Here is a 121,896-nt window from a genome sequence, read left to right as displayed (position 1 = left end):
TCTTTTTATGCTTTTTTTATTATTAATAAGACTTGGATGCATTATCAGAAATGTTGCTCTACTCTCTAACCTTCAGTGAACCATCTAAACCACACCAAGTCCTACCTACGAGGTGGACGGGCTACCAAGGATACCAACGGGAACCCAGTCTTAAAAAAATCTACCAAGTCCTACCTACGAGGTGGACGGATGATCAAGGATACTAACAGGTACCTGGTCGTAAAGATTCTACCAAGTCCTACCTACAGGGTGAATGGATGACTAAGGATACCGACGGGTACTTGGTCATAAAATTTTTACTAAGTCCTACCTAGGGGTGGATGGATGACTAAGGATACTAGGTACATGGTCATAAAAATTTTACCAAGTCCTACCTACAGGTTGGACGAACAACCAAGGATATCGATGGGTACATTCTACCAAGTCTTACCTATGGGATGGATGGACGACGAAGGATACCAATGGGTACCTGGTCTTAAAAATTCTCACCAAGTCCTACCTACGGGGACGAATGGATGAAGTAGAATAACGATAGTGCAAATGTGACAGGGGCATGTTCAAAAATAAAATCACACAAGTACAAGAAACGGATAAAAACGGTAGATGTAAACCCAAAGGGGTGAATGTTTTACATAAAAGCCCCAAAAACCAAAGGGGCATTCACTATTATCTGACAAATGAACTTATGAAAAGAGAATTTTAAATACAAATTTAAAATAAATAAATAAATAAATTCTCACCAACGGGTACATTCTACCAAGTCTTACCTACGGGATGGATGGACGACAAAGGATACTAACGAGTACCTGGTCTTAAAAATTCTCACCAAGTCCTATCTATGGGGATAGACGGATGAAGTAGAATAACAATGGTGCAAATGCGATGAAGGCATGTTCACAATCACAATAAAAATAAAATCACACAAGTACAAGAAACGAATAAAAATAGTAGATGTAAACCCAAAGGGGTGAATGTTTTACTAAAGGCCCCAAAAACCAAAGGGGCATTCACTATTGTCTAACAAATGAACTTATGAAAACAGAATTTAAATACAACTTTAAAAATAAAAAATAAGAAAAGTCAAGCCAGGGGAACACTAGAAGTGTTCGGGTCCACAACAGACGGGCCATCCGTGGTAGTCGGTTCCACAGTGGATAGGGCCAGGGGAGCATCCAGTCCTTCCAGTACGGGCTGATCGACAACCTTAGCATGTTCTTTGCCTCTTGCTCGATGGTATGGGTAGAGTCTACTGTTTCATCATTAATGGTGTCCTCTTCCCCAAGCATCGATGGGACGATGTTGTCTATCATAATTTGGGATAGGTCAAGATCGGGTTAAGTTGCTTCCACCTGCTTCAAGCACTCATCAAACCCGTCACCATAATAGGCGCCACAAGGGTTAAAGAAGAGCTGAGAGACACGAAACTCTGCCATGGTGACCACCTTAGCCTTGTCTATCTTCTTATGAAGGGTCGTTAGCTCTGTCATCAGATTAGCCTTCGCCATCTCCGCCTCTTCCTTAAGACGGGTCTCCTCCTTCAGCTTGGCAAGCATTTCCATCAGCTTCTGGTTAAGAGTGCGGATGGCCTCCTTATACTGGTCTCTCTCTTTATTCTCAATCTCCTGACGCTTGCGGAGCCAACGGATCACCCCTTCGTTGGCCATGCACTTGTCCTGAAGGGCCTTCATTCGCACCAACACCAAAGACAAAAAGCAACCTTTAGAAGGAGAATATAGAAAATTTAAAGCACTATGAGTGACGAGAAGCATACCCTAGACAGATCATAGAGGCCGGATGCCCCTAAGTCTTCCAAGGTGTGCTCACCGCAAGGATCCAGGTTTGTCTTCTTGATGATCAAATTGACCATCTCGATGGCATAATCCTTGTGCGTAACCAACCTTTGGATGGGATTAAGGGTGACGGGACCTCTCCCCATCATCAAACCCTTCCCAACACCATAATTAGTAGAAGGGGGCAAAGAGGACTTTTGCTACTTGTCCTCGGCGGACAGGCTCGTCCCTTTCTTGAGTAGATGGTTGTCATTGGCATTGTTCCTCCTCTTAGAGGCTTTAGCACCCGCCTTGGGGGCTGATGCTGAGGCCTCACCCTACTGCTTACATGCTTCAGCAAACTTTCTTACCAATGCCTTCTGTCTACCTGCGTCCATCTCTGCAAAAAGGTGACAAGGAATATTAGAAAAAAGTAGACGGGCTAAACGAAGTGTTAAAGTTAAGACTTACATCGACGGGAGAAAGCATGCAAATGTCAAGCTACTGGCATCGGTTCGAGGACACCACAAAACGCGTGGAGAATGTCAAGAGTGACTAAGTCCTTCCACTTCCTTTGTTCAAAAGGAATCTCCATGACACGACTGATGAAAACCTCCTGTTCGTTGCTAATTTGTGGTCGGACTTGGGCTGAAAAATGAAATATGGGGATGTTAGATACATAACAAACGTAGACGGGATGGTGAAAATGAAAACAAACGACACACCTGACTCCTTCACTATGCCCCAAGTGTTATCAAATCCATCGGGCATACTATCCCACTCCTCAAGCCTACACACCCAATCCATCCCCTCAACAAAAAAAAGTTATCTGTTCTTCCAATTCCTATTTGAATCGGGCATATCAGACACCAACCCAAGCGATGTCTTCCTCGCTAAGAAGTGGTAGATACCTTTTGACGAAGAGATCTGTTGGGGCTTATAGCAATAGAAAAACTTGTCGAGAGTAAGCTAACGGTTCTCACCACTTAGCTGACCCCATATCACTTCAGCTCCTAGGAATATCCGCCACACATTAGGTGCTATTTGGCCAGCGGATAGACCAAGGTAGTTGGCTAATTGACGATGTAACTCTATCAATGACAACCTTAGTCCTGCAGCAAACATGGCATCATACATGCCAACATCCGTTGTCTTTCCCGAGTAACACCTTTCAAACTTCTTAGGTAGACGGATGGGAATATTCTTGGGAATTCGAAAACGGTCGCGAAGTTTGTTGAAAACCTTAAGAGACATGGTCGGGTAGAAGTCGTTTACCGTCCATATTAAAGGAAGGATGAAGGGCATAGGTCCAACATCGTCTACTTGGCCCACCATTTCTTCATTACCCCCGTCCTCGTCATCCTCCACATCCTCCTTGTCATCTTCCTCTCCGTCTCCCTCTTCCTTCTCATTACCCTCTTCCCCTTCCTCATTTTCTTCTTCCTTCCCCTCCTCGGCAGGGGAGTGAGCAGACGAGTCCCTTTCTAGGGACCAGATTACATCTTCCTTAGGCTTGCGCCCTGACAGATAGATCTCATCTTGAGCATCACACACAAAGACCTTATCACGCTCCCATATCTTCCCCAGATGGAAAGACACCCCAGAATCACAGAAACCCTAAATACTAAATCTCCTTTACAAGGGAAGATCCTTACTTCTGAGGGATCTTGGCTCATAACTCGCCCCTATATAAGCACCAAACCTCCTTTTTCTTGAGGTACGCAGAAAATTCTCTAGCTCTCTCACTATAGAGTTCTAAAAGACTTCTCATTCACTAACCTGACCTTTAGAGGGTCTTTGGCCGGTACCACACTGGTGCCTTTTGTTTAGTCCATTTGTTCTTATACACAAGTACCTATTAGAGCTACTTGGAGTCTACAACTCACTGACGATTTTAGCACATCATCACTTACCAACCCAGCCATGGAAAGATTTGTGAAGGAGCTGAATAATATCTTACAAGACCAATCAGATGGCGGTCCGATGTCCAAATTTATAATTTCTTCCTTGTGACTTATATAAACATATATCTCTGGAAGACATGATGGGGGCGAGTAAAATGTAATGTGCATACGCTGATATGCATTAGGCAATTACTTGAATTCATGTTTTACGAGTACTATATATCATGCATATGCAATACACATGATTCTAGTTTTCATCTTTTGTCGGCTCTTTGCTACTTGCGCAAAATCACTGGAACGTGATGATAAAAGAGGGTGGTATATGTAATGTATATCATGTACATGTTATATATGGTTAGTAATAGAATCTTTGTGTTTGCCATATATGGGGATAACTTTAGATTTAATCTTAATTTAGCAGAAATATTATCTGCATTTTCTACATAATTCTAAGATTAAAAATGATATATGAATAGGAAAAAAAAGGACCTTATATTCCTGAAATATACGATATATCACATGCTTTCCTTCCAATGTATAAAATACTAAAATAAATAATAATAATAATAAAAAAACAAAAAAATTAGAGCCTTTGATACTATTCGAAAGAGATTGAAATTTGAAAACACTAACCAAAAAAAAAAAAATAGAGCCTTTGCTACTATTTGAAAGAGATTGAAATCAATATGTACTCTCAACCCAAATTTGTCTTTTCCCACCAAAATTGACCTAATTGGGACCAAATAGACCAAATGTACAAAAAAAGACCAAATTGAACCAAATAGACCGAAGTTGACCTAATTGGACCGACGGGGACTAGATACAGCAAATAGACTCAAATGACCAAATTAGACTGAAATGGACCAAATTAGACTGAAATACTATGTTTCAGTTTTTAGGTATTAAACTTGAATTTACCTAATGAATTTTTGTAGGACGTGTACAATTGCACTCCAAAAAATGAAACAAATAACTAGTTAAAAAAATTATTATTAGGTTCTATTTGAGATCCACTTATTTTGCTGAAACTGAAAACTTTTTACTGAAAGTATTATATATAAAGGTAAAAGTTAGCTGAAATATTACAGTGAGACCCATGAATAATATCAAAAAGTGCAGTGGGGCCCATGAATAGTAGCAAAAACAAGTTGAATAGTAAAATAAGTTGGCTTTTTAAGTTGGAGTGAAACACACACTTAGAATGATAATAAAATATGTAATGTTGTATTGTAATGTTGTTATCAGTTATGAAATTGAAAATAATAGAAGAAAAAGTGCAAACACGAAAAGGACTGAGTAGCCTTTTTTTTCTTTCTGGAAAAAAAAGCACCAATGGAACTCAATAACTTGATTTTAATAAAATCGTTTTCCTCTTTTTGAAAAATAACGTGCAACTCAACTTTGATAAAGTCAAGTTCCACTTGGCAATTTTTTTTTAAGATAGCCACATAAACCACTGCCACCTTAATAGAACTCAATTTTTAAAAAATAAAAAATAAAAAATCAAGATGCAAGGGGAACTCAATTTTAGCAAAAGTCAAGTTGCAAAACAAAGCCACTTACCCAAATATTTTGTAAGGTTGAATTCGGACAAAATGGGCTTCTTCCCTTTTTCATAAAACTAATTAGCCTTTTGCCCTTCTTCCCAAACTAAATAGGGAAATGCCCCTCTTTTGAAACTCGATTTTTTCAAAATCGAGTTAAACCCTATAATGACGTTTTTAAGGACCTATAGTGACGTTTTTAAGGACCTATAGTGGCGTTTCGTAACTTGATATCCATAAAATCGAGTTATAAGCAATTTTATTGCCCATAACTCGATTTTGTGAATATCAAGTTATAAAACGTCACTATAGGTCCTTAAAAACGTCACTATAGGGCTTTAGAATTTTTTTTTTTTTTTTAACTCGATTTTGAGAAAGTCGAGTTTCAAAAGAAGGGCATTTCCCTATTTAGTTTGGGAAGAAGGGCAAAAGGCTAATTAGTTTTGTGGAAAAGGGCAAAAGCCCATTTTGTCCGATTGAATTCATTCAATCATGTGTTGGCTTTATTCCGTACCAAATTTGCTTGTAATTTAGCAATTAAATACCTTATATTTATGTGGGAATTATGTAAGGGTTGTATGTGAGAGAGTGTGAAGAAATTCAAGAATGTGTGCATTTGGAGGTTTCTCATGACTGGATCTCACGAGTGACTCGCGACTGGCAACTTGCCAAAATGCCACACGTGTGAAGCATGCAAGAAGCTGAAGGGTCATAACAGCTGGAGCACTACAGGACAAAAAGTACAGTCTGGCCAGGCAGTTACCTCGCGACTCATTCCACTCACAAGACTGAGTCGCCAGAATGCCCTGTTATGCAGAAAAATGACATTTCACATTCCTCACGTACACTACTATAAATATCCTTATACCCACGAAATTTAGAGAGCTTCCAGAGAGAATTTTGAGAGAGAGATCCTAGAGAAAACCAAGATTAACTCATACGCAATATTAGACATTTGATTCTCCAAATTCCTCTACTCTCACCCTCTCCATTGACATATCCTTGAGAGGTAAATTTGCTTAATCCTTATCTCACCATACCCATATCAATGAGTAGGTATTTTGGTGTTTGCAAAGTAGTACGGAGATGACCAATTCATTTGGTTGATTTATGGGTTTTGTTGGTTTTGTTAGTATAATGCCTATTCTATATGTTTTACATTTTTGTGCTTCATTTTTATGCACTATATTGTGTTTTGTGTTGTGTTGTGTTGTGTATATCATGTTCATGATAAAATGTCTCTTAGATGTTTTTGTGTGTCTCTTTGGATTCTATGGAATACAAAGTTTGTAGGGTTAATCATGTTTCTTTGATTTTGAAATAATATATGATTATGTGTTTTTCTTTACACTTTGCCCTAGTTTACACACTTTTGCAATTAATGTACACACACACTTTGACATGTTTGAGTGCTTAATGTCATGATTTTATCATGTCTTGATATTATACGTCTTCACATGTCAATCTGTTTTTGAATTACTGCTTGAAATTCATTTTTAGGGCTTTAATTCATAGTTTATTGTGTTGGTACTAACTTGTTACTAATTAAGTTTGTTACCATATTTTGTGCTTTGTTTTATGGTCTTTGCTACTCTGTTTTATAGATGGCTCCAAGGAAAACCTCCGCTCAGCGTGCTGACAAGAGGAAACGCATGGATGCGTCTCTATTTCGCTCCACCCAACATTTTGAGCAATACAACCAGCACTTTGTGAAAGCTCCAATCATATCAGAGCGGTTTGTGGATCTTGTTGATCTCAAGGACTACTTTATCCCAAGTTTTTTTGAGGATAGAGGTTAGGAAAGGCTTCTTAGTGATCTCCCAAGGGTTTGTGAACTATTGATTCGGGAATTCTACGCCCATGCCATCCTATGAGAGGATGTTATAGACTGTTGGGTTAGAGGCCATGAATTCACCATTGAAGTGGAGGACATTGATGAGATTCTTGGATTTTGAGATGTAGAACATGACTTCACTCACTTTAAGGACAGAATGCTCTCCATAGAGACGATTCAATCTCATATTGGTGGTGTTAAAAAGGGGAGATGTCTCAACATAACTGCTTTCCCACCGGATTTGCGATGTCTTACCTACATCATGGTGTTCAACCTATATCTGGTAAGGAAGATGACCTCCATCAACAATGCGAGAGCCATCTTCCTCATGGAACTGCAGGAGAATACATACATTGACATCAGTGCTCATCTATTCTCCATTCTTGCTGATGAAACAAGGACAACCTCAAGGCCTAAGCTTATCCTCCCTCGTCTAATCATGAGGATCCTTCATGAAAAAGGTGTGGAGACTCCCCAAGGAATCAGCCTCGTGCCTACACCTCCTGCTATCAATGCTTTAACAATCACAAGGAGCAAAGTTCGTCTTCCAGGTGATGAGGAGGAGGTTGATCCTACACAAGAACAGCCTATGGACATCGAGACTGAAGCTGAATGACAACCATCTTCTTCCCAAAGGGTTGGTGGTAGATAAAGGAGCAGAGCCTCATCATCTTCAGTAGTGCCTCCGATGCTTTTTAAATCATTCTTGAGAGGATTGATGGCTTGCGAGAAGTCCAAAATGAGCACTCTGACAGGTTGACTACTATTCAAGAATAGATCAACTTGCTTGCAGCCAAGTTTGATAACTTCATTGACCAACCTTAGCCCTTTAGCCATTCCGATCAAAAAGGGGGAGTAGATGGAGTAGCTCTTGAGGGTGAGCCTTACCTTGAGGGGGAGAACTTTTATAAGTTTTTTTTATAGCTTTCATGATTTTAGTTTCTATTATGGGTTTTCATAGCACTTATATTAGTACTTTGGTTTGGTTTTTAAGTACTCTATAACTTTAGTACTTGGTTTAAAAATATTTGGACATGGTGTGTTATGAATGCTTGAATGTTTTAGCTATTTAAACTATGCTTAATATGTACCTTTGCTTCGTAGTTTTTTAGTACTTTTAGATTATGTATGCATTATCTTTAGTACTCTACTTTTGTGCTCTTGTTGGATCTTGTATCCTTGATGCATCTACCTTAGTGTTTTTGTAAATGTTGAGTGTTGGACATGCAAATGATAATTTGCATTGAGCTTATTAGCTTGCATGTCTGAATGTTCATTCTTTGTGTGAATGATCATTGTGATCACTATTTATAGTGATTGTTCATGTTTGGTCAAGCCATGCTTTATTGTTATATTCCTTATTGTTTGATCGCATTGTGCTTGCTCCATATGCATTTCAAGATTTCTACTTACAATGATCATCTTGTGTTATTGTTTTCAGGAAAACTTGTCTATATGGTTCAAAAGCTTCACATTATCTAGAGTTAGGTGTGAGTGAGTTTTGGCAACTGTTCTCAACTCACATTTTAAGTCTAGAGTCTGTTTTAGGGTTTTGTCAAAAAATAGCCAAAGGGAGAGATTGTAAGGTTGAATTCATTCAATCATATGTTGGCTTTATTCCATACCAAATTTGCTTGTAATTTAGCAATTAGATACCCTGTATTTAGGTGGGAATTATGTAAAGGTTATGTGTGAGAGAGTGTGAAAAAATTCAAGAATGTGTGCATTTGGAGGTTTCTTGCGACTAGATCTCCCGAGTGACTTGCGATTGGCAACTCGCCAAAATGCCACAAGTGTGAAGCATGCAAGAAGCTAAATGGTCACAATAGCTGGAGCATTATAAGACAAAAAGTACAGTCTGGCCAGGCAGTTACCTCGCGACTCAAACTTGCGACTCAGAATTGCTAGAATGCCCTGTTATGCAAAAAAATGACATTTCACATTTCTCGCGTACAATACTATAAATACCCTTACACATATGAAATGTAGAGAGCTTTCAAAGAGAAACCCAAGAGAAACCCAAGAGAAAATCAAGATTGACTTATCCACAATCTTAGACTTTTGATTCTCCAAATTCCTCTACTCTCACCATCTCCATTGACATATTCTTGAGAGGTATATTTGCCAAATCTTTATCTCACCATACCCATATCAGTGAGGAGGTATTTTGGTGTTAGGGAAGCAATTCGGAGATGACCAATTCATTTGGTTGATGCAATGGGCTTATTGTGGGATCCAAAAAGCTAAAAAAGACAAGGTTTCTTAATCCTGTTGGAGCAAGAAACTTGGAGGGCTTAGGTGCATTGGGTAGATTAGGTTTGGAGGGTCTATTGCTATTCTTGTATCCCAACTTTATTCTTTAGTGGGTCATTTTACCGCTTGAAAGGTGACGGAGAGGTTTTTCGCCGAGTTCTTCAGTTTTCTCTTCAATAACACGTGCCAGTGTTATCCTTATGTTTGCATCTCTCTTCCCTTACTTTTTAACCATTAATTATTGTTGTGTTTGTGATTAATTATGTGTTAAATTAGTTTGCCAAATTGGGTATTACTTATATTTCATTTTCCGCACATATATTGTTTGAATATAAGCTTGTGTTGGTTATTTTGTAATTGAAGGTCCAAACATTAATTAGTGTTTTACACACTAATTGAACATTCATATTTCAAAAATAGGACTTTTGGCTAAAAATATCACCAATGAAAGTTAAATGACTGATTTTCCCTGTTTTACTAGGATTCATATTGCTAACAAAAAAATTTAGATTTTCTATAGTTATATTAAATGAACTTGTTAGGGTTCATCCAAACTTCAAAAACATTTTAACGAATTTAATTATTTAATCCAAATCTTAAAAAGTCAAAATGAAGCAAATAAAAAGGTTTTAGAATTGAAGTGTATTAGGGACAAACTAAAACCGGTAAGTTTTTTTTATGATTTTTTTTTTTTTTTTTTTTAAGTTGTAATTACCGTTTGAGTTCTGCTTTATGTGTATGTCTCTGAAATAGAGTTCAGCTGTATTAAAGCACCCTCGTAGTTCTTGTCACAGGCCCTCTTAATTTCTGCACTTTTTGACCATACAGATCATTAAATGAATACAATCATTTTTTTTTCTTTTTTCTTTTTTTGCCCTCGCTAAATTCTGCCAGTAATTAAGCTCAGGTTTAAAGGCAAGAGTAAAATTTTCTAGCTTTGATATTGCACAGTACTCCCCAAATTTTACGGTATCCCTTGATGAAAAGTTCAAAACATTTTCTTTTCTAACTTCTGTTCTCTTGTGATCCTAACTCCCAAGCGTGTTAACTTCGTTCTACGTACATTTATCAACATGAAAGTATGAAACATTTTCGACATTAATTTCCCAGTTGAAAAACATGGTTAAATAACCGCCCCTCAAGAATATGATTTAGTTGAGCAGAAAAATGAAAATAAAGTCTTCAAATATGCATGCAGTAATACATAACATCAAATACATGCATATTGCCTATATTTTCATTTCAGTCATAGCATTTAGCTTCTCGAACTCAACTCACAACGTGCATATTGCTTATCTTCATTTAGTCATCGCACTGGCTATCTCATACTGTAGCTCATCACAACAGTCATTGGTAAATGGCTTTTGCTATCAGGTGACTTTGCACACAAGTTATGAAGACTTTAAAAGGGTCTAACCTTTATTAATAAACAATAAAAACTAATAAATATTTAAATATTAGGATAAATTTCATTAACTGACTTTTAGGTTTGGGTTAATGCGAAACAAATCCAAAACATTTCAAAATTAATCAATTTGAACCCTTAATCCAATTTGATCCCTAAGAGAGGAGAAAAATAACTAATGAACTTAATAATGTATAGGGAGTAAGTTGGGTTTAGGGCCCAAATCAATGTCTTAGACCTAATTGACATTAATTTAAGTCTCATCATAAGTTAATGGAATCTACCCTTTTTAGGACGAAAGTTACTCGATTCCTTAAAAAAACTAATGGATATAAAATTCAAACTTAAGGCACATGCACAAATTAAGATATCTACTCTTAGTAAATTTGGTTCAAATGCTTGAGCAATGAATTCTTATAAGTGACTAGTTTGTCCTTCAACAATCAATATATTCAACTGGTTTTCAAATCTTTCCATGGCTTGGACTGGCAGGGAAATTGGCATTATTATCCCATTCTCTCCTTTACTATTCTTACTAGGAATATAGAAACTAGCCACTCCGGGTATGGCCCTCCCCTCACCCATTGCAGGCCCACCATAAAATGGTTTACCCCACCCAAAGTCCACCTCTCCAAATCTAGCACGTGTCACATCCGACACAAGATACGACCCAACCACATAGAAGTGAGGCTTACCCTTAATTATCATAAGATCAATCATCGACCGCAAGTACTCCTCTGTTACATTCTTTTTTGCCTTCTTCAGCAATTCCACAGCGTAACCCAATGGATTTTTACAAAGCTTTCCTGCTGTTGTGAGTGCCACACAGAACACACAAACGTTACCGTAATAACCGTTGGGTAAAGGAGGGTTAAATTTGTCACGTGCATTGACAACGCACAACAAACGAACCTCTTCTTGGGGGTTTGTCTGGAGAGCTATGGTACGGCAACGCCAGAGGCATGCGGTGAGCAACTCAAAGGTTGAGCATTGTTTCAAGTGATGTGGCATGAATCTCCGGAGGGCAGAGACCTCTTTTGAGCCAAAGAAAATGGTACGATGGGCCATGTCATCGTTGAGTGGGATTGGGACAACAACGGTGGAGGCCATGTCATCGTACTCACGGTGCGTGCATGTCACTTGAGTTGGATCTCTTGCTTGAAGGAGATGTCTCTGCCACACGGGTAAGATGGAGGGGGCACATGCACCACGTGCCATCTCGCCCATGGCCATCATGAATTGCACCAATCCAACGCCGTCACTCATGGTGTGGTTTAGGCGAAGGGCAAAGATGAAACCGCCACACTTGAGACGCGTCACCTACCCATCTCCACCAAGCAAAATGATTATTGGTTTATTTAATAATAAAGAGTGATGCTATAGAGATATATATAAATTTTGAGTAATGCTTATATCGCAATATTTTCATAACATTTTCATAATAATTTTACAAAAAACTTAAGTAATAAATTGTTAGTGGTTCTAATTTGGCCCACCACTAATGACATTATTTTACTTAACAATAATAACTTTATTATCTAAGATTTGTTGTAAAATTATTATAAAAATATTGTAAAAGTAGCATTACTCATAAATTTACTACATAGCAATTAGATATGTCACCAATTACATTAAAATTTTGTTGACCTTCATATTTTCCATCTACAAAAGAACAAGGTACCAATAATTTTCTATCCCAAGATTCATTTATATATATATATATATATATATATATATGACCGAAACCTTTGACTTTTGGTTAACCTCTCCACAATTTTCCACATCAGCATTTTTTATTTATATTTTTAAATTTTATTTAATTCTTTTGATTTTAAAGCACCAAATTGCAAAAAATTTATTAAATTTCTTTAAAAAAAATTAAATTTAGTTTTTTGGTACCATACAACCACTATACTTAAAGGAGACCTAAATTATCACCTAATCAAGAAATTTTTAGATAATTCTAACAAACTATATAATAACTCCATTAATATAAATCTATCCCAAAAATTAGAATATATCTCCATTAATTTTATAACTTCTACGTTGATGACATTTAAAAAAAAAAAAAAAAAAAAAATCTATCATATTTCCTTATATCTATCGATCACGTCTTCTTTCTCTTCTTTTTTTTTTTCATTTTTTTTAATATTAACATTGATTAGAAATTATAATTTCAATAGGATTTAAACTCTATAATTATATCAAATGAGACTCAACAAATATATATCATTTTTAATTTCAATAAGATTTAAATTATATATATATATAACCAAATTTGATTAGGAATCCATAACTCTATATTATATTACAAATAGTTTTTTTTGGGGATTCTTTGTTACGATTTCAACTCGGCTTTTCATTCCTATATTATATTTTAAACATTTTTTTTTTGGGGGGATTATTCTTCCGACACTACTCTCCTGTACAGTCTCTTGCATTCATTTTGTTTCTTGGAGCGCCTTCAAAACAAAAGGTATGCAAAGTTTTCTTATCAGATTTAGTGTTAACATATATGAGAGATATTTTGGTCAATTAGAAAAAGTTTGGTGAAATATAAAAGGGAAAAGAACTAAAGAATGCATAATCTGAAAAAATAAAAATAAATAGTGACTGTATTAGGCAGAGGCTTTGAATATTTTAGTTTTTATTTTTGGAATTCTTTACATCCATGTGTTTGTACATATTGGGTTTAATTGAATTGCAATTATCTTTGAAACTTTGGTTTTGATTGAATAATGAAAATGGCAGAAAAAGTATCTTCCAATATTTGGAGTCTTCTTTATATATGTTGTTGTAGTTTAAACTTGGTATTTAAATTGTTAATTCGCAGTTTCATTGTTCATCTATTAATCATAAATAATAATATTGCTATTTGCAACCATCATGATATGGTATCAATGATGTCATCATTCCGAATGCTTTCCTTTAGAGTTTAAATAGAGTTTATTTTATGATTAAAAAAATTTACAATAAAAAGACTTTTGAAATTACATTTTTTTTTAAATGACATCATAAATGACTTCTATGAACCCCATCCTTTATGGCGTCATTAAAAAGAAAACTCATATAGATAGGTATTAAGATATTATTTGGAACTATAATAATAGACTAATGTATTACACATGGTATGGATCTAACTGTAACATTCAATGTTATAAAATAAAATTTGGGCCTATGGTTATCTTCTCTTTGCAAAAAATGTTTAAATTCTCATTAATTGTGATAGTTCACTTTTAGGTAAAATAGAAACTCTATTAACTAAGTTTTAAGAAATTTAAAATTCTATTTCAAAAAATTTCAAGAACATTAGATTTTATTTTAATTATTTTAATAATTTTATATTGTAAAAGAATAAAATTTATACACTATATAGAATCATTACTTCAATTACTTTCTAAATGATGGAGGATAAGAGAACGCAATTTGTAAATCTACTATCAAAATAACATAGATTATATTGGTGGTGGATAGTAGATTTAATTGTAGTTAAGTATTGTGTGAAGTCATCACCGTAGAATAGCAAATTCCGGGATGTGTTATGTGAAACCAATGATATGAAACAAAAATAATTTTTCTACACCATTATATTGAACAAAAAATTACTTATTTCAATTCATTTTCAAATTATACATTTTTTTCAAGTCAAGTCATAAACCTTTAAGCAAAATAAATACTTTTAATTTTTATTTAACTATTTCGTGTATCGCACAAATCAGCGACTAGTATTTACGTATAAGTGAAGTTTCTCATTATAAAAGTTTTCGAAAGTTTATCATGACATAGAAAATGCAAAGTTAATAGGTTGCAATATTTATTTATTTATTTTTTTTTTTTATTGATGCAATATTTATTTTCTTACTTTAATCATCCAATGATACCTCAATTTAGATGTAAACACACACACATATATGGGTTTTTTTTTTTTTTTTTTCCTGACAAAATTTGTCTTTTTTTGCACTTTATGTCAATTTTTTCAGTTTTGTAGGTACTATTTGGTGTCTTTTTTTTTCCTTCTTCTGACAAAATTTTTTGTCTTTTTTGCTCTTAACAATTAACAAGCACCAAGTGGTGCTTTTATATATATATATATATATATATATATATATATATATATATGTATATGTATGTATGTGCGTGTGTATTAATGAGTTTTAGAGGCGCAGTACATGAACCTGGATAAGCAATAATGGGCAATGAAGGATGCCCCCAGAGCTGGGAACATCAAAAAGGAGCTCCTCCAAGCATGGGAATGGAGGATGAAGTACGTCACCAAACTGTTCAAGCGTAATATCGGCGTTGGCCTCAATAAACATGACACCCTCACCGGTACATTCTACTACAAGCTTTCGGCCATGTCCTTCCCTAAGCCTACCAGCAAATGGGTAGTAAAACACTAGTGTTTGTGCAAGTGCTTCTCTGATGACTTTCACTGGGTCTCTAATCTCTTGCAATATTGAGGAATCATGTTTATAGAAATGTATGGTGTTGATTTGAAATCGAAGACCCTCTTGGTCATCAATATCGGAGAGTTGTTTGAATTCATAAGGTGTGGGCTTTGCAGGAGCAACCAGTTCTGGTTTACACCTTTGTACTTTGAACACTAGAGAGGTGGGTGGTGCCTGTGCCATGGCAAGAAAATGGTTTGAATATGAGACTGAGAAACTTGGGCAAGCTTACAGGTTGCAGCGTGTGTTATGACTTATGATGGACAGGAATTTATAGCCAGAGATGGCGTAATCTAGAAATAGAAATATCCTTCAAATTAAATAGGGAAAATATTGCCACACACAATATAAATATTACACACCAAGTATGGACACTCATTAAAACAAGAAAAACCATGCGCAACAACTCATGTGAGTGGGTGGCCAACTACACAACATAATATAAAATAATAATAAAAAATACAATCAGTTTGCCAAATAAATGAATAGGAGTTTTCAAATTCAAATGGTTGTACTTCATGTGATGGGTAGCGGCCTAGTGGGCATTGTTTAACCTTTCTAAGAGCATCCATAGCAAATATTTTATAAAAAATATTATTTTGACACATCAAAAATCTAATTTATTATTTTACCACATCATTTTACAATATTATATTTATAAAATGTTTTATCATTTAATTTTATACATTAAAATAATATATTAACTCCTCCCACCAAACATCAAGAAAAAGAAAAAAGAGAAAGTCAAAAAGGATGAGACAGAGAAATGAACAAAAAAAGTTTTTTTTTTATTTTTTTTTTTTTAGCATTCTTGTCCGTACCGTTTCAAAATAGAATAATACTGTTTACATGTGGCAAAAGTTATGAGATTTGAAACATCTCATGAAGGGATTTTTTGATATGTATTAAATTTGCCAAATATTTAACATTTGCCGTATCTACCATAGATGCTCTAACAAAGTACATAATGTTTGCCGCAATTTCTGGGATTTGTTGGGATCTTAACTCTTTTTTCCCCCTTCACTTTTGAAGTACAAGAAAAAAAAATCTCCACTTTTGTAAAGTCAAAGTTCATGTGATATGCACACACCAATTAAGAAGCCCCCTACACTTTGCCCACAAAACAATTAAAAACGAAGTAATAAAAAATAAATAAATAAAGGAGAGATATATAGGAATAACCAAGGTTCACGCCGGCTGAGAAAACGAATAAAGAAACAGCAGTTGACAAATTGAAGAAGAAGGATTTAAAGTTATATTTAAATTGAGACATTTAATATATTTAACTTTAATTAAATAATCCTTTTTACTTAACTCTATTCTTTTAATTTGTTAGGTGTAGCAAAAATTGTATTTTTTTAAAGAATTTCTTATTCATATGTGAGTAATATTCTAAATTTTTTATTCATTATTTTGGATTTATCTAGAGAAAATTATTTAGACTTAGATTGATATTTCATAAAGCTTATTATTATTATTATTATTATTTTGTTAACAACTAGTGTGTATATATTAAGCTACTAAGAATTAAAAAAGAACTAAAAAAAACAAGAAATGAGTGTGTTGGATAAAGATAGTTTGTCCCTGGTTAATATAATTTTAAAAGCTGAAGCGTGAATTTATTATTGTTACGCGTCAGTTAAGCCATATCCACGTCCACGTCATTATCTTCTCTCTTTTTTCTTTTTCTTTTTTTTCCAATTATAGGAAAATTGAGCTATTTCAAGTACAATTATAGGAAAATTGCAATTTTCCTATAATTGTTTTTAACTTTTTTTTTTAATATTTACACTTCTCCAACCTTTCTCCCTCTGCAATTTTCCTATAATTGTTTTTAACTTTTTTTTTTAATATTTACACTTCTCCAACCTTTCTCCCTCAATTACCTTTTCATCTCCCCACTACTTCTCCAACATTTCTCCCTTATCTTTTCATCTCTCCACTACCATCTAAATTAATATCATTCTTCCTCTTTCTCTTCATTTTCTTTTATTTTTGTCTTTTCTTATTCACACCCTCTTACTATAAATTTGTCGTTATCTCTTCCATTCTATGCATAGTTTTCCCTCACAACAAAAAGGTTCTCTCTCTCTCTCTCTCTCTCTCTCTCTCTCTCTCTCTCTCTCTCTCAAATTTTTGGTGGATTTTTTTAATTTTTCTTGCATATCTACCTTAGGTTGATAGTTTTTTACATTCTTTAAAACTCTACTTTGGGTTAATGCGATTTAATTTTGTTTTTTAAATTGTTTTTCTTTTTCTTTTTTTGTTCACTTTGTTGGTAAGTGTTATCCTATTGCATTATAAAGAATTAAATATAGCATGTAAAAAATATAATATTATTTTATTACATAGCATGATTTAGATAATTTGTTATTTATTGTAAATTAATATTTCTTCTATTACATAGCATGGTTTTTATAGTGCTCAATTTAGATGTTAAACTATGAGACTTTAATTCTTTGTGGTGGACAAAGTACTTTAAATAGTTATATTAGAAGTACACTATAATACCATTTATTTTAGTTTTTGCAATTTTATTTTTATTATTTTTATTTTATAAAAATGCATATATAGAAATTTAATTCTTAGATTTTGCTAATAATTGTTTATTTGATAATATGTTTTGGGTGGATAAAATTACAACAAATTGTTTTCCTAATTTGTTAAGTTTTATTAATTTTCTTAGTTACATTTTTCGGTATTTTGGATTGTAGGCAAAAAAAGTAAGGTTTAAGAAAGGTTGTTTAAAACTAAAAGAACAATTTCCAAATTTTATATTTATTAAAAAATGAATATTTTTCGTTAACTTGCCTTTTGACTTTCTGAGAAAAATTGTATTGTTTTCATTTTGGTACAACAAAATTTATATTTATTTTAGGGGCAAGCTTTGGTTCTTATGTCCAAAAAATGAATGGATTAAGGCCTATAGAGCCCAATACAATAAATTTGTTAAGAGTGTGCTAAAAAGTTAGGCTTCAATGAAGTGAACAACACTCTCAATGGGCTAAAGATGGTAAGAAAGCAAGGAAAAGTAATGAATAGACAAATGTGTTGCACAAAAATTCTTCCTCGGCAATGTCTGAGGAGAGTAGTTCTTGAATATATTTACCTTAGATTTGATTACAGTTACTGTTCTTAATGTTACTGTGATTTCTCTACAGATTCCCCCCCCCCCTCCTTTAGAGGATCTCTCACATTATATAGCTCCCTTCAGGCAATCTTGGCCCTCCATTTGTTGATCGTCCAATCCACCACTTAAGTATTTGTCCCATCAGATACCTTCCCAAATCCCTTGTCAGTTGCGATGGCCAAAACAACATTGTTCAGGTGTCTTCTCTACATAAATGCAACCAGGAGGTTTGGTAAGATACATTAAATATGGAGGCAACCACCATCCCTTCAGTCATGTCAGGGCTAACCCCCTCTCCAAAAATTTTTCTCAATAGTAGGACCTCCTCTGGCAATGTGTCATTGACATGGCTTTACTATCTGAGAGTGTGGTCTACTCATCACGATAATGGACTCCTCGATCATGGATACGACATGTGGCAAAGGTACCTTATTTAAATTCTCATGCCCCACATTTATAATTTATGATTATTCATTTATTACATTTATAATTGTTCCTATGATAAATAAAAATATGATTACAAAATACATTACTCTTTATTAAATTAGTTTAATTTTTTTTAAAAAAAATTAATAAAACCACCATAAAATAATTATCATGTGCAATATGCGGGTTCACATCTAGTTAATTTAATTACCCAAGTTGATTTATTAAGTTCAACTGTATGCAAATCGTGGAAGCACCAAAAAATTACCAAAAATACTAAATGCAGCAGAAAATAAATTTAAAACGGTGATTTGTTGACAAATGGGGAAAATCTCACAAGGCAAAAATCTCACTGGATAATTTTAAGGTCACCACTTTCAAGAATCCACTAATCAACAATCAAGTGGTTACAAGTATAAGAAATCTTACCAACTACTCTAGTCTATTTTTAAATATCAGCCTACAGTTAAATTTTCGCTCCAATACCTAATTGAACTTGATCTTGTAGTAGCGTTCTTTCCCTTGATGCAAAAACCTCCAATTTGTGACTAACCTTTTGTACAGATCCCAATACATGATTAACTCCAACAACTTGAACAGAAGTTGTTAACTGCAAAGTTCTTCACTTCATCAATAAAGATCTAGAAGCACTTGGTTACAAAACCCTATGGTGTACAAACGTAATAGATTCTCACAGAGAAAATAAATCTCTTGGTCTCTAAATCCATGTGTAATGATTTTTTAAAATAAACTTTATATATGTCTAGGATTGTAAGAAATAAAATCCTAAACAAATCCAAAAGCCTAGGCTGAAATTTGGATCTGAAAAATTGAAAATTATAGTTCTCGATATATTGAGCTACTGTCGAGCTATCTATTTCTTCACTTGTTTCTTGGATCAATCTTCATGTCTTTAATACTTGACTTGAACAACATGTTTCTTGAAGTACTAAACTCATCTTAGATCTACCCAATTACAAATAAAGTGCATTTTGTCAAAGAATTAGTCAATTACAAAAAATAACCCTAACAATCTCTCCTTTTGGCAATTCGTGACAAAACTACAAACAACAATTATGAGAAAAGTCTGACACAACTATCCCATAACTAACAAAAGTACATAAGTCTAACCCTACTACGAACACTTGAAAAACTTTGCAAGAAGAGAGATCATGGCATGGCGGACTTGCAACCTATCTTAACTAAAACACTTAAACAAGATTCATCAAGGCATTAAGTGTGAAACATAGAAAAGTTGTATACAAAAAGAAACATGTGCGTAAAAAGAGAAAATAAATAATGCATGAGAGAAAATGTGAAAAACATACATCATCATATATATAGAAAGAAGAATACAATGTATGTAAAAATAGTCACAATACCATAGTACATGAAGTGAGAAAAAATACACCAAAACCTCACTACATCTCTCAAAGCACTCTTTCCCTATCTAGTATATCCTATGCTAGCTCTCCCGGGCCCTAACACAATAACTACTCTATTAAAGCACCCTCGTTGTTCTTGTCACAAGCCCTCCTAACTTCTGCACTTTTTGACCATACAGATCATTAAAGGAAGGCAGTCATTTTTTTTTTGCCCTCACTAAATTCTGCCAGTAATTAAGCACAGGTTTAAAGGCAAGAGTAAAATTTTCTAGCTTTGATATTGCATAGTACTCCCTAAATTTTATGGTATCCCTTGTGATCTGATGGTGCAGAATATCCTTATCACATGACAATCATTCCAGTAACTACTGACGAAGCAATCTAAACTTGATTTTTTTTTTTCTAATTTCTGTTCTCTTGTGATCCTAACTCCCAAGCGTGTCAGTCATCGTATTTAGCTTCTTGAACTCAGCTCACAACGCGCATATTGCTTATCTTCATTTAGTCATCGCACTGGCTATCTCATACTCTAGCTCATCACAACAATCATTGGTAAACGGCTTTCGCTATCAGGTGTCTTTGCACACAAGTTATGGAGACTTCAAAAAGTCTAACCTTTATTAATGAGTTTTCTATTTGTGAGTTTTAGAGGCACAGTATATGAACATGAATAAGCAATAATGGGCAATTAAGGATGCACCCAGGGCCGGGAACATCAAAAAAGGAGCTCCTCTAAGCATGGGAATGGAGGATGAAGTCCGTCACCAAACTGTTCAAGCATAATATCGGCGTTGGCCTCAATAAACATAACACCCTCACCGGTACATTATACTACAAGCTTTCGGCCAGGTCCTTCCCTATGCCTACCAGCAAATGGGTAGTAAAACACTAGTGTTTGTGCAAGTGCTTCTCTGATGACTTTCACTGGGCCTCTGATCTCTTGCAATATTGAGGGATCATATTTATAGAAATCTATGGTTGGGATTTGAAATCGAAGACCCTCTCGGTCATCAATATCGGAAAGTTGTTTGAATTCATAGGGTGTGGGCTTTGCAGGAGCAACCAATTTTGGTTTGCACCTTTGAACTTTGAACACTAGAGAGGTGGGTGGTGCCAGTGCCAGTGCCAGTGCCATGCCAAGAAAATTGTTTGAATACGATACTAAGAAACCTGGGCAAGTTTACAGGTTGTAGAGTGTGTTATGACTTATGATGGACAGGAATTTATAGCCAGAGATGACGAAATCTAGAATAGAAATATGTCCTTCAAAATAGGGAAAATTTTATTATCACACACAATATAAGTATTACACAACAAATACGGACGCTCATAAAAACAAGAAAAACAATGTGCAACAACTCATGTAATACAAGTATCATCTTCTCAAAAAAAAAAAAATGTAATAAAGTATCATTTCAATAGTATAAAAAAAATACAGTCAGTTGGCCAGCTACACAAGATAATCTTAAAAATAAATAAATAAAAGTACAATCAGTTGGCATAAAAAATGAATAGGAGTTTTCAAATGGTTGTTGTTCATGTGGTGGGTAGCGGCCTAGTGGGTAATGTTTTTCCTTTCTAACAACTACAATCACAAGTTGATGATGCCGGAAATAATAACATTAGTGAGTCACACGTTCTTCGTACGATCGCAAATGGCACCTGCACAACGAAAAGGAATAACCTAGCAGAGAGTACCGGTGTGGTACCGGCCAAATACCCTCCGAAGGTTAAGTTAGAACTATTCTCACTGTTCTAGAGTGCTAGAGAGGGTAAATTATGCGTACCTTGGATCGCGAGGGTGCTTAGGTTTTTATAGTAGCGAGGGTCATCCCTCTTTCCCTTGGAGTAGAAGTCCTTTCCTTATAGGAGTCCTCTTGGGCGTATTTTTCGGGATCTTTTTCTTATAGGAGTCCCTCGAATATTATCTAGCGTGGGAAGCAAGACAACTCCTTATACATAGCGTGGGTAGCAAGTCAAAATGATACTGTGTGATTTTTTTTACAACAATATATAACGTGGGGCTGGGTTTTTATAGCAATGTGACTTTTTTTTTTATTATTATTAAAATTATGTATTTTGTTTATGACAATATGTCACTTTCTTTTTTTGGTCACTTTGAAATATCACTTTTTTTTAATTATTATTATTACTATTATTAATAAAAGATAGAAACACTATGAAATCTCACTTCTTGCAAAAAAAAAAAAAAAAATTTAGCAAGTATTCTTTTAAAAAGTTAGGGAAATATAATCTCAATATTGTTTAGGTGGATTTATTTTATGGAAATATAATCTCAATATTTAAAAATAAATAAAAATAAACTTTGTGTATTTTATTTGGGAAAACCACTCCGGCCATTTGATGGGAAAAACATTTTGCACTTGACATCCCATTAACAAAATTTTGTTAAATTAATATTAAGAATGTTGTGTACTAATCTGCTCACAAATTTTCAAAATTATCTTATTTCATAATCAAAATTCATTGATATCAATTTTTAATTAAAGAGTATTTTAAAATATTTAGTATGACATTTTTTAAAAGTTTTTCAACAGGTTGTGGAGAGAATTGTCGTTGCAAGTATTTTGGTGCTTAATAAACTTTGCATTATTATTCTATAATTTTCAGTATTGTATATACTATTCATTATTAAAATTTGATAAAGAAAATTTTATAAAAAAGCATGATAATCGAAAAAAAAAAACCCTAAAATACAAACCAATACTTAAAACCCACTCAAAACCTCCCTATTCAACCTATTTTGATCCTATCGAGTGGTCATAGACCCAACTTCGATGGTTGACCATGTTTGACCAAATATTGACCAAGTTTTGCAAAATTTGACTACTCATTTCTCACAATCTAACCGTCTAATTGTTGTCATACTTTGCCAACACCAATATCTCACCACATTCTTCCAATCCAACAGTTGGATTTTGGGTTTGAATCTAGAGCATTATAGGCGTGTGTTGTTGTACTAAAACATCAAAAAATTTTGATTGGTTATGTTCTCCTAATCCAACCGTTTGATTGAGCTCAAAATCAATCAAAACCAATATTTTATCCCACTCTTTCAATCTAATGGTCAAATTTTTAAATAAACTCTAGCACAAGATGGATGCATGTCATTGTATCCACCTATCATAAAACTTCAATCAATAAAAATATTCAATACGCTTCCAAGAAAGTTATAAACTATATAAATATTACTATTTATTGGGAAGAATCCAATTCTATCATTAGTACATTTTTTCTTTTAAAGAAAATTAACTATTTATGACAATCAGCATGTTCGTCGCAAATACAAACTCAATTAGAAAAATAAAAAAAAAATTAATTATGATGGATAAATGTCGTTACAAATATTGTGAAAAGTAAGGGGGAAATTTTCCCTCCAAAATCTTTCCCCATTTTCGATGGCTTCATGGTTGTCACTAATACATTCTTTTATATTTACGTTGGAAGAATGTTTGTCGCAAATAATAACACCCTAAAAAATATATATTTTGTATTTTCGACGTGCAAAAGCCGTCACAGGTGTTACTAGTTCCGACGGTTTTTATTTGGTCGTCATAGATAATACTTTATTAGCGATGAACATTTTTATGCCATCGTAAAAAGTAAGGCGGGAAAACTTCCCTCCAAAACAAATCATATTTTCGACAAAAATAATAGGCATTTTCGACAATCTCATTTTGCCGTCACAAATGTTTTAATATTTGACGAGTAATTGTCGACGAAAGAGACTTGCCGTCGAAAAAGCTAGTTTTTTTTACAGCTTTTTGTAGTCGTCGAAAAAGTTTCGTCGCAAATAACAATCTTTTTTGTAGTGTTATACGTAGCGTGGGTAGCAAGTCAACTTATGCTCGGTCCGTCAGCCTCAATTTACTTCCTTCAGCTTTTTGGGCGTCATCTAGTGATGCCGTCACTCTTGGAGACAGTTGACCCTATGACCGTCAGCTATCGCGCCGTCTGCTACGTACGAAAGATTGCACTAAACCGTCAGTCTTAGGCTCTCCTTTTATCCTCATCACAAGTCATAACAGAGGAGAGATAGCCATAACCAAGGTTCCCGGGAAGAAACAGCAAAGAAGTTGGAAGAAGAAGGATCCACGGAAGGGATTTTTGGGTTAAAGTGATATTTAAATTGAGACATTTAATATATTTAACTTTAATTAAATAATCGTTTTTACTTAGGGAAATGATATATCTACAACATTTTTACAATATTTTTACAACAAATCCTAAGTGGCAAGTTGTTATTTGTTGTTATTGTTAGGGTAAAAAAGTAATCTTAGTATTAGTTTCAAATTTGAACCAATAACAACTAATCACCTGTGATTTATTGTAAAAATGTTATAAGGTAGCATCTCTCTTTTACTTAACTCTATTCTTTTAATTTGTTAGGTGTAACAAAAATTGTATTTTTTAAATTTCTTGTTCATATGTTAGTAATATTCTAAATTTTTTATTCATTATTTAGATTCATCTAGAGAAAATTTTTTAGACTTGATTAATATTTCATAAAGCTTATTATTTTTTTGTTAAGTACTAGTGTGTGTGTGTATATATATATAAAAATATATATTAAGCTACTAAGAATTAAAAAAGAACTAAAAAAACAAGAAATGAGTGAACAATAGTCCAGCTACACTTTGTTAATTTTATTTTATTTTTTTTTGGTCTTCGATAAACAATTGAGTAATGCTACATTCACAACATTTAAACAACAATTCTACAACAAATCTTAAGTAGTAATCTATTATTGATTCTAATTTAGATTTGTCATTGACATTACTTTTTTACCTATCAATAATAAATTTCCACCTATAAATATTTTTTGTGAAAATGTTTTGGAGGTAACATTATTGTAAACATTTTCTTTTGAGTAATACTGGGGATACAACAATTTCACAACATTCCTAAATTAGCAAAGAAAAAAATTAAAATTAGATATTATGGAGAGCCCATGTGTAAGCTGGCATGTTAATTTAGGAATGTTGTGAAGTTAATATAACATTTTGTTGTGTCCATTACATTACTATATATATATATATATATATTATATCTATTGAATAATATCTAAGCCTAATTAATAATCATACAAGTATAGAAATATCTTTATTGGTTAAAATTTGGAGGCCTTATTCTATTTGGGGGCTTTAAGCAAATGCTTAATTGGCCTAATGGTAGGGCTGACCCTAAGAAGGAAACCAAAAATCGGCAACGATCTAGTGATCGTTGAAGAGTTGGGCTATTAGTATGGATGGGTTGGGGGTTTTTTTTTTTTTTTTCACTATTTTCTAACTAAAATAACCAATATCCCTTGGTACGTTCGGTATAGACCATACAACTTGGTATCTAGAGCAGTACATTGACAAATATTGGTTGTATTAGAGGTATGGTACAATATTGTATCAACTTCCTTTATCTCATTTTTTGTATTCCATTTTATATTTCATTAATAACAATTTAATATGAATCCTTTTTTTTTTTTTTTCATTTTAAACTTTGGTTATTTTATAAGGAATGTAAAAAAAAATAATAAAAAATAAAAATAAAAACATTACCAAGTTGTGATTAGTGTAGTACAAAATGGAACACTAAGAGCGATACAGAGGATTTGTATTTGATTTTTTGTGTGACAGTAAAATGAGAATTTCAAATAGAAAGTGAGGGTAAAAGTATAAATATATCAATTTGTCTTAACATGTTTAGCGATATTAAGTTACTGGGTAGGTGAATATAGATTATTTAAAAAAAAAAATGATAATAAGGAAGGTCTGTGTACAGTTCAATAAAAGATCTAGGCCTTCTTTTTTTTTTTTTTTTGTTCTAATCCAAATTAAATTATTAAAGTCAAGTTCAAAAGAAAATTAGAAGAGAAATTGGAATCTTTCCCAATGACATTAACAAATGGCCTCAATTAAGGCTATCCAAAGCAAACTGAGCCCTAACTAACTTTTCCAACTTAGTGCCACCCGACTGGAACCAACTCGATCCAAGTAGAAAGGCGGTCCATGGTGGATCTCTGGCGTCAACAACTGATGTCAGTGGGTTGAGTGGCAGGTTAGAGGTTTGAAATCCGATGAAAACAAATCTCACCGGTAATTGCCACACACACACTCTCTCTCTCTCTCTCTCTCTCTCTCTCTCTCTCTCTCTCTCTCTCTCTCTCTCTCTCTCTCTCTCTCTCTCTCTCTCTCTCTCTCTCAGATCTAGCAATATCTTGACCAGATCAGTTGAGATTTGAGCTAGATCTGTTGTGATCTTGTCAAGATCTGACAAGATTTGGGCTAGATCTATCAAGATTCGAAGCAATCCATCAAAATCTAGAATAGATTCAGTGAGATCTCATTCATCGTCGCTTCCCTTGGTTTCAACCGAAACTAACTCGATCCAAACGAAGAACCACTAGATCCAACCCAATGGTGCTCACAGTCAGTGACAAGTCCTCTATTCTATCACTAGCTGAAATTGGGTCTAGTTTGAGTAGAATCCAAACTCAACCCAAACCGACCTATGGATATCCCTAGCCACAATTGTGAAGAAAGGGAAGAATGACCATGTCACTAGAAACAATTGGTAAAGTGTTGAAAAGTGTAAATAATATCTTAGGTAGTCTACAATTCACAAGTATATATATGTTTTCGTATTTAAATAAAAATTGAAAAATAAAAATGAAGTTAGTCTCGTCTTTACCAGTAACCAACACCTTGCATAAATCAATTTTAAGCATTTAAAAAACTGAAAAGAAGGGCTTTCTTTTAGTTGACCCAACCATATATATATATATATATATATATATATATATATATATATTGTGGGAGGGCCGAGGACCAAGCAACCCAATCCGAGGATAACTTTGTCTAACCGAAGCAAAGAAAGGCAAGCAAACTCCAAGGGCAATGCCCACCCGAGGAGAATTAAAGAGCCAAAAGGTAACTGGCACCCCTAAAAAACCCAAGGATAAGGGAATGGATGGCAAAGGAAATGTACAAAACGTGCAGGGGTGGAGAAAGGAAGTTTCCTGAAGAAGACAGCTCCCACCTCCGCATTCAATACTCTGCACTAACCTAACTTGCTGCATTAATGAGAAGATGACCCCTGAATAGTAATTTCACAAACTCATAGCTCTTTTTACTACATACAAAAGGATTTTGATGGGATAAGCATCCAAAGAATTCTCTTGAAACGTACAGATGGAAGGCTGAGATGCAAGGAAATGGACAATATAAAGAAAGGAAACCCCCAGAAAGAGGGGATGAACATTTTCCAAGAAAAAAGAAACAAGTGTGAGAACAGAGAATTACCCTATAAAGAAATATCAACCTTACTTATCAATACAAGATCTATCGTCGAACCCTGAGGAAGAGTTTACACTGAATTTTTGTTCTATTCATTCCTATTTGTTACTTAGGTTCCATTAGTCTTAGACTTGTGATTATCTCAACATTGCACCTGACTTAGAAGCTTACTCTCTTAAAAATTCATTGTTTGGGCTTGGTTTGAAGATCTAGGCATTACTATTCTAAGTGTGCCTGGGCTTTTCATTTTGAGTCCTTACATATATGTGTGTGTGTGTGTGTGTGTTACATCACTCAATATTTTTTAATTAAATGCGAATTTTGACATATTTATCATTGGATTACATTATCTTCATATATTCTCAATTATTGCAAAATTCCAAGGTGATCAAAGACCAAAAGTAATATCATTAATCAATTGCATTAAATATGAGTTTATGGATCAATCGGTAAATAACATGAAAATAGGCATGCATGTTAAGAATATAAAGAACTTATAATCCAACAGTAAGATTTTCCAATTGAAAAATTATTGAGTGGTATAACATTAATTACAGTTACACCACCAAGTGTCACTTGTAAGAGATCCAATTGATGTCGGTGACTTTATTAGCGGAAAAATATCTTACAGGTGAGGTTAGTCTCACCTTTGCCTATAACCCAAGAAAAAAAAACATACATAAAAGAAAAGGAACCCATTCCTAACACAAACCATACCAAACCAAATACTTAAATCAAATCCAAACTAGATACTTAAATCAAATCCAAAAACCTAAATCAAAACCAATCTAACAACAATACCCATAACACACCTAAACAAATCAAATTTTGAAAGTTAAGGGAAAAAGTTATATTGTACCAAAACAAAACAACTACCGGTGATGGTGATGGTGGTGATTGTTGCATCAACAATGTTTGTAACCTCCAACATTAGGGTTGGGTTGCCACTCTCTCTCTCTTGACTATTAAAGGGTTGTTTGGTTGTGTTGTTTAAACAACAATTTTCGTTGTTTAAACAACACAATTCATATTTCCATAATACATTTTCACCTACACATATTTCTACAATACTTAAACAATGTTACTAGAACAATATTACCGAACGGACCCTTAAGTCTTACTATCCCTTCAATTTTGTTTCTTTTACTAAACTTATATTTCATGTATTGGTAAAAATATCATTTTGGTCTTTACATTTTGGGGTTACAATCAATTTGGTCCCTACGTTTTAGAAGTAGTTAATTTGGTCTCTAAAATTTTAAATTGCAATCAATTTGGTCCTTACTACCATGTGCACTGTTGGCACACAAATGTCATCATTTATATTATAAAATAATAATAACAAATTTTAATTGCCTATATTTTAGGCCCTATATTTTGGGATTTTTTCTATTTTGGTCCCTACATTTTCATTTTATCACTTTTAGTCCTTAAACCAATTAACGCGTGGAATTTAAGTCCTTACCCTCACTTAACTAACAGAAAAAACTGATATGACTAACGACACATTAAAATAACAATTAAAAAATCTATTCTGTCAATAAAAAATGTCACGTCAGCATCTAAATTAATTTTAATTAAATAAAAAAATTAAAAACAAAAAATTACAGATCTAAGAACATAGAACTTTTTCTCCAATGTTATTCTTAAATCAAGAAATAAACCCAGGCTACCCAACTACGACATCAAACCCATGATCAAAGAGCAAACACATATTGAATATCAAAGAGCAAACCCAGCAATGACATTTTCCTTTATTTGAAATCCAAATAAAAAACAAACAAAATTTTTACTTTTTTTTAGTTTTAAAGATTGAATACCTGTTCACCCAAAAAAATAAATAAAAAATATTCACACCAACGAATATGACCAAATACATTTTCATAGATTTTGACAAATTCGTTCGGAAGAAAAAAAGAATTTGTAATTAATGGCTTCGATTCAACGACCTACGAGTTTTGGATCCGAATCTAGATCTGGATCCGATGTGGCGATCAACGAGAGGAAGAGGAAGAGGAAGAGGAAGAGGATGTTGTCGAATCGCAAATTGGCGAGGATCTGAGGGGCGAGGTGACTCAGTTGTAGCTCTCGAACTGCAATCTGGTGCAGAAGATCAACGCCAAGGCGAGCGAATCCGCCAACAACATTCTCAGGACTCAGCATGTGGAACTCACAGATCGCTTGCGATCCTTGAACTTGGTGCTTCAAATGATCGAAGAAATGAGTGGATTCTCCATGGATATTCTGGAGATTCCTGATTCTATGATGAACCCATTGCAGCTCAAGCGTTCAGATGCTCAACCCTCTTTGCTCCTTCAACAACATCAACAGTAACCTCTCCCTCTCTCTCTTTCAGAGAAATGTGTGTGTTAGGTTTTGATAGACTTGTGCGTGGTTTGATTGGATCATGTTTTTTCCAATTTGTTGCAGTACCTATACGGACAGCGAGTGATCAGCCTTATCGGCTTCAAAAGTTCAAGTTGCGGTTGTTTATTTCTTGATTTAAGAACATAGAAGTACAAGTTCTTATGTTCTTAGAGCTGTAATTTTTTGTTTTTAATTTTGATTTTAATTTTTTTTAATTAAAATTAATTTAGACGCTAACGTGGCATTTTTTAATGTCAAAATAGATTTTTTTAATTATTATTTTAATATGTCATCAATTACGTCTTCTTTTTCTATTAGTTAGGTGATAGTAAGGATTTAAATGTCACACATTAATTGGTTTAGGGATTAAAAATGGTAAAATGAAAATGTAGGGATCAAAATATTAAAAAAAAAAAAACCTAAAATTTAAGGACTAAAAGTGCATTTACACCCATAAAATAATAATAACAAATTTTAATTGCTATTTAAAAAATCCAATGTCAACATTTATATTAAAAATTAAATCAGAATTTAGAAACCAAAAAAGGAAAAAAATCTGAAATATGAATTTTTAAAATATCACCATCTTTTTCTTTTCTTTTCTAGGGAAACAAGCACATCAACAATGTTTGTGGAGAAAATCTGTAATAATGTATAAGCAACCAAAGACATCTCCCGTAGCCATTTGCTAGTTCATTTAAAAGCTCAAGAAATTAACAAACAAAATTCAAATAAAGAACCTAAAATGGCGAAGAGAATTCCAAACAAAGAAAATCAAAATGTCAAAACGAATCCATCAACAACAAACTCCCAAAAAAAAAAAAAAAAAAAAAAGAAGATGAAAATCATCAACCCCATTGGAGAAAACATTGTTAAAGGCCAATTTTTTGTCATTAATCAGGCCCATGCTCTAATTTTAAGGCGTGGGCTCTTCAAGGCCATAATAGAGTTATGGGTGAGCTAGGTTTGCTTCCACCACGGAAGATAAATCCGTTTCTCAAAACCAACCTATGCGCAAACACAAATCCAAAATCCAAGAGGAAAAAATACATATATGTATATTAAGGAACTAAAAAAATTAGAGAGTAAAAAGAATAATTTAATGGATTTTATTATTTATCTGTGAAACCCAAAAGATTGGTTCCTAGAACCACAAGACCTTTGAATCCCAAGTTCCACAGACTTCAATGGACCCTTTAAGATCCACAAGGCTTGTGAGACTTGGAAGCCTAGATCAATGTGGTTTTCAAAAATACAAGTTCTATAAGTATAGATTTTCCTTTCTACAATGCTTCTTTTTCTTAGAGAGTCTAAGGAAAAAGTCCACAAAGCCTATAAATCTCAAACTTCATAGACTTAGGTAGGTCCTTAAGAATCTACAAGACTTGTGAGATCTGGGACCTTAGATCAGTGTAGAGCTCCCAAGTATTTCTACAGGTTGAAATTTCTATTCATACAATATTTCTTCCCAATGTCCTTGACCTAGGCTGGTGTTTCTTGTTTTTTTTTTTTTTTTTTTGATATTGTGCAAATCTTTGATGCTCAGTTTTTTTCCTCCTCCCTTTCTCTTCTACTTTGATGTTCCTTTATAGTGGGTACGGTTCGGTTTCTTAAAACGGTGTAGTCTTTAGTCCGCTGGATCAACCATGGCTTCCTGCCATGGATCTAAAGGAGCTTTGTGGGCCTTTTTTCCTCTTTCCACTCTTGTTTTCTCTTTCCACTCTTGTTTTGTTTTTCTGGGAACCCACATCCAAAAGTATTTAAATTATTTTCTCTTCATAGAAAGTTGTAGATCAATGCCATTTGAGTTCAACGAGGAAAGGTCCCATTCTTCAGGGTTGAGAAAGAGACATTTCCAAGGTTCCTTAGGCTGATAGCAACTTCTCTTGTTGGCTCTTTTTCTTGAAAGTAGTATAAATGGTTTTTTTTTTTTTTTTTTTTTTTTTTTGAGATTGGTGAACTCCGAAAGCGTCCCAAGCATCTTTCTCCTTTTGCTTTCCCCCTCTGGCCGAGGTCTCTTAAATCTTTTCCTATAGACTAGTCAATTTCAATTCCAAAGTTTCAACACCTTTTAGAGCACAACACATCTCCTTCATTCTTCTCTTACCAAGCAAGAAACACCAGCCTAGGTCAAGGACCTTAGGAAGCAATATTGTATGAATAGAAATGAAAGTTCAAAAACGTGTATAAACACCTTTGAACGTTTAGACCCCCAAATAACAACTTATCCAATTCAAGCAATATGTCAAACAACTAGTGTGCGGAAACTTAACATAAGCTATAATATGGAATTGGTAAAAAACTATCTAAGCTGAAATAAAACACAATCTACAGCAGATAATAAAAAAGGCAAGAATAGAGAGGAAGGAAGATGCAAACACAAAGACAACATGCGATGTGTTATCGAAGAGGAAACCGAAGCCCTCGGCGTAAAACCTCTCCGCCGCCTTCCAAGCGGTAAACAATCCACTAGAAAATACAGTTGGGATACATGGATAGCAATAGACCCTCCAAGCCTAATCTACCCAGTGCACCTAAGCCCTCCAAGCTTCTTGCTCCAACGAGGTTGCGCCGAACCTTTTTCTTTTCTAGCTTCCCGGATTCCGCTACTAGACCGTAGCATCAACCAATGAAGATTGGTTCCTTCCTAACTGCTTCCCAGAAATCCAAATAGCTCTCTCACAGTAATGATAATGGTGAGAACCAGGTTTGGTATAATGCCTCTCAAGGATTTGACAATGGAGAGGAAGAGAGTTGAGGAATTTGAAGAGACTCTAATGTATAGATTGTGGGTGAATCAATCTTGTTTTTCTTTAGGGTTTATCTCTCAAAATTCTCTCTGGAAGCTCTCTTACAATCGTGGGTAAAAGGGGTATTTATACTGGAGTGTGAGAGGAATGTGAAACGTCAGGTTTTACAAAATAGGGGTGGCTCGCGGCTTGACCTCGCGGCTTGACTAAGTCGCGAGATCCAGTCGCGAGATAACCGTATGACCAGTTGTCCTGTTTTGTCCTGTAGTGCTCCAGCTTGCATGACTGTTCACCTTCCAGCATGCTTGGCACGTGTGCTGCGTCTGGCGGCTTGCAGCCGCGAGTCACCCGCGAGGCCAAGCCGCGAGTCTCTGTTTTCTTGCACACTCTTGAGCAATCTTCACTCTATCTCACTCACCACCCTTACATCAAACCTACCTAAATACAGGGTTACTAAATGCTGAATTACAAGCAAATTTGGCACGGAATAAAGCCAATTAGATGGTTGAATAAATTCAACCTTACAAGAAATTTCAACTTGTAGAAATACTTGGGAGCCCTACATTGATCTAAGGTCCCAAATCTCATAAGTCTTGTATAGCCTCAAGAATCTACTTAAGTCTATGAAGTATGGGATTTATAGGCCTTGTGGACTTTTTCCCTAGACTTTCTAAGAAAAAGAAGCATTGTAGAAAGGAAAATCTATACTTATAGAACTTGTATTTTTGAAAACCACATTGATCTAGGCTTCCAAGTCTCTTAAGTCTTATGAATCCTAAAAGGTCTATTGAAGTCTGTGTAACTTGGGATTCAAAGGTCTTGTGGTTCTAGGAACCAATATTTTGGGTTTCACAAATAAATAATAAAATTCATTAATCTATTCTTTTTTCTCTCTAATTTTTTAGTTCCTTCATATACATATATGTATTTTTCCCTCTTGAATTTTTGGATTTGTGTTTGCGCACAAGTTAGTTTTGAGAAACAGATTTATCTTCCACGGTGGAACCAAACCCAGCTCACCCATAACTCTATTATGGCCTTAAAGAGCTCACGCCTTAAAATTAGAGCATGGGCCTGATTAATGACAAAAAATCGGCGTTTAACAAACATTAACCAAAATTTGCATTTATTCTAAGAACAAGAAGTGGTTGGTCTGCTCATCTTTGTGTCGGATCCGATGTGGCTAAGGTGGAGCTTCTACTGTTGAGGCTAGTGGAGATTTTGGACTGAGAGGGCCCAATAAACGCTGGTGTAATATCAATCCCAACAGTAACAATAGCCATAGAAGTTGCCGTAGAAGTTGTAGCAAAAGAAATAGATGCAAAGGACAACACTAATGGCTCTTTGGGAATCTTCATGGGGTTATGACTAGGTGTGAGTGTTAGTGTAATAGTATGAGAGGCTGATGGGTGATTTGTTGATGTGTTTGGCTCCCTAGAAAACATGAGAAAAAGAAAGTAAAAGAAAGGTTGGAGTTTGGGTATTTAGGTTGATTTGTGAGGGTGGTATTATGGTGGTTGGGTTCACAGTGGGGTTGATTTTGATTTGGACTGATGGCTATGACGAATGATTGTTCGGTTTGATTTTTGTGTTTTTAGATTTTTTTTTTGGTTGTTAAGAAAGATTGAGAAAAGTTGAGGAAATTTTTGTTAATTCAAAGTTTCAAATTTTTTATTTTAGATTCCTGGCATGTATAAATTAAAAAAAAAAAAAAAAAAACTTATTGACATGGCTTTTTAAATAGCAATAAAACATTTTTTTTATTAGCCACTTTTTTTTTTTGGCTGAATTATTTTATTAGCCATTTGTATGCCAATTATGCACACATTTTGTCACTAAAATGTTTTTAGGTACCTCTTATGGTTCAATGAATCATAAAAGAGAAAAATTCGAATTATAAAAGAGAAAAATTCGAAGTTTTTAAGGTTAGATCGAAGTCAAACCGTGATTTCATCATAATTAATTTAATAATTAATTAAAAAAATAAATATATTAAATTAATAAAAATTAAAAAACTGCCTAAAATAATTACAAATATTTAACTATTTAATCCAATAAACTTTTTATTTTTATGAAGCCCAATATAAAAGTTAACAGACATTTTCCATGAAATTAATTGAAAAAAAAAATTATAGACATTTCTGGTTTCCCTTAAAAAAAAAAAAAAACAAAACAAAACAAAAACAAACAAATAAACAAAAACTAGTGTCACCCACTAAACTTTTTTTGAGAGACCCCCTCTGCTATTTTACCCATTCTCCCATAAAATTTTAAAAACAAAATATAAACTAAAGTTAGAAGCCTAGAAGAGTGAGAAAGGAAAACATTGTTTTGTCCGCCGGTTTAAAATCAAAGCCCAAGAAAATAGGCTGTGGCTGAGAGTCAGCCAGTCAGGTTGAGTAAATGAGAAGGCAAAAACACAGAAACAAGAAGAGAGAAGAGATGGAGAAAGAGAAGAATACCGACACGGAGTCCAATCCAATTGCTATAGCTGGCTCACATGGGGGTTTGGAAGAATTCAAACACAACTCTTGCTGGCCTTTAGTATTAAAATAATGAAAAAATGGAACAAAACTACCAAATTTCCCTATGTTCTCCATTTACCATAATCAAACTTTCCTCCCTTGAAAGTTGCTGTAAGCTCTGAGCATCTATGTCAATCATGGCTCCATCATTCACTTCTCTGGTTTTCACAGTGAGAAGGTGTGAACCAGAACTGGTATCTCCAGCTAAGCCCACCCCTCATGAATTTAAACAGCTTTCAGACTTGGATGATCGAGACAGCCTTCGATTCCAAATCCCAATTATACAATTCTACAAATATAATCCCTCCATGCAAGGGAGAGATACAGTGAAGATCATTAGAGAAGCACTGTCACAAACACTTGTATTCTACTACCCTTTTGCAGGTAGACTTCGGGAAGTGCCTGGTGCAAAGCTTATGGTAGAATGTACAGGTGAAGGTGTCATGTTCATTAAGGCTGATGCTGATGTTTCACTAGACCAGTTTGGACATGCAATTCATCCTCCATTTCCGTGTATAGATGAGCTCCTTTATGATGTTCCTGGCTCAGGAGAAATGCTTAATTGCCCATTATTGCTTATCCAGGTAACATATGCTTAATTTGTTATTAATTTCTACAGATTAGTGTTTTACTGGTTTTTCTCTTAAATCAATTGAAATAATTTGAGGTATTAGTACGCCTAACCTCACTCATTTTAATGTTTTTGATAAAATAATAAAACACCCTTAAAGGTGTTTGATAAATAGTTCTATACCTATTTATTTATTATTGATATTATTATCGTTGTGTGTATATAATTATTTATATATTACTGTAATATGTTTAATTGTTAACCATGTATGAGAGTTTTTAAAATTATAAACTCATACCTCACCTAATATGCCAAAAAAATATTAAAGCAAAGCGGCACATATTATTGGTTAAACAAGTATTAAGGTTCAATAGTTGCAAAAGCGACAACATCTTAGGCACAAAAAATAAAGAAAAAAAATAAAAATGATAAGTTGACAAAAAGTTTTGAGAGATTTAAAATAACGATTTTAAAACTCAAAACTTATTTTAGTCCCGTTAATTAATGTGCTCGCTAGGTACACATTAAATATTTATTTTGAGAGAGTTTTATGGAAATTTGAAAAAATTGTTAGAACAGTAAATTATTTTTTCATTTTCTTGTAAAAAGTTTCCAAAAATAGTTTATTAATATATATTTTAAGGACGCATGTTAGTAAATCCTTTTTACAATAATACAAATACTTATTGTAAGGATCTGTTTGGAATCTATTTATTTTCCTAAAACTAAAATTGTTTTACTAAAAATACAGTAAATAAAGATAAAAATTAGTTAAAATAATACAATATGACCTATAAATAGTAAAAAATAATAATAGAATTTGTAGGGCCCAATAATTCGTGGCCCTGGCCCATTTATTCATTGGGGCCCAAAGGCCCGAGCCAAGGAAGGTTATAACTAAGGATAGGTAATACAAGTCCAAATAGTCTTGGGACACAGCCGAGGATGATTCGATCCTCGACATGTCTGAGGTCCCCCTGGAAGGAAGGACAAAAACGGCATAGGAACAGTTTGGAAAAAATCTAAAAATATCTATGTCAATAGGGAAAGATGCGCTGGATAGGTTAACAACCAAGGACAAAGGGAAAGCTGCCCTTACTGCCATTCAATACTCTGCACTTGACAGAGCCATACCCTTCAGCTTTTACAACCACCCCCAACCACTCTGGGTATGGGTTGATGGGACAAGTATCAATCTTAGAAAGGTCGATTCTACACGTGGACGTTGGATAAAGGATACATGCCAATATAAAAGGAAAAGAAAGGATTCAGAGGAGGAGGCTGGGAAAAATGGCCAGAAATCAGAGCCTCCCAGCCCGCCTCCAGGAGAAAGACTCCTAGGGCGAACACGATTTAAACTATGTATGAACACCACGAAAAACCCACTGTCTTGTGGTCAAGGCCTAGCCTTTCAAACCCACGCTCTATAAATGATATTGTTTGGACCTTTTTATGTGCAAACCTAACACTATTATTGGCCGTTCTAAATTGTATCTTTACAGAATTCATAAATAATAATAAAAATAAATTAAATAATAAAATAAATCGACAAAATTAATCATATTAAATTAGATTCAAAACATAATTTTACAAGTTTCCAACAGCCAATAGAAGCGCATCAAGAAAAAGGACAAATGACATTGACGTGCGGCGTGCGCTATGGAATTGGCAATTTTTTATTTTTTATATCATTAAGATATATATCATGCTCATCTTACACATGGGAGTATGTTCTATCTATACTCTATAGGATGCGTCGGTGACTTTGAGGAACTTTTTTTTTTTTTTTTTTTTTTGAGTTTTTTATTAGTCTGACTGATTCGATTGTTAATATCCGATCGAACTGTCCATCCACCCCCATTACATATATTTGGTATATTCCAGTATTAATTAGCATTTGGAACGGTACCAACCGGCATGATACAATATCAACAACATTGTTTGATTCATACTAATAACTAGGAGACATTTGTTACATGCATGATGCAACCCATATATAAAATGAGTAGCCGTAAGGTTATAAATTATTTTACAATTTTTTTGTTATAATTTTAATGTTACATATTGTAAGTGGTTAAATGAAAGAGAAGTCTTTGGACACCAAAAAAAAAAAAAAAAAAAGTTTTTCTATATTAAAAACAAAAAAAAAAAATAGAGTCCCTATATCATAAAACAAAAACTAGAGGCTCGGTGCTGTTTTTTACTAGTATTATACCATTTTTTATAATAGTGACGTGTGGAATGTTGAAAGAGTTATTACAATTTTTATAACGTCCGATATATTAATTAAGAGTTGAGTAATGTTACGATTACAAATTATTTTACAATATTTTTACAAAGTGTTAATATGACCAACTTTTTATTGGTTTTCATCTAGACCCACTATTAACATCACTTTTTTATTTATCAATAACCACTCACCACATTAGCAATTTGTAAATTTTTTTTTTTTTTTTTTTTTTTTTGTAAAAAAGATTGTATCTCTAGCTTTTCTCAGTTATAATATCATTAGCATCTGCATTCCACCTTGTTATTTAACTGGGTTACTCACACATGTGAAATTATAATAACAAGTCTAAGACATTTAAAGTATTATTATTAGCTAAATTAACTCCTCTCCATATACAAAATACTTTGGATCTTACAAAAAAAAGATTTGACCTGCAGGGTTACTAACGATTGTAACTATCTCAAAAAAATATTATCATTAGCTACAAGAAATGTTCCTAATAATTGTAAAAACACACATGCTTTTTTAGTTGGTTTCAATGGTTTCAATTATGTTAATCCTCAGGTGACACGACTAAGGTGTGGTGGATTTATCTTTGCCCTACGCCTCAACCATCTTATGAGTGATGCTCCCAGCATAGTTCAATTCATGAATGCCATGGGTGAGATGGCACGAGGAGTATGTGCACCTTCAATCCCACCTGTGTGGCAAAGGGAACTTCTCAACGCTAGGAACCCGCCACAGGTGACATGCACACATCACGAATTTGATGAATTGGTTAAGCCTCAGAGCTTGATCATCAACTCTCTTCATGAACTAGCCTGTTGCTCTTTCTTCTTTGGATCAACCCAAGTATGTGCTATTCGTAAAAAGATACCTCACCACTTGGGTAAATATTCCACATTTGAGGTACTAACTGCGTTCTTGTGGCGATGCCGTACCATAGCACTTTCACCAGACCCAGAAGACCAAGTGCGCTTGATATTTATGAATAATGTGCGAGCCATATTGAACCCTCCATTACCAAGAGGGTATTATGGCAATGCATATGCAACCTCACTAGCAGTAACAACAGCTAGGGAGCTTTGTGAGAAGTGAGAACCCTTTAGAGTACGCATTGGAACTAGTTCGTCAATGATGAGTACATTCGATCATTTATAGACCTGGTGGTGAGTAAAGGCCGACCTCGTACCACCATTGTGCAATCCTTCGTTGTGTCAAACACGGCACGTGTGGGGTTCAGAGACGTAGACTATGGGTGGGGAAAGGCAATCTATGGTGGAGTAGCCAACATTTTTGAAAGCCCGAGTACTAGTGCTACTTCATTTTACATTGAAGCGATGAATAGTAAAGAAGAGGATGGGATTATGGTGCCTATGTGCTTACCAACCCTAGCAATGGAAAGATTTGTGCAGGAGCTGAATAATATCTTACAAGACCAATCAGATGGCGGTCCGATGTCCAAATTTATAATTTCTTCCATGTGACTTATATATATATATATATGAAAAAAAAAGTTCATCAAAATCAAATTATTATAAAGTTAAACGGAAAAAAATGAATCAATAAGTTGAAACTTGGAAAAAGAAAAGGTATGTTACTTAGTGTTAGACATATTATGATCCAAGTGGCTTATATCAATTGTAGGCCCATGTACTTCTAGAATAAGCACATTAACCTTAGGTTAGTCTATGACTCAATGGTTAGCCTAGGATTAATAATGTATTCTCTAGTATATAAATTTTACATTGAGTTCATTATAACACAAATGTCTAATATAATATGTAGCCGTCAAGAACTTTCTCACTATACGTAGGCCGTTAAGTTGAATCACGTAAACTTTTGTATGTGCTCTCTTCAATAGTTCAATACTACCGCTCATTATTTAGTCATTACACACAGTTAAACAACAACTTTCACCAGTTGTTCCACCATTTCATTAAAACATAAGCAACATTAGGCTTCAATATTGGCACCAAAAACAAAAAAAACAGAGAGCAAATAAGGAGGGAAAAAAAAAGACCAGAAACAAGACATTGGAGATTGAAAAATATAGTTTGTTCAAGGACATTCCTTACTGGCTAAACTATAAAATGTTCAATGAATTATAGTAGACTAGCTCAAAGCAATTACAAACTGGTTTCGGTACTTCACAATTTCCCATAGAATAAATAGAAAAACCTCACACATTAAACTTCCAACAAACGAATTAAAAAAGATATCTCATTTATTTCATGAAAATCCGAGTTATAAATAAACGAACCCTAGTCTATTTAAAAGATCTCTTTTTTCATAATTTTTTATTTTTAATGATAGAATGCATAAAGATTAGATATTTCTGAAAAGATAAATTATAAATTATAAATTATTAAAAAAAATAAAAATAAAAAGAGAGCCTGAGGATTACTGTGATGAGCAATATATAGTCCATTAGTCCTATGTGAAGCCCATCCAATTGTCATTGTTGCTTTCAAAATTCTTAACTGCAAAAGGGTCTGCTCCATCTTTTCTCCAACCAGCTGAAAGTGAAATAAAACAATGTTAGTGATAATCTTTTTCTCTCTTATTTATTTTTGTTTGTTTTTGGTAACTATCCTAGTTATAATCTGGACTATTTTTACAGTGAAACTCCTTTAAACTCTCCTTCATTGGAAGGGCAACAACTTAAGTAGTTTATGGAAAGAACAAGATTAGTCATAAATCTCATAAATCAAAAAATTATTAAGACTCGGGAAAACTCAAGAACTTATAGTATAAACAAAAACAATCCCGCATTAACTGTATAATTATATGTAGAATAATAAAAAGAGAATGGTGTAGAAAATTTTGACACATGTATGAATCTCTTTTAAAACGTTAATGATGGGCCTATTCTATTATTTTACACGATACTCGACTTAAAAAAATTGATGGGCCGATTCTATTGTTTCAGCTTGTCTAGCCCGACCAATTACATGAGCCCACAGTTTCCGAACCCCAGTCCAAACACAGCCCACTCACGGAAATTAACTATACCCCAACTGCCAGGCCCAAATAAAATCAGGACAATCCACATTCAATAAAGACCTGGGCCCATCTAAATCTAATTAAACCCAACAAGTCCCCCATTTGGGCTTTGGCAATCTCTTTTAGTTTCTCCAACACTTAGTTTGACAACAAACTCAAAATGGAATTTTTGGTCATTTAAACCATAAAGAAAAATCACCTAGCGATTTAAGGGAAAAAATATATATATATATTTGCTAAGAGAGAATTATACCAGAAAGAAACAAACAAGATTCCATAATTTCCAAAATCAAACTGAATACATGAAAGACAGCACTTTATGAGGCTTCAATTATATTCAGAGTACTTATAATTCTATTAGAAGTAACAATTATAATGGTCACATAGTGCACAATAACTCTAGTCGATCTAATAAATTGGTTTTGGCTTCCTTATAATGTGAATGTCCAAGATGGAAAAGGCAAAAATGACATAGAAAGCAGCACAAAATTAATTAATAATAAAATTATTATCATTGGGAATTTAAATGTTGATCTTAATCTTACATATCATCAAGCATGAAAACTATATTAGTTTGTCAAATGATTCTGAGGAAGTTTTTTTAGAAAGAAGGGGCTTTAAGACCCTATACATGCTGTTGATACTCATTTTCGCAATACATTCTCTACAAACCCAACTCAATCAAGCCTAACCTCATTATGGGCCCGATTTATATACTAAATTATATTTTATTCTTTTAAGCATGGCCCAAGCCCATGTGATTTATGGGAAAAATGGAGGAAGTGTGGTTTGGAGAGTATGGATCAGTTCCTTTCGGACCTATTGCATAAGCTCAGCCCATGCGTACTACCAAGTGGGCAAGGGACACTAGTAGCACCTCAAGCTCATGAAGGAGGTCTTGTACCCAAAATTTCCACCTTAAAAGAGTCTTTACGCTCTGGCTGACTGTGGCCCGACTTTTCTGCTCTACCATTTTTTGGCTAAAACATGAAACATATAGCTGACCCTAAGTGGCTAGCCTTGTCTGCTGCAACAACCAAATGCGGACTCTAAGGGCTTGCCATGTTTAGGAAATATCAACCCATGAATTTAGGCCACTCCATTTCCCAAATTATGCAAAAAGCAAGCCAACCCTCTTGCCCAATTAAAGCAAATCTGACCATAACCTCTTTAATTGAGACCTTGGGGTTCAAAGCCTCTTCTATTAATCAAAAATCAGTCACTTAGAGCACCCCAATATAAAAGTTAACAGACATTTCCCATGAAATTAATTGAAAACAAAAAATTATAGACATTTCTGGTTTCCGTATGAAAGTAATAAAAAATAAATAAATAATAAAAAATGAAAAATTGGGCATGTTTAGTGAGTAAGTTCAAACTCACATTTTCACATTTTAAACAACATTACACACATTTTTACATACTTTTTTACTTACACATATTTCAAAAAACTCCAAATAACAATTTTCAAACTACTCTACCAAACATCCCCTTGTCTCTCGCTAAACTTTTGTTGAGAGACCCAAGGTTTTAGTATTTTACCCATTCTCCCATGAAATTTTAAAAATAAAACATAAACTAAAGCTAGAAGCCTAGAAGAGTGAGAAAGTAAAACATTGTTTTGTCCGCCGGTTTAAAATCAAAGCCCAAGAATATAGGCTGTGGCTGAGAGTTAGGTTGAGTAAATGAGAAGGCAAAAACACAGAAATAACAAGAGAGAAGAGATAGAGAAAGAGAGGAATACCGACACAGAGTCCGATCTAATTGCTATAGCTAGCTCACATGGGGGTTTGGAAGAATTCAAATAGGGGTGTGCAAAAAACCGCAGAACCGAAAAAACCGCTTCAAACCAACCAAAACCAAACCGAAATTTCGATTCGGTTTCGGTTTTATTATGTAAAAAACTAAAAAGTTCGGTTCAGTTTTTGGTTGCAAATTTTAATACACCAAACCGACCGAACCAAACCGAAATATATTATTATATATTACTATATAATATATTATATAATAAATATATAATATTTTGTAAATATTGGCTAGCAGCTTTGTGTTGGGCAGTGGACCTTTCCATCAACCATCATTTCATTTTAATACAACTCAGTGATTCATAATTAGGCAGTGGCTTCCATCATTTCATTTCAAAATTCAAATGATCCAGCCAAGTAAACTAAGTAAATATAGCATTTTAAAACCCATTAGATTAATCACCTAATTAAACTAAGTAAATATCTAATTAAATTAATTAAACTAAAACTAATTAGAGTATAAAATCAAAGATTGAAAAACCCTACCCTACATACCCACATTTTTCAAATTTCACTCTCACTGTCTCACACTTTCCTCTCTCTCACGTTCAGGCTTCAGACAACCTCACTCCATAGTCCCTACCTCTCACGCCGAATCTAACTCTGCCGCCGCCTCCACACACTGCCGACTGCCCAGATCAAGCGCCGACCAAACACCCAAGACCCACAAACACCGGTTCACCCAGATCTCAGCCCACCTGTCCCTCATCACTGATCCACCTCTCCGATCGCCAGCCATGCACGAACGAGCTCCGATCTTAACAACCGACCCAGGTCGTGCTCCACCAGGCTCTCCAACACACTGGCCGATCTAGCCACCACTACCGATCGCCGATCTGGCCATGCTTCTCCCATACTGAGTCACAGGCAGCGCCTCAAAAAGCACGAATGAGCCACATGCAGGGAAACCGATCTGGCCGCCACCACTCCATCCACTCCGATCCTCTCTTTCCCTCAATCTCTCACCCTTTCTTCCTCCTCTCACTGAGTTTGTGAATAAAATATGTTTTTATTTTGATTTTTGGTTGTGTTAAGGGTATATTTTGAATTTTTCTATTATAAAATTTGTTTGGGAGTTGAGAAAATGGCTGGAAAAATGTGAAAAATTGGTAGGAAAAAATCAAAGGCCCAACTGGCCCAAAAACCAGAACCGACAGAAAAACCGATCAAAACCGACGGTTTTTCAACTATTTCGATCGGTTTCGATTGAGACTTTTACAAACCGAAAATTTCAGTTTCGATTGGCCGGATAAAAAAAAAACCGACCGAACCGAACCAATTACAGCCCTAAATTCAAACACAACTCTTGCTGGCCTTTAGTATTAAAATAATGAAAAAATGAAAGAAAACTACCAAATTTCCCTATGTTCTCCATTTACAATAATCAAACTTTCCTCGCTTGAAAGTTGCTGTAAGCTCTGAGCATCTATGGCAATCATGGCTCCATCATCCACTTCTCTGGTGTTCACAGTGAGAAGGTGTGAACTAGAACTGGTATCTCTAGCTAAGCCCACTCCTTATGAATTCAAACAGCTTTCAGACTTAGATGATCGAGACAGACTTCGATTCCAAATCCCAATTATATAATTCTACAAATATAATACCTTAATGCAAGGAAGAGATATAGTGAAGGTCATTAGAGAAGCACTATCACAAACACTCACTAGCGACTGCAAGTTAGAGTCAAGGTGGTCATCGGACCACCCTGACCTGGAAAAAAAAAAAGTTATTATTTTATATCAAATTTAAAAATTTTATAATTTAATTTTTACCTTAAAAAAAATGTGTGACCATCCTAAATTTTTTAGGTCCAATATAATTAAATTTTGGATAAAATTTAGTAACAAACTTGGCAGTAGATTAAGGCTACAACTCCCCTCAATATTTTTTTTATTAGATATGAATTTTAACAATTCCAGAATTAGATTACAATTTTTTTTTCTTATATCCTCCATGCTTGCAAAACTTCAAGAATATTAAAGATAAATAGCTTATGTCATCAATCAAATGTTTAATTTGAGAATTTTTGTAGTCTAAAATTATATGCAAGAAATAAGTATATGGATTAAATAGTAAATAATATCCACTTGACATGTGTTTTAAGAATATAAAAAACATATAATTCAATAGTTAGATTTTCAAAATATGTAATCATGTTAATTTGTTTAGTGAAAGTTATAGTTTTAGGCAACAACTAAGTTTGTAGTCAAATTTTGATCCTTTTAGCAATATATTGGGCCTTTCCAAACAAAAAGAAAAATTCAAGAAAAATTTTATTTAACTAAAATTTTGAAAGAGACAAGCTTGCAGCATTGATAATGAGATATAGTTTTTTTTTTTTATTATTAAATATCGTATAATTTAAGTTTCTTAATGACCACTCTGGAACTGGAGCCACCACTACAAACACTTGTATTCTACTACCCTTTTGCATGTAGACTTAGGGAAGGGCCTGGTGCAAAGCCTATGGTTGGTGCAAAGCCTATGGTAGAATGTACAGGTGAAGGAGTCATGTTCATTGAGGCTGATGCTGATGTTTCACTAGACTAGTTTAAACATGCAATTCATCCTCCATTTCCATGTATGGATGAGCTCCTTGATGATGTTCCTGGCTCAAGAGAAATGCTTAATTGCCCATTATTGCTTATCTAGGTAACATATGCTTAATTTGTTCTTAATTTCTGCAGATTAGTGGTTTACTGGTTTTTCTCTTAAATCAATTGAAATGATTTGAGGTATTAGTATGCCTAATCTCACTCATTTCAATGTTTTTGATAAAATAATAAAATACCCTTAAAGGTGTTTGATAAATAGTTCTATAATTATTTATTTATTATTGATATTATTATCGTTATGTGTATATAATTATTTATTTATTAATATGTTTAATAGTTAAATTTAAACCGTTAAACATGTATAAGAGTCCTTAAAATTATAAACTCATATCTCACCTAATATGCCAAAAAAATATTAAAGCAAAGCGGCACAGATTGTTGGTTCAACAAAGTATTAAGGCTCAATAGTTGCAAAAGTTACAAAACATCTTAGGCACACAAAACAAAGAAAAAGATATAAAAATGATAAGTTGACAAAAATTCAGTTTGGTTAGGTATTTTGAAAGATTAAAATAACGTTTTTAAAATTTAAAACTTATTTTGTAGCTATAACTTTTTATAGGTTTTTTAACAAATATTTATTTTAAATTCAAAACTTAGTTTTTTTTTTTTTTTTTGGTAAAACAAGATTACTTCTTAGTTCATACACTAGGAATTAATTAGTCTATTACAATGCATATTTGCTTTATCAAAAGCCTAGATACTCTCCATCATAAGCGGTGGGTTATAAAAGACAACAAAAGATGATAATGAGTTAATTTCTAACTTAGTCAGCGCATCTGCACATTAGTTGGCTTCAAGTTTTACATCAGCTAATAGAAACACATCTATAATAAAGGCAAATGACATTGATGTGCACAATGGAAATGGCATTTTTTTTTTTTTTTTTTTTATATATATCATACTATCTTATGTATGGGAGTAGGCTCTAAGGATGGGTCGATGACTTTGAGGATTTTTTTTTGAGTTTTTTATTAGTCTGATTGATTCGATTGTTAGTTTCCGATCGAACTATCGATACAACCCATTACATATATTTGGTATATTTCAGTATTAATTAGTATTTGGAACGGTACCAGCCGGCATGATACAATATCAATAACGTTGTGTGATTCATGCTAATAACTAGGAGACATTTGTTACATGCATGATGCAACCCATATATAAAATAATTCTCTCCCCTCCCCATAAAATATATCCTGCTTTAATTTTTTTAGATATAGAAAACTTTTGTTTGTGGTGTCCAAAGACTTCTCTTTCATTTAAATAGAGTCCCTTATCATAAAACAAAAACTAGAGGGTTGGTGCTGTTTCTTACTAGTATTATACCATTTTTTATAATAGTGACTTTTCATATGTTCAAAGAGTTATTACAATTTTTATAATGTGGGATATATTAACTAAGAGTCAAGTAATATTACGGCTACAAACTATTTTACAACATTTTTACAAAATATTGATGTTGTCAACTTTTTATTGGTTTTTATTTAGATTCACCATTAACATCACTTTTTCATTTACCAATAACTACTTATCATATTAGCAATTTGTAAAAATAATTATAAAAAAATTTATATCTCTAGCGTTACTCTTAATAGTTATAGTATCATTAGCATATGCATTCCAACTTGTCATTTAATTGGGTTAGTCATATATGTGAAATTATAATAAGTCTAATACATCCAAAGTATTATTATTAGCTAAATTGGCACATCTCTATACACAAAATGCTTAGGATCTTGAAAGGAAATGGTTCAAACTGTGAGGTGAGCAATATATTGTAACTATCTCAAAAAAAAAAAAAACAAAAATTATCATTAGCTACAAGAAATGTTCCTAATAATTGTACAAACACACATGCTTTTTTAATTGGTTTTAAATGTGTTAATCCGCAGGTGAGACGACTAAGGTGTGGCGGATTTATCTTTGCCCTACGCCTCAACCATCTCATGAGTGATGCTCCCAGCATAGCTCAATTAATGAATGCCATGGGTGAGATGGCACTAGTACGTGCACCTTCAATCCCACCTGTGTGGCAAAGGGAACTTCTCAACGCTAGGAACCCACCACAGGTGACATGCACACATCACGAATTTGATGAATTGGTTAAGCCTCAGAGCTTGATCATCAACTCTCTTCATGAACTAGCCTGTTGCTCTTTCTTCTTTGGATCGACCCATGTGTCTGCTATTCGTAAAAGCATACCTCACCACTTGGGTAAAGATTCCACATTTGAGGTACTAACTACGTTCTTGTGGTGACTGTAGCACTCTCACCAGACCCAGAAGACCAAGTGCGATTGATATTTATGAATAATGTTCGAGCCATATTGAACCCTCCATTACCAAGAGGGTATTATGGCAATGCATATGCAATCTCACTAGCAGTAACAACAGCTAGGGAGCTTTGTGAGAACCCTTTAGAGTACGCATTGGAACTAGTTTGAAAGGCAAAAGCTAATGTCACTGATAGTACATTCGATCATTTATATACCCGGTGGTGAGTAAAGGCCGACCTCCATTGTGCAATCCTTCTTTGTGTCAAACACAGCACGTGTGGGGTTTAGAGGCGTAGGATTTGTTTGGAATTCATTTATTTTGTTGAAACTGAAAATTTTTTACTAAAAATACTGTAAATAAAAGTTAATTGAAATAGTACTTATGAATAATACCAAAAAGTGCAGTGAGGCCTATAAATAATAGCAAAAATAAACTGAATAATAAAATAAATTGGCAAAATTAATCGTGCCAAATAGACACACAAATTATGGGTGGGGAAAGGCAATCTATGGTGGAGTAGCCAACATTTTTGAAAGCCCAAGTACTAGTGCTACTTTATTTTACATTGAAGCGATGAATAGTAAAGGAGAGGATGGGATTATGGTGCCTATGTGCTTACCAAACCTAGCAATGGAAAGATTTGTGCAGGAGCTGAATAGTATCTTACAAGACCAATCAGATGGCGGTCCGATGTTCAAATTTATAATTTCTTCCATGTGACTCTTACACACGCGCCCCCCGCGCGCGCACACACACGCATATATATATATATATATATCTCTCTCTCTCTCTCTCTCTCTGGAAGACATGATATATATGCATGGAGTCTAGTTTTATGTTTTACGAGTACTACATACATGCAAAATATACACGGAGTCTAGTTTTCATCTTTTGCCGGCTCTTTGCTACTTTTGCAAAATCATTGAAACGTGATGATAAAATAGGGTGGTAAATGTAATGTATATCATCTACATGTTATTGTTAGTAATAGAATCTGTTGTGTTTGACATATATAGGGATAATTCAGCAGAAATAATATCTACTTTTTCCAAATAATTTTGACATAAAAAATGATATATGAATAGGAAAAAAAAAATAGAAGTATCTTATATTCCTGACATATTTGTCACATGCTTTACTTCCAATGTATAAAATGCAAAAAACAAAAACAAAAAAACAAAAAACAAAAAACAAAAAATTAGAGTGTTTCCTACTATTCGAAAAAGATTGAAATCTATAATTTTTTTTAAATAAATTCATACTTAGAATAGATACTCTCAACCCCAATTTTCCTTTTCTCTTGCTTAAGTAAATGGACGGATGAAATGGACTGGATTAATTGGACCAAATAGACCGAAAGGACTGAAATAAACCAAATTGGACCGAATTAGACCGAAATACCATGCTTCAATTTTCAGATATTAAACTTGAACTTACCTAATGAATTTTTGTAGGACGTGTAAAATTGAACCCCCAAAAAATATGAAGCAAGTAACTGATTAGATCATTTTTATTATTAAAATGATTGTAAAATATATAATGTTGTATTGTAACGTAGTTATCAGTTATGAAATTGAAAATAAAACAGGGAAAACAAGGATTGTGTAGCCTCTTTTTTCTTTTTGGAAAAAAAAAAAAAACACCAATGGAAATTGATTCTACTGAAATTGAGTTCTTTTGAAGGTTTTAATTAACAATTTTAAACAAAACTTGATTTTCCTATGGTCGAGTTCAACTTGAAAAGTTTTTCACATTACTCGATTTTAATAAATAATCAATTTTCTCTCTATAAAAAAAAATAACATAAACTCAACTTTGATAAAGTCAAGTTTTACTTCCCAAGTTTTTTTAAGATAGCACATCAACAACGGCCACCCCAACATAACTCTATTTTAGAAAAATCAGGTTGCAAGGAGAACTCCATTTTGGCAAAGTCAAGTTGCAAAATAGGGCCACTTACTCAAATATTTCAAAAATAGGACTTTTTGGCTAAAAATTTCGCCGATGAAAGTTATGGTTGATTTGTCATGTTTTACTAGGACTTGTATTGCTATAAAAATAAATAAATAAATTTAAAAAAAAAAACATTTGATTCTCTAAAATTTAGATTAAATGAAATTGTTAGGGTTCATCCAAACTTCAAAAACCTTTTAACGATTTTATTTTAATCCAATCTTACAAACTCAAAATGAAGCAAATAAAATGTTTATAGAATTAAAGTGTATTAGGACCAAATTAACTAAAACCGCTAAGTTGTAATTATAGTTTGAGTTCTGCTTTATATATTTATTTCTGAAATAGAGTTCTGCTGTATTAAAACACCCTCGTTGTTCTTGTCACAAGCCCTCTTAATTTCTGCACTTTTTGACCTTAGATCATTACAAGAAGGCTATCATATTCTTTGCAATTACTAAATTCTGCCAGTAAGCACAGGTTTAAAGGCAGAGTAAAAACTTTCTAGCATTGATATTGCACAATACTCCCCAAATTTTATGGTATCCCTTGTGATCTGGTGGTGCAGAATATCCTTATCACATGACAATCATCCCAGCAGTGGCGACGCCACGTTATGCTCAGGGTGTTCCAAGGAACACCCTGACTTGAAAAAAAAATTATATACAATAATTAAAATTTTTTTATTTGTTTACCCTTAAAAAATAAATAAATAAAATAAAACAAAATAAAAAAGATGAACACCCTCAATCAAAATTAGGAACACCCTCAAATTTAAAAAAAAAAAAAAAAAAAACCAATACAGAGCAAATCACTAAATCAGAAACCTAAAATCAGTAAATCAGTATATCAGAAATCACTAAAGCTAAAGCAAACCTAAAAACAGAACAACAGAGCAACGCCTCCCCTTAGAAGTTAAATCGGTCCAGTTGCAGTCCAAACTCCAGAGCACATCGTCACCCCTCATCGGAGATCGGTCCAGTCGCAGTCCAGAGCATGTTGTCGCTTATCGAAGATCGCTCATCAGAGATCGCTCGCACATCGTTGCACATCACTCGCAGATCACTCAATGGTCACTGCCTCAGCCTCAGCCTCAGCCTTCACTCTTCAGGACTTCCTGTTCGGCTACTCCGGTGCTCCCTCAAGGTATTTCTCTCTCTTTTTCTCTCTGACTCTCTCTCTCTCTCTGAAATGAAATGAATGAGTCTCTGTCTTTGTCTCTGTCTCTTTATTCTTTAAGAGTAACTTTATCTGAATTGTGATTGGCTGAAATAGTGAAGCTTTAACTTTATTAATATTTTGCCTATTTTTTAACTTTTTAAATTTGGCTTTATCTTATGATTCTTATCCGTTGGTTGGTGTGTGTTGGTGTTGGTGTTGGTGTTGGTCAGTTGGTGAGATATTATCTTTTAATGAAATGTTATTATGATTTGAGATTGTGAATTTTTTTGATTGGCAGCTGACTCATGAACCTAACAATTAATAATTTAATTAACCAATACATTATAAAAGACAAACAAATTAAATTATGTTAGGCTAAACAACAATTAATAATTTTATAATTAATGAAATAACAATATAACAAATTATAGTTTATAAAAGACAAACAAATTAATAAAACAACTAAACAACAATAATTAGTAATTTTATTAATATTTCAAATGAATTTATAGTTTATTGTACAGGTACCTTTGTTCATTTCTTTTCTTTTCTTTTTTTTCTTTTTTTTTCCTTTTGAGGTTTTTTCAGTGTATAGAATGCAAATTTGTTTTGGTTTTAAGAACATTGTTTTTTTAAAGCACAAACTTCATGCTGGACAAATCTTGAATTTCGGCTGATATTTACTAAAATGTCCTGAAACACTCGAAATAGACTGAAATGACCTATAATTTTTTCAAAGTGAAATAGGAACACCCTGAAAAAAATTTCTGGAGCCGCCACTGCATCCTAGTATCTACTCACAAAGCATTCTAAACTTGATTTAAAGTTCAAAACATTTTTTTTTTCTAACTTCTGTTCTCTTGTGATCCCAACTCCCAAGTGTGTTAACTTCGTTCTACGTTCATACATTCATCAACATGAAATTCAATTGAAAAACATGGTTAGATAACCGCACCTCAAGAATATGATTTAGTTAAGCAGAAAATTGAAAATAAAGTATTCACATATGCATGCAGTATTACTTTTTCTTTTGGGTTAATATATTGTAAAGGGTTCTTTTTTCATTTCTTTTTCTAAGAAGGAAGTCGGGTCTGGCGCTTCGCAAAATAGGCTTCAAAGTACCATTTTGCCGCTGCCAATTTGTGCGCAAACGTTGAGTCCAAGTCCAAGGGAAGACACTGCAAAGTGGGCTTGTCCTCTATTTTCACCGTAGAAGGAACTTTTCTCCAGCTTCTGCCGCAAAAGGAACTTTTCTCCAGTTTCTGCCGCAAGACTAACTTTTCAGCTATGCGATAAAACTTCCTACTTTGCAATAAAACTGTCTGCTATGAAGTAAAGCTTTCTGCGGTGCAGTAAAGCTTTCTGCTATGCAGTAAAGCTGTTTGCTGTGCATTAAAGCCTTCTGCCGTGCAGTAAAGCCTTTTGCAATGTGAATGACTACTCTTCATTTTTTACTGCAGAAATACTTTTCTACTTCCTGCACATAATCAAATCTAAAACCCAAAGAAAATACCAATCAATCAAATGTTAGCTTACATGGATTAGCATATTCTCAAATATATACATACACATATTGGTAAATATACTTATACGTATTCACATATACATCTTTAAAATATATTTTGCAGAAAATGAGAAAAAAGATATATGTGTATATATACTTATGACAGGATAATGATTAATTTGTGTCAAAAGTAAAACACATAATAACAAATAAAGAAAAAAGTTTCAATAGAAAAGGTTTAGCTAGTATAATAGCTAACACGGTAAATATAATAAAAATGTGCTACAGCAGAATAACTAATACAACAAGTAAAGATACCACAGTAGGACAACTGACGCAGCAAACGTGATAAAAACTTGCTACGACAAGATAACTAAATACAGCAGATATAAATTATAATGAGGGAAATCAAATATATTTGCAATCAAAATCAAGTATTGAACCTTCCCATAGAATAAGTAAACCAAGAAGGAACCCAAACCCCAACTTGAACAATCTTGTCATAGGCTTTTGCCATCAAAGTTGTACATTTTGGAGAATAGGCCTAAATGGCTACTAGCTATTACTTTTGGAGACATCAAAGAGTGGGTTTGCTAAGATGGACGGAAAAGATGGTCTATTGATGCATGCCACTATTCCTGCTGTATTTTTTCTCTTCTTTTTACCACTTTCTTTCTTTCACTCCGTTCCTTTTTTACTTTTAGTTTCTTACTACTCTCTTGTCATGGGTTGTCCCCCATTTGGCATTTTCTTTTCTTGGGTCCTTCTCTCTGGGTGACTCTCTCTTTCTAAGTGCCTCCCTTAGGTGCCTCCCCCCATCTAGTCTCTCCCCTTTCTGCCATGGTTGCCTCTTCCTTTTATAATGAGCTAATTCAATGAGATTTCTCCCTTTTACCCCTAGAATTTTACCAACTGTTTTTGGCTTGTTATGGGCATCCCTTTTGGACTACCCACCAACCCATTGATTACCCGGCCACTATCTCTACTCAGAATACGTCAGCTGCACCATTACTCATTTCATGACAAAATTTCCTTTTGTTTGTTCTTGGTGTATACCTCTATCTCTAGGTGACTAACCAATAAAGATTGGGCTACCTCACTACCTAGCTCTATGACATGCATCAGATGGTCCCAACCATCTATTACTTCTTTTGGGTAAGATACCATCCCAGCAAGGTATATTCCCAAAAGAAGTCATAGCAAGAAACCAAATATAAACTCTCTTTTCCCCCCACCACCAAACCACACCCACTGAATCCCCTTGACCATGGGCCCACCTCCCTTGTATTGGCTGGGTACAGGTTGGTAGTGCTTCAACCCTTCTGTACTTGCTTTACTATCTTTTGCTTTTGTCTTCTTTCGTTCTCACACCATTTTTGCCATTGCAGATTAGTTCTATTTCGTTCTGCTGCGTGTTTTTGTCCTATTTCTTTACGTGTTTCTTGTTGTGTTTGTCATTTCCTTCGGTTTGGCTTTTCTTTCCTTCACATGATTCCTGCTGCTAACACTTCCTATTGTTCTATGTTTCTTTTCATCATGCTTTTCATATAGTTTTCACACCTATCCTTTTATACAAAAGGATTTGGGCCTTTGTGGGCCAAATAATGTTGACTGGATTAAAAGGGTCTTAGACCCAATTTGTCTTGATCTGCCAAAGCCATTCTGCCAAAGAACTATATTCTGTGGCAAATCTGTATTCTGCTGCAGATCTACGTTTTGCTGTAGATCGCTTTCCCTTGCATTTCTTTCTCTAGACCTTTCTTGTTCTTCGATCTTCTTGGTTGGTCTTTGTTGGCCTTGATTTTTATTGAGCTTTCTTCCTCATGGGCTTTTGGATATGGATTCGCCAAAATGGGCATCAACATATATATGTGTGTGTGTGTGTATGTGTGTGTATGCAGTAATACATAACATCAAATACATGCATATTGCCTATATTTTCAATCCAGTCATCACATTTAGCTTCTCACACTCATCTCACAACATATTGCTTATCTTCATTCAATCGCCACACTGCCTATCTTAGAGCATTCCCATTAAGGGTGTCATATTTGGCATTTGACACACCAAACTCTAAAAAACCAACTTTATCAAGAGTTTTAAATGCTATAATTTTTTGCATTGATGAACAGTGCAATCTCAAATTTGAGACCGCATTGTTCACCAATTGTAAAACTTAAATTATTTTTTTAATTCAGGTAGGGCCACTTTCTTTTCTTCTTATTATTTTTCTTTCTCTTTCTTATCACTTCTCTCTTCTCTGTCTTGTGGTTCGGTGTGGTCTGATGGTCAGGGTCATGGTCTGATGGGTTTGGGTCCGATTGGATGATTTGATGGTCGTGGGTGGTGGCGGTGATGATTCATGGTCAACAATTGTGGTCCGATGGGCATAGGTCGTGGGTTCGACAGTCCAATGGTCATGGTGGAGGTTCGGCGATGGAGGTTTCTTCTTCTTCTTCTTCTTTTTCTTTTTTTTTTTTTTTTTTTTTTCCTGCTGTGGTTTGTGGTCGTGATTTTGGTTTGGCATGGGTCATGGGTCACCGATCCTGGGTTTGTGTGTGTTTGTGATAGGTTTTGGTTCACCAATCTAGTTTTGGTTCCTGTGAGTTTTGGTTCGGCGTGATAGGTCTGCTGGTGGGTTTGCTGGTTGTTTTTGTGGTGGTTGGGTGGTGGTTGGTTGTGATTTTGGTGGATGGTTGTGGATAAACTTTGGTTTTTTCTTTTTTTTGTTTCTTTTTCTATTCTTCCTGCAAGGGGTTGTGGTTGCCACAGTGGTGTTGTGACTTGTGGTGGCGGTGGCTGTGGTGGGTTGTGGTTGTTACAATGGTGGTTGCTACAATGGTGGTAGGGGTGGTGGAGGAGGTGGTTGGCTGGTTGCTCTAGTTTGTTGGGTAGTTGTTTTATTATTATTTTATTGAGTAGTTTATATTATTTAAATGAAATGGTAAAAAATATAGAAGGTTTGATGTTTGATGTATCTTAAAGTGGGGTGGTATAATAAATAAAGTAGGTTTTTGAAGTGTTAAACGCTAAAATTTTTTGAATTCATGATGGGAATGCTCTTATACTCTAGCTCATCACAAAACATTAATTGGTAAATGTCTTTCGCTAACGGGTGTCTTTCCACACAAGTTATGGAGACTTTAAATTGTTCTAACCTTTATTAATAAAAAGTAAAGACTAATAAAAATTTAAATTTTAGGATAAATTCCATTAACTTACCCTTAGGCTTGGGCTTATATCAAACAAGTCCAAGACGAAAATTAACCAATTCGATCCCTAAATGCAATTTGGTCACTAAGAGGTTTAGGGACCACATTGTTCATTTTTTAAATGTTTTGTACCTAGTTAACATTAATCAAAACCTCATGATAAGTTTATGGAATTAATCCATTTTAGGATGAAAGTAACTCAATACCTTTAAAAAATAAATAAATAAATAAATAATAAAAACTAATGGATATAAAATTCAAACTTAAGGCATGCACAAATTAAGATATCTACTCTTAGTAAATTTGGTTCAAAAGCTAGAGTAGAATGGAATTCTTATAAGTGACTGGTTGGTCCTTCAACAAGCAATATATCCAACTGCTTTTCAAATCTTTCCATGGCTTGGACTAGCAAGGAAAATGGCACTGCTATCCCATTCTCTCCTTTACTATTCTTACTAGGAATATAGAAGTCACACATTCTGGGCATGGCCTCCACCTCACCCTTGGCAGGCCCACCAAAAAACTGGTTTACCCCACCCAAAGTCCACCTCTCCAAATCTGACACGTGTCACATTTGTCACAACGTATGACCCCACTCCATAGACGTGGGGTCGACCCTTAATCATCATTAGATCAGTCACCGATCGCAAGTACTCATCTGTTATGTTGTCCTTTGCATTTTTTAGCAATTCTACAGCGTAACCCAATGGATTCTTACAAAGCTTCCCCGCTGTTGTGAGTGCTATAAAGAACGCAAAAGCGTTACCGTAATAACCCTTGGGTAAAGGAGGATATAATTTGTCATGTAAATTGACAATGCACAACACATGAACCTCATCTTGAGGGTTTGTTTGGCGAGCTATGTTACAACAACGCTAGAGACATGCGGTGAGCAACTCAAAGGTGGAGCATTGTTTCAGGTAATGTGGCACAAATCTTCGAAAGGTGGAGACCTCCGTGGGGCCGAAGAAAATGGTACGATGGGCCATTTCTTCATTGAGTGGGACTGGGACAACAACGGTGGAGGCCATGTCATCGTACTCGTGGTGCGTGCATGTCACTTGAGTTGGATCCCTTGCTTGAAGGAGATGTCTCTGCCACACGGGTAAGGTGGAAGGGGCACATGCACCACGTGTCATCTCGCCCATAGCCATCATGAATTGCACCAATCCAGCGACGATACTCATGGTGTGGTTTAGGCAAACAGCAAAGATGAAACCACCACACTTAGGACATGTCACCTGCCATATCCACCAAGCAACATGATAATTGGTTTAAGTAATAATAAAGAGTGATGCTATAGGGATATATATATATAAATTTTGAGTAATGCTATATCATAATATTTTCATAATAATTTCACAAAAAATCTTAATTGATAAATTATTATTGGTTCTAATCTTGGCCCACCTCTAATGTCATTTTTTTACTTAACAATAACAATTTATCATTTAAAATTTGTTGTGAAATTATTATAAAAATATTGTCAAAGTAAAATTACTCATAAATTTGCTACGTAACCTTTAGATTTGTCCCCAATTGCATTAAAATAATTCACCTTCATTAGTTATATTATTTGACATCAATCCATCATATTTATTACTTGTAAAGGTTAGCATTTTCCAACTACAACAAGGTACCAATAATTTTCCATCCCATGATTCATATTTACGTATAAGTGACGTTTCTCATTATAAAAGCTTCAAGAGTTTTTCATGCCTTAAAAAATGCAAAACGTTAATTTATTTTCTTACTTTAATCAACCAATGATTCATCAATTTAGAGCAGTAGTATATGAACCTGAATAAGCAATAATGGGCGATGAAGGATGCCACCAGAGCCGGGAACATAAAAAAGGAGCTCCTCCAAGCATGGGAACGGAGGAGAAATTATATGGTTCTCATAGTGGATAAGTAACGTAGTCCACCATTCCACTAAAAGACTCTCACCGACTTAAAATTGCTAAGCCAGAAAATTTTTTTAAACAGAAATTAATTACTGACTCAGCAATTTTAAATAAGTGAGAGTCTTTTCTCGGAATGGAGAGTGGAGTACGTCCAGGGACGGACCCAAGTAGAAGGCTAAGGGAGAATGGAGAGTCTTACTGACTTAGCAAGTAAAATTTTCCAAAAAAAAAAAAAAAGGCTTGGGCCCCCCTGAGTTTTTAGCTCGGGCCCCTCCCAAAAATCATCCGGCCAAGAGCCCATGACCCATGTAAAAAAAGAAAAAAGAAAAAAAGAAAGGAGAGTGAGACTATGAGAGGCGAGACAGAGAGACCCATCTTGATCGAAGAGGAGACCCATGTCGGTGTAGCCGTGACGGAGAGAGACAGAGAGATAGAGAGTCGTGTCAGTGACGCCGTGGCCCGTGAAGCTTGCGAGACCAAAGCGGAGACCCATCTTCATCAGTTCATCTAATCATCTTGTACCCACGCCGCCACGCGAGACCCACTTGCCGCCGCCGCCGCCCACGGAGACTCATCACACTCACAGGTATTTACTCTTATCACAAAAACTGAGAATCTATGCTTGTGATCTGAGAATCTGAGATTCATAGAAATTATGCTTGTGTTGTGCCTTGTTCGTGTTTGTGTTTTTACTGAGAAACTGTGTTTTATAGAATCTAAGAAACTATGCTTGTGAGTTGTGATATGAGAATCTGTGTTTTTTTTTGGGCTTTTTGGCTTTGTGACTGTCACTCTATGAGTTTGTGTTTGTGACTCACTCTCTTGCATTATATAGATAAGAGAGATAGAGAGAGAGTAGAGTTTGTAGAGATAGTTTTTTCTTTGTTGACTGGTAGTTGGGCATAATAGGGACAAGTGGAGTTGGGCAACGGACAAGTGACAAAAAAAAAAGGGTAAAGTTAAGAAAAGTTTTTGTTAGTAGTGTCAGTAGTGGGATTCATTGGGTTAGTGGGTCAGAATTAGAAAGATGGAGAAAACACAAAGACACAAAGACATAAATAAAGGCATAGAGAGACGACAGTCACAAAGACATAAATAAAGGCAGACCAACCAAACACAAAGACATAAATAAAGGCTGAAAGGCAGACCAAAGACAAAAAGAAAAAAAAAAAACAAATCATATAATATAGAAAATTGTCACACAAATTTAAGAAAATAACGGTGATTCTTATATGATTTTTATTTTATTTGTAGATCATGAAAAATCAACTTCAATGCTTGATTTTTTCAAAAGAAAAGGTTCAACTTCAAATTCTTCCGAAGTCAACGTGAAATTGCCAACAACTAATGTTGCTATTCCAATTCTAGAAAATGTGGATGTTCCAATTCTAGAAAATGTTGATGTTCCAATTCCGGAAAATGTCGATGTTCCAATCTCTCAAACACAATTTCAAAGAATTGACCTTGATTCTTTGGATTATGATCCCGGAACACGCGAACAAATATTGGAATATCATGTTAATCAACGTGATGAAATTCGACCGGCTTACATTATAAAAGGTCCGCACCAACCTCCTCTAACGACATTCAAAAAAAGTGGAAAACACAATCATAGCTTTCAAGCTTCTTGGTATGGAAATTATTCAACATGGCTTGAATATTCTCCTACGACAGATGCAGCTTATTGTCTACCATGCTTTATCTTTTATAATTCAAATGGGGTTGTGGGACAAAATACATTCATTGTTGGCGGATTTAGAGATTGGAAAAAGGTTGGGGGCAAAGATTGTTATTTTCAAGGTCATATAGGAAAAGATCCTAACTCAGTTCATAGAGTTGCCGAGCAAATGTGTAAGGATTTAATGAACCAATGGCAGCATTTACAAAGGGTAGTTGATCATTTCACTACTGAACAAATTGCAAATAATCGGTTGCAACTGAAGGCCATAGTTTTTATTGTCTGATATCTTGCCTTTCAAGCTATAGCTTTTAGAGGTCGAGATGAAAGTTTTAGTTCATTAAATCATGGGAACTTTTTAGAATCATTGGGTATTGTGACTTTTTGGAATGAGTAGGTTGCTGAAATAATAGAAAAAGCTCCCAAAAATGCAACCTACACATCACCTAGGATTCAAAAGGAAATTCTACATGTTTACTCAGTCAAAGTGAAGAAGGCCATTCGGGAAGAAATTGGTGATGCAAAGTTTTGCATAATGGTTGATGAAGCTCGTGATGAGTCCATGAAAGAGCAAATGGCTGTGGTTTTTAGATATGTTGATGCAGAAGGCTTTGTGAAAGAACGTTTTTTTGGGCTTATTCATGTTGTTGACACTGCGACTTTGACTCTAAAAAATGGGATATATTCTTTGTTATCTCAACATTGCTTAGATATACAAAATATTCGAGAGCAATGATATGATGGAGCAAGCAACATGCAAGGTATGTGGAATGGATTACAAGCTTTGATTTTGAATGATTGCCCATATGCTTACTACATCCATTGTTTTGCACATCGCTTACAGTTGGCATTAGTAAAAGCATTAAAACAAGTTGTTCCCATTAGTCATTTTTTTCTTACATTGCTTTTTGTTATCAAAATTGTTAATGCTTCATGTAAGCACAATGAGGAATTGAAAGTTGTCAATGCTAATGAAATAGCACGTTTGATTGATCTTGAAGAGCTTAAGACTGGAAGTGGACTTAATCAAATTGGCACTTTACAACGACCTGTAGAAACACGTTGGAGTTCACATTTTAGATCAGTTTCTAGCTTATTAAGGATGTTTACTTCAACTATTGAAGTTTTACAAAATATAATTGATGATGCAATTGATGGAGAACATCGGGCAGAAGCAGAGTCAGCTTATAAGGGTTTAACTTAATTTGAATTTTTCTTCATCTTGCATCTTGAGAAGGAAACTATGGAGATCACTGATAAACTTTGTCAAGCTTTGCAAAGCCAATCTCAAGATATTTTAAATGCCATGCATTTAGTTTCATCTACTAAATCACTTATCCAAAAATTTAGAGATGATGGGTGGGATGGCTTACTCACCACTGTGATATCATTTTGTGATAAGCATTGCATTGATGTCCTAGATATGAATGCTCATTATGTTGCGAGACGAGGTCGAGCTCGTAATCAACAAGATAACGTTACAATTAAGCATCATTATCGAGTAAATATTTTTTATGCTACAATAGATTATCAACTACAGGAACTAAATTGTCGATTTAATGAAGATGCAATGGAGTTACTTAGGCTTAGCTCAGCTTTAGAATCTCGAGAGGCATTAAAATCTTTCAGAAGTAGTGATCTTTGTTTGTTGGTAAAGAATTTCTATCCACAAGATTTCACAGATTATGACAAACAAGTGTTGGAGAATGAGCTTTATTATTTTGAGCATAATGTAGTCCAAGATCCAGAGTTCAAAAAATTGAAAAGTTTATCTGAGTTGTCTTAATGGTTAGTGAGAACTAGAAATTCAGAACACTACAAACTTGTTTATAGAATAGTGAGACTTGTGCTTACTCTTCCAGTTTCTACTGCTACTACAAAACGAGCATTTTCAGCTATGAAAGTTGTCAAAACTAACCTTCGAAACAAAATGAAAAATGATTTTTTGACGAACTCTTTGATGTTATACTTTGAAAAGGATATAGTCTCGACATTTAGTTTGGATTCAATCGTAGATGATTTTGAAAATTTGAAAGAGAGTCGAGTTTCCTTTTCATATTTGATTGTATAAAGAAACAATAGTGTTTCGTGTCTTTTGTTTTTGTTAGTAGATAATTGTATCTTAATATATTAAGAAACAATGATTTTTTGGTATTTGTCTTGGTTGATAGTTTATTAATACTATATGGATACGTATTTGAAGTTTTTTTTTTTTTTTTGCTTATCTCCAGCCCCCACCCAACTAAAAATCCTAGGTTCGTCCCTGAGTATGTCACCAAAGTACTGTTCAAGCGTAACTTCAATATTGGTCTCAATAAACATGACACCCTCACCCGTACATTCTACTACAAGCTTTTGGTCAGGTCTTTCCCTAAGCCTACCAGCAAATGGGTAGTAAAACACTAGTGTTGGTGCAAGTGTTTCTCCGATGATTTTCAATGGGTCTCTGATCTCTTGCATAATTGAGGGATCATATTTATAGAAATGTATGGGTGGGATTTAAATTTGAAGACCCTCTCGGTCATCAAGATCGGAAAGTTGTTTGAATTCATGGGGTGTGAGCTTTGCAGGAGCAACCAGTTCTGGTTTGCACCTTCGTACTTTGAACACTAGAGAGGTGGATGGGCAAGCTTACAGGTTGTAGTGTGTGTTATGACTTAATTTGGACAGGAATTTATAGCAACAGATGACGAGATATAGAATAGAAATGTCCTTCAAAATAGGTAAAATATTTTATATATATATATATACACACACACATATATATATATATATATATATATAGAATAGAAATGTCCTTCAAAATAGGTAAAATATTATCACAATATTTAGTATTACAAACCCAGTACTTGACACTTGCATAAATAAATAAATAAATAAATACCTAGTACTTGAAACACATAAAAACAAGAAAAAATATGACTTCATTTTTGTGTGTATAAGTACGGAGAAATGCTAGTGTCAAAATAAAAAAAATCACAATTTTTACTGTAACTCGTCATGTAAAGATGTGGAGATGTGGACTTTTATGGATCTATTATTTTTTCTCTATCGCACGCAACTTGTCATGTGATGAGTTATAACTAAAATTGTGCTTTTTTTTTTTTTTTTTTTTTTTTTTGGGTGACACTAGGATTGCAACAAGTTGTGGGGCCCAACAATATATGGGCCAGGCCCTCTTGTTCGCGGGAAGCTTTAAGGCCCAAGCCGAAGAATGTGGTATTCCAAGCTCATTAGCGCAAAGCACAAATGGGCCCAGAAAAGCGGCCGAGGACGGTGCAGCCCTCGGCTGGCCCAAAGCTCCACCAAGAAAAGGGGGCAAAAGCGGCATAAGGATAATCTTGAAAGAAAATCTGAAATATCTGGGAAAGGCTGCCCTTACTACCTTTCCCAGACAGAACTTTACACCTAACAGAGCCATGTCCTTTAGCTTTATCAACTACTCCCAACGACTTGGGTTTGGGACTGATGGGACAAGTATCAGTCTTGGAAAGGTCGACCCTACATGTGGACGAAGGAAATTGAACGCATGCGAGTATAAAAGAAAAAATATGTAACCTAAAGGAGGGGCTCCAGTCCCACTAGGAAAAAGAGGGTTCCTGAGGTGAATACACCTGAGCCATGTATGAACACCTTAACAAAAACCACCACCGGGTAAACACGACTTAGCCTTTCGATCCCACTCTCTACAAATGATATTGTATGGGCCCATTCACGTCCTGACCCAACTACAATTTTGGTTCGTTCTGGAACGTGACCCTACAATTGGCGCCGTCTGTGGGGAACGCTTGCGTGTTAGCTCGAACGGTGGTGAAGTTGAGCTTCTGTCGAACAAGGGACTACGAGGGTGCCTTTATCACCGGCGACACATTGTTGCTATTCCAACATAAGTTCCCACTAGGGGCTACGTTCCACGGTGTCAACGACATGGGCAAGTCTAGGGGCTTCAAACATCAGGCTAGCTTCCCCCACCTTATTCGAGGAGCTAGACCTTCGGAAGATAAATAAATAAAGAAGAATACAAGTTTTGGACAGAACCAAGGCCTTGTATGGTCTTCGGACCCAAGCCTCTGGGGAAACCAACTACTTACAAAGAGAATAAAAGTTTTGGACAGAACCAAGGCCTTGTATGGTCCTCGGACCCAAGCCTCTGGGGAAACCAACTACTTACAAAGAGAATAAAAGTTTTGGACAGAACCAAGGCCTTGTATGGTCCTCGGACCCAAGCCTCTGGGGAAACCAACTACTTAAAAAGAGAATAAAAGTTTTGGACAGAACCAAGGCCTTGTATGGTCCTCGGACCCAAGCCTCTAGGGAAACCAACTACTTAAAAAGAGAATAAAAGTTTTGGACAGAACCAAGGCCTTGTATGGTCCTCGGACCCAAGCCTCTGGGGAAACCAACTACTTACAAAGAGAATAAAAGTTTTGGACAGAACCAAGGCCTTGTATGGTCCTCGGACCCAAGCCTCTAGGGAAACCAACTACTTAAAAAGAGAATAAAAGTTTTGGACAGAACCAAAGCCTTGTATGGTCCTCGGACCCAAGCCTCTGGGGAAACCAACTACTTACAAAGAGAATAAAATTTTTGGACAAAACCAAGGCCTTGTATGGTCCTCGGACCCAAGCCTCTGGGGAAACCAACTACTTAAAAAGAGAATAAAAGTTTTGGACAGAACCAAGGCCTTGTATGGTCCTCGGACCCAAGCCTCTGGGGAAACCAACTACTTACAAAGAGAATAAAAGTTTTGGACAGAACCAAGGCCTTGTATGGTCCTCGGACCCAAGCCTCTGGGGAAACCAACTACTTAAAAAGAGAATAAAATTTTTGGACAGAACCAAGGCCTTGTATGGTCCTTGGACCCAAGCCTCTAGGGAAACCAACTACTTACAAAGAGAATAAAAGTTTTGGACAGAACCAAGGCCTTGTATGGTCCTCGGACCCAAGCCTCTGGGGAAACCAACTACTTAAAAAGAGAATAAAAGTTTTGGACAGAACCAAGGCCTTGTATGGTCCTCGGACCCAAGCCTCTGGGGAAACCAACTACTTACAAAGAGAATAAAAGTTTTGGACAGAACCAAGGCCTTGTATGGTCCTCGGACCCAAGCCTCTGGGGAAACCAACTACTTACAAAGATAATAAAAGTTTTGGACAGAACCAAGGCCTTGTATGGTCCTCGGACCCAAGCCTCTGGGGAAACCAACTACTTAAAAAGAGAATAAAAGTTTTGGACAGAACCAAGGCCTTGTATGGTCCTCGGACCCAAGCCTCTGGGGAAACCAACTACTTACAAAGAGAATAAAAGTTTTGGACAGAACCAAGGCCTTATATGGTCCTCGGACCCAAGCCTCTGGGGAAACCAACTACTTAAAAAGAGAATAAAAGTTTTGGACAAAACCAAGGCCTTGTATGGTCCTCGGACCCAAGCCTCTGGGGAAACCAACTACTTAAAAGGAAAAACTGTGTTACATGGATTTTCTAGTTTGCCCTCGGATCCTCAACGCTAAAAGGACCAGTATGGAATGGAGTAACGTGTTTCCAAAAGCATAACCGAAGTCATGCAATGCTCGGTCGCTCCCTCGGATGAATTATTTAGAATTTGTCGTCCTCAGACAATATTCTCGCGCTTATTACAGAACGTTCAACCGTTATCTCGGTTAGTTTCCTAAGTTGAACTTACTATGAGTTATTATTATTATGCCTGATAGTGTCGGTAGATTAGAATTAGTTGGATTGTGTTTCAAGAGTTCTTGCTTTAAATACCGCCGAGGAGGAACACACACATGGAGCACACCCACTCACAAAGTAGTGCTGTCAAAGGAACAGCATTCAAAACAAGTAAAGAAATCTCCATTTTTTACTAAAACAAAGAAATAGTACAGCGTACAATGAAAAGTTAGAATCAGTTTGTGTCAAAGCTCACTACATAACCAAAAGAAAGGAAGGTACAAGAGAATAAAGTAAAGCCGAGGAAGTAAGTCAGAGGAGAGGTTGGCTACAGCTCCAAGACTTTGTTCTTCCTCAATGCTTTCACTTGCCCACAACTCAAACAGCAAAAGAGACCCAACTTTGGCCTGACACCGCTGAAGGAAAGGTGCAGGGAGTTGGAAGTTGAGGGGCTTTCTCTAAATATTCGCCCGCCACAAGGCAGAGGTGCTGATGGCGGAGAATCTTTCTTCTGACACACCAAAGTTCTGGCGTGAACAGAACCTGCTTCGGATTTTGACTAAAAGAGGGAGAGACATCCTTTCCCCTCGATTGAAATGGAGTACTCTCTTGAACTTATGCTTCCTGTGCCCATACCTCACCATTTTTAGTCTCATAAGGGCACGGCGCTTCCGTGGCGGACAGATGTCCTTCTTCCCAACCCTCGCCTCAGACATATTGTGCTAAAAGAGGACAGCACTGAGTATAGGAGCTGTGATTTGGTAGAAAGCTAAAGAATTGGTGCGAAGATGAAGTAATTTTCTCTCCTATTTATTTAAAGAGATAAGGTGGTGGCATCCAATTCACGCAGCGTCCTAAGGAACGCTACAGACAAGATGGCTTAGGCTCAATCTCCAACGCCACCTGCAACCAGGAGATTAAAAGAGTCTCTGGAAGGTACACCTCGAACATTGGGACGCCCAAAAAGTACTACGTAACCAAAAACTACATAAATACCCTTTAAGTTATGGGCCAAATGAATTCGCGGCCCAGGCCTGTACAGCATGGGGGCCCAGGGGCAATGGCCCAGACCGAGGAATAACCGTTGCCGAGGACAATTTCCTGCTCGGCACCTCGTGGAATACCTGAGGAAAGGGAGAAACTGAACTCAAAAAGTTTTGGACAGAACCTAGGGCTGGCATGGTCCTCGGACTCAAGCCTATGGGGAAACCAAGTACTGGGAAAAGCATAAGACTTGGACAGAACCTAGGACTTGCATGGTCCTCGGACTCAAGCCTATGGGGAAACCGAGTACATAAAAAAAGGCATAAGTCTTAAACAGGACCCAGGCTTTGCGATGTCCTCGGACTCAGGCCTTTTGAGAAATCAACTGCTCGGATGGAGAAGTTTCTCGGCTCCAATACTGGAAAAGGTTAAGGCCAGTATGCTAAGGAGATGACGAAACGGCCTGATGATCGTTAGCCTAAGGAAACTGCTCATTGGGAGGGTGACATGTCCTCGGATAACTACTTCTCACACCTTATCGAGCACTTAGCCCCCATCTCGGCTAATTTTAAGGTAAGCCTCGTTTCTCACTAGTCGGATTGTTATGTCGAATAATAATTTTATTAAAGTTATGGTGGCGTCTTTTGATTAACAAATATTTCAGCCTTAGTTGTCATTAATTCAAATGCTATATTATTGTGCCGAGCAGCGTGTGTAAACTTATAAAACATAAAAACAGAACATGCGAAATAAATGAATAGCAACTTTTATTAATATGAAAAATTGTTACAACGTACAAAGAAGGGCTTAAACAAGCCTCTACAAAAGGTGAACTGCCGAAGCAGCAATAACCACTGCAATACAGATAAGTAAACAGTCAGGGGTCTTGTGGACTCATCTTCAAAGTCTGTCCGATCTCTACCTCAGTACTGCTCATATCAGGTGAAGAACCTACTTTAGAAAAAGATGAAGGAGAAGGAAGAAGAATTGGAACACATGGAAGCACTTCAGCAAGCTCTTGTCATCAAGGAGCGCGAAGGAAGAAGAAGATGGAGGACATGAGCAGAAGATGGAGGAGATGAATGAGGAAGATGGAGGACATGAGTAAAAGAAGGAGGAGAAGAAGAGGGAAGAAATGAAAAGAAAGAAAAAGGAGCAAAAGAGGGAGAAGGAAAAGCACCAGGATGGATCTGGTGGTGGAAAGAAGAAGAAAGAAAAGTAAAGGGTGGCGCCAGTGAACGAAGAGAGGAAGAAGCAGGGGCATTTAGTCCCTGCCCCAGTCCTGACTCCTAGCACACCGGTACCACATTAGATATGCTCATGAGAGAGCGGGTGGTGATGATGCTGTGTGTCCTCGGCTCAGTCACGTCGAAGGTGCGACGTGACGAGCTCCTGCTTCGGATTTTGGCTGAAAGGTAGGCGGGATAAATTTTGAGTCTCTGCCATCCTTGCCCCGACCGAGCCATCTCGAGCTTGGTCAGAACAAGGTGTTTTTGGGAGGGAGAAAGTTTCTTCATCACCTAGGACTGTGGCGAACGTATTACGAATCGATGTATAATCAGAGGGTAAATGTGAATTCTGGGAGGAATCTGAGGACTTCAGTTTTCTGGGGGATTAAGGGATTCACATATGAAAAAAACAACTCATGTCCACCCTCTTTATATAAGGGACGAAGAGGATGGCATTAAATGTGTTCAGATCTTCAAGGAAATCTGCCAGCAAGAATGCGCCTGTTCCGCTCCCCCACGTTATCAGTAGCCATTGAATTTGAGAGGTCTCGTGAAGGGAAAACATTAAAGACCTACTTCGGGTAGCCAAACGGACAGAACGTATAAATGCTAAATCAAGAAGGATATCTCGTAGATCGGAGCGTTTCCTGGGCATTCGGAGAATTGCCAACGCCAGGGACGGGTCGAATTAATTGAGCCGTAATAAAGGCTCGGAGTTGCCAAAACCCCCCTCTCCAACTAAGAGGTCGGACAGCAGGGTTTTGAGGGGCTATTGTGGGGCCCAACAATATATGGGCCAGGCCCTCTTATTCGCGGGAAGCTTTAAGGCCCAAGCCGAAGAAGGTGGTATTCCAAGCTCATTAGCGCAAAGCACAAATGGGCCCAGAAAAGCGGCCGAGGACGGTGCAGCCCTTGGCTGGCCCAAAGCTCCACCAAGAAAAGGGGGCAAAAGCGGCATAAGGATAATCTTGAAAGAAAATCTGAAATATCTGGGAAAGGCTGCCCTTACTACCTTTCCCAGACAGAACTTTACACCTAACAGAGCCATGTCCTTTAGCTTTATCAACTACTCCCAACGACTTGGGTTTGGGACTGATGGGACAAGTATCACTCTTGGAAAGGTCGACCCTACACGTGGACGAAGGAAATTGAACGCATGCGAGTATAAAAGAAAAAATATGTAACCTAAAGGAGGGGCTCCAGTCCCACTAGGAAAAAGAGGGTTCCTGAGGTGAATACACCTGAGCCATGTATGAACACCTTAACAAAAACCACTGTCGGGTAAACACGACTTAGCCTTTCGATCCCACTCTCTACAAATGATATTGTATGGGCCCATTCACGTCCTGACCCAACTACAATTTTGGTTCGTTCTGGAACGTGACCCTACACAAGTCATGCAAAAACAAGTAATACCTTTCTCAAGTATCATTTAAATAGTAATACTAAGGCTTGTGAGTGGTGGCCAGCTATACAAGATAATAAAAAAATTACAATCAGATTGAAAAAAAAAAAAAAAAATAGGAGTTTTCAAATGGTTAGTGGCCACAAGGAACCCACCACAGGTGACATGCACACATCAGGAATATTTGACGATTTGGACAAGACTCAGAGCTTGATCATCAATCCTCTTCTATTATTAAAGTTGTGATTGGTAGAATATAATCTGGAACACAAAAAGTGGTATAAAAGATTTATATTCTTTGCTAATACTTAATTCAGCATATTGTTTTAAGAAATAAATCGATCCACATTCTATTTAATAAATGATATATGAAAAAATAAAACTAAAATTAAAAAAGCACCTTGTAGGCCATGACAGGTTAACCATGTGAAAATGTGTTGGATATTTTTATAAAAAATATCATATTTATTTTAATACTTATTTATTTGAATTGAGAAAATTAATTATCCCTTAATGTCAGATAAGTTGATTGCAAAATTTTGAAATTCAAATATAATTTAAAATTTAAATAACTATTGTCAAGGGTTCTAGTTAAGAAAATTTCTAAAAATTAATATGATTTTTTAATACCATATATTGCCAGCTTTGAGTATACTTTCCTTTATAAACTTTTGCTTTAAAATGTTTCTTTTAATATATTTAATAGTAACGTTATAGATGGAAAGTATTAGAAAATTATACTACTACATATTTATATAATTTACTGTTGGTTGTTTATAGCATTACAACTTACTTTTCATTCTTGGTTGTAATTATTGTGTATAGTCAAAGTTTCAAAAGAAAACATTAATTGATATCTAAAGATCAATCACGTTAATTATGGGCTATTGATTTGTTTTCAATTGCTTTATGACACTATTATTTTGTTCTCAACGTATATACATTTGGCAAAGACGTACTTTTGATGACTGGTTTATAATATATATATATATATATATATATATATATATATATATATATATATTATATAAACCTATTGATCATATATTGATTTCAATAACTTTATGAACATTTAATTGATATCAAACGGACAAACCCTTTTCATTCTTTGGCTAAGGACAAGTTACATGTCCGGTTCTATATATATGGAAAGAAATAAAAGTTTCAAAAACACATTATTTTTGAATTACAAAGCTACAAACTTTCAAAAACAATTTTTATTATTGTTCTAAACACTTACCATCTATTACTTCTTACTATTCACAAAAATATTTTACCTTTACTAAATTTTCTGGGAAAAGAAAGTACTATAGAGAACTTATATCCTACGAGCAGTGTAGATTTGCAAGGATAATCAACAAATGTGGTTGAACTGTTGTATCCTTGGGACAACATGCAAAAATTATTTGTCTAACTACATCAGATATACCGTAGAAGACACGATTTGTCTCAAAACAATGACTTGGTCCACGTCATTTTCAAGGAAAAATCAGGTAATATCTCTCCTTTATTTCCAACAAAATGTGTGTGAAGAAGTTCAAGTTGCGGGGAACATGGTAGGGCATGGCAGGTGGAAGGGGTTTCACGATGATGTCAATGCTGAAAACTCATTGAATAAACTGCATACGCAAAAGAAGTATTCTATCTCAAAGTACTCAATTATGAAGGGATTTAGGTGCAAAATTATACAAAGGAAGCTGAAGAAAAAACAAAAATATAAAAAGAGTGAAGGTATTATTGAGAACCAAATAAACAAAGATGTAAACAATATAATTCCAAGAGTCAACCATCTATAATATTATTAATTCCCAAAAAAAAAAAAAAAAAAAACAATTTTACGGAAGAAACAAAATAGCATAATTTCCAAAATCAACTTGAATACTTGGCATTTTATATGACTCCAGAACATGATTAGCTAAGATACCTATATATGATGCTCTTAACATTCTTTTAATTATAGCATTTACGTGAAATAAAAGTGCGTGAGGTTCGAGAATTTGTGGTCCCGGCCCACTTCATAATAGGGCCCAAGATCCAAGTCAAGGAGAATGATTTCCGAGGACGCGAAGTAAAAATCCAAAAAAGGCCCAAATATATGGCCGAGGACGATCATATGCTCGGCACCTCACAAAACGCCTGAAGAAAAGGACAAACTCAGTACAAGGGCAGTACAAGGGAGAAAGCTGACAACACCGTAGTATGGAACCCTGCATCTGACAAGCCCATACTCCAGATCATACTATTTAACTTTTTCAACCACCCCCAACCACTCTATGTATGGATTAATAGGAAGGGTCTATACCCCGAAAAGTGAAACTTACACGTGGACACTGAACGGGAAGTAAACACTAATATAAAAGGGAAAGAGGGCCAAGGGGGAAGGGGACCCCCAAAAAGGAGAAAATCCTACAAAAGGAAGATGGGGAAGGATACTACGCTCCTCGGACGTGGTTTGAGAACTTAAACCCTACAAGCCGCACCAACGAAAGGCTTAGCTAGTCAAGCCAAGTCCACCCTCATATAAGCTTCCATAAAAACCACAACTAGACCGCTGTCTAGTGACCAAGGTCAAGCCTTTCAAGCCCACACACTCTACAAATTATATTGTTCGGGCCCTTTACATACGAGCCCAATGTCATTTTTGGGTCGTGAATAATCGTGTCCCTACAATTGGCGCCGTCTGTGGGAAGACTTACGCGTTGGCACAGGTGGTGGCGGAGTCAAGCCTCTGTCAAGCAAGGGTCTACGAAAGTTCCTTCATTTCTAACAACACGCTGTTGTTGTTCCGACATAAATTTCCGCTAGGGGCTACGCCTCGCAGTGTCAATGGCACGGGCAGCTCTGGGGGCTTCCAACATCAAGCTAACGCCCCCCCCCCCACCTTGGTCGAGGGGCTAATCTTCGAAAATAAGAAAAAATACAAGTTTTGAACAGAACCAAGGCTTTGTATGGTCCTCGGACTTAAGCCTATGGGGAAACCAACCACTTAAAAGAAGGAATACAAGTTTTGGACAGAACCAAGGCCTTGTATGGTCCTTAGACTCAAGCCTATGGGGAAACCAACTACTTAAAAGAAGGAATACAAATTTTGGACAGAACCAAGGCCTTGTATGGTCCTCGGATTCAAGCCTATGGGGAAACCAACTACTTAAAAGAAGGAATACAAGTTTTGGACAAAATTAAGGCCTTGTATAGTCCTCGGACTCAAGCTTATGGGGAAACCAACTACTTAAAGGAAAAAATACAAGTTTTGGACAGAACCAAGGCCTTGTATGGCCCTCGAACTCAAGCCTATGGGGAAACCAACTAATTAAAAGAAGGAATACAAGTTTTGGACAGAACCAAGGCCTTGTATGCTCCTCGGACTCAAGCCTATGGGGAAACCAACTACTTAAAGGAAGGAATACAAGTTTTGGACAGAACCAAGGCCTTGTATGGTCCTCGGACTCAAGCTTATGGGGAAACCAACTACTTAAAAGAAGGAATACAAGTTTTGGACAGAACCAAGGCCTTGTATCGTCCTTGGACTCAAGCCTATGGGGAAACCAACTATTTAAAAGAAGGAATACAAGTTTTGGACAGAACCAAGGCCTTGTATGGTCCTCGGACTCAAGCCTATGGGGAAACCAACTACTTAAAGGAAAAAATACAAGTTTTGGACAGAACCAAGGCCTTGTATGGTCCTCGGACTCAAGCCTATGAGGAAACCAACTACTTAAAGGAAGAAATACAAGTTTTGGACAAAACCAAGGCCTTGTATGGTCCTCGGACTCAAGTCTATGGGGAAACCAACTACTTAAAAGAAAAAATACAAGTTTTGGACAGAACCAAGGTCTTGTATGGTCCTCGGACTCAAGCCTATGGGGAAACCAACTACCTGAAAGAAAAAATAAAGGTTCTGGACACAACCTGGACATTGTATGGCCCTCAGACTCTACCTCATGGAGGAGTTACCCATTAATAGTTGGGTTAATCCCTAGACCGAATGGAATCCCCAGTTTATCCTCGGATCCTCAATATCAAGGGAACTAATGCGATTGTGATGGGGCCAGGTGTTATCAAAAACACAGCCAAAGTCCCTCACTACTCGGCAACCCTCTCGAATGGTTTATTTTGAGTTTCTCATTCTCAGACGGCTGCCTCACGCGCATTACGGAGCACTCAGCTGTTATCTCGGTTAGTCTCATAAGTTTAATCTACTGTGAGTTAGCATTATTATATTTGATAATGTCGATAAGTTCAAATTAATAGCTTTTTGTTACAAGGTTTCATGCCCTAAGTATCATTAAAGGAAAATACACATGTAGTACACCCATTCACAAAGTAATTGCTGTAGAAAAGAAAAGTATTTAGAAGGAAACAGATTCATCATTTATTAAGATAAAGAAATAGTACAACTTACAATGAAAGAGCTTGAATAAGTTTATACTAAAAATTAACTACATAAGCAAAAAGAAAAGATACAAGGGAATGAAGAAAAAGCAGAAGAAGAGGTGCAGAGAAGAGAGATGCAGCAGTTCCAAAATGTTGTCTAAAGAAACCATTTCTCAGTACTTTTACATGCCCATAACTCAGGCAGCAAAAGAACCTAACATGGGGCTAGCACCTTTGAAGAAAAGGTGCAGGGAATGGGGTATTCGCAGGTGGCCACACAGGAAGTTGATGAGCCTCCATGTTAGCCACGCTCGCGATAGAGTAGATGGCGCTGACGACGGGAAACCCTACTGCTGTCGCACCAAGAATCTGATGCGACCAGTACTTGCTTCGGATTTTGACTGAAAGAGGTGGAGATATCACCCCCACCTTGTAAAAACGGAGGATTGTCTTGAGTCTGTGTCTCCCCCGTCCAGACCGCACCACCGTGAGTCTCGGAAGGATCTGGTGCCTCGGGAGCGGGTGTGGTTCTTTCACCCCCACCCGTGCCTCAAACATATTACTCTAAGGGTGGATTGCACTGAAGATGAAGACTGTGAGTATGGATGAAGAATTATGAATTTGAAGGGGCCGAGGGGTTTATATGTAAAGGGAGTAACCTCCTATCCTACCTATATAAAGGGCAAATTGGTGGCATTTAATTTATGCAGGTTTCCAAGAAATGCTACAGACAAGACGGTTTTGGCTCAATTTCCAACACCGTCTGCAACCATAAGATTAGAATATTCTCGTGAAGGCGCGCCTCGAGCACTGAAACGTCGAGGACGCCGCGTGAGTAAATCTGGAGGGATGTCTCATAATTCGGCACACCTCCCATGCACATGGAAAAAAACCAACATCAATAAAATACAGAGTTGGGCAAGCCATGGTTTGAGCCCGACATCACCAAAACCCCCCTCCCCAACCAGGAAGTCGGGCAGCAGGATTTTGAGGGGCTATTGTAGGGCCCGAGAATTTGTGGTCTCGGCCCACTTCATAATAGGGCCCAAGATCCAAGCCAAGGAGAATGATTTCTGAGGACGCGAAGTAAAAATCCAAAAAAGGCCCAAATATATGGCCGAGGACGATCTTATGCTCGGCACCTCACAAAACGCCTGAAGAAAAGAACAAACTCAGTACAGAGGCAGTACAAGGGAGAAAACTGCCAACACCGTAGTATGGAGCCCTGCATCTGACAGGCCCATACTCCAGATCATACTATTTAACTTTGTCAACCACCCCCAACCACTCTATGTATGGATTGATAGGACGGGTCTATACCCCGAAAAGTGAAACTTACACGTGGACACTGAACGGGAAGTAAACACTAGTATAAAAGGGAAAGAGGGCCAAGGGGGAAGGGGGAAGGGGGAAGGGGACCCCCAAAAAGGAGAAAATCCTACTAAAGGAAGATGGAGAAGGATACTACGCTCCTCGGACGTGGTCCGAGGACTTAAACCCTACAAGCCGCACTGACGGAAGGCTTAGCTAGTCAACCCAAGTCCACCCTCATATAAGCTTCCATAAAAACCACGACTAGACCGCTGTCCAGTGACCAAGGTCAAGCCTTTCAAGCCCACACACTCTACAAATTATATTGTTCGGGCCCTTTACATACGAGTCCAATGTCATTTTTGGGTCGTGAATAATCGTGTCCCTACAAAGTGAATGATGAAAGCAACAGAGTAACAGAAGCAATGAATCAAGTTGAAACTTAGAAAAAGAAAAGTTATGTTACTTAGTGTTAGACATATTACGATCCAAGGGGCTCATACCAATTGTAGGCCCATGTACTTGTAGAACTAGCACATTAATCTTAAGTTAGTCTATGAGTCTATGGTTAGCCTAGGATTAAAAATATATTCTCTAGTATATAAACCTTAAATTGGGTTTATTGTAACAGAAGTGCTTAATATAATATGTAGTCATCAAGAACTTTGTCACTATACATAGCCCGTTAAACCGAATCACATAAACCTTTGTATCTACTCTCTCTCTTCAATGCTACCACTCATCATTCAATCATCACACAAAGTTACACAACAACTTTCACACTTAGTCTGCCAGTTGTTCCACCATTTCATTAAAACATAAGCAACATTACGCTTCAATATCTGGCTAAACTAAAATGTTCAATGAATTATAGCAGACTAGTCCAAAGCAATTACAAACTGGTTTCGGAACTTCACAATTCATCTTACTTTGGCAGCATGTAGAGTAGGACTTTACTTCTTACCAAATTTCCCATAGAATAAATAGAAAACCTCACATTAAACGTCCAACAAACGAATTCAAAAAGATATCTCATTTACTCCATGAAATTCCGAGTTATAAATAAACGAACACCTGTCTATTTAAAAGATCTCTTTGTTCATAATTTTTATTTTTAATGATAGAATGCATAAAGATTAGATATTTCTGTAAATAAAAATTATATAGAAAATTTAAATAATAAAAAATATTTTTTTCTAAAAAGAGACCTGAGAATTACTGTGATGAGCAATATAGTCCATTAGTCCTATGTGAAGCCCATCCAATAGTCATTGTTGCTTTCAAAATTCTTGACTGCAAAAGGGTCTTCTCCATCTTTTCTCCAATCAGCTGAAAAGTGAAATAAAATAATGTCAGTGATAATCTTTTTGTCTCTCTTATTTATTTTTGTTTTTTTTGGTAACTATCCTAGTTATAATCTGGACTATTTTTACAGTGAAACTCCTTTAAACTCTCCTTCTTCATTGGAAGGGAAACAACTTAAGTAGTTTATGGAAAGAACAAGGTTAGTCATAAATCAAAAAATTATTAAGATTCGGGAAAACTTAAGAACTTTTTTTTTTTTTTTTTTTTTGACATAGAAAACTTAAGAACTTATAGTATAAACAAAAACAATCCCGTATTAGCCGTATAATTATATGTAGAATAATAAAAAGAGAATGGTGTAGAAAATTTTGACGCATATATGAATCTCTTTCAAAACGTTAATGATGGGCCTATTCTATTGTTTTACACGATACTCGACTTTAAAAAAATTGATGGGCCGATTCTATTGTTTCAGCTGGTCTAGCCCGACCCATTACATGAGCCCACAGTTTCAGAACCCCAGTCCAAACACAGCCCACTCACGGAAATTAACTCTAACCCATTCTGCCAGGCCCAAATAAAATCAGGACAATCCACATTCCTGGGCCCAACTAAAACTAATTAAACCCAACAAGTCCACCCTTTGGGTTTTGGCAATCTCTTTTAGTTGTTCCAACACTGGGTTTGACAACAAACTCAAAATGGAATTTTTTGGTCATTTAAACCGTAAAGAAAAATCACCTAGCGAATAAACAAAAAAAAAAAAAATCACCTATCGATTTAAGAAATCAATTTTTTGCTAAGAGAGAATTATACCAGAAAGAAACAAAATAGCATAATTTCCAAAATCAAACTGAATACATGAAAGACAGCACTTTATGAGGCTTCAATTATATTCAGAGTAATTATAATTCTATTAGAAGTAATAATTATAATAGTCACATAGTGCACAATAACTCTAGTCGATCTGATAAATTGGTTTTTGCTTCCTTATAATTTGAAATGTCCGAGATGGAAAAGGCAAAAATGACATACAGCACAAAATTAATTAATAACAAAATTATTATCATTGGGAATTTAAATGTTGATCTTAATCTTACCTATCATCTAGCATGAAAACTATATTAGTTTGTCAAATGATTCTAAGGAAGTTTTTTTAGAAAGAAGGGGCTTTAAGACCCTATACATGCTACTGATACTCATTTTCGCGACACATTCTTTACAAGCCCGACTCAATCAAGCCTGACCTCATTTTGGGCCCGATTTATATACTAAATCATATTTTATTCTTTTAAGTATGGCCCAAGCCCATGTGATTTATGAGAGAAATGGAGGAAGTATGGTTTGGAGGGTGTGGATCGGTTCCTTTCGGACCTTTTGCATGAGCCTAACCCATGCATGCTACCAAGTGGGTAAGGGACACTAGTAGTACCTCAAGCTCATGGAAGAGGTCTTGTACCTGAAATTTCCACCTTAAAAGAGCCTTTATGCTCTAGCTGACTGTGGCCCGACTTTTCTGCTCTACCATTTTTTGCCTAAAACATGAAATATATAGCTGACCCTAAATGGCTGGCCTTGTCTGCTGCAATAACTAAATGCAAACTCCAAGGGCCTGCCATGTTTAGAAAACATCAACCCATGAATTTAGGCCACTCCATTTCCCAAATTATGCAAAAAGCAAGACAACCCTCTTACCCAGTTAAAACAAATCTGACCATAACCTCTTTAATTCAAACCTTGGGGTTCAAAGCCTCTTCTATTAACCAAAAACCAGTCACTTAGAACACCCCAAACTCAATACAAAAGGCCCCAATCATATTCAAAATGAACCAACTACGTTTTCCCCATAGAGCTGAAACTTGAGATCAAAAGCCCATTCAGCCAGTTCACATTCTCACAATTCTGAAGTTTAGGGATGGAAATATGGGTACGGGGGAACCTTTCCTCTTTTCCTCACAACCTCTTTCAATTTCCTCTTCACGTTGACTGTGGGTCGAAGTTTCGAACCTTGTGTACTTTTTCCGCATTTTCTTGTATTTCAGTTATGGCATTTTGATTTCTCTTTTGTTAAAGCATCATTAGCCTTTATTTATTAAATATTGGGATTTAGGGCTTGATTTTCTACAAATAAACACTTCTAAAGAACCCAAGGGGAGATATGGGCTAATCTTGCAATTTTGGCCCTTGTCGCAAAACGTCCTTGACATTTTTGGCGACTCCACTGGGAAGTCAAGCAGCTGAAACAAGAGGGATTATGTCTCTAAAGATGTGAAATCAACAGAAGATGATGCTATCAACACCAACTTGTCATTCCAAAAGGCATCAAATGATATCTTGTTAACACAAAAGGAGCATCGTGATGTAGAGTAAAAAGTGGTCCATTTTCAGCTTGTCAACATGCCAAGGACACTAAGATATGCGAAAAATCCGCTCCAACCTTGCAGAAACCATCCAAGAAGGTCTTTACGGATGGAGGAGGAACTAACTCACGAGCCAAGCTTCAATATATATGAGCTGTTGTCTGTGAAGCCAAATTTGCTCATCAATAGTGCACTGAAAATGGTGCACAAACAGTGAGACATGTGCTTAGCCAAAACCTATTCGCAAAAGCATGACAACCAAGCAATATGTCTACTAACTTGCCCTTGCAAAGGCAAAGCCATATTCACAACATATCCAATCAAGCATAAGTCATTCTCAAGAGACTAAATGCATGTGTACAATCTATCAAAGCTATGCTACTCAACCATAAGCAAAAACATGCTCAAAACCTATTAAAGAAATGTACAAACTCATTCTCAAGGTACAAATCATTCTTTTCATTTCAAAATTCAAGATTATATGTTGAAACATCATATATGTGTTTCTTTGTACAACATACAAATTGTATCTACTAACCATGACAGCACAAGCTCAAAGTTTCAACAAATACTAGTACATAGAAGGTGCTCTACACATAAGTAGGTTGTCCATAAAAGCTAAATACAAATGAAAGTGTTTCCACGGTAGCAGCCCCCATTGCACATTACAACCATCTCAAATTCTCAAAGATTCCAACAAATACAAAAGGAAAACAGTAAAAAAGAAAGGGAAGACTTAAAGAAGATCAAGACTCGCAACAATATCTGAAGCCTTCTCATTCAAAACACTCGTCTGCGATTTCTCTCTATGAATTTGTGGCTACAAGTTTCTGTCTCTTCCCAACAATTTGGTTGCCAAGATATGCAGGTTGAACTTTTAAGCCTCACTTGAACCATGTATCGACAATGCAGCAAAGGTAGTAGAGAATAAACTCTACAATTGACTCATCCTTAATTTAGTTCTTGGCAGCACTCCTTCATTCAAACAGCCACTCCTTAGCCAAGGAAACAACCCAAGTGCTATGTACATTTATTATCGCAGTTTCTCTCTAGCTAAAGAAAAGGGGAAGCTCCATTGTCATTTCTATTATTCTCCTTAAACTTGACTAAGGAAACCTTACAATCCTCTTGAGATGAGCTATGGGTACTCAATTTGTATCAACTTCGGATGTTGTCTCTCAATAAAGAAAGTTAAAGCAACTGGGTCTTGTGCATAGACAACAAGACGACAAGTTCATCAAATGTCCAAAGCCAGCAAGAAATGAACCAAAAAGGGTTCAATGTTACTAACGACGGTCATGGTTCCATCTATTGTAGCTCTATGTTGCTGTCTGCAGTAGCTTCAACCTTAAAAAATGATGCATTGGTAATGAGATTGGCCTCATGGATGAAATTCCTAGCGAAGGCACCACAATTGCCTAAGCCAAAGTCATCCTACAAGAAACCATATTACAATGCGCTTAATATACTATTATATGCAATCAAGAAAAGAAAACGAAAAAGATATGTGACTTACCAAGTGAGTTACAACTCCCCACTCGACAATGGCGTAATTCCCAAAGTACATTTATTCTATGTAAAACAAAGAAGCATCACACCCAGCAAGTCCTATTAGCATGACAAGAAAGGGTGATAGCAAGTTTTGTCTTGCCACAGTAGACTTTGACTTGCCTAAAAAATTGCGGCTTTGTTCTCAAACAAATAGAGCTGCTGTATGTGTACCATTTTCAATATGTTAACAATGATGTAAAAAGAAAATTGGTTGTGGCATAGCCAAAAGCAAAAGCATCTCGGCACAACAACGTTTCATTGAACAACATTTCTTATAGCCACACATCGTTGAGGAGCCTCTCATTCGATAATAAATTACACTATCCATTTCTTTTGGCGAACACAATGACCATCTTACAAGGTGTCTTCTCATGCTATCATGGTCTATTTTGCCCTATCAAGGCCCAAGACACAAGGGCTATTATGGATGGGCAATACCATGATAAAAAAGATACACATTATATGGAATCACTGATCTCGGCTTCGCCAACACTTTCCTCATCAATACAACAAGCACAAAGTAACAACTTGTGACCCTAACTTCTACTTGCATTTGTTACACAATACAGAGAGTTGCCAGCCCACATAGTGGCTATGCCTTATCTCAATATCGCTTATCGCTCATGATTACAGCTTCATCGAAGCAAATCTTGGCAAACACAAGCTTATCAAATTGACCAGTAATCAAGCAACTCAAATATTGAAGCATCCCCAATGTAATCCAATTTGTATAAAGGTTCAAGATAACCTCTCATTCTTCATCATCTTCTCCTATAGACTCTGTTAGAGACATGTTTTATGTAATTGGCTAATTCTTTGACAAAATGCACTTTACTTATAATTGGATAGATCTAGGATAGGTTTAAGACTTCAATAAACATGTTGTTCAAGTCAAGTGTTAAAGTCATGAAGATCTAACCAAGAAACAAATGAAGAAGAGCTGTTCATAAAGCTCGATAGCAATCTCGATAGAAATACTTCTATCGAGATTTAAAGTCGAAACTCGACACAAGTTGTTTCTGTCGAGACTTACGAAATCAGAAATTTCAGATCTGATTTTTGACCTATGCTGAAATATTTGTATAGGATTTCTTTTCTCACAACCCTAAACATATATAATGATTATTTTAAGGCCGTTGCACATAAAGAAAGTGCCCTAGTTCATTATTCTCTCTAAAGAAGGTACTGCGTCTTTACGCCAAGGGTTTTGTGACCAAGGAGCTTCCTGATTTTCATTGTTGATAAACTAAAAAATTTTGCAGCCAACAACCTCTTCAAGTTGTTGGAGTTAGTCACGTACTAGGATCCGTGCATCATTGGTTAGTCACATACTGGGATTCGTGCATTGAACTGAAAGATTGCCGCTACAATACAAGTCCAATTGGGTATTAGGGTAAGGGTTTAACTATTCGGGATAGGCCAAAGGGTTTGGTAAGATTTCTTATAATTGTAACCACTTGTAATTGATAATAATGGATTCTTAGGAGTGGTGTCGGTGGATTTCTCCATTCGTAAACAAATCACCTGTATCAAATTTATTTTCCACTACATTTAGATAATTTTGTGATTTTTTTTTGTGTTGCCACGCTATTGCATGAAATTTGATCTAATTAATTAATTTGGATGATTAATTAATTAATTGCAAAGGGTCAATTCATTTTAACCTAACAGACCCAAGTCAAAATTACAGTCAGTTATTCTACTTCCAAAATTATGGCCAACTCAAAGTTAAGTATAGCCGCATTGCAAACTAACTTCCATGCCTTGCGACTGTCAAAATTAATGGGAATCGGCTTCGACGTGAGCTTTTAGCTTCAATTAGAACAATGGCTCAACCTCATAAATCAACGTAAAGAGACTATCATTTTTCCAAAGAAAAGCCGCTCTACAAATTTAATTGAAAATTTTGTTAACATATTAGTAAGCTCAGCCAAGAGATAGTGACAAAGAACAAATCGTCTTACCAAGGTCAGCGTTGCATTGGCCTTTATCTAATATGCTTAAAAAAAAAAAAAAAAAAAAAAAAAAACGCAGATTCGGCAATTTATTGCCATGATCAGTAGTCTTCCTACAACAAAACCTTGCTCTTTGGCAATGAAGGTTATTTTCTCACTGTCGTAGGCACCGCTTCACCACCATTGGTACCAACAAGCTCATGGCCATGGGTAGCGGGCTGCCGCGGACCTTCGTTGGTTGTCGTTGGCAAAGTTCCTTGCTTCATACCATTGGGTTCCCTCTCTTCTTCAGCAACAGCACTTTGTCCCGCCTAGATCCTGACTTGTGGACGGCGTACGGTGCCAAGCTTTTTCAAATTCCTTTCAGTGGAACGCCCTTGCTCCTCACTCACAAGATATTCTTTGTTTAGCTACCACCGCCTCATCATCCTTCTTGGGTTTTGATAACACAAGTTGTTAAAACCGGGGATCTTGTTTCGAAGAATGCAAGTGCGAATGGAAATTAGAAGCAAAAGAAAAGCGCAGGTCTGGAGTCTCATACCCAAAGCAAAATTTCTTTGAAATTAGAAGTAATATAGTGTGATGGCTAAAGCAAAAATTAAAGAAAGAAGAAAGTGGCGTGAAATGCCCGAAGCAAAAGAAAATAAAAATGATGCACAACGATTTTCAGTTTGGTACGTATGTAAACCATTTTTAATTTTTTTAATTTTTTAAAGATATGTGTAGGTAAAAAAATATGTGAAAATATATGTAATATTATTTAAAAATTAAAAACATGTATCAAATTGTACTATTAACCTCTGAAAAATTGTGGATTCCAGTTAGCTCAACTGGTAAAGTCTCTGATGGTTGTATAAGAGATCTGGGGTTCAATCCCCGCCTACACCAAAAACTGATTGGTGTCTTGGTCTGATAATAAAGAGCTATTATCAGGAACGGACGCCATAGGTTAAAACTCTCTAAAAAAAAAAAAAGATCAGTTAAAAGATCCTAAAAAAAAAAAAAAAAAACCTCTGAAAAAAAAAAAAAAAAAAAAATGTTTGAATGTCCCACATATATCGCCAAGCCAAGCAACAAATGGCGTGAAAGCCAAAGTCATTGAAGGTGGCTGCATCTCGCTCCCTTTGGCAAGACACTAATGCAATTACCAAAAGGGACCTACTATATATTGTTCAACATGACACACGGGTTAAGGCTTAAGCTTAAGGCCTTGATTATTTGTCATGACCCATGGGCTTTAAACTAAATCAACCCACATCCCTATGCACAAACATTGCCAAGATCATTTCTTTGGCAGCCAAGTCATATAAAGTTTAGCACTCATCAAACATCTATGGTCTATGCCACGTTCAGGTTACAAGAAGGCCGAAGAAGAAATAATAATATTATAAAAGAATATTATTATTCTTATATGTGTGGCTATGAAGTCTATTGATCAAATAGTTGGACTTAAAGCTCAAAGAGTTGAAGTTCCAAAAATAATTTCATCCGGTTACAACTTGACTCTCAGGGTATGTTTTGTACACTGAATATAGATTACATTAAAAATAGTATTCTTTATTACTGGGAATTAATTACATTGTAATGGAATAACTATTACTATTCATAAGTTTGGTTGTTACATATGAAAAGCTTGTAAAAGATGATGTATAAGGAAATTTTATATTTTTTGGAAATGTATTAATTTTAAAACCTATTATATGCACTAAGGAATAGCTATTACGTCAATTTTAAAGAGGAATAGCTATTCTTCAATTTAAATAATAGTTATTCCAATATAATAACTCATCCATGTAATAAAAATGCAACCAAATGACCGAATTAATATACACATGAATAATTATTCCATTACAGGAGCTATTACAGCATACCAAACGTACCCTTAGGATCCGTTTGAATACAACTTATTTTTGTTAAAAATTGAAAATTAAAAACACTATAGCAAAATAATTTTTAAATGTATGAATAGTACCATGAGACCTACGGGTATGATGAAAAGGGACTGAAAAGTCAAATATATACGGCTACTGTTCATGACCAGTAGCATGAACAGTGAAATTTGTCCTCCTTTAAACGCATGCTGCAAAAAAAAAAAAAAAAAAAAAAAAAAAAAAAAAAAACGCAACAAACGCCATCCAAACAGATACTCATAGTCTCATAGGCTTCATCACCACAATATTTCAACACATACAAGCTTTTTCTTCAACCAGTGATTTTTCTTAAAGCAGGCTCTACAACCGACAACATTTCAACATATGGGCTTCTTTGACCCATGTCATGTCAATAAAAAATAAAGCATTTGGGTAAACTAATACTCGAACTCGCAACATTTACAAGTCAAATATATACGGCTACTATTCATGAACAGTAGCATGAACAGTGAAATTTGTCCTCCTTGAAACGCGTACTGCAAAAAAAAAAAAAAAAAAGCAAACGCAAAATGCAACAAATGCCGGATCCAAACAGATACTCATAGTCTCACAGGCTTCATCACCACAATATTTCAACACATACAAGCTTTTTCTTCAACCAGTGATTTTTCTTAAAGTAGGCTCTACAACCGACAACATTTCAACATATGGGCTTCTTTGACCCATGTCATGTCAACAAAAAATAAAGCATTTGGGTAAACTAATACTCGAACTCGCAACATTTACAAGTAATAAGAATCATCAACTACTCACATATATGCCGCAAGCACCATGCGTGCTCGGAGGGCTAATATTGATACTTATTTTCGCAACACATTCTCTACAAGCTCGACTCAATCAAGCTTGACCTCGTTATGGGCCCGATTCATATACTAAATTATATTTTATTCTTTTAAGCATGGCCTAACCCCATGTGATTTTTGGGGAAAATTGAGGAAGTGTGGTTTGGAAGGTATGGGTCGGTTCCTTTTGAACCTTTTGCATGAGCTTAGCCCATACGTGCTACCAAGTGGGTAAGGGACACTAGTAGCACCTCAGGCTCATAGAGGAAATCTTGTACCTGAAATTTCCACCTTAAAAGAGCATTTATGCTCTGGCTGACTATGGCCCGACTTTCTACTCTACTATTTTTTGCCTAAAACATGAAACATATAGCTGGCCCTAAGTGACAGACACTATAACCAAATGCAGACTCCAAGTGCATGCTACGTTTGGGAAACATCTGCTCATTAATTTAGGCCACTCTATTTTCTAAATTATGTAAAAAGCAAGCTAACCCATGTGACCAAACCATGTGGAAACCAATTAATTAATTTTGTTTCACACAATCACTTCAGCCTTTCAAACCACGTCACAATTTCATCTTTTTATTATATTTATTACATGTCAGAATTCAAGGTTTATGTGGCATTCCACCGAGTCTTTTGGCTAAATATTGCTGAATTTGGAGTTTTTTTGCGTTATGGGCACTGTTCCAACTTAATTAGGGGATTGAGGAGAGAGAGTGAATTTCGGCAACACCGTTGCCGAAATTCCAACAAAAGTATGAGAGAGAAAGAGAAAAAGTAGGAGAGAGAAAATTTGGAATTTCGGCAATGGCATTATCGAAATTCCTATTGCCCAAAAAACTAACCGAAACTAATTGTGGCAATGGCATTGCCGAAATAGAGGAAAAAAAATTTGTGGCAATGCCATTGCCAAAAATGGGAGAGGAAAAAAAAAAAAGTGGTTGCCGAAATCTGGGAGGAATTAAAATAAATAAAAAAGTGCTACGTACACAATATTTTCACAACAAATCAGATGTGATTAGTTGTTATTAGTTCAAATTTGAATTTAACACTGAGATTACTTTTTTAATCCAACAATAACAATCAGTAACAACCTACCACTTAGAATTTGTTGTAAAAATTATGTGCACTAATCATTTCTCAAAAAAAAAAAAAAAAAAGTGTAATGGATTTGTGGCAATGGCATTGCCGAAATAGGGGAAAAAAATTTTGTGACAATTGTGGCAATGCCATTGCCGAAAATGGGAGGGGAAAAAAAATGTTGTAATTGGTTTGTGGCAATGGCATTGTCGAAATAGGAGGGAAAAATTTTTGTCCGAAAATGGGGGGAAAAAAAAAGTGGTTGCCGAAATCTGGGGAGAAATAAAAAAAAAAAAAATTATGTGCTACGTACACAATATTTTTACAATATTTTCACAACAAATCACAGGTAATTAGTTATTATTAGTTCAAATTTGAATTTAACACTGAGATTACTTTTTTAATCCAACAATAACAATCAGTAACAACCTGCCACTTAGAATTTGTTGTAAAAAATTGTAAAAATTGTGTGCACTTATCATTTCTCCAAAAAAAAAAAAAAAAGTGTAATGGATTTGTGGCAATGGCATTGCCGAAATAGGGGAAAAAAAAATTTTGTGGCAATTGTGGCAATGCCATTGCCACAAACCAATTACAACATTTTTTTTTCCTCCCATTTTGGGCAATGTCATAGCCACAATTGCCACAAATTTTTTTTCTTTTAAAAGTGGAGGCTTTTGTTCAGTTTAGTTTATATCACATTTTATCCTTAACTTTTTAATAAATGGTCAATTCTAACCTCTTAGAGATAATGGTTTTACTTTCTTTTAACTGCCAGTTTGGTCAAGTAAAGGATTTTCATCCAGTACATGGATCACGTAGTTATAGTGGTGACTATCAATTACAACATTTTTTTTTCCTCCCATTTTCGGCAATGACATTGCCACAAATTTTTTTTTTCCTATTTCGACAATGCCATTGCCACAAATCCATTACACTTTTTTTTTTTTGAGAAATGATAAGTGCACACAATTTTTACAACATTTTTACAACAAATTTTAAGTGGCAGGTTGTTACTGATTGTTATTGTTGGATTAAAAAAGTAATCTTAGTATTAAATTCAAATTTGAACTAATAACAACTAATCACATGTGATTTATTGTGAAAATATTGTGTACGTAACACTTTTTTTATTTTAATTCCTCCCAAATTTCGGCAACCACTTTTTTTCCCCCCTCCCATTTTCGGCAATGGCATTGCCACAATTGCCACAAAATTTTTTTTCCCCTATTTCAGCAATGTCATTGCCACAATTAGTTTCGGTCAGTTTTTTGGGCAACAGGAATTTCGGTAATGCCATTGCCGAAATTCCAAATTTTCTCTCTCCTACTTTTTCTCTTTCTCTCTCATACTTTTGTTGGAATTTCGGCAACACCGTTGCCGAAATTCACTCTCTCTCCTCAATTCCCTAATTAAGTTGGAACAGTGCCCATAATGCAAAAAAACTCCAAATTCAACAATATTTAGCCAAAAGACTCCATTCCACCGGCTTCCAACTACGTAAGATGAAAATGACTTCGAATAAAATAGCAGTTTTAGTGTCACAACTCATCATATAGTGAGTTGTTATTGGTAGAGGAGTGTCTTCACATAGATCCACCATCACCTCTTCACCAACCACAACTCACCATGTGACGAGTTGTGACACAAATTATATCTTTTTGTTGTGGCATCAGATTTTTTCCGAATAAAATTCAAATATTCTACAAAGTACAAACATCCTCCATTAATATTCCCACGTCATCAAATCCATATTCCTACGAGTCTTTTGGCTTAATATTGTTAAATTCAAAGTTAATTTGTGCTATAGGTACTGTTCCAACTTATTTAGGAATTTGAGGAAAGAGAGTGAATTTCGGCAATACCGTTGCCGAAATTCAACAAAAGTAGGAGAGAGAAATTTTTGATTTTCGGCAACACCATCACCGAAATTCCTTCTGCACATTTCAATTTTTTTTTTTTTTTTAAGAAATGATATGTGCACACAATTTTTACAATAATTTTACAACATTTTCACAACAAATCACAGGTAATTAGTTATTATTAGTTAACATTTGAATTTAACACTGAGATTACTTTTTTAATCCAACAATAACAACCTGTCACTTAAAATTTGTTGTAAAAATTGTGTGCACATATCATTTCTTAAAAAAAAAAAAAAAAAAAAAAAAAAAAAAAAAAAAAAGTGAAATGTGGCAATGGCATTGCCGAAATAGGAGGGAAAATTTTTCCCTCCTATTTCGGCAATGCCATTGCCACATTTCACTTTTTTTTTTTTTTTTTTTTTTTTTTTTTTTTTAAGAAATGATATGTGCACACAATTTTTACCATATTTTTACAACAAATTTTAAGTGGCAGGTTGTTATTGTTGGATTAAAAAAGTAATCTCAGTGTTAAATTCAAATGTTAACTAATAATAACTAATTACCTGTGATTTGTTGTGAAAATGTTGTAAAATTATTGTAAAAATTGTGTGCACATATCATTTCTTAAAAAAAAAAAAAATTGAAATGTGCAGAAGGAATTTCGGTGATGGTGTTGCCGAAAATCAAAAATTTCTCTCTCCTACTTTTGTTGAATTTCGGCAACGGTATTGCCGAAATTCACTCTCTTTCCTCAAATTCCTAAATAAGTTGGAACAGTACCTATAGCACAAATTAACTTCGAATTTAACAATATTAAGCCAAAAGACTCTATTCCTACATGGCACTTGCTAGACCTGGGAGTCTTTTGGCACAATATTGTAAAAATTAGAGTTTATTAGGTTTATGTATACTGTGCAAAGTTTTTTAGCTAAATGAGGAGAGATGCAATTTTCGGTATTGGTGATGCCGAAATACACGTAAAAGAAGAGAGAGAAACTGACAAATCTGATATAATTTTGGTATTTCGGTATCCATATTGCCGAAATTCAAGAAAAAGTGGAGAGAGAAACTGACATGAATTTCGTCAGTTGGATTGCCGAAATACAATTTCCGTTATATTCTTTTTTTTCGTTAGTTTTCCGTTTGGTAAGTTTATTTTTATTTTTAGAAAAAGATAAGCGCAGCCCAAGGGGATTGAACCCTTGCGCAAGGGTTGTTCCACATAAGAAGCAACCAGCAGACTATCGCGCAACTTGTTCAACATATATGGGAACTAAATTAATTTATTCTAAACCTGGTAGGTATTTCAAGTTTTCAAAAACACAAAAACACACACATTTTTTTATATACTTTCCAAAAATTGATAGTTATGATAACAAGAATGGTAAATTGCAATTATAGTTCATCCACGATGATGTCAAAATTAATTAATATTAACTAAATAAAAATAACAATTTTGTAAAAAGTAGTAACCTTAATTAAAAAGGACAAAATTTAGTTACAAAATGGGTTGTAGCCTATGGTTATAACCTTACTCAATAAATTTTTATTGGAGGTGAATTTTGACAAATTCAGTAATAGATTACATCTTCTTCTTATATCCTCCATGCTTGCAAAAATTTTAGAAAATTAAAGATCAATAACTATATCATCAATAAATTGTTTAAAATTGAAAACTATTGTAGTTTAAAATTATGCATAAAATATAAGCTTATAGATCATATAGTAAATAATATTCGATTGACACAAAATTTGACATGTGTATTAAAAGCATAAATGACATACAATTCAACGGTTAAATTATCAAAATATGCAGTAATATTTTATTTTATTGAGTAAAGCTACAACTAATTTTGTAACTAAATTTTGTCTAATTAAAAAATTATCGAAAAAAATTTGAATATTTTACAAACATATTACATGAATTAAAAAAGAAGATGATATTGTTAATATTTTTAAATTTAAGATAAATTTTGTTATTTATTTTATATTATTTTAATAGTATATCATAATAATTTTTTTAGTAATCAAAGTTGGCAATACAAGTCATACTTGCATGATGTGTCTTGAGTTGTATAGCATAATTTTTCCATGACTTTTTTTTTTCTTTTGAAAATTCGTATGGCTCGTTATAAATAGATTAAAATTGGTAATATAGTTTAAATTTTTGGAAAATAATATTTTATTTCAAGAGTAAAAATTTAAAAAAAAAAACATTTTTTTAATATGTATTAATTTACATCTATTATAATTTGGAATTACTACATTTTCTAATCACAAAAAATACCTAGGGGTATGATGAGTGTTATGCGTTTGTGGTTGAAATAATGTTTTTATCACAGCCCTAGGTATTTTTGTGATCGAAAAATATAGTAATTCTAAATTACAATGGATGTAAATTATTAATATTTACCAAAAAAAAGTCTCTAAGCACACGTATGAGTGCGTGCTTAAAGGCTAGTATTCCATAATTATCACGCGCTTCTTAGAAGCTTTCTATTTTTTTAAGAGATTACTACATTTTGTAATCATAAAATACATATGATGAATATTGTGCGTTTGTGGGTGAAATAATTTTTTTTTTTTTATCACAACTCTAGGTATTTTTACAGTACTATCCTCAAGTTTTGTATGGTATACTTATCATGCGCGTACTTAGAAACCCTTTTATTTTTTTTCCTAAAGGCTAATGATTTACATTCATTATAATTTGGAATTTCTACATTTTTCAATCACAAAAATAACTAGAGTGTGATGAGAATTATGCGAAAAAAATTATTTCACCCATAAATGCCTGAATCTCATCATACCCTGGGTATTTTTGTAATTGAAAAATGTAGAAATCCCGAATTATGATGAATGAAAATCATTAACCTTCAGACAAAAAAAAATTTCAATTGTTATTTTTATTTAGTTAATATTAATTAATTTTGACATCATCGTGGATGAACTATAATTTCAATTTACCATTCTTGTTATCATAACTATCAATTTTTGGAAAGTATATAAAAAAATGTGTGTTTTTTTGTGTTTTTGAAAACTTGAAATACCTACCAGGTTTAGAATAAATTAATTTAGTTCCCATACATGTTGAACAAGTTATGCGGTAGTCTGCTGGCTGCTTCTTATGTGGAACAACCCTTGCGCAAGGGTTCAATCCTCCTAGTCTGCGCTTATCATTTTTTAAAAATAAAAATAAACTAACCAAACGGAAAACTAACAAAAAGAAGGAATCTAACGGAAATTGAATTTCGGCAATCCAACTGACGAAATTCATGTCAGTTTCTCTCTCCATATTTTTCTTGAATTTCGGCAACATGGATACCGAAATACCAAAATTATATCAGATTTGTCAGTTTCTCTCTCTTCTTTTATTTGTATTTCGGCATCACCAATACCGAAAATTACATCTCTCCTCATTTAGCTAAAAAACTTTGCACAGTATACATAGACCTAATAAACTCTAATTTTTACAATATTGTGCCAAAAGACTCCTAGACCTGGCGTGCGTGTCAGGGGAATATACGGTGCACGCATGGAATAATTCTTTTTGGATATTCGAATATTCATTTTCTTCCAACCCCGCTGGAGTTTTTTACATTATCAAATATAGCTGACATTTGAAATGACAATTATGGCCCTGATATGTTGAAGGAACTACGACTTTACCACAATAATTGGGGTTAGTAAGTTTTGATTAATTTAACCAAAATGCCCTTTTAACCTCCACAAAAAGGAAACTCGTGCTTAAATGATTTGTGAACCATTGGATTTGAATAGGGATTTAGTGAAGGGTTTGGATTTCAAGTTAATTGGATGTTTAATTATTGAAAAGTTAGATTCGGCGGGACCCCAATTTGTTAATTATGTTAAAGTCTCAAACGTAATCAATCACTTTGTTATTCTTTGCAAATGACCTATGTGACTAGATTGCGTTCACAACATGCAATTTGAAAGGTTAATAGAGACATGCACATTCCCCCCTCGCCCTTTGATAAGTATATTGAGCAACTTGAAGGGTTAATAGAGACATGCACATTCCCCCCTCGCCCTTTGATAAGTATATTGAGTTATTGACATATATAATTATTAAATCAAGTCTAAAAGGCCAATTGTTGGGTATACATGTGTGAATGAAGTCCCATATCGAATAATGATGAGAAAAATAAGTAGTTAATATCACATAATTGAGCACATACCTATTGGGTTAGGCCTTTTAGGTTAAAGTGTGTCTCTATATGTTATATTAACTATTCAAAGAAGCTTTCCAAGGTGTTTATCTTCCCAACAAGTGATATTAGAGTCCATGGTAGTGTGAGACAAAGGAGGCAAGGTTAACAAGGTTCCTTTTGCAGTTGGAGCGAGAGCGGGGTGTGCTGCGTACTTAAAGCCCTTTCGCAAATGGAGCAGGGTGGTTCCCTTTCGTAGTTAGAGCGGGCATGGTAGATTGCACCAAGCAAGCCCATAAAGCTCACACAAACAATCTTTCAAAAGCCCAACAAATGAGTATTATTGCCAATGGTGCTAGACAACAATGAAGTGTGAGGTTCCCATGGAGGATAAAAGACGTGCGGGATTGACACGTGGAAGCTCATGGATGATGACTTAGTGAAGGGAAAGGCCCATTAGACAAGGGGGAGTGAGTAGGACTTGTTTGTTCATGGACCACAGAGAGGTAGAAACTCACATGTGAGGGGGAGATTGTTGGGTATACACAAGTGAGTAAAGTCTCACTTTGAATAATGATGAAAAGAATAAGTGATTAATATAACATAATTGAGCACATACCCATTGGGCTTAGGTCTTTTGAGTTAAAATGTGTCTCTATATGTTATATTAACTACTCAAAGAAGCTCTCCAAAGTGTTTATCTCTCCAACAATTTCCCTGTGCTCCAATTACAATAATCAAACTTTCCTTTATTTAAAGTTGTTGTAAGCTCTGATCATCTAGGGAAATCATGGCTCCATCATTCACTTCTCTAGTGTTCACAGTGAGAAGGTGTGAACCAGAAATGGTAGCTCCAACCAAGCCCAGTCCTCATGAATTTAAACAACTTTCCGACTTGGATGATTGAGACAACCTTCAAATTCAAATCCCAATTATACAATTCTACAAATATAATCCCTCAATGCAAGGGAGAGATCCAGTGAAGGTCATTAGAGAAGCACTGGCATAAACACTTGTATTCAACTACCCTTTTGCAGGTAGACTTAGGGAAGGGCTTGGTGGAAAGCTTTTGGTAGAATGTACAGGTGAAGGTGTTCATTAAGGATGATGCTACTATTTCACTAGAGCAATTTGGACATGCAATTCATCCTCCATTTTTGTGTATGGATGAGCTCTTTTATGATGTTCCTGGCTCAGGAGAAATGCTTAATTGCCCATTATTGCTTATTTAGGTAACATGTGCTCAATTTTTTTCTTAATTTCTACAGATTAGTGGTTTTTTGGTTTTTATCTTAATGATTTGATGCATTAGTATGCCTAATATCACCCATTTCAATGTTTGATAAAATAATAAAATACCATTAAGAGTTATAGTATCATTATCATATGCATTCCACCTTGTTATTTGGGTTAGATGTATATGTGAAATTACAATAACAAGACGAAGACATCCAAAGTATTATCATTAGTTGAATTGGCACCTTCCTATGCATAAAATACTTGGAGTCTTGGAGAAAAAGAATTTGATTTACGGAATTATCAGCATATTGTAACTATCTTAAAAAAAAAAAAAAAGTATTATCACTGACTACAAGAAATGTTCCTAATAATTGTACAAACACGCATGCTTTTTTAATTCTGTTAATCGGTAGGTAACACGACTAAGGTGTGGTGGATTTATCTTTTTGATAGGGTTAATTCAGCAGAAATTATATCTACATTTTCTATATAATTCTGACATTAAAAATGATATATGAATAGGAAAAAAAATAGAAGTGCCTTATATTCTTGACATATATGTCACATGCTTTCCTTCCAATGTATAAAATGCAAAAATTAAAATAAAAAAAAAAAAAAGAAAAAAAAAAGAGGAAATTGCACTTTACCCACCTGTGGTTTAGCCCGTTTTAACAATGCCCACCCGTGGTTTAAAAGTTGTCACTTTACCCACCTGAGATGGCCTCCGTTAGACCCCTGTTACCCACCTCTGCCCTTTCTGTTAGAAAATCTCATTTACTATATAAGCCAAAATTAGAACCCAATTAGAACCCTAAAAAAGGACCGAGCTCTCTCCGTCTCTCTACTTTCGAACCCCTAAACCCATTTCCGCTATATCAAGATCCCTCTGTACTCCGATTGCCAAAGTGAAATTTGAACATGTCTTCTTCAAGTTATTACTCAGGTTCTAGTCACCATTCATGCTCTGCTGCCAGTTGTTGGCTACGGACTGCTCTGATCTTGAACAATTTTGGGAGAAGGTTTTATGGGTGCAACTACTATGATGTGGTGAGTAATAGTTGGTTTTCATATTTTTTTTTCCTTTTTTATTTTCTGGTTTTGTTGGTTTTCGGGTTTTGTTGGCTTTATGAATAACCCTAATTTGATTTTGTTTGTAGGATGATGAACCTACTTGTAAATACTTTAGGTGGTTGGATAGCAAAACATGTAAGCGTGGATCTGAAGTTGCACCCATTGTCCTTGCAAGATTCAGTATGTACAAGAATTAAGCAAGAGTTGCAGAGGAAAAGGAAAAGGAGGCTTGTGATAGGAAAACAACAGCTATTGAAAGGGAAAACAAAGCCAAGCAAAAGGAAAAAAAAGCTAGGGTGAGAGAGAGGATAGCTAAAGAGAAGCTACAGAAGTACAAATTTGCACTTGTTGTGTCATGGGGGTTTTTTTTATGTGTTTTCTGGTAGGATGGGAGAATTTAGAACAAAGTCATTATGTTTGCCTTGAAGGCAAGTTGTTGTAGTTATTGTATAATTTTGGGTACTACCACTTTTGACAAGTGTATTCCATGTATTTGGCACTATGTAATGTTGTTGATTATTTGAATAGAGTATGTGATTTGTTCTTTATGCGATGTGTTCTTTATGTGATGTGGTCATTTTTATGTAATATGTTCTTGTTTATGTAATGTGTTCTTTATGTAATGTGATCTTGTAATTTGAATAAAGCATGTTGCCTTGTTTATATAATGTGTAATGTTGCCTTGTTTATGTAATATGTAATGTTGCCTTGTAATGTGTTCTTTATGTAATGTGTTCTTGTAATTTGAATAGGGTATGCAATCTGTTCTTCTTTATAAAGATTGTGTATGTTGTACATCAATTGGGTAGGCAAGGACATGCACCCCAAAAGATTCTGTTTACATCAATTGAAGAAGCATAAAGAAGTATGTTTTAAAGTAAGACCATGCCATACATATATAATAAGCATTGTTCAAAACAAGTGGACTCTACCTAACATTAATGGCTAAACACTACCAAATTTCATCTACATAATAGGTGGTTCTGTCTCCACTAAGACAATAACAAAATAACTTTACAATATAAAGTTTTGCACAATAACAAAAAAACAAAAAAATGGTAACATGCCACCATCAGACATGCACAATAACAAAAAAAAAGTAAAGTAAAGTTTCTGCTTGCACATTCTCTAATCTTCATTTCCCAAAGACTTTGCCCTTATCCTTGCCTTTGCCTCTGCCTGTGCCTATTGAGAACATTGTACCAGATGTCTCAGCTCTTAATCCACCTCCTCTCCCATATGAGAGCAGATGATTGCTCCTAACTACCCTTGGTGATACTTACCCCCTTTGAAGCTGCAAAATACATAGAAACTCCATATCAAGATCTAATCTAGTATTTTATGTAAGTATAAAGGGTGGTGTTTGTGTTTGTGTTTGTCTATATACCTGAAATAGAAGTTTTCTTGTGTCTCATGTTTCCTTAGGAGTATGAGAGATGGGCTGGTTGCATGAGAACCATTGAGCTGTGGGTGCTTTACTTGGTGGTGGTCTACTTGAATCTACTGCAGATGCTGGTGGTTTGCTTAAAGCTGAAGCAGATGTTTCAATTGGCTGTGTGTAGGGTTTGCCTATTGGTTGCCTCAGTGGCTGCTTTTATGGCTGGTTAACTGGTTGACTTGTTTGATGGGTGGTTGGCTTTCTTGTTGAATGGCTAGCTACCCCACTTGTTGGTTGACTGGTTGTCTGCTTGGCTGCATTGTTTACTAGTCCAGGTGGGTGCCTTGCTTGCTGGTTGGCTGCCTTGTTTGCAGATCTAGGTGGCTACCTTACTTGAATGGTGGTTGCCTGGTTGGCCCTCTTGTTTGCTAATCTTGTTTATTGCCTTGCTTGCTCATTGGTTGCCTGGTTAGTTGCCTCGGTGGTTGGCTGCCTTGCAAACCTCATTGGTGGTTGCCTAGGTGGCTGGTTGGTTGGCTGGCTGGCTGGCTAGCTGGCTGGTTGGTTGCCTGCTTGCCTACTTGCCTACCTGGTTGGCTACCTGGTTGTCAAACTAGGGTGGCTGCCTTGCAAACCTCCTTAGTGGTTGCCTAGGTGGCTGACTGGCTGGCTGGTTGGCTGGTTGGCTGGCTGGCAGGCTGGCTGGCAAACCTCCTTGGTGGTTGCCTAGTTGGCTGACTAGCTGGCTGGTTGGCTGGCTGGCTGCTTGTTCCTTGTCCCTCTTGTTCCTACAAAAAGAATTGTCTTGTATCAAAAATAGATTTGTAATATATTGTCATAGTGAACACTTCTTGCTTTACTTACAAATTTTTTTTACCTCTCAAGTCTTTGCATCCTTTGCCATGGTGTCTCACCAGTTATTTCAACCTTACACCTTCTTGAATTATGCCCCTCCTGATGGCAAAACCCACATTTTATAGGTCTATATGACCTAGAAACTTTGTATGGGTTGTTTGGCTCATCTGCATCTTTCTTTCTTTTCATTGGTGGCCTGCCTAGAGGCTTGTACACAATTGGAGCAACAGGGGCAGGTTGGTTGGTTTCAACCCATTCATCTTGGCTAGGCAGTGGGGTAATCATCTCCTTATATTTAGCCACATAGGCATCCTTTCTAAAGCATGCATGCATATAAACCTCAAGCCTCTCCAAGTTCTTATAAATTGTTGCAACACCATGTTTACATGAGATTCTTGTCAAATCTCAAACTCTACAAGTACAACACTTTCTTGTAATGTTAACCACATGCCTCTCATACTCATTATAAACCTCATATATATAGCAACCTAATGGAATAGCAGAAAATGACTTAGAATCAACTTTCAACTACTCAAGCTTCTGCACTATGTTTGGACATATGTCACTAGTGAATTTTTCAATCCCAGTCCTCTTACTGTACATTCTAGTCATCAACCTAACCCTAATCCACTCTAGCATGGCAATGATAAGCTTATCACTGGCTTCTAGTATCATAGAATTAAATGACTCACTAAGATTGTTCACATAACAATCAGAGATGGCCCTTGGAGTAAAATGTGACTTGGTCCATTGGGTTGGTTGGATGTCTGCTAGATACTTTCATGCTTCATTGTCCAATTTCTTCATATCTTGCATTCTCTTCTCAAACTCCCTAACTGTTGTTGCTACAGCACACCTCCATAATGCAGCCTTCAATTCTAAACCCTTGAAATTTAACTTAAAGTTGTTGTAAATATGTTTCACACAAAATCTATGTTCAACTGTTGGGAACAACAGCTCCATGGTAAGTATCAATCCCTGGTTATCATAAATACAATCAAAAAACATCCAAAAAATAAAAATGAACACCATCTGCCTAAGAATAAAAACAAAACTTTTAAAAAGCAGAAATGTAATGATTAAAAACAAACAACAGTCTCAAAAAGCAAGTAAATTGTATTACCTTCTGCCTATCTGAAATGAACACCAGATTCAGCTCATTTGGCCTCCTAATATCATCTGCAAATGTTTGTAAAAACCACACCCAAGAATCATTATTTTCTTGCTCAACTACACCTAATGCAACAGGGAAAATATTGTCATTCACATCCCTTGCAGTTGCTGATAATATATGTCCACCAAACTTACCCTTCAAGTGGCAACCATTTAATCCTACAAGTGGCCTGCACCCCCCCAAGAATCCAACTTTCTGTGCATTGTATCTCACATACATCCTCTTGAACTTAGGTTGTGTGTTAGGCTCAGTAATCTCAGTTTGCAGAATCACCTTACTCCCCACATCAGTTACTTTTATCATCACTGCATAGTCCCTAAGCTTCCCATACTGCAACCTCTCATCACCTAGTATGAACTCTCTAGCTTTCCTCTTAGCTCTGTACACTTGATTTATGCTCAAGTCCACATACACATCCTGCATAACTTGATGCTTCACACCAGAAACTGCCCAATCAGGGTTTTTGTTGAAATCATCCAAGTATTTCCTAGCCACATATGTAGAAGTGACTTGGCTATGCTTGAATGTCCTTCCACATATACAAGTTGGAACCATGGTCTTTATCTGGAAGGTTAACTCCCCTGCAATCTGTGATGCATATATCCTCCAACTACATTCATACTTGCAGTGGACAGAAACTTTGGTCTTCTCATTAAGCTTGAACTTGATGTCCACAGGCTTTTTCACTATATATTCCCTCAAGGCAGCCCTAAACACCTTCCTATTTGGGAACTTCATACCCTTGCATAACTTTGGGTTACTCATGCCAATCTTCTAATAGACTATGAAGAGACTTTCTCCCCGATAGTGAGATTTGTCTCTATTCGCCTTATTCTGGCTATTGTTGCACATTTGGATTTGGAACTCTTCCAAATGGATGTAAAGACTGCATTTCTCAATGGAGAACTAGACGAGGAGATCCATATGGATCAACCTATTGGCTTTGAGGTCAAGGAACAAGGGCGCAAAGTGTGTCGCCTTAAACGTTCCATTTATAGCCTAAAGCAAGCGTCTAGACAATGGTATTTCAAATTTCATAAGGCTATTATTTCGATTGGTTTCGAAATGATGGAAGAAGACCATTGTGTGTATGTCAAACGATCAGGAAAGAGTTTACTTATCCTGTCTTTGTATGTGGACGACATTTTGTTGGCTGGAAATGACATGGAGATGATTGTCACCACCAAAAGGTGGTTGTCCTCTATTTTTGAAATGAAGGACATGGGAGAGGCTAATTTTGTGCTTGGAGTTAAGATTTTCAGGGATCGCTCAAAGAAGCTTCTTGGTTTGTCTCAAGAAACTTACATAAAGATGATCTTAGAGCGATTCCGTATGCATAATTCCAAACCCATAGACACTCCAATTGAGAAGGGACATACATTAAGCCTTGAAGATTGCCCTAAATCAGAAAAAAAAAAAGAGAGAAATGGCAAGAGTTCCCTATGCAAGTGCAGTTGGAAGTCTGATGTATGTTATGTTGTGTACTCGACCAGACATCTGTTTTGCAGTTGGTATGGTTAGTTGTTATCAAAGTAATCCAGGACCTGTTCGTTGGCAAGTAGTTAAGAGGATTTTTCGATACCTTCGTGGGACATCGGATCTCATTCTTTGCTATCAGGGTGAAGATTTGAGATTGAGAGGATATTCTGATGCTAACTGGGCCAGTGATAGAGATGAGCGCAAGTCCACTACAAGTTATGCATTTCTACTTAGTGGTGCAGCTATCTCTTGGTGCAGTAAGAAACATTCTTGCATTGCTTTATCCACAATGGAGTCTGAGTATGTTGCTTGTTCAGCAGCAGCACAAGAAGCAGTTTGGTTAAAGAGATTTTTCCAAAGCCTAAGGGTGACATCTCTTAAAGATGAAGCTGTAAAGATGTATTGTGATAATATGGCAGCCTTGTCTCATGCTAAAGATCCTAAGTATCATAGCAAAAGCAAACACATACAGACTCATTATAACTACATTCGTCTTGCTATTACACAAGGAGAGCTGATCCTCCAACATATCTCCACTAGCAGGATGGTAGCTGATCCACTTACTAAAACCATTGCTAGAGATGTCTTTCAGGCTCATGTTAGGAGTTTGGGACTTTGTAGGATTTGATATGTTTTTTGGATACCTTATGGACATTCATGTTTATTCATACTTTATGCAATAATGATGTTATTCATTTTGATTCATCTTGTGATGTAATTGATATTGCATACTGAGCACACGTTATTTGAGAATATGTCACCAGGTTTAGATCGGTCTACTCACATAGACGATCACCCTAGCGCTTGAGTAGCGAGCAGGATGAGACATAGTGATCACTTTGTTTTTTCTATAAATCAAGTAAGTGATCATCTTGACGCTTAGGGAGGCATGCAAGATAATATAATGAATGTCGCCTTAGCTAGGCTAAGATGAGACTTATAGGAGTCGCACTTGAAGTGTATCCACAACTTCATGAAGCCTGAATAAAGCCAAATGTGAGATCTTGGACAGGAACTTGATGTGTAACTGTGCTGAGAAACTCAGGTTGGTTGCTTTTGTGGCAATTGGACTAAGATTTGTACGGTGTTTGAGTGTGACAAGCCCAGTTGAGTGGGCGCTCCGCCGTAGCATACAAATTATACTGTATGTGCTATAGCCGACCAATTAAGGGAGTGATTGGACAGATCCCTACTCCGTCACTATGTGAGCCCTAGTCGACCATTATATGGTCCATTCTGTGCCCTTTTTCGACCTAGAACTATGTCATGAAGTGAATGTTTGATGTCGCTACTTTAGCATGTCATCTCAGGGCCATGATATATACGGTCTCGCGGAGCATGTCTAGGAAAGCGGTCAAGTGTAAATTAATTGACATGAGTGTCTGGGGAAGATTATTTAGAACACACCATTTATTTTATGGCTCATAGCCCGGGCGATTATGAGGAATTTGTTTTTCAACATAATCATGAGCATATTATATGGTATAGGATCAAGTGTGGCTTTGAGTTTTGAACTCATGAGGGATTAAAGAAACTTGATCGGGTGTGATCAAATAATCTGGGGCATAGACGAGATACAATGAGTGATGTACTATGTTAGTTTAGATGGTGACTTAATATAGTACTCCTACCCTACACCTTCTCGTCAGGTCCCACACTCCATTTTTCTGTATGAAGAGAGGATTGGACAAAAGATTGAGAGGAGCTAGTTCTGACTGTAGTACCCAATGTGGATGAGTGGGAGATGTTAGAAATTGGGCTGGTTTTGGTCCAACCCATAAACCATGGCCTATGGATCGTCCACATGGGTTATCTGATAAGTGAGTTTAAATTTGAACTTAACAGATATTGATATGAGTTATCAATATCAGTAGTGGAATCATTTAAATTTAAAAGATGAGATCTTTTAGGGATCACATATATCTGATAGTAAGTGAATCTCTACTAGTATTTAAATACTCCTACATTAGTCAGATAGTGGTTAGACACAGTGAGAAAACATATGTATAGTTTTGAGTGCTCTCTCAAAAATAAGCCGTCTCTCTGGGACATCATCTACTGTTCCCTAGAATTTAGAGCGTGGAAACTAGGAAAGACTCTAGTAGCCTTTCCTGCGACTTGGAGGTGTTCCACAAAGGAGATCATGAGGAGTTCGTAAAGCAAGCAAAGAGAAAGATCCGGCAATTTGGTGATCTGCTCCACCAAAGGTATGTTTGAAATACCATTGTCTAGACGCTTGCTTTAGGCCATAAATGGAACGTTTAAGGCAGCACACTTTGCGCCCTTGTTCCTTGACCTCAAAGCCAATAGGTTGATCTATATAGATCTCCTCGTCTAGTTCTCCATTGAGAAATGCAGTCTTTACATCCATTTGGAAGAGTTCCAAATCCAAATGTGCAACAATAGCCAGAATAAGGCGAATAGAGACAAATCTCACTACCGAGGAGAAAGTCTCTTCATAGTCTATCCCTCCTCTTTGGGTATAGCCTTTCGCCACGAGACGAGCCTTATATTTGTCAATCGATCCATCTGCCTTGCGCTTTATTTTTAAGACCCACTTGTTTCCAATGGTCTTGCGCCCAGGCGGAAGGTCAACCAACTCCCAAACTTGATTCTTTGCCATAGAATCCATCTCATCCCTCATGGCAACTATCCATTCATGTGAAGCAGGTGAAACTAATGCTTCCTCATAGGAACAAGCTCATCAAGGTCCAGTGAATCACATATAAAAGATTCCCCCTCAATCTCAAAATGACGATGGGGAATAGTTCCACGTTCACTTCTACGTACCTTGGATCCTTGTGTGTCACTATCTAGTGGTTTGCTCCCACTAGGAGCAAAATCACTCCCACTATCTTTGGCGATTTCAGGATGAAGTTGTGATTCTCCACCCTCGCCCAAAGATGGTATGACACCTTCAAGTTCTTGCAGCTCATAAAGCTAAAGATCTTGTTTTGCTTCACTAATGCTTGGAAAATCATCTTCAATGAAGTTGACATCACAAGACTCTATCTCAGTCATTCCACCATCAGAATGTTCACCATACATTACATACCCCTTTGAGCTTTTTGAATATCTTATAAAGATTTTCTTACTTGCTCTAGGGCCCAATTTCCCATACTTATGGGAAGTACTGTGAACAAAACCTGCACAACCCCCAGGCCGCAAGTTCTCCAAATTGGGTTTTACACCAATCCATAACTCATATGGTGTTGTGGGAACTGACTTAGAAGACACACAATTAAGGATGTAGGCAGCAATCATCAATGCATCCCCCCAAAACGAAATTGGAAGGTTGGCTTGCGCCATCATCGATCTAACCATCTCTAATAGAGTACGATTCCTTCTCTCTGCAACACCATTTTGTTGTGGAGTACCAGGAATTGTCAATTGCCTACGTATCCCTTTTTCCTCACACAGTTCCTGAAACTGTTTAGACAAATATTCACGACCCCTATCAGTTCGAAAAAACTTTAGGTTCCTTTCTTTCTGATTCTCAACCTCTGCCACAAAGCACTTAAAGCAATTTAATGCTTCAAAGCAATGAGAAATCAGATGGACATAACTGAAACGTGAATAGTCATTTATAAATGTGAGAAAATAAGAGGCGTCATGGCGTGCCTTAACATTCATAGGTCCACATATGTCTGAATGGACTAATTCCAAAAGATGAGTTGCCCTTGGAGCCTTACCAAAAGGCTTCCTACAAGCCTTTCCAGCTAGACAAGGTTCACACATAGGTAAGCTTACATTAGTGATAGACCCCAATAGGCCTTCTCTAGCTAGTCTAGCCAATCTATCTTTTCCTATGTGTCCAAGTCTAGCATGCCACATTACAAAATCAGAAATATCATCATTATGAGCAATGAAAGAAAAAGAGGAATGATCTAAATCCAACATAAAGAAACTATTAGATAAATAACCATGTCCATACAAGGTTTTATTTAAATAAAAATCCAACTGAGGACCATCAAAACGGAAACTAAATCCAAGTCTAAGCATAGTAAGTACTGAAAATAGATTACATTGGACACCAGGTGCATGAAGCACATTATGAAGAAGTAACGTACGTTTCAGACGCAATTTGAGTTGGTAGGTTCCAACTCCTATGACTTCTTCTTGAGCTCCGTTACCCAAAATAACGTACTGTGTGCCTGTTGGTATCCTTTTGTAATCCACACACCCAACTCTATCTCTGGCTATATGTTTGGTTGCTCCTGAATCTACAATCCACCCAGGAATAGTATGAGCAACAAAAACATGTGTACAAACATAAGTAATAGCAGAGTTGTTAAGAATGGATACCTTCTTCGGCTCAGTGCACTCACGAGCGAAGTGACCCTTCTTACCACAGTTGTAGCACTTGATCTTTGCCTTGTCCTTCTTAGCACGCTTGCCCTTTTGGCGCTTTGCTATCTTGCCTTCTTTAGGCCCAAGGTTACCAACTCCTTTGGCATTCCTCCCTTGTCTTTTGCGTTTAGGCCTGAATGCCTTCCGCTGCCCAGATTGGGCGACAAGGAGGGTGTTTTGGTGCACCCCCATGCGCTCTGCCTCAAGCTCGAGATGACGAGAAATATCAGCAAAAGTCTTGATATTCTCACTATGTGTCAAAACAAGCTTCATTTGCCCTCAAGTAGGTTCAGGCAATGAACGTATCACCGCTGTGACCTGTTGTTCATCAGAGAGATTATTACCAGCAGCCTTTAGGTCGCAAATCAATGCTGACATTGTCCTTAGATGTTCAGCTATGCTATGTTTTGAATCCATAACATATTGCTCAAACTTCAAAGTAAGAGCTCGCAACCTAGTTGCTGAAGTCCCTCCAAAGGCAATCTTAAGCTGGTTCCACATCTCTTGGGCATTTGGGTAGTTCTCAAACTCCCCAATAAGATCATTGTGCATGCTACTCAGCATAGTGAAGCGTGCACAACGATCTTTGTTAACCCAAGACTCATAGGCCTCTAAGTCACGGCGATGTTAGGCAGTATTCCCATTTTCAGGTTGCATCATCACATTGGGTAGGGTTTCAAGGACCTCTTGTTCATTAAGCAGATATTGAATTTTTCTATGCCACATATCATAGTTGGTTCCATCTAGTTTCTCACCCTTAGTTAGATTAGCAACTACATTCTTAGTGGCCATGTTCACTACATTCATTACACAAGTTGACATTAGCACATACATTTTTAGATTTTATTTCCAAAAAAAAAAAAAAAAAATCCAACTAGACCATGATATTCCTTTCTACATAGTAAGATCAAAAATTTCGCTAAACTCATAATCATCTCTCACTATGTAAATTGGAATAACACATCTAATTGATTTTTAAATAAAATTTTGTGAAGAATAAAACCTCACACCATCCACATATTAAATCATAAGTATAACATGTGTCCATACATTTTTGTGCACAACACATTGTGCATGGGCTCCACTATAAGCCCTATTGGTAATTTCATACAACATGCTAAGACAAAATTTGAAAATTATAGGTAACCGTGAAACACATCCCCTTACATGGCTTCCAAAATTAAATTACATAGCCTTAAATTACATTGCCAAAAACAATGGCCCAAAAAAATTGCCAAAAAAACATTGGCCCAAAAAATTACATATTCAAGTATCCTACTACAAAGATTCTATTTGTAATTAAAAAATTGGGGATGTCACGTTACCAAATAATTTCAAAATTGTCTTATCCATCCATAATAACAATAAATAAAAAAATATACATGTTGCATAAATTACCAATACAATCTTTAACTATAGAGATGAGCCAAAGAGTTTCATAAACCCTTTGAATACATATTCATCACATAATGCATTCATATAATATCAATTCAATCATATCACAATATGTTAAAAAGACATCATAAATTAATTCAAAGATTGAAACCATGCATAATTATACAGAAAATTAGAAAACTAATTGCACAATTTTCTCATGTTATCACAATTATATTTTAACATCACAGTTAAAAAAAATTGCCACTACAAGTACACATATGTCACATTAGAAAAAATGTGGTCTAAACAAAATTAAGAATATATATAGTTTTACTATAAATTAAAAAAAAAATATATATAAATTAAAAGCCCATTGTTTGTAAATAATATTACAAACCCACACAACCACTTGCATGTGGCTTATCACTTGCAAAGTTTCCTTGTTGAAGGAAACAACAACAATATGTGATACACCAACGTGATATGCACATTATCTTTATCAAGGTGTAACTAATAAAGTAGTGTGGGGCCCTTATATTTGTGTGTATATGAAACAAGGATAGTGTTCTAGTGTAACTAACACACTAACATCAACGTGGGGCTCCTTTCTTTCTTTTTTTTTCTTTTTTTTTTTTTGGGTGAAAGCAACGTGGGACTCTTATACATTACACAATATTAGATAACCACTCAAACAATTAGTGGTTAGTGGAGCCCGCACGGTACACTATTATAAAACAATTTTCACTTTATTGTTCATCCTCTTCCACGTTAGACATCAAATTTTCAGATTTTATCAAATACAACCATAATCTTTAAAAGACCATAACTTTCTCATTTAAAGTCTAAATTAAGCATGTAAACTGTCGTTTTAAAGCTTATGGAATGTACTTTCAAATCATTAAAAAATATTTGACATTAAACAAGATTTAATGGGTCAAAATAAGCCTGTAAATTTCAAATTTCATGTAAACAATAAAAAATTACAGCTTTTTATTTCTCTCTCTACATGCCTAAAAAAAAAAATTACAGATCTGAAAAATTAAAAAAAAAAAAAAATTACAGATCTGAAAAAATTAAAAATTACTTAAACTTTTAATTTTAGCATGCATATGGGATTATATATTTAAGAGATCATGTCATCATTCAAGAGTGAAAACAAGCATAAAACGGCTCTGATACCAATGTTGAATAAATATATACTTTACTAGAGGTCATGTAGACACATACCTTTGGTGGACCAGATCACCAAATTGCCGGATCTTTCTCTTTGCTTGCTTTACGAACTCCTCACGATCTCCTTTGTGGAACACCTCCAAGTCGCAGGAAAGGCTACTAGAGTCTCTCCTAGTTTCCACGCTCCAAATTCTAAGGAACAGTAGATGATGTCCCAGAGAGATGGCTTATTTTTTAGAGAGCACTCAAAACTATACATATGTTTTCTCACTGTGTCTAACCACTATCTGACTAATGTAGGAGTATTTAAATACTAGTAGAGATTCACTTACTATCAGATATATGTGATCCCTAAAAGATCTCATCTTTTAAATTTAAATGACTTCACTACTGATGTTGATAACTCATATCAATATCTGTTAAGTTTAAATTTAAACTCACTAATCAGATAACCCATGTGGATGATCCATAGGCCATGGTTTATGGGTTGGACCAAAACCATACATCTCACCCTTTCATCCTCATCCTCAGAATTGTTTATGCTCCTAGTGTCATCATCATCAAGAGCTTTTTCAGCCCAATCATTATTATCACCAGCTTGATCACTGGTAGCAGCTTGATCACTGGCAGTAGCTTCTGGTCTCTTCCCATTATCTGTAACTGGCTCTCTCACACCATCTCCCTCATTTAAATTTTCAGTATCTCTTTAATGCTCTCTCATATTGGGCACCTCATTGTTCTGAGCACCAAATATGTCATTAGGATACTCTAGTCCTTCATACCCTTCATCTAGTCAATTAGGTTTATCCACATGAACATCTTCACTACCAACAGTTTGTCCATGGGTAGCATGGTCATCCACATGCACAGCTCCACCAACACTGCCATCTATTAAACCCTTAACAAGTTCTTCACTAACATCATTTTGGTCAACCACAGATGATCTAACAGTATTGGTCACCTCCTCATAATCAGTATCATCATCTTCATCATTCATTTCCCATGGCTGGTCTACTGCAATTGGTTGCTCTGGTTCAACTATAGGTTCTTCAATAGCAATTGGTTCAACTTCAGGTTCTACATAAAGTGTGATTTCATTTGTTGGTCATTCAGCATGTAATTCACACATGTAGGTCACATCATCATCTGAAGTAATTAACCTTAACCTTAACCTTTGCTCTAAGTCACCACCATGTATTAAATAATAAATCCTACTGTTAATGGGTCCTCCAACCTCAACACAAATGTCTTGTATCTCAAAATGACTTAGTAGATCTAGATCAACATTAGCCATTGTAGATACCTTACCACCTACATACTCTAAACCAGGATTCCACTCAAAATTCCCACTATGGTGAATAGTAAAATCAAAATGAATTTCAGCAGCCATCTGCAGGAGTTAAAACACATGCACAAACAACAATAATTAAATACATAACCAACACATGCATAGAGAACACCAATGACAAAAGCAAAATAATTTTAGTTGCACACCAAACACTAAGTAACGTGGGGTCAGGGATAAGAAACACAACCAACTAAACAATTTTTCTCCATGGGACCACAGACAACCTAAAGATGCATCTAACCAAAATATTCCTAGGGACCATAGTCATCAATGTCAACTATAAAAGAACAAACACACCAATGGTAAACCCAACAATGGTAAACCACTAATTTTATGATAGAAAAATTTTAATCCGAATCACCTTCATCAATCGTTACACATTGAAAAAAAATAAACACAACAATGGTAAACCCTAGAAAGTCATTTCATACCAGATATAGAGGAAAACCCAAGCTTCAGCACACCTCCTCCTTGCTTGCAAGTGCTCAGGGATTTCACTTTGACAATCAAAGTAAAGAGATAAAGGGATTATGGGTTTGGGGATTTTTGGGGGTTCGAAGGTAGAGAGACGGAGAGAGCTCGGTCTTTTTTTAGGGTTCTAATTTTGGCTTATATAGTAAATGAGATTTTCTAACGGAAATGGCAGAGGTGGGTAACAGGGGTCTAACGGAGGCCACCTCAGGTGGGTAAAGTGACAACTTATAAACCATGGGTGGATATTGCTAAAACGGGTCAAACCACAAGTGGGTAAAATGCAATTTCCCCTATACAAAAAAAAAAAACAAAAAACAAAAAACAAAAAAAAAAACAAAAAATTAGAGCCTTGCTACTATTTGAAAAAAATATAAATCTATATATATTTTTTAATAAATTTAGATTTAGAATAGGTACTCTCAACCCAAATTTTCCTTTTCTCATTCTTAAGTAAATGGACGAAAATTGACTAGATTGGACCGAATAGACTGAAAGGATTGAAATAAACCAAATTCAACCGAAATGACATGCTTCAGTTTTCAGATGTTAAACTTGAACTTACCTAATGAATTTTTGTATGTAGGATGTGTAAAATTGCACCCAAAAAAAAAAAAAAAATGAAGCAAGCCACTGGTTAGATCATTTTTATTATCAAAATGATTGTAAAATATGTAATGTTGTTATCAGTTATGAAATTGAAAATAAAACAGAAAAAAAGTGCAAACGGGAAAAGGACTGTGTAACACCCAAACAAGAGTGGTCCACGAAGTTCCCCACCAACACCCCCATATGATTCTCTCACTCTCCTTATGTTTTTCTATTGTTTCTTCTTTCTCTTGTTCTTTTCCTCTTCTTCCTCACGGCTGAAAGTCCCCTCCTCCCTCACCCTCACGTGAATCTTATCCTATTTCTCTTAATTTTTTTCTCATGGGCAGCCCATGGAAGGCTTTCCTTCACACATTGGCCACCAATAAGAGTTCTAGAGGCTTCTTCCTACCCTCTAGGAGTGGCTAGTTCAATAGATGAGGTAATATATATATATATATATATATATATTTATATATTAAAGTTCTCTCAATTCCTTCCATTAAAATCCTTGGGTTTTGTTATTTGATGATGTTTATGGATATACTTGGTGGGTTTGGTTAATGATGGAATATTAAAGGGTTGCAAGAATTTGGGTAGTTTTATTAAAATCTGAAATTTTCAACCCATATGGGGGAATTTTGCTTTGAAGAGGTGATTTGGTTGTCTAGTATTACTATGGGTATTTTAGGGTTGATTTCCTAGAGTAACCGTATGGGTTTTGTTGTTTCATGTGGTGATTTGAGTTGATTTTAAAGTTTGTTTTCTTGCATTTGAAATGGTTTTGGCATATGTGAGTGTAGTGTGAACTCAACCTTTAATCTTGGGGAAACCATTCTCGAACCTAAGATTGTTAGAAAGGTGCTTAGATCTCTACCAAAGAGATTTCATGCCAAGATCACCGCAATTGAGGAATCAAAGGATATTGACAAAATTCCTTTGACAGAGCTGGTTAGCAATCTACAGACCTATGAGTTGGGTTTGACAAGGATAGGGAAATCAAGTAAGGGAAAGAACATGGCATTAAAAGCCAAGAGCAGTGACAATGATGAGTCTTCATACAATGAAGATTCTAAGATGAAATCCTATATCACTCAGTAATTCAAAAAGTTTATGAAGAATGCCAATGCTAAAAGATTTGACAAAGACTGCAAGCAGTCTAGCTCGTCTCAGTTCAAAAACCTGAACAAAGGAAAGAAGGATGCTAGGGATGGCGGTCAATACAATGTTCCCTCAAGACCAAAATGTTTTGGGTGTGAAGGCTTCAGTCACATGAAACAAGAGTGCCCTACATATCTCAAGACCATTGGGAAAAGCATAGCACTTGCTGCTACTTTAAGCGACATCGAGCCTGAAGATGATTCTGACAATAAGGATGATGGAATCCTAAATGCCTTCACTGTTCCTGTAAATCCTACTGAGGGGATTGTTGAAGATATGGACGAAGAAGATGACTTGGTGGAGTCTAAATTTGATAAGATGGATGAACAAAATGACATTCACACAGCATATGAAAAATTATACAAGGTCTCAGAAAAACATAAGAAGTTGTATAGGTTGGCTACCAAGAAGCTCAGTGAAGTGGAGCTTGAACGAGAAGAAATCTCCACGAAGTTTGATGAAGTCAATCAGACCATTGAAGCACTACGATTCGAGAACAACTTCCTGGCTGAGAAGACCAAGAAACTTGAGGCAGAGCTGTTCCAAGTTAGAGCTCAGTTGGAAAGGACTTCAAGTGCAAAGCTTGATGAAATGCTCAGTCTTCAGAAATCTGCTTCCGATCGAAGCGGTTTAGGGTATGATTTCTCTTCTTCTAGTATTGCTTCTGCTAGTACTACTATTTTTGTTTTTCCTATTAATAATGTTGAATCTGAGAACAATGATGTGAAAAATGTGTTAGCTAGTGAGAACATAGACAAGGGTAAATCTATCTTAGGAGCACCCTTAAGCTTGATAAGAAGGAGATTAAAAACCCTAGGGCTAAGAAGGGAAACATTCAAAAGCCTAAACAGAAGAAGCAGCATCTCTGTCATCACTATGTTGCAACTGGACATACTCGACCTAATTGCTACAAGTGGTTAGCCACTCAACAGACCAACAATATGATCTCATCGGGAAACCAGAATTAGTTTCCATCCTCCTTTGCTCCTCTTGAAGATCTACTCAAAATCCTCATATTCCTTTTGAACTTGAACAATTTCAATTCTTCCCCCTCACCATTGGATCAAGAGTTTGCAAAACGAAAAGGTTCTTCCAAGATGTAGAAGGAAAAATGCATTATTTTAGTTACTTTTTCTCTCTCTCCCCCTTCTTATTTTTGAGTTTGCATTATTTGTGTGTTTTGCTTTCTTGTTTTGAGTTAGTCTAGTTTTATGCTTTGCTTTGTTTAACATGTTTTTGCTTGTTTATTTTTCAGTTTTACTTTATTTTGTTTTTCATAAAAATAAAAAATAAAAAAATTTGAAAATTCAGAAAAATACAAAAACAGTGTGTGTTTGTGTACATTGGTACTTGTGTACTTTGGATGGCCATTAAAACAAAATTTTTTAAACTTTGTATCTTTTGTAACTTAGATGAGTATCTCTATGCACAACTAAGCAAGTGAGCTTTGTGGCTCATGTTTGTGATGAGTAAGATTAAGTAATCTCTTATACTTAACACTCATATCACTCTTTTTGATGGGAAAGACTAGAAAATCCTAAGAGAAAGGCATAAATAACCATCTCACCACTGTTGCCCACTAATCATGAAATGACATCTGTATGCTTCGGCATAGCAAAAGTGTAATGTCAAAAACTTAACATCATTGGGTATTTCATTTCCCTCTCTTATATGCCCATGCATGGTTTGCTTAAAAGAAAAATATGCAAAGAAAAATAAAAAGCAAATAGAATCAAAATGCTTTATATATGATTACAAGCATGTATTCTAGGAGATGTGGAAGTTATATGATGTACCTCGAAAGTGATAGTCCCCATCATGCAGTTATGATTATGTGTGAGTTAAAGTGATTTTCTTATATCTCAAATCGTCATAACATGTAGACTCTTATGCAACCTTGCGATGTTTTTCACACACAACATGCAATACTCTTTGCTACTTTTGATACATGTGCAGGTACAATGTGATTTGACCATCACAAGGAATACATGTGTTAATGTATTCTCACTAAATTGTCTTAACTTGTTTTTGAAATATAAAATAGGTTAGACTTGTTGTGTGTGTGTGTGTGTGTGTGTGTGTGTGTGTGTGTGTGTTTTGGATCTAAATCCTTGACATTTTTCTTGATAAGAAATGATTTTGAGAGCTTAAAATGTTGGTTAGATCTTTGGTTGAGTAGCATGTTTGATTGCATTCATATTTGTGTTTTTCTTTTCTTTGAAAAACTGTTTTTAAGCAATCTCGACAGCTTCTCGATATCTCTCGACAGCTAGACTATCTATTTCTCGATAGTTGTTTTCGCAATCTCGATCCATTGGGATTCTTAAGATTCAATCTCAATAGCTTCTCGACAACTACTTATCCATTGAGGAAGTTTCCAGATGCTCAATAGATGCTTGATAGCTTCTCGATCCACCGAGCCCATTTTGCCGTGGACACCTCTTGACAAATCCTCGATATCTCTGCGATAGCTATTTCTCGCGTTTTAATTCTTGACAGATCTCGATACCTCTCGATCCATCGAGAAACTGAAATTCCTATAAATATGGTTCGCGCAATGTTTTATTCATTTCTCCCTGATCTCTCTTGACAAAAAACATCTCTTCCTCTTCCTAATCACCTCTCTCTCACTCCAAACTTCATTCCCAAGGGTTTTCAGCCTAGATAGATCTTTCTTCTTCTGGTAAGATCTTCTTTCTTTCACTTTTTCATGCATTTCACGTTTCTGACTTAAATTTTGGGATTTTTTTGATAAACTTTGGTGTTTTTCAAAAATTTTGAAGTTTTTGTGAAAGTTTTAGGACGGGTTTTTGTTTAAATGATTTTAAAACATCATGCATTGCATCACATATACATTATAACAATGTTTCATGCATTTTAGATGCATGTTTACTTTGTTGTAATGATGTGTGCTGGTAGGTTTGGATTGGGCTAAGCCCATGATGGTTTTAAGTTTGCATGTTACATGTTCATGCATTTTTCATGCATACATACCTTCATTTATCTTTATTTTGATATTGATCTGTGTTGGTGCTTTTCTGTGTGTTTCTTTCGGTTAGTTGCTCTATGGCACCTAAATGAAAATCTACTCCGTCCCAAAACCCTCTTTGTTCTAGGGCATCTTCCTCTGATTCTACCCCCTCCCATGTCTGGTTCCGTGATGAGAAGGCCAAGTCGGACTTCTCGAAGAACTTTTCACAATGCGACATTCATTCAGAATGCCAAGTCGTTCTATCGGATTTTTCCGATATTGACCTTCCTATTGTCATCTACAGTCAAGGTTGAGAGTCAATGTGTGGCATCCTGGTCATTGTCCCTCCGTGATCATATAGGAATTTTACTCCAATATGCACGGATTCGATATTTCAATACCTCATTTTATCACTCGCGTTTGAGGTATACGCATCGTAGTTACTTCAGATATTGTATCCGAGGCACTACACGTTCCTAGGGTAGTGCATCCTAACTACCCTAGCTGCGATCGTTTAAGGACTGTGACCAAAGACGAACTTTCGTCTCTATTTTGTGAGACACTTTCATCTTAGGGTGACCGTCAAAACACCATTTGCTCGGGCTTTACAAAAGGTTTGAGATTCCTTAACATGGTGATAACATTTATTCTCCATCCATTATCTCACTATACCATCACAGAGCCTCATGCTCGATTTTTGTTATCCCTTCTTGAGGGACTCACTATTGATTTTCCCTCTCACTTCATTCTATCCCTTATAGATGTCTATAGGGATACGGCGACCCGTGATAAGCTCATTTTTCTTTTTGTTATCACGCGGATCCTTTGCCATTTTTTTTTTCTCTTATCCCACATCTCCTCATTTCTCGATCATGTGTGCCATAGATGCAGCTACCGTCAGATAGAGTGAGGCCCAGCTTCAATCGAAGCGGCCACAGATAGAGACAATAGCTCCTCCAGCTTCTTCCGCTCCTTCCACATCCGCACCTTCTTCATTGGCGGGTGGTGTGACCCTCGAGGTGGTCATGGCGTACCTGTAGCGCATGGATGCTCGCCTTGACATACTCAGTGATGAGTTATGACAGGTGAACACCCGTGTCGACCGTATTGCGGCAGGCTCGCCTTGGTGGCTTCGTGGAGTCTCCCTCTCCTTCCTTCTCCAGAGGCATTTGAAGACGAGGGCAATGACAATGACTCCAACAACGATGATGATAATGAGGATGAGGATGCTAGCTTGCCTAGTGATAATGAGATGTCTACTTGATTTACTTACCCTTTGTCACTCGTGACAAAAAGGGGGAGTAATTTTGATATGAGAGTAGTCATATACATAGGGGGAGAGTTAGTATAGGAGATTTTTATTAGGAGGAGTGTCTATATTTTTTAAGGGATGTAGTGAGGACTTATGTATTTTTTTTTCTTTCTTCTTTTAGAGATACATTGTTCTTACATTGTGATAGTAAAACTTGTACTTATGATGTTATATATATATAATGAGGTTGTTATTACAGTTCTTTCACCTATCTTTACATGTGTTATTTCTTTTCTCTATTTATGCACATGATTCTTATATATTGTATGCAATCTAATATTTTTGTTTCACATTAAGATGCCGTGATGAGTTTTGTTTAAAGTGTTTCAAAAATACAGGTTGTCAAAGTGTTCTTGCCATAAACTCTCTTCTTGCAAAGTTTTTCAAGAGTTTGTGTTAGGATAGATTTTATTGTATTCAATAAGTGAGTATAAGTTGAGTGATTTATGACTTCTCTCATATGTTCATTTGTTTGTTGTGATTTTGTCACGGATTTCCAAAGAGGAGATTGTTAGGACATATGTGAATCATCGTTAGGAACATATGTCAATATAGAATTGGTTAATCTTTTGACAAAACGCACTTGACTTGTAATTGGGCTGACCTAGGATGTGTTTATTGCTTCAAGAAACAAGGTTTCAAGTTTCAAGTGTTAAAACCATGCAAGTCTGTCTAAGAAACAAGTAAAGAAGTGCTGGATTTTAAAACTCGATAGCTAGTATCTATCGAGGTTTAAAAGGCTATTTAAGCCCGATGCTCGACAGCTGCTCAATAGATAAGTTATCTGTCGAGATTTATGAAAATCAGTTTTTCAGATCTGATTTCACTCCAATCCATGAATAGATGTTTGGGCTTTCTTTTCTCACAACCCTAAACATATATAAGGATTGTTTTAAGGGACGTTACAACTGATGCAACTCAATGTAAAAAATTTTCACAAGCATATTGTGAACCGGATACATATGTCCTAGTTCATCTTTCTATTCAAAAAGCTGCTGTGTTTGTACACCATAGGGTTTTGTAACCAAGGAGCTTCGTGATTTTCATCGTGTTGATGAATTGAAGAACTTTGCAGCCAACATCTTTCTTAAGTTGGTGAGTAAGCCACGTACTGGGATCCACGCATCAAATTAGTTAGTCACATACTGGGAGCTGTGCATTGAAAGGAAAGATTGTCACTATAGAACAAGTCCAATTGGGTATTGGGGTAAGGGTTCAACTGTAGGTTGGTATAAGGTATTGAGATTCCTTTACTTTTAACCACTTGTTATGATAATAGTGAATTCTCGAAAGTGGTGACCTTAAAATCACCCTGTGGGGTTTTTGATATGTAGGTTTTTCCCATTCGTAAACAAATTACCGTGTCAATTTATTTTTCGTTGCATTTTAACTTAGTTGGTGATTTGTTTGTACTATCACGTTTATTGCATGCTAATTGAATTAATTAATTAACTTGGCTAATTAATTGGTTAATTCATCAGAATGGATCAATACATTCTTGGCCTATCAATACATGATAGAATTTCTACTTTAGCCTAATCTAATTGTATATGTATGTAAAACTCTCTCGTGAAGACTTAAACTCCGACCCTTTTCCCCACACTCCACAAACACTTATACTTGTGGAATCACCACTACATCAAGGGTGCGCGGTGGTCGACTCACTCGTTTTTGGTTTGGTGTAATATATGTGAATTAATAAATACCTCGTGAACGAGCTTTCAGATTAGTGAGATATGGAGGCACAAAAAGAAAAAGAAAAAGAAAAAAGACTAATTGCAAATTACACCTTTAATATATTCCAATGATCAAATAAAACTGTCTTATAATAGTCACGTAGGGCACAATAACTCTAGTCGATCTGATAAATTGGTTTTTGTATCCTTATAATGTGAAATGTCCAAGATGGAAAAGGCAAAAATGACGTAGAAAGCAGCACAAAATTATCATTGGGAATTTAAATGTTAATCTTAATCTTACATGTCATCTATCATGAAAACTATATTATTTTGCCAAATGATTCTGGGGAAGTTTTTTTTAGAAAGAAGGGGCTTAAGATCCTATAAAAGCTTACCGAAAGAGAGTTACATTTGTTAAGGTACGAGGAAAAAAAAAAGTTATTCACCCTATATAAATGTTGTGCAAGGCCACGATTATGTACTTCAATATAACCCCACAATCAACACCAGTGGTTTTTCATCTCAGTTTCTTGGACCTACACCAGTGGGTACTTGGGATATTATGTTGAAATTGAAATTGGGTGCCTGATGTAATTAATGTTTACAATTTTTATAGGCTGGCTCGGACTGGTTGGTGAAAGGAGCAAGTGTTTCCACAGATACCACTGAACCAACAACGGTACCCTCTGATGGAAACAGAAAATGGGATTCATTTCTGGGAATTATAATTCTCTAACAACAATCAATGTTTCTGTCTTCAAACAAAGCTAGCTATATATGCGGAGGAGCCACTGAATATGGATTTATATTCATATTTTTTTTAGTAACTGTGAAGATTCACGCAATAATTACTGCACTTTGTCATCTGATAAGGGTAATTATGTGGTTTTGATGAAGTCGTCCATATTAGGCAAAAGTGACGGTCCTAATGAACTCGTCAACCTTGCTTGCACGTTCACGGCCTAACAACGATAGAATAAAAGTCGACGGTTCCACCTCAAAGCTGACGGCTGCACCTTGAAGACAACAAACACCTGAACAAGACTACTAGAATAAATTGACAAGATATGGAGTTAACGGAGGGAAGTTGAAGAGGACAAGCGAACCTTTGACGAAGCTGACATGGCTTGGCCTCCACGCATAAGCATATAAAGAAATATCTTGTGCCTCACACTTAACCCTAAGGAAAAGATTCCGTAAGATATGCGAATTAAAGAGGATCTCTCCCACAAGGAAAGATCTTCTAAAACAAGGAACGAATATCAACCCCATGCTACTATAAAAACCCCAAGACCCTCACAAAACAAGGTACGTATAATTCCCCCGGCTCTGGCACCCTAGAGTTGTGAAAGTTCTCTAACTTAACCTTCGGAGGGTCTTTGGTCGATACCACACCGGTACTCTCCTAAGGTCTTCTTCGTTTTTGTTTCACAAGTGTTGTCTCGAGCATGTGAGGACTATGTAACTTACTGATGATTTTCAACATCATCATCATCCAAGAAATTAAAGTGTGTTTGGATGTGTTTTATTGATTTTTCTTACTTTCCTGAGAGTATGGTAGAAATAAAGGAGCAATTTTTTTTTTTTTTGGGGGGACTTTCCAAACACATGATTGTCCGTATTTGTCCAGTTGCATCAAATGCATGCTAATATATAAAACACTTTTTTCTTGTTGGTTCAACACAGATCTTCTCAATTTTTTTCATTTAAAAAATGATTCTCAATTTATGTTAAAATGGAGAGCATGAATTTTATGATTTAATTTTAATTTTCTTAAATATAAGAATATACATTAATTATGTCACGTTAATTTACATTGCATTCCACTGTGTGTAAGAAATAACAACTAATTAAATGACTGTAACATGATATATACTTCTAAATTTGTTGATTATCAAATCTTTAGCTTGATTCTCTCTATTTTTCATTATAAAAAAAAGGGTAAGGTATTTGTATGCACTGTATTTTAAAACTTAAAGTTAAGATTTATGATTTTTTAGTGAAATTTATAGTGTGCCTTTATGTTAGAATCTCATTTCCTCTTCTATGTGTGTTTGTTAAAATAAAGAAAATTTTAAAATTTTAAATTTTAAATTAAAAAAAAAAAAAGAGTAAAGCCCAGAGCCTTAGGCATACTTGCAATCTTTGTTTTGAATGCATTCATATGCAAAGGGTTAAATAATCAAGTGGCTAGCCTTAGGATATAATAAACAAAACTTGCGGTAGAGAGCAAGGTTGAAAATAATAAACAAAGCTTGTGGCGCAGTTTAACCAATACCAATATAATTGCAGGCCTTCATATGCGTTTTGAATTCTTGAATTATTTACTAAAATAATTAGTTTATTTAATAAAATATTATCTAAAAGAAGTAGCTAAAAAACATGAATTTTTTTTAGGTGAGATTGGTGGTTCACCAAATTCTTGAATTTGAATCAATCACCTCATATAAATCAATGGGTCGTTGTAATACTCTCCTTTTTCTTTGAAAAACTTTATATGTGTAAGCAGTGTAAGCCTCAAACCTAGCTCATGATTTTTCAATTTTTTCTCTTCCTCACCACTTCACTGAAAGCTTACAATTGAATAAAACCAAAACAAAGGAAGATAAACCACCAAAGCATGACTAGAAAATAGAAATTTGAAAGAAAGAAAAAGAAAAAGAGGTTTTAATCATAGGATAACATCTTCATGTGCTAAATGAGAAGGATTATTTTTGAGAAGGGAAAACAAAAAAACAAAAATTGTTATGAACACACTCAATATAGCAATTTTTGAATATGTCAAATTTGATTCCTTAGTGATTGATTAAAGTGTCTATGTATACACATGAAAATGCCTCCACCATTATGACCTTTATCTGAAAGGAATTATACCCACCAATTTGTCAATTAGAGCCCCACTGTGAGCGAGCAAAAAGAAATAAAAAGATGTGAAAGCATTGTGCGTTTGCATTCCTATAAGGCAATATAAGAGCGACGGGTTCCAATAATCTTCATAGGAAGAAAAGAAATTTCATCTTGGAGGAGAAGCTATTAGAGAGAGACATTTGATTAAGACTGCCATTGTGCTAATAAAGGACAAGTGCAAATCCAAACTAGAATGCATGCTAGGTAATACACTTTTTTCTCTTTTTGATAAATGACCCATATCACTTATACAATTTATATTCTTGAAAAGTCATTAATTTATTAGTATATAATAACCATATAAAGATTTGAATCCTTTAAAGCTCTTGCAGTTAATTCAATTCAATGCTAACTTGTTTTAATTTGAAGTCTTTATTCATTTCCAAAGTTATGGACAATAATGTAGTAGAGAAAAATAAGAAATCACTAATTAAATTCTTTATTTTAAGGAGTTTGTACATAAATCAATTCGGTAATTATTGAACAAAATGATAATGAAGAAATTTCCATTTAGATTTTAGAGAGAAAGAAAGTGTGAGAAAATGATTGCTACAAAGTCAAAATTAATTATATAGGTGAAATATAAAGTTGTATCAATAGGTTTCTTATTTTCTTTGCTACGTTATTGCCCACAATGGTGGAGATGGATAGAGGATTCAAATTGAATTTGATTCATAACTTTGACATTTAATAATTAAAAAATTAAAAATTTTGGACTTATTGTGAAACACGCACGTATAAATTTTGAGTCATTCATATAATTTCACCTACCTTTTTTTTTCCCTCTTTCTAACCATCTACCTTTAAACAAGTCCCAGTAACCATAAAACCACTTTTTTTCTATTTGATTCTTAAACTTTTAATTTAAGATAAATAAGTTTTTTTTTTTTTTGGTATATTATGTTTTATTGATTATATACCATTGATTTAAAATGAATCTGTTTTTACCATTAATTATAAGAAAATTCCATTAATTTGTTAGGAGACATGAATAGTCGAGATCAACATGATGACCTTCACATGCAAAGTTGCACGCTGAATTTATAGGGCCAAAATGGCCCAATACCATGTTTTTTTGAAATTTTTAGCAACAGACCACTGTTTCGGAAATAATTTGGGATCTACCACTTTTTGTGGTACTCGAGCTTGGGGAGCTCGAGTACCACATTTTTCCATTCCACCGTCGCCCCATATTCAAGGAGCCCTATAGTGACGTTTTTAAGCCCTATAGTGACGTTTTAAAGTCCTATAGCAGCGTTTTCCTGCAATTTTTTTAAAAGTGTGATTGGCCCATATTCTGGGTGCCCTATAGTGGCGTTTTTAAGCCCTGTAGTGACGTTTTAAAGCCCTATAGCGGCGTTTTCCTGCAAAATTATTTTTAAGGGTAATCGCTCTGTTCTGGGATCCCTATAGTGGCGTTTTTAAACCCTATAGTGACGTTTTCAGGCCCTATAGTGGCGTTTTCCTGTAAAAATTTTTTATAAGTCCCCAACCAGGTTCAAGGGGCCCTATAGTGGCGTTTTTAAGCCCTATAGTGACGTTTTCAGGCCCTATAGCGGCGTTTTCCTGCAAATTTTTTTTTGTAAGTCCCCATACCAGGTTCAAGGGGCCCTATAGTAGCGTTTTTAAGCCCTATAGTAACGTTTTCGGGCAACTATTTTTTTTTTTTTTTTTGAGAAGATGTTGACCAATGAAAAGATGGTACTCGAGCTCACCAAGCTCGAGTACCACAAAAAGTGGTAAATCCCAAATTATTTCCGAAACAGTGCTCTATTGCTAAAAATTTCAAAAAAACATGGTATTGGGCCATTTTGGCCGAATTTATAGCGTTGAAAGTAAAGGCCAAAAAGGGTCTTTGCCAAAATAAGACATCTTTTGAATTTGTTTTTTTCTCCTTCCTCACCCATTTCATTGAAATCTTATAATTGAATGCAACCAAAACAAAAGAAGATAAGAGTAGTGATAAACCATCAATTAAAGCAAAAGACTTATGTCAATATGTCATGCATGACTAGAAATTTGACAGAAAGAAAAAGAAGGACAAAGGTTTTTGTGGGAGGAAACTTAGTCTCGAACCCAAATTAGGTATTGTCCTCTTCAGAATTAGTGGCACGGGGCGCAGGCCTAATCCTCAAGGTTTTACTCAATCCCATATCGGGGAGAGACGCATCCCACCCTTACCTTATAAGCACTTGGCCTAAGGAATAGTGTACCATAGTGTGTGTGATTCTTCACAGTTCAAACTGGTATCAGTCCCTTAAAAAGTGTGTCAATTAGTAGTAAAAAACTAATCAACTCTCATGGGTAGGGGTGGATAAAACAAGATAAAGGAAGATAAAGAGAAAGCTAAACAAAGGAAGAGAAGAAGAAGAAGCAGAGAACTTTGATATCAGCGTTGTGTCGTTGACCGAATCTGTGGTAGCAAGCGACAAGGTTTTTATTTTATTTTTTCTTTTCTTTTCTTTACCGGCCGGTTCAGATTTACTAGCCGAAATTCGGATTTTTCTCTGGTACAATTGAAATGGCTTCGGTATGGTCGGTATTTAAACCGGTATGGAATGCCAACGTTTCTGTACCGGCCAAGGTAATGGTACGGAAAATACTGGTCGTACCAGCCAATACGGTATGGTATCGTCTCCCTTGGGAAAAACAAAAATTGTTATTAACCTAACACACTCAACAAAGAAAAATACTTTTTTCCCCATATGGATTATCCATTTTAAGTAATTTTTTTTACAGCAATTTTTAAAAGCACTATTTTAAATGTGAAAACATAATCCTATAACCACCATTGTGACCTTTATCTGAAAGGAACATGCCCAATTGCCCAAAAAATTTGCCAGTCAGAACCCCACTTGAAGCTAACAAAAAGAAAGAAAAAGATTGCCAAATTTAGTAGTGTGTGTTTGCATATTGGTATGTGAGAGCGACGGGTTGCAACAAGCTTTGAGATAGAAGATTGTTCAAGACTGCCATTGTGTTAAAAAAAAAAAAAAGAGGAAGCTTGAAGTGCAATTACAGTTTTTGTGTTTGACACTCCTTCACGTTGTGATCGATTTCTAATATGTTTCACAAATAGGCAAATTAGTCATGAAAGACAAATAGTATGGCAAATAGCCAAAAAGGAAACCACCGCGGAGTATGACTTTGGGTAGAAGTCTTTGTATCGCTTTATATGTTGTTTATTACTTATTATTATAACATGATATGGGGTTGATAAATCTACGTCAAATATTCCCTTTTTTATTTATTTTTATTTTAAAAAAAGAAGTTAAAATTATGCAAGGTCAATCGTTCTAAACACACACACCAAAAAAAAAAAAAAAACCCTTAAAAACCTTAAAAATTAGATAGTGTTTGATATCTATTAGCAATGACAGCTCTAAAAAAAAAAAAAAAATTAAGGTAGTAAAAAAGAGGAATTATACAAAATTTAATAATTTTTTTTTGAATATATTAACATAAAAAAAAAATGCAAATATATGAAGTGTAGGGACTCAATTTGTAACGATCCCAAACTCGTATTGGGTTCAAATGCTAAAGGCCCAAATAATAAATTTGTAGAGTGTGGATATAAAAGAACTAGATTAACTTCAAAAGAAAAACGATTGAACTTTACGTTTTTAGATGGATTAATACAGATATTACAATCAATTTATCCTTGAAACCAGCTAAGTTCTTGTTTCGTAAGATTTTCCTCTAAGCATCAATTGTTCAAAAGTTCTCATCCCTTCTCTCAATGCATTCTTCCATGTTATATACTACCCTCTTGGTGTCATCTTCACCACACACGTGTAGGTTGGATTTGGGGGATCCCTTCCTGTCCCATCTAACACTTCCTGAAACCTTCAACCAGAAACTGTAAAGCTGCTTTATCACTGTTCAAGCATCACCTCCACATTAATGCGGCCAGAGAGTTGGTTGAGAGGCAATTAATGCAGAGGCAGCAGTTGTTAAAGATATTTGTTTATCTTTTCATTCTTACCCTTGGTCTCATGTCCCACCTTTAGTGGTAATGTAGCTCTGAAGTGTGTTTGTAATAATATGGCATTCAGGTCGTCCTCGGACACATATTGCCGAGAAGGATTTTGTCCTCGAACGAATACTGGACCCATCTCATGTGATATCTACTCCTCTTTTCATTTGGTTCCCCTTATAACCTTATATGGGCCTCCTCGGATGGTTTAACGTCCTCGGATGGGCCACAAGCCCAATTAACACGGTTTTAATAATTATTGATTAACCGGCCCCCACAATAGCCCCTCAAAATCTCGTTTTTCGACTCCTCGAGAGAAAAGACTGATTTTGATGTCATAAGCCCATATCCTTTTATGTTTTGGGCATGCTCCTGACGCTTCAGCGTCCCGAGCGTGGCAACATTAAATTTTGACGACGCCCCTGTCCCCCATGTTCAACAGT

The 121,896-nt window shown here is 35.7% G+C and overlaps 2 protein-coding genes, 1 long non-coding RNA gene and 3 pseudogenes across 3 annotated transcripts; 2 read left to right on the top strand and 4 right to left on the bottom strand.

The window, feature by feature from the left end:
• Nucleotides 1-10,744: 10,744 nt before the first annotated feature.
• Nucleotides 10,745-15,431, bottom strand: LOC126699345 (benzyl alcohol O-benzoyltransferase-like). Its single transcript, XM_050397098.1, has 2 exons — nucleotides 14,885-15,431; nucleotides 10,745-12,029 (listed from the first exon to the last, which is right to left on the bottom strand). Exons 1-2 carry the CDS (start codon nucleotides 15,338-15,340, stop codon nucleotides 11,124-11,126), a joined length of 1,362 nt encoding a protein of 453 aa, XP_050253055.1. The 5' UTR covers nucleotides 15,341-15,431; the 3' UTR covers nucleotides 10,745-11,123.
• Nucleotides 15,432-34,943: 19,512 nt separating this feature from the next.
• LOC126699342 (benzyl alcohol O-benzoyltransferase-like) lies at nucleotides 34,944-39,353 on the top strand (annotated as a pseudogene).
• A 4,746-nt stretch (nucleotides 39,354-44,099) lies between these two features.
• LOC126700827 (benzyl alcohol O-benzoyltransferase-like) lies at nucleotides 44,100-48,276 on the top strand (annotated as a pseudogene).
• Nucleotides 48,277-55,720: 7,444 nt separating this feature from the next.
• On the bottom strand, nucleotides 55,721-61,601 carry LOC126699346 (benzyl alcohol O-benzoyltransferase-like; annotated as a pseudogene).
• A 34,666-nt stretch (nucleotides 61,602-96,267) lies between these two features.
• On the bottom strand, nucleotides 96,268-97,426 carry LOC126700826 (uncharacterized). The gene is made up of 2 exons (XM_050399012.1): nucleotides 96,611-97,426; nucleotides 96,268-96,465 (listed from the first exon to the last, which is right to left on the bottom strand). The coding sequence occupies exons 1-2, from the start codon at nucleotides 97,424-97,426 to the stop codon at nucleotides 96,268-96,270; spliced, it is 1,014 nt and encodes a 337-aa protein (XP_050254969.1).
• A 4,624-nt stretch (nucleotides 97,427-102,050) lies between these two features.
• Nucleotides 102,051-102,590, bottom strand: LOC126700008 (uncharacterized). The gene is made up of 2 exons (XR_007646969.1): nucleotides 102,446-102,590; nucleotides 102,051-102,363 (listed from the first exon to the last, which is right to left on the bottom strand). It is a non-coding gene; the product is annotated as an uncharacterized LOC126700008 (long non-coding RNA).
• Between the last annotated feature and the right edge of the window lie 19,306 nt (nucleotides 102,591-121,896).

This window comes from Quercus robur, chromosome 9 (assembly GCF_932294415.1).
Source record: "Quercus robur chromosome 9, dhQueRobu3.1, whole genome shotgun sequence".
Classification (NCBI taxonomy): Eukaryota; Viridiplantae; Streptophyta; class Magnoliopsida; order Fagales; family Fagaceae; genus Quercus; species Quercus robur.
The sequence above is the reverse complement of the archived record's forward strand: the minus strand, read 5'-3'. Positions and strand labels throughout refer to the sequence as shown.

What these genes read in the sequence shown, in the direction of transcription:
- LOC126699345 (XM_050397098.1), bottom strand. Translation starts at nt 15,340, where the DNA reads ATGGCACAGGCACCACCCACCTCTCTAGTGTTCAAAGTACAAAGGTGT. An exon ending in GCCCATTATTGCTTATCCAG is followed by an intron (nt 12,030 to 14,884) that starts GTTCATGTACTG and finishes GGAGATGGGTAG; the next exon opens with GTGACGCGTCTCAAGTGTGG.
- LOC126700826 (XM_050399012.1), bottom strand. Translation starts at nt 97,426, where the DNA reads ATGAGTAACCCAAAGTTATGCAAGGGTATGAAGTTCCCAAATAGGAAG. An exon ending in TCATTTCAGATAGGCAGAAG is followed by an intron (nt 96,466 to 96,610) that starts GTAATACAATTT and finishes TATGATAACCAG; the next exon opens with GGATTGATACTTACCATGGA.